Source organism: Carassius gibelio, chromosome B23, assembly GCF_023724105.1.
Source record: "Carassius gibelio isolate Cgi1373 ecotype wild population from Czech Republic chromosome B23, carGib1.2-hapl.c, whole genome shotgun sequence".
Taxonomy (NCBI): Eukaryota; Metazoa; Chordata; class Actinopteri; order Cypriniformes; family Cyprinidae; genus Carassius; species Carassius gibelio.
Genome location: NC_068418.1, coordinates 5,063,723 through 5,192,321, shown reverse-complemented (window position 1 = coordinate 5,192,321; position 128,599 = coordinate 5,063,723). Strand labels below are relative to the sequence as shown.

General features: G+C 39.6%; 8 protein-coding genes across 13 annotated transcripts; all 8 read left to right on the top strand.

Annotated features, from left to right (window-relative positions):
- Positions 1-4,917: 4,917 nt before the first annotated feature.
- On the top strand, positions 4,918-12,330 carry arl6ip5b (ADP-ribosylation factor-like 6 interacting protein 5b). The gene is made up of 3 exons (XM_052593332.1): positions 4,918-5,128; positions 9,655-9,872; positions 11,540-12,330. The coding sequence occupies exons 1-3, from the start codon at positions 4,950-4,952 to the stop codon at positions 11,713-11,715; spliced, it is 573 nt and encodes a 190-aa protein (XP_052449292.1). The 5' UTR covers positions 4,918-4,949; the 3' UTR covers positions 11,716-12,330.
- Positions 12,331-13,958: 1,628 nt separating this feature from the next.
- Positions 13,959-18,896, top strand: LOC128011175 (serine/arginine-rich splicing factor 6-like). Its single transcript, XM_052593320.1, has 6 exons — positions 13,959-14,154; positions 15,511-15,713; positions 17,055-17,170; positions 17,287-17,489; positions 17,847-17,924; positions 18,000-18,896. The coding sequence occupies exons 1-6, from the start codon at positions 14,048-14,050 to the stop codon at positions 18,481-18,483; spliced, it is 1,191 nt and encodes a 396-aa protein (XP_052449280.1). The 5' UTR covers positions 13,959-14,047; the 3' UTR covers positions 18,484-18,896.
- Positions 18,897-33,417: 14,521 nt separating this feature from the next.
- Positions 33,418-36,890, top strand: si:ch211-10d23.5 (uncharacterized protein LOC556599 homolog). The gene is made up of 6 exons (XM_052593528.1): positions 33,418-33,643; positions 33,922-33,950; positions 34,149-34,301; positions 34,383-34,505; positions 34,721-34,747; positions 36,057-36,890. Exons 2-6 carry the CDS (start codon positions 33,941-33,943, stop codon positions 36,818-36,820), a joined length of 1,077 nt encoding a protein of 358 aa, XP_052449488.1. The 5' UTR covers positions 33,418-33,643; positions 33,922-33,940; the 3' UTR covers positions 36,821-36,890.
- A 593-nt stretch (positions 36,891-37,483) lies between these two features.
- On the top strand, positions 37,484-53,432 carry l3mbtl1 (L3MBTL histone methyl-lysine binding protein 1). 5 transcript variants are annotated; one of them, XM_052593501.1, is made up of 23 exons: positions 37,484-37,530; positions 38,391-38,548; positions 38,827-38,993; positions 40,433-40,559; positions 41,271-41,300; positions 41,510-41,675; positions 41,816-41,939; positions 42,060-42,108; positions 43,182-43,273; positions 43,422-43,526; positions 43,595-43,730; positions 43,946-44,037; positions 44,118-44,269; positions 44,640-44,716; positions 46,340-46,425; positions 46,513-46,623; positions 47,416-47,554; positions 47,633-47,720; positions 47,875-48,069; positions 48,176-48,225; positions 51,177-51,334; positions 51,855-51,917; positions 52,677-53,432. In XM_052593501.1, exons 1-23 carry the CDS (start codon positions 37,484-37,486, stop codon positions 52,809-52,811), a joined length of 2,547 nt encoding a protein of 848 aa, XP_052449461.1. In that variant the 3' UTR covers positions 52,812-53,432. The 5 variants fall into 5 exon arrangements, with proteins under 5 accessions (XP_052449461.1, XP_052449457.1, XP_052449459.1 ...); XM_052593497.1 differs by having other exon boundaries at positions 47,416-47,720; XM_052593499.1 differs by having other exon boundaries at positions 37,500-37,530; positions 37,829-38,548; positions 47,416-47,720.
- Positions 53,433-59,241: 5,809 nt separating this feature from the next.
- On the top strand, positions 59,242-66,568 carry LOC128011287 (serine/threonine-protein kinase Sgk2-like). The gene is made up of 12 exons (XM_052593525.1): positions 59,242-59,781; positions 59,875-59,927; positions 60,079-60,136; positions 60,339-60,422; positions 60,753-60,884; positions 61,808-61,920; positions 61,997-62,033; positions 62,123-62,209; positions 63,953-64,048; positions 64,128-64,283; positions 64,374-64,463; positions 65,228-66,568. The coding sequence occupies exons 1-12, from the start codon at positions 59,662-59,664 to the stop codon at positions 65,387-65,389; spliced, it is 1,188 nt and encodes a 395-aa protein (XP_052449485.1). The 5' UTR covers positions 59,242-59,661; the 3' UTR covers positions 65,390-66,568.
- A 267-nt stretch (positions 66,569-66,835) lies between these two features.
- On the top strand, positions 66,836-73,487 carry mybl2a (v-myb avian myeloblastosis viral oncogene homolog-like 2a). Of its 2 annotated transcripts, none has more exons than XM_052593504.1 (8): positions 66,836-67,089; positions 68,421-68,467; positions 68,751-68,843; positions 68,960-69,031; positions 69,128-69,220; positions 69,532-69,752; positions 69,929-70,076; positions 71,589-73,487. In XM_052593504.1, the coding sequence occupies exons 3-8, from the start codon at positions 68,778-68,780 to the stop codon at positions 73,359-73,361; spliced, it is 2,373 nt and encodes a 790-aa protein (XP_052449464.1). In that variant the 5' UTR covers positions 66,836-67,089; positions 68,421-68,467; positions 68,751-68,777; the 3' UTR covers positions 73,362-73,487. The 2 variants fall into 2 exon arrangements, with proteins under 2 accessions (XP_052449464.1, XP_052449463.1); XM_052593503.1 differs by having other exon boundaries at positions 68,421-68,476.
- Positions 73,488-79,695: 6,208 nt separating this feature from the next.
- On the top strand, positions 79,696-93,913 carry LOC128011278 (protein tyrosine phosphatase domain-containing protein 1). Its single transcript, XM_052593506.1, has 10 exons — positions 79,696-81,346; positions 81,707-81,741; positions 82,018-82,192; positions 82,484-82,564; positions 82,650-82,768; positions 82,905-83,042; positions 89,077-90,128; positions 92,394-92,576; positions 92,722-92,832; positions 92,906-93,913. Exons 2-10 carry the CDS (start codon positions 81,732-81,734, stop codon positions 92,999-93,001), a joined length of 1,965 nt encoding a protein of 654 aa, XP_052449466.1. The 5' UTR covers positions 79,696-81,346; positions 81,707-81,731; the 3' UTR covers positions 93,002-93,913.
- A 4,209-nt stretch (positions 93,914-98,122) lies between these two features.
- On the top strand, positions 98,123-106,290 carry LOC128011294 (protein Wnt-7a-like). The gene is made up of 4 exons (XM_052593534.1): positions 98,123-98,335; positions 99,381-99,607; positions 101,428-101,699; positions 105,435-106,290. Exons 1-4 carry the CDS (start codon positions 98,265-98,267, stop codon positions 105,915-105,917), a joined length of 1,053 nt encoding a protein of 350 aa, XP_052449494.1. The 5' UTR covers positions 98,123-98,264; the 3' UTR covers positions 105,918-106,290.
- The last annotated feature ends 22,309 nt before the right edge of the window (positions 106,291-128,599 follow it).

Below are 128,599 nucleotides of genomic sequence, written 5' to 3'. Positions count from 1 at the left end.
CTGTATCCAAGCATTTTAACAGAAAGTTGAGTGGAAGGAAAAGATGCACAACCGCCGTCCATTCGTTGTTGCAGAAAATCCAGAATGTCAGACACGAGGCAGCTTTCCGGGTCCCGACCATTCGATTTACACCACCTCTCAAAGACTGCCCATTTACAAGCATACAGGCGTCTCGTAGAAGGGGCTAGCGCCTACGCAATCGTGTACATCATGCGGTGAGACAACGAACCCGGGTTTACCGGTTCCCGCACACCATCCACACCTGAAGTTTCCACCATTCTGGGTTGGGGTGCCATATTGAGCCGTCTGCCTGAGACAGGAGATCTAGTATTTCTAGAAGATCGGGAAACCAAGGCCTGTTCGGCCAGTACGGAGCGACTAATAACACTGTCTCCTCTCTGATTTTGTTCAGCACTTGTGACAAAATCTTTAGCGGGGGGAATGCATACAGACAGGCATTCGGCCACGGCATTGTGAGTGCATCCACAGCGAGAAGAACAGAGGGCAATGCGTGTTCTCCTCTGTCGCGAACAGGTCCACCTCCACTTTCCCAAACTGTTCCCAGATCAGCCTCACTGTCCCAGGGTTCAGTCTCCATTCTCCGTGAGGAATCCCGTTCCTTGAAAGCATATCCACGCCACTGTTCAGGCATCCTGGAATGTGCGCTGCTTGAATGGAGAGCAGATGATGATCGGCCGACAGCAAAAGGCGTGCTGCCTGGCTGTACAGGGCTTTCGAGTGTACTCCGCCCTGGCGGTTTATGTACGATACCACCGTCATGTTGTCTGTACGAATCAGCACGTGGTGCCCCCTGATTTGCGTCATAAGACTCTGAAGGGCTAAAGAAACCGCTCTCAGCTCAAGGCGATTTATGTGCCACGTTCTTTCTGACTCTGTCCAGTGGCCCGAAGCCGGAAAGCCATCGCAATGAGCTCCCCAGCCCGTCGTCGACGCGTCCGTCGTTACCCCTTTCCGCCGCGTGACCAGACCCATCTGGACACCGCGCTGGTACAAGTCGGGGTTCTGCCATGGTTTCAGCGCGCTTAAGCACCTGCGAGTGACCACAATGCGGGCACGACCTAATTTCCACGCCCTTCTCGATACTTGTGTTTTCAGCCATAACTGGAGTGGGCGCATATAGAGTAGACCGAGGTGACAGACCATTGCGGCTGCAGCCATCCGCCCCAAGAGCCTTTGATATTCCTTCAGTGCTACGGGACGGACCAGTCTGAATGGGTTCAGAGCAGAGACATTAAATCTTGTATGCGCTCCTGGCTCCTGGAGTCCAACTGCACCCCCAGATACATGATTGTTTGGCTGGGGCGTAACACGATTTTTTGTACATTCACACAGAGACCCAAACTCTCCAGGTGACGTAACAGAGCGCGTTTGTGGCTGTTGAGCACATCCTCTGAATGTGCCAAGATCAGCCAATCGTCTAAATAGTTCAGTATGCGCATTCTGCTCGCTCTCAGAGGGGAAAGTGCTGCATCCACACATTTCGTAAACGTACGAGGCGCAAGCCCTAGCCCGAATGGCATCACCATGAACTGATATGCTATGCCTTCGAACGCAAATCTCAGAAAGCGCCTGTGACGAGGGGCGATCGGGATATGAAAATATGCGTCTTTCAGGTCCACCGAAACAAACCAATCTCCGGGTCGGATCTGTGCCAGTATCTGCTTTAGCGTTGTCATTTTGAAAGCGCATTTGTACAACGCACGGTTGATGGGTCTCAGGTCTAATATTGGACGGAGACCACCACCTTTCTTGGGAACGACAAAGTACCGGCTGTAAAACTTGCTCTCTCTCTCGCTCGGCGGGACCACTTCTATCGCACGTTTCGCAAGGAGATTGAGAATTTCTTGTCTCAGAACCCGCTCGTTGTGAGCCGGAACCGTCGGCATGACCACGCCATCGAACCGGGGTGGTCTGCGTCGAAACTTAAGCGTGTAGCTGTTCTCTATGACGTTTCTTAACCAAGCCGAAATGCCCGGAATGGATCGCCATGCGCTCGCAAAAAGACACATTTTGAATGATGCTTCTGTGTACCGGGGTCATTGTCAGAAAACTCACGGGACGAGTGGGAGCGCTGTGTGTTAGGGAGGGTCGTGCTTCGCCGATCAGCGGGGAGCGGGAATCTTCTGTTGAATGATTGAATTGTGTGTGTGCGAGATGTCGAGAGCAAGCCGCGGCTGCGGAGGTCCGACACCTGACACCTGGGCGTGAGCAGAGCAGAAATTGCTTCTCCCGAGGCCGCGTACACTTTGTCCGCTACATGTGCAGTCAAACGACATGGCCTTGACGGCAGCGTAGCACCTGTCTTCAGGGAAACAGAGGAGGGGCAGAGCTGCACAGCGATGGATTCCTCGACGGGCGGAATGCGCGTATATCCACGGGCTTCCACTCCATCGACTTTGGTTAAAATTTCCGACCCGCCTCGTCATGCAGGTCTGGGAGGAATGGGGCTCGTTTCCTCAGAGCAGCAGCTCGGCGGCCCGAGTAAAGGAACCAAGAATCCAGCTTGCTCTTAGCTGGTTCGTCGGGGGATTCCCACTCTAAGCCTAGACCACTCACGGCCTTAGTGAGAATCCGGATGAGTTCATCCTGGAATGCAGCGTGTTCCTCCACTTGAGAGCGCTCCTCTGGAGAGCGGGCCCAGTCCTTCTCGGACGTCGTTAGGGACAGCGCCTCGTCGAAATCGTCGTCCCCTGCCGCACCGAATGAAATAATCTCCAATGCTCCAGCGGCAAGTTGAAGATCCTCCTCCAAGCACATTGGAGAGCGGGGGGGAGGTGAATTGCGCCATTCCGCGCGGTCGCCCACGTGCGGCTGTTGACATTGCCGAGAGAAATCACCGAGGGCGATATTCTTCCGGGCCCTAAGCACCCGCACTGAGAATTCTTCGCAGTGTGGGCAGCCTGACCCGTTGAGTGCTGCCTCCGCATGGGCGAGACCCAGGCAACGGATGCAGAACTCGTGGGTGTACGGGGCCTCGATAGGCCCCATGAACACAGCGTGCAAACTTTCGACATGCTGGAACGCCAAGAGGGAAATCCGTCTTCTTGCGTCTTCTCAACAGCTGTCTCGTAGGATAATTGAAAGAGGAAGATTCAGAGGTTATGCTGCCAGCATGGCACAATATATAGTGGCGAGGCCCCGCCCATATTTGCCGTATTGTCTGGCATTGGCCAGTGAGAGTTGCAACTTCACTGGCATTGTGCAATAGGATTTCAGGTAGGTTAGGAAGGAAGGGAGTCGAGAGACCGTTCTCGAGAGGGAACAAGAGACCAAAAAATGCAGATGAGTTGAAGGCCACTGTCAAAGAAACTTGTGCTTCCATACCACCTCAGCAGTGCCACAAACTGATCACTTCCATGCAACGCCGAATTGAGGCAGTCATTAAAGCAAAAGGAGCCCCTACCGAGTATTGAGTACATGTACAGTAAATTAACATACTTTCCATAAGGTCAACAATTGACTAAAAAGGTTTATATATATATATATATATATATATATATATATATATATATATATATATATATATATATGTGTGTGTGTGTGTGTGTGTGTGTGTGTGTGTGTGTGTGTGTGTGTGTGTTTTATGAAGTATTCTAATTTGTTGAGATAATGAATTTTTGTAGGTTGGTTTTTGTTAAATGTGAAGCAAAATCATCACAATTAAAAGACCCAAAGACCTAAACTATTTCAGTCTGTGTGCAATTAATTTATTTAATACTCGATTTTCACAATTTGAGTTGAATTACTGAAATAAATGAACTTTTCCATGTCATTCTAATTTATTGAGATTAACCTGTAGTGTATATATACATATAATAATACAAATTATATAAATATAATAAAATACATTATTAAATGTCACTAAGACTGTGATTGGTCTATCCTGTCAGCAAAAAGAAAATAAACATGTAGGCCTACAATCGAATTTTAACACTGAGAAACGTTGCTAGCAGTTAATTATTAAAACAAATACATAAATAAATAGAAGGATTATTATTAACTTGTTTCATCGTTCTTGACCAACCATAGAACAGGTTTGGTCACAAGCCCCGCCTACTCTTGCTATGTGTCACGTGAACGTCGCTCAGTCAACGTGCTTAATCATCGCTTTGCGTCAGAGATCGCAGTAGGACTGTTCGATTCCGAGATTTTTGGAATCGAGTCCGATTCTGATTCATGGTACTGGAATCAATGGGAATCAATTCCAAGAGTCGATTCCCCACTGTTGTTTTCGATTCTTTTTTTAAACTGGATCTAATTTCGCCATGACTGCAGGATAAAGTTCGTAGAACGTAGCCTTCTCACAATATGAAGCTTTATTTGTAAAAAAAGAAAAAAAGAAAAGAAAAAAAGTGATTTGTGTATCAATGATTTATTATAAATTGTAATTTGATCTGTGCATAATAGTCATAAACCACAGCTCAGCAGTGGACATGCGTTTATTTCAACTCTTTTTATCAGAATTATTATTGGCTGATAGAAAGGTTAGAAATTTACAAGAAAATAAGATAAACATCATCGTTCACGTCGTGCAACGCTCAAAATGTAAACAACATAAGCCATATTCTACCCTAAAATAAGCTCTGAATCGTCGAAAAGAATTAGACTTCTAACACTATTAGCAAGCAAGATGCGAATTAATGCAAGTATGGTTCACTATGGGTCTCAAACGGATGACTGCTCAGTACTACACGTCATTCAGATCATTTTCGTGGATCGACGTTCAGCCACGTTTGATGACGCAGCAGCCGAGATATGCAAGGTTTCGTTTGATGCTGCAGTCTTCTTCAGAGAGGCACCATAGCCTTGTTGGACTGAAAACGGCTCTGAATGAGGAGTCGATTCCATTTGATTCGAATCCTAGGAGTCGACTCTCGATTCCCAACGCGTCTTAATCTATTCCTGTCCAGCCCTTGCTCACAGTCATCATGGCAGGGATGGAGCTCGCGCCCTTCAGACCGTGGGGGGATTTCTTCCCTGGTTTTGACAGCTTCTCCAAACCCGATGTGTCTGATTTAAGCAAATGGAATAACAGAGTGATCAGCAATCTGCTTTATTATCAGACCAACTACTTTGCAGCCGCTATCGTTGTAATTCTGATTGTCGGGTACGTAAAGGTCTTAAATGCCTTAATCATTTATGTTTACTACTGTAGGCATCATTCAGTCTGTTATCAAACATTGGTCCAGAGTGCTGTGCGTGTTTATTATTTGTATAAGCTTGAATAAATGTCGTACGCAGTTTGGCTAGAGCAAACTCATCCTCCATTGAATGCGTTGACTGTAAGGAGTGGTGAGAAGTGTTTGTGTCGCTGTGAGGGATGTGTTGAAGCTGGACACACCCTTCTTTCTCTGTGTGCTGTTCTGGAATCAGTGAGTCACTGCAGCCTCTGGAATGTGCTTCACTTCTTACAAACGCAGCTCGTTTTATGACAAATGATACAAACAGGATTCCGGAGTACCGTGACATGTTACCTAACATGTTTAAAAGTCCCACGAGTAAATAAATACAAATATTATTAAATATAATAGTTGTGCTATTCACTGTTCCTGAAATGTATAGTTGCAAAAAATATATATACGTTGTATTGAACATTAGGAGCAACAGATTTTGTGTGAAAATAAATCATTCAAGTTGTTTATTTTGTTTAAAAATCTTAAATACGTGTATGAGGTGGCAAGAGGGGCCTTTTATCAGTGGCCTTTGGGGAAGTCATGGGGAAGTCGTGGCCTAATGGTTAGAGGGTTGGACTCCCAATCGAAGGGTTGTGAGTTCTAGTCTCAGGCCGGACGGAATTGTGGGTGGGGGGAGTGCATGAACAGTTCTCTCTCCACCTTCAATACCACGACTTAGGTGCCCTTGAGCAAGGCATCGAACCCCCAACTGCTCCCCGGGCGCCGCAGCATAAATGGCTGCCCACTGCTCCGGGTGTGTGCTCACAGTGTGTGTGTGTGTGTGTGTGTGTGTTCACTGCTCTGTGTGTGTGCACTTCGGATGGGTTAAATGCAGAGCACAAATTCTGAGTATGGGTCACCATACTTGGCTCAATGTCACTTCACTTTCACTTTCACTTTCACCCCACACAAGGGTACAACATACAAATACTTAAATAATGTCTAAGTTTATACTTGTTCAAAACAATCACTTAAAGTTTGTACATTTTTCTGCTTGTTTTGAAAAATAAAGGAATATTTTTTTTCAACAAATATACTGTCATTAAAATACATTAATATGAAAATATATTTTAAAATACAGAAAAATGATTTTAATAAGTAAAGATACTGTATTGAAGGAGATCCAATAATAAGTGAATATATGTTAACAGTAGTAACAACAAATTATATTTTATAAAATAATATGATCAATATCGTGTTTCATTCTAAACATGGTGATTATTTCTAATATGGGCACCCAACATAATATATGATATCTACCATCTGAATCTAACCATGTCATGTCAACAAATGGAAAAGGCAGCCATCTATTAATTATCATGATAATTACTGCACGCTTTAAATCCCAACAGCGGGCGCTTTTAACCCCAAGTACCATAATTTTACATATTTTTTCGTTATTTAAAAATAGTTGCTTCAGTTATCTTAAACAAAACTGAAAATCATAAAGGAGACCTTTGTCTCAAAATATATTACTTAATTTTAGTGATTCTCATTTGCTATTTAAATCTACAACATTTAAAAACACATAAAATATTAGATCAAGTAAGTACAGAATCTACTTTGTGCTGCTGCACGCGATCGCGTCAAGGATCAGACAAAAAATACAAGCAGATGTTTTGGAAAGTGTTACGCCACGTTTATGTGCCTTCTAGTGGTTTAGAGGAAAATAATATCAAAGACACCTTTTACCCCAAGGCACTTCAGCCCTGTTATACCCTGTAAATGAAATATAATAGCATGCAAGTAACACTCTAAAAACTAAGTTTTAAACAAACATAAAAATTGTTTTAATCTTAATTAACTTCAGTTTTAAGTCTCTGTGAACCGGACGTTGCTACCAACTTTATTTCAGTGTAGTGACATATTTCCATCTTAAACTGAATATTAGTTAAGAGTGCTTTAGGCTGCACGATTAATCAAACGCAATTAATCACGATTGTCATGAACATTTAGTCAGTAAAGCCAGTTCTGTAATCAGCAGTAAATCATTAAATCTACATCACCTGCTTATCAGGTATAATCGTAGGATTATGAAATCGACAAAATCGTTGGCGATAATGACAGCTGTTTGCGTATCTTCTCAGTGAACTACGGCTCGGTGTAGTAAATGCTGCTCCATCTGAGAGCACGTGAAAATAGCACATTTAATAACGTTTTTACTCCAAACTCACTTCACTTAAAATAAACACTTCTGTGAGATTATGTGGCTTCTCAAACAGAATAATTAAGGCACACAATATTTCACTGTATTCTAAGCAGTAATAATGAATATGTCGATTAGCATTTCATTATACTTTATTATGATGGAAATTATAATAAGAAGAACTCAGATAAACCATATTTTGTTGTAGTCGTGTATTTATTTGTTACGTTGAATTGGATTGGATTTTGAATTGGATTTTCAGCAAGAGAGCGCCCTCTGGCCTTCGAGTGGAGACTTACTGTTGATCACAGAACTGTGCTTCTGTGCATTACAATCGCAGCTTCCGCCTAATCACGATTTATTGCCCTTGTGATTTAATTTTGATTAATTATGCAGCCATAGAGGGCGTGGTCAGAGATTATATTATTGTTAGGAGAAGAGGATCTGTATTACTTACTATTGGAGAAAGTGTAACCGCTAACTTGGATCACATGTGTCTTAACCAATCACAGGCTGTCACTAACTTTCAGTCAGAGTTGTGCAACACTTGATTGCAGCTTACAGTAGGCCCGGACCAGAATATACGATTATTCGATTTTTGTCCGGTTTCATTCAATTTTCAGTTCTGAGATTCAAATATTCTTCATTTTTTTCGAAAACACCTCGCATCCCCCTCAAAACGGTTCTCATTCGACCTTGAATATAAATCCTCCATGATTTAACGTTGTGATTCAGTTCATCTCTAAGAGAAGACAAAAATGTTGAAGACCTCAGACAAAGGCGGTGTGCCACATGTGTGGTTTGAAAATGGTCTACACCACTTCTGTGAGTAGTACACCTATAGTAGGCTATTATCGTTGGCTTAAAAAACTGGAAAATACTTGAGAATACGGCAGCCATAAAAAAAAAAGTTCAGAAGCCCAGCCTAACAATAATGTGTCTATATTAAAACTTTAGCTCTTAACAGACCTGTGTGTTTTGTATCACTAGTGCAGTGTTCGTTCTCGGAGCATATAATCCCTGCCCACCTGAGGCACGCCACTTCTGGCTCGTGCTGTTCTGTAGTTTATTAAAAGTTGATTAATTCTAAACGTGTCACGTGTCCATATTCCACCAAAATGTGACACTGGACTTCCTTGGATCCGCAGCAACATGGTTCTCAACATAATATAAAATGCAAACAGACAGACAGACACACAGAGATTCCTGACTTTATTAGAGAGAAGAATATGTTTAGCCCCTCCCTCCGAAGCTTCGAATATTCTGTGTTAATTACTACCAAAGCTTCGAAGTTCAAAAAATGGTATTCGGACCAGCCCTAGTTTACAGATACCATATGAACGAATGGGAAGTGCCATAAGCTGAATCCTACCTGTCGCAAAATATCAGTGACCTCACTTATAAAAGGACATTTGTTTCACAGTAAACTCTAAAAACAGTACAATCCAAAATTATTGTTGAAGATTACAAAAACATTTTTTTTTTAACTTGTAACTTTCACAGATTATTTGTTCACAGCAAGAATAGCAATATTCAGTGTTAAAACAATGGTTAAAAATGCCAGTTTACACCAAGAATGACAATTATATTAGCAGACACACCAACGTAATAACATTATATTTGTTATAAACACATACTGAAGTTAGACTATAACGATAACTTGAGAAGTATACTGATAACTAACATAAATATACTGATAACTATAATGATAATTTTGAATATGCAGATAATTGAAATATAACCAAATATACCAACAACTTAAGATATCTTTACTGATAACTTACAATAGCAATACCAATAACTTAAGATATCTTTACCGATAACTTATGATAGCAATACCCATAACTCAAGATATCTTTACTGATAACTTACGATAGCAATACCAATAACTTAAGATATCTTTATGATAACTTAGTATAGCAACACCGATAACTTATGATAGCAATACCCATAACTCAACATATATTTATTGATAATTTACGATAGCAATACCAATAACTTAAGATATCTTTACCAATAACTTATGATAGCAACACCGATAACTTATGATAGCAATACCCATAACTCAACATACATTTATTGATAATTTACGATAGCAATACCAATAACTTAAGATATCTTTACTGATAACTTATGATAGCAATACAAATAACTTAACATATCTTTACCGATAACTTATGATAGCAACACCGATAACTTATGATAGCAACACCGATAACTCAAGATATCTTTACTGATAACTTATGTGTGTGTTATAATAACAGTAATGGTGAATAATTGATGTGAATTAGATGTGTGGTGTGGTGTTTGCAGGTGTCTGAACCCGCTGGGCATGTTTCTTGGTGGGGCGGTCGTGGCTTTGGTCTTCATGGGCTCGGTGTGGGCAGGAGAGAATAAAGCTGTGATCAAGAACTTCAAGAAAAGAAATCCCACCCTGTTTGTTGTGGGTGTCCTGGGAATCAGCTACTTCCTGTTGTCCCTGTGTGGAGGAGTGATGGTGTTTCTCTTTGGTATCACATTCCCCATGCTCTGTGAGTACTAGTGTTAGATCATTATTTATATATATATATATATATATATATATATATATATATATATATATATATATATATAATTTTTAATATGTTTTCTAGGACTTTATACTGATATTAACTGCTGTGGATGCTGCATCACGTTTGGTCACAAGTGCCATTGTAGAAATACTCTGTTCACAGGCATATTTGTCACCCACACTCTCAGAAATAAAGGCGTCAAAAGTGGGTTTTCACAGCCATGCCATTAATGACAAAAACCTTTCAGTAAGCAGTTCTTTAAAAGAACCACTTTTCTTAAAAATGTAAAAATTTGATATTTTCACTATAAGGAACCTTTTATGCAATGGAAAGGTTAAAAGTTTTCTGATTAAACCATTAATACCAATAAGGAAGCTTTATTTGTGAAAGTTCAGGATTACTTTTGCAAATTAATATAAAGTGGTTACTCAGAGAAAGTGAAAGTATTTATGTATAATTTATGTCTTATTGTAATAATACAGCGGTTCTATCGATGACATCTCATGTTTGACACATGCCTTTTATTACTTTAAGTGTAAAAATCCTTCCTATGAATTATTCATTGACAAAAAGAAAACACTTCCTGGTTTAAGTTTTTCACTGAAAAATTATTAAAACGTTTTTGCTAACTAAAGAAAAGCCAACATAGTAGATGAAAATGTAGCCTTGACTACCTGAAATAAGCACTAATATTATGAACTGAAGATGAATAAAATCTAGACCTGAAATAATAAAAAAGACACAAGCATATAACCGAATTACCCAAATTAAACTAAAATACAAAATTAAAACTGAAAGTTTCAAAATAAAAGCTAATTCAAAATATAAAACCTGTAATAGAATATAAATATTAGCAACCCTTTCTTAACCTGACTTTATTTCTTCTGTGGAACATAAACAAAGATATTTGGGGATTTGTATGGACTTAGACTCTTTTTGAACAGAAAGTTTGGAACGACATGAAGGTGAGTAAATGATCATAGACTTGTCATCTTTGTGTAAACTAAGGCTTTAATGTTGGAGGATGTGAGCTAGTTCAGTACATCAGTCACAGAGACATGATCGACAGATCTCTCCTCGGTTCTTTGATGATTATTACTCGCTCAGAGTCCGGCTGCACGGGGATTTCAGGGTACAGCGGGAAACAGGCAGAGATCTAGCAGCATGTTTTGCTTCTAGTCATAGCAACACAAAACATCATCATCTAATTATACTTTATTCAGTTTTAGCAGATCAGATTCTTGGAAACGTCTCTGCCTGAAACCACAGCATGAGCCTTTCACCGCAGTCTGCTCTATGACTACAAGTGTGATGAGGTCTCAAAATAACTCTACATTCGGTGCACTCTAAAGACTGAATAAATCAAGATTTAAAATGATAGCTATGAATTACATGTTCAAATTGTATTCATTTATTGTTTGTAAATGTTTAAAAAAGTAATATCCTGCAAAAGGAAAGACTGCATTGCATCCACTGGGCCAGTACTGTACCCTGGGCTTACTGGGAAAGATGCACGTTCACTGGAAACACTAATAGAGCAACTGAGCTCTGAATACTGGAGAGATGGCCTTCTCTGTCATCAGTCACACGTCTCGTATGTGTTCTGTCCTGGTTTTGTTGCTGAAGTCTTGTGTTGTGCCCTGCAGTGATCCTCATCCACGCTTCTCTGAGACTTCGCAGCATGAAGAACAAGTTGGAGAACAAGATCGAGGGTGTTGGCCTGAAGAAGACGCCCATGGGAGTCATACTGGATCTCCTGGATCAACAAGAAGAGAAATTTAACAAAATCCAGGATTTCTTGGAGAGCAAGCTGAAAGATTGAGCATCAACCGCCTCAGTGTCCACTACATGCCGCCACTCTGTCTTCTTGAGTTGTTTTGTGTTTGACAGCCAAATACCAAAATCAAAATATCTTTTTAAATGCCAAAGTATGACGCATACATGTTTGTCACGTCACAAGGAACTGATGACAATGCTGTGTTTGGTTCTTGCTAGTATGAGACTGTCTGTCAAACTCTTGTGCTAGCCTGCTTCCATTAACATTTAGTCTATTTTTTTTTTTTTTTTGGTTTTTATACATGATGAATTAGAATAAAAAGTGTATGCTTTGTAAAGTTCGAATGGATTTCTATTGACAGAGTCACTGAAAGCACTTTGAAATATTGTGGATTTGGTCATACCTTATTTTTCCCCTGTGGTGAAACGATCAGCGTTCTTCTAATGCACATTTGTAATAGTAATGAAATGTTTTCATTGGAGCTGAAATGATATATGATTGAAGAGTGTGTATTGCATGTTTTGTTTCTTCTTTTATTTTAATTTCTTTGGCTAATGCAAACTCTGCAGTGAACAAACATTTACATGCTTATGCAATCAATGCACAAAATACGGTTTGTTTGCTGTTTTGCACAGATTTAATAAAGGTGGAATGTGGAAACGTGTGGGCATGATACGAGCCAGTACAAAGTTAACACCCCTTTGGCAGGAATCAGACTGTCCAAACATGATGAATTGAGGTACAGTATGTTTGGGATTGAGATCAAAGATAGCGTCACTCTCTCAGTCACAGATGTCAATGCAGATTATATTTTCTTTAAGTAACCTTCCTTCAGCTCTCTTTCTGCACCTGAGAGAGGACTTGTAGATTGATTGTATATTTGGTTTTAAAGAATTGCATTTGATAATTGCTGATAATGCATGATCAAGCATAGATGAAAGAGAGTGGATTTTAAAAAGCACTTTCTTTTTTGTTTGTTTCCTGCTCAAGCATGCACTCAGGCTGCAGAGTGGTTTAAGATATAGCCAAGAGCTAGTTTCAAATTAAAGCCTTATTTTTTACAAATATACACTTTTGAAATATAATACTTTTATTCAAAAATTATATTGCATTGCATACAAGGTTCACATTTACATTTTAGCACTTCTCGCACAGTTCACATGCTTTACAAAAGAGACTATTGAAAAAACTATTGAAGTCATTGGCTACCGATGATTCTAACTAGTTATCTTTTGTTTGTTTTTTATGCAAAGGTAGTATAATACAAAGAATAGTGTAATAAATGTACATATTTAAAAAAATAACTTCAGAGGATTTACAACGCTTATGAACGTTAAATGCATCATCGCAGTCTTGTGAAAAGGTTCCTTCATTCTCAAAGTGCAAAGGATTGTGGGTAATATTAGCCGTGTGCATGGATCCACACTTCAAAATAGTAAATAGTAGACCAAATACAATGCTTTGGGACAAACACATAGTATTTAGGGTGGATAGTATGAACATTGGGACGCAGGGTTAGTTTGGATGGGGCGCTCTAGATCGAAGAAACTTTTTTTCTCTCTCTCTTAAAGGGTTCATATGATGCGATTTGAATTTTTCCTTTCTCTTTGGAGTGTTACAATCTCTTGTTGCATGAAGAAGATCTGTGAAGTTACAAAGACTAAAGTCTCAAAGATAGTCTCAGAGAAATTCTTTATCAAAGTTAAGACTCTGCCACGCCCCCTAAAATGCCTCGTTTAAACACGCCCCCACATCTCTACATCACTATGTGGGAAGATTTGCGTAATGCCAACCAAATGTTCATGCAAAGAAAGAAGGCATGGTTTCAGTAACAGTGTTGAAGGAGTCATTTCACGTCAGTTTAATTGTGTGTGTATCTAGGAGAAAGAAGACGCACTTTATTTGTTCTTCTGAAAGTAGGTGCATTCAGGAATCTTTAAGATTACTTACAACAGAACAGCAATGCATTTTATTTATGACTGTTTCGTGAACCTTGGAGAGGAGGTCATTCTGACTTTGGGACTTTGTAGAAAACGAGCGTTTGAGAGAGGCAGGGCTTAGAGGACCTACAGTAATGAACAGTATTTGAAAAATATTGTGTTTTTGAACATTAAAGCATGCCAACATATTCTGTTACACCAAATACACGAAATAATAATCTTTAAAAAAGCATCATCTGACCCCTTATCATTTCCCTCATTCCCGTTAATGTTTCATTCTCCAGTCCAGTTGGTGGCGGTAATACACCATAAGTTGGCTTGTCAATCGTACAAGAAGAAGATCGAAGAACTTCCGGTTCACGATCGGACAAAAGCCTGTCTCTGCCGTTCTCAAAGCTGGAGATAATCCGTTGCTGTTGAGCTCGAGTGGAGTCAAGATGCCTCGAGTGTACATCGGCCGTCTGAGCTATAATGTCCGCGAGAAAGACATCCAGCGGTTCTTCGGAGGCTATGGGAAGCTCCTGGAGGTGGATCTGAAGAACGGGTGAGTTATTTCATCTGCACGCGACACAATAATAAAGCGCGACACGAGGACGATGACGCTAGAGTCCGCGCGCAGCGCTGCCGCCATTAAACCATTCCGTGACGGGTACTGGTTGGTTTTTAGCTGCAACTTTTAGGTAAGTGTTAATTTTAAACGTTGTTGTTTTTAAGCTATATAACAATAGACTTAAACAGAATTGCCACTTTTTTTAAAAGAATGCGAGTTTGTTTGTTCGCGGCGGTTGATTAACGTTATGCTGTGATACTGGGCACTATTCGGCGGGACGTGTTTTGTTTTGGTTGTTGGTTGAAGCCATAGACAGTAGGGTTGAAGCAGATGTGAGTCTGAATCTCTCGTCACGTTTACGGCCGAAGCGCCTCCACTGTCTCGGGCCTAGAGACCGCAGCAGCGCGCGCACACACACTGGAGCTGATGGGCGGAGCAAACGACGAAACAACATCATAACACCTTCACTTACTGATTCACTCTTAATTCTGTTTCGACTTTACAAATATAACTAAAATTTATATAAGCTATCTCACACACTTCACGTGGTATGTTTTTCGATCTCAACTTATTCTGTTTAAACGAATATTTCTGACTCCTCCTACAACTTTAAAACCGTCTGTCTAGACAAGCCTAACACTTTGGACTTGCTAACTACATGTTAAACCACACTAACCAATCCGGGCCGTACACTTGCAACGAACTAAAACATGTTCGCAATAAGCTAAAGATTCCTAGCACGAACCGGAGTACCCCCAGAAGACCTTAGTAATCCTTGACTATCTAATGGATGTTATGGTCTTCACGTCTAGCTTAAAACAGTTCAAACTAGAAGTGTAAAATACTTAAAGCTTTCTAAAGCCTGTATCAGTTTTTGACAAACCTATTTAGGTCGTTACTTGCTGGTCTGGTTGTAATTAATCACATTGATTATGCAATTTAAGAGAGAACTGCACCAGATTTTCATTTGTGTCTCAGTTGCTGTTGCATTAGTTAAGTAAATTTGCAGGTTTATACTTTGTGTACTTGGCAATCTTCAATTACAAGCTGAGGACTGGATTTGTCTCAAGGATTTGGAAAACTGAAAGTGTAAAAACAAATGCAAGATTAATATTTTTTTGTATTCTTCACAGTAGGTCTTTTAAAGGCAGATCTTATCTGATTGTGTTTAGAATGAAAGCATTATAAGAACCCAATAAAATTATCAAATGACCAACCCTTTTGAGATTGACCTCCAGGAGCAGCTTTGATCAGTGACACACATTGTTGGGGTTCAGTGATGTATGGATCTAACCCCATTCCATCTGTCCACCGCTCTGATGCCCGTCCTCGTCCGTTCTGTGCTCGTAGGTACGGCTTCGTTGAGTTCGAGGACACCCATGATGCAGACGACGCCGTGTATGAGCTGAACGGTAAAGAGCTGTGTGGAGAGCGGGTGATGGTGGAGCACGCCCGGGGTCCTCGCCGGGACCGCGACAGCTATGGAGGAGGAGGAGGAGGAGGAGGAGGGGGTTATTATGGTGGAGGTGGAGGTGGTGGAGGAGGACGCAGCAGTAAGTAATGCATTGCATTGAGTACTTGTTTTTACATTTCTATTAAGATCATTCTTGGAGGATATCACAAGTGTAAGCAAGCATGTAACAAAACTCGCTGCCCAGTATTATGCTCCTCCAGGTGTTGTGTTGCTTACAAGTGTTTTATTTATTTGTTTGTTTTTCTCTGTACCTTTTGCTGCTAATTCGAGCAGTTTTTGATTTCTGTATTGGCATTTACAGAATATCAAACACCATGCTGGCAAAATCACATTTCAGCTGCTGATGAAAATGTTATTTAAAAGGATGATGTTTTTGTTTCCCTAAAGAAACCCAAATCAGCTGCACACAGCTTTCTGGATTCCTTGTCTTCATTATGATGTTCATGTAATGCTAATGAAATGCCATAAATGAACATTAAGTCTTTAGCCCAGTAATATCAGGGCAAGTCCTTCCTCAAGTGTTTATTTTCCGCACTTTAATTTCACTAATTTGATCTTGAAACATGTTTTGTTTTAGATTACATGCTTCTACCAATTTTTTTTTTAATATATATAAAGGGTGTTTTATATGATAGTGTTTCTTTTCCCAATATGCCATTTTCTTTTGTTCTTGAGTTTAAGCTTGTGTTCTAGCCCAGTGGAAAGTAAGCATCAAAGTCCATGTTTAAGTCTTATTTCCAATTTGATTTTCATAATAACAAAGTCCTTGATGTTTCAATTTGAAAGAGTCCAGTGGGGGCTGAGGCTGAGTCCAAGTGTCGTTGTGGCTAAGATGACTACCTGACCGGTTTGGCCTTGGCCTCTTCACCTTACAATGTGTGTGTGACCTTTGCCCCTTGATGCTTTGGCTGACCTAACCGGAAGCCAAGATGACCGCAGCCTTTTGCCAATAGACCAGGGGTGATGGTGAGGAATGACACTAGTTATTGCTATGTTGTCCATATGGAAAGCCTCTAGCCAGGATGTAATAGAAATGCCTAAAATGGAGACATTGGGTTACACTAGCATTTCTGTATGGGCAAGTCGAGATGCTCAAGCCAAGGATTTGTAATCCTAAATCGTAAAACATTTAAATGTATCATGCTGCCTATCGAAAAATCATTTTTGCCCTGAAAGGCCAAGAATGGTCTTGTCAGCCTTATGTGTGTCTTATCAGTTTCTCTTTTATCCAAATAGTAGTGCCTTTTCTGGGAGGCAGCAAACTGCTCTTGAGTCTGAACAGGTTGGCAATAAGCAACAGAGGGCAAATATGACTTGTATTTTCTCTTAGGTCCTAATGTAAAATCAATGGCGCTTGTCTTTCCCTGATTTCTCTGTTGTAAGAAGATCTTTTTATGTTCCCTTCCCTTTTCTTAAAAAGGTGGTTACAGCAGCAGAAGTCGCCCTGGAAGGGACAAGTATGGCCCTCCTGTTCGCACTGAGTACCGTCTCATTGTGGAGAATCTGTCTAGTCGCTGCAGTTGGCAAGACCTCAAGGTAACGGTTAAGGAGTTTCAGTAAAATAATCATCTCTCTGCATCACTATTTATAATTGAAGGAAGTACCGTGCCATCGGCAGCAGTGTTGAGGTGAAGTTTGGCTTTCTTTTGTAGGATTTCATGCGACAGGCAGGTGAAGTGACCTACGCAGATGCCCATAAGGAGCGAGCCAATGAGGGCGTGATTGAGTTCCGCTCCTACTCTGACATGCGGAGAGCTGTGGAGAAACTGGATGGAACAGACATCAATGGCAGGAAGATTCGTCTTGTTGAAGACAAGCAGCGCCGTCGTCGCTCCTACTCTGGCAGCCGCTCTCGGTGAGTTAACTTATCACCAGCAAGTGCAAAGCACCAATTTCTGGTGAACCTGGTTGTGTTGTGTCCCTAGATTGGCATTGGCATCTCACAGGACTGGGATCTTGCTGGGCACTTTTCACCCCTGGTGTACCACACGGTTCTATCCTGGGTCATATTTAATTGCTGATTATGATGTTAAAAGGCTGTTCTCAAACCCTCCCATCTTTGTTTGGACAAACAGTCCATTGCCAATCTGAATGCTGAAGGGTGCTGCTTTGATTACAGCCTTAGTATTTGTTTATAGTACTTTGCATATTAGGCTGGGATAAGAGTAGGTATGTTTAACAAAAATTAATTATACATATGTTCTCCCACCAGTTCTCGTAGCCGGCGTCGTTCTCGTAGTAGGAGTCGCCGTAGCAGCCGTTCTCGGAGCAACTCGAGATCTCGCTCAAGGTATTAAAATGAAAATTGATTGAGCATAAATGACTGTTTGGATCTCCTCTTTCAGCTGCTGTTTGTCTTCTGTAGGTCTCGCTCTCGCCGGCACCGCTCCCGTTCCAGGTCGGGACACCGGTCTCGCTCCAAATCTCCATCGAGCAAGTCTCGCTCGCGCAACCGTAAATCCCGTTCTCGCTCCCGCACACACAAGTCTCGCAGTCGATCAACCAGTCGCAAGTCTCGCTCCCGCTCTGACGAGCGCAAGTCCCGCTCTAAGAGCACTTCTAAAGTGAAGTCGGATCGTGGACGCTCCAAGGAGAAATCGGTCAGCAGGAAATCTAGGAGTAGATCGGCTTCACCGATGGAGAATGGCGACGGGGATCGCGCCAAGTCTGCTTCTCGCTCTCCATCACCTCATGCTGAGAAGAGCCCGGGCAAGTCTCCAGACAGGCATTCACGCTCTCGCTCTAAGTCTGGCTCGCGCTCTAAATCTGGCTCTCGCTCCAAGTCTGGCTCACGCTCTAAATCCCGCTCCAAATCCCGCTCCCGTTCCAGATCTGCATCCCAAGATTAGTATTAAGTGTGGTCTGAATATTTTTTTTTTTTTTTTTTTTTTTTTTTTTCACCCTTCTTACGAGTCCAGCTGTCCAGGATAGTTTTCTAATGGTCATGATGGGATCCAGGTCCAAGGCATTTCGTGTTTTATTTACCCTTCTATAGTAAAAGTGAATCACCACTTCAATTTTATATTCATAACAATAGCATGAAAATAAGTGATTTAATTTTGTGTGCTGCATGTCAGTCATTTTTATAAGCCATGATCCTCTGTGGTGTGTGGCCGGAAGAGTCGTCTTTGGAAGGAAACGAAAAGCCACTGCATCTTTTGGCTTGTAAAACTATTATCTGAAAAATCTGGGCCTTGATTTATTCATGTAATAGTTTGTTGAAAACTGTCTGATTTTGTTTTATTAAAATCCAGTCTATTTACTTTGTTGTTGTGTGTTCTCTTTAATGCATTTAAACCAAATACTTGTTTTTTGTTTTTTTCTTTTTATAAGGGCTGTACTTAATTTTTTTTTTTCGTTGGCAGATGACTGGTGATCACGTCCTGTTAAGGCCAACAGCTATAATAGCAGAACTTTTTTACAGTCCTCTTCCATTTGCACATACAGTGCAGTGTGTGCATGATTATGCAAGGTGATATTCTGATTATATTTTTTTTCCAAGCAAGCTTTACCATTTCCAAACCACATCAATCCTAATAACTACCATTTGTATTAAATCATTAAGTTATTCATGAAGGCTGGAAGTAAAAATCATAACCAGGTGTGCATAATTAAGCAGATTTACTTTTACAGATAAAATGATCCAAAAAAAAATAAAGGTTCTACTTGAACTCAAAAGTCAAAAATTATTAAATGCCCATGAGAAGGGTATGATGCTAGACTTTGCAAAGTTAAAGGGTTAGTTCACCCAATTTTAAAATTATGTAATTAATAACTCGCCCTCATGTCGTTCCAAACCCTTGAGACCTCCGTGTATCTTCGGGACACAGTTTAAGATATTTTAAATTTAGTCCGAGAGCCCCTCCATTGAAGCTGCGTGTACGGTCTACTGTCCATGTCCAGTAAGGTAATAAAAACATCATCAAAGTAGTCCATGTGACATCAGAGGGTCAGTTAGAATATTTTGAAGCATTGAAAATACATTTTGGTCCAAAAATAGCAAAAACTATGACTTTATTCAGCATTGTCTTCTCTTCCGTGTCTTTTGTGAGAGAGAGTTCAAAACAAAGCAGTTTGTCATATCCGGTTCGCAAACAAATAATTTGATGTAACCGGATCTTTTTGAACCAGTTCACCAAATCGAACTGAATCATCGAACTGAGTGTTGAATGTGGACTCATATTTTTTGCAGGCTTTATGAACATTAGTTTCACAAGTGTCACATCCTCTTGCACCTCTCTTTATCCATCCAATTCATGTCTCAACTTTGCAATTTCTGCGTTGCATTAGTTTTTAAATATTTATCCTGGCCGTTTAATTATTTTTGAGTTAAATCTATTTTATCTAATAATTTAGCACACCTGAATATAAGGAGTTTTTTCACTTCCAGTCTTCATGGACGATTATATATCACTTATAAATTAAATATAAAATCAATAAGATTAATTTGGTTTGTAACTGGACAAATGTGCATAAAAATGTGATCAGAATATCACCTTGCATATTAATGCACGCACTGCACTATGTACAGTTATTGTGATTACATTAACTGGTAACAATGTACTAGCTCTAAACCTAACCTTAACCCATGTAGTTACTTTATATTACTTTCTAAGCTAAGTACATCGGCTAAAAACACATCTCTTCCACCTTTATTTGACCCTCTATAGCAATCTATACTATAATTCTGTTCTTTAAAAAAAGACTTCCACTCTAATCATATACTGTTTTTTTATTTATTTATTTTATATATATATATATATATATATATATATATATATATATATATATATATATATATATAACACTAGCTTCTCTATTCATATTGTATTGTCTCTGTTTTCTTTTTATTTATTATATTATTTCAGAAAAAATCCTTGGTATGTGCTCTGTAAAGCTAAATAATTTGTATATCATTGATCTATTGATCATTCTGATTACTTCTATTGTCCTCTTTTGTAAGTCTCTTTGGATAAGTGTCTGCTAACTGTAAATGTACATTGTAAGTACACATACTGTAAAATAAAGTGCAACCACTATAATAACTGGGTTACACTATTTTAAGATGTCCTTGTTAAAGTGTAATACATTTAAGTACTGAATAATATTAATTAACTACATGTACTTAGTATATTGTTAGGGGTAGGATTAGGGTTACTTGCTTGCAATTATGCACAAGTGTTGCTGTTTATGCACTTATGTATTGAGTGTTGATGACAAGTCAAGTCACCTTTATTTATATAGCGCTTTAAACAAAATACATTGCGTCAAAGCAACTGAACAACATTCATTAGGAAAACAGTGTGTCAATAATGCAAAATGATAGTTAAAGGCAGTTCATCATTGAATTCAGTGATGTCATCTCTGTTCAGTTAAATAGTGTCTGTGCATTTATTTGCAATCAAGTCAATGATATCGCTGTAGATGAAGTGACCCCAACTAAGCAAGCCAGAGGCAACAGCGGCAAGGAACCAAAACTCCATCAGTGACAGAATAGAGAAAAAACCTTGGGAGAAACCAGGCTCGGTTGGGGGGTCAGTTCTCCTCTGATTAGACGAAACCAGTAGTTCAATTCCAGGCTGCAGCAAAGTCAGATTGTGCAGAAGAATCATCTGTTTCCTGTGGTCTTGTCCTGGTGCTTCTCTGAGACAAGGTCTTTACAGGGGATCTGTATCTGGGGCTCTAGTTGTCCTGGTCTCCGCTGTCTTTCAGGGCAGTAGAGGTCCTTTCTAGGAGCTGATCCACCATCTGGTCTGGATACGTACTGGATCCGGGTGACTGCAGTGACCCTCTGATCTGGATACAGACTGGATCTGGTGGCTACGGTGACATCGGAATAAGAGAGAAACAGACTAATATTAGCGTAGATGCCACTCTTCTAATGATGTAGCAAGTACATCGGGTGTTATGTGAAGTTTTTCCAGTTCCGGATTACCTAATTAATGCAGCCTAAAAATCCTTTAACGGATTTGGATATTAAAAGCATATTTGTATGTTATGTGTAAGCCAGGTTAAAGAGATGGGTATTTAATCTAGATTTAAACTGCAAGAGTGTGTCTGCCTCCTGAACAATGTTAGGTAGGTAACTATGCATTCTGTTAATTTTTCAAATTGGTGTGTTTCTCCGGGCCTCAAAGAAATATAGAGTGGAGTATCATCAGCATAACAGTGAAAGCTAGCACGTTTCCTGATGATATCTACCAATGGTTACATGTAAAGTGTGAAAAGTAACAGCCCTAGAACTGAGCCTTGAGGTACTCCATACTGCACTTGTGATCGATATGATACCTCTATATTTACTGCTATAAGTACGATTTAAACCATGCTAATGCACTTCCATTAATGCAAACAAAGTTTTCTAGTCTATTCAAAATAATTTTGTGGTCAATTGTGTCGAACGCAGCGCTAAGATCCAATAAAACTAATAGAGAGATACACCCATGATCAGATGATAAGAGCAGGACATTTGTAACTCTAAGGAGAGCTGTCTCAGTACTATGATACGGTCTAAACCCTGACTGGAAATCCTCACAGATACCGTTTTTCGTTAAGAAGGAATATAATTGTGAGGATACCACCTTTTCTAGTATCTTGGACAGAAAAGGGAGATTCGAGATTGGTCTATAATTAACTAGTTCTTTGGGGTCAATTTGTGTTTTTTTGATGACAGGCTTAATAATAGCCAGTTTGAAGGTTTTGGGGACATATCCTAATGACAATGAGGAGTTAATAATAGTCAGAAGAGGATCTATGACTTCTGGAAGCACCTCTTTTTGTAGCTTAGATGGTATAGGGTCTAACATACATGTTGTTAGTTTAGATGTTTTAACAAGTTTATACAATTCTTCCTCTCCTATAGTAGAGAATGAGTGGAACTGTTCCTCAGGGGGTCTATAGTGCACTGTCTGATGCGATACTGTAGCTGACGGCTGAATGGTTGCAATTTTATCTCTAATAGTATCGATTTTAGAAGTAAAGTAGTTCATAAAGTCATTACTGCTGTGATGTTGGGAAATATCAACACCTGTTGATGCTTTATTTTTCATTAATTTTATGAAATTAAATTTATGTTTGTTTTCTTCTAAAAAAGATGAAAAGTAATCGAATCTAACTGTTTTTAATGCTTTTCTTTAGGATAGGTTACTTTCCCGCCAAGCAATACAAAATACCTCTAGTTTTTTTTTTTTTTTTTCAGCTGTGCTCCATTTTTTGGGCTGCTCTCTTTAGGGTGCGATTACGCTCATTATACCATGGTGTCAGACTGTTTTCCTTTACCTTCCTTAAGCGTAAAGGAGCAACTGTATTTAAAGTGCTAGAAAAGAGAGAGTTCATAGTTTCTGTTACATCATCAAGTTGTTCTGAGGTTTTGGATATGCTAAGGAATTGAGATAAGGGTCTTTCACACTGCTGGAAGCTTTTCATAGTACCAGAACTAATTGTGGAACTACCCTCTTTTGGGTGTTTTCACACCGCTGGAACTAGGTGTGATTTTGTGGTACCCGTCAAGCAGTAAATCTTTATGGTTTGACTACGCCACCCCCTGATGATGGCAGGAGGACCCACAAGTCTTACCTTAATGTAGTGTAGCTAACTCTATATTTTCCCCGCAAAGGGACAGTTGACAAGAGGCAGGTATATAAATGTATTTCAAATTTATTACAATTTAGTACAAAAAGGGTGGAAAAGTTATTAAAATGGCTCTTAAATACTGCTATACAATTGGTGGATTCTCCTCAGTCTAGGAAGGTCGGATCAGCCAATGCGAAACCCCTGCTCAGGTGGACCCTGGTGAGACAAAAAGAAACAGGAGACAGCAACCCAGCACCAGAAGAAGCATGCCACACAGCAAGCACCACTCATTCAAGATCTTCAGATACCACGACAAAAAATCTCACACCGTGTTATGGTTATAAAGACACCACAAAACAATGTCTCTAACAATGTGGTCCCTTGGCAAGAAGCGGCAAAGCATCAGTGTGGATCCGGCCTTGTACAGGGATAGCCTAAGCAGAAGACATAGTTAGGGAGGAGAACCACCAGCATGGATAACACCAGAAGTTTAAGGAACAATGCTACTACAAGTAGGCCACATGGGTGGTAGGCCCAGAAGCAAAATCACATCACACAAACAAACCAAAAAAAAAAACCAATAAAAAAATGCACATTAATCACAAGAAAACAGTAACTGGCCTGGTCCCTTTTTGGAAATAAACAATCATGTTAGTTGCCAGCCTCATTAAACAGCATAGCATAGTCAACTCAAACATGGCTAAAAAATATAGGCCTACTTTTCAGTATGCTCAACTGTCCCACAGCTCATTGACATATGAAGACAAAGGTGAACATTCCACAGAAATGTTATTTTCAGAAAAAGTATTTTAAAACATGTGCCAATGCAGATATAAAACACTCAATGGCAAATGTGGATATAAAGGCATTTACAGATGCAGCCCAGCAGCTCAGGTCACAATGAGGTGATCACAACACATTTTAAACCTCCATGCAGAAGCCTGTGTCCTCCATGAAGAGTAGACACACACTTCTAGAAATTACCCTGATAAAACAAAATAAATACTAAAATTCAAATGGCAGTGATTAATCATACTCTACCATGACCAACAGTACATACACTGAAAAGGAAGCCCAACGCGCACAACAGTGTCCAGCACCAACACAAAGAGAATCTGCCTGGCACCCAGCAGACACTTATCACTTCCTAATTGGTCATGTGACTTTTCAAAACATCATGTGATCCTGGGTGTGAACGTGATGCAACTAGGTTGTGTGCCAGCCTATGTAGATCCCCACACTCACTCCTCCCAAAAGGTGTCGTCGCCCCGACGATCAAACCTCAGCCCCAAGGAATGCTGCAGCCCTTACCACCCCCACATTGGCACTGGATACTGTGGACCTTGGCAGATTGTGAGGATTCTAGTGTTTTCTAGCTGTTACTCGCCTGGTGCGTCTAAGACCTGGTGACCTGTTTTGAAGTAGGGGGTGCCCTTCATCGCTGTCATTATCATCATCGTCATCCTTGTCCCAACCCTCATCCTCCTCCACAGGTACTTCTGCAACTTCATTGGGGGCCGTTGGTGGCGGATCTGGAGTGACAGCAGCTACTGGAATAGGTGTTGCTGCTTCTATCCAGGTAAGGACATCTTCGTCACTGCAAGTTGAATAACCTTCTGGGTAAGTAGTTTTTGTGGATGGCTGAGGGACCTTTGGTACTGATGGTATAATATCCAACTGTGATGCTCTAATCTCTGTTCTGTGGACTTGCCGGACATTACCAGTTCCATCAGCCAATGTGACAGTGTAGGGCCCACCAGGGCCAGTTGGTGTCCTGACGACTTTGTACAGTGCTGGTGACCAGACATCCTGGATCTTGCGACGACCTTGGCAGCGGTGATCTTTTAAGTAGACCAGTTGGCCATCTGTAAAACCCTTATCACACACCTGTTGGTTGTGGTTTCGCTGCCGGTAATCTGCTGCCTCCTCCATGTTCATGTTCAGCCTAGTTTACGAGTTACCTGAAGCCGTTCCTGATGCCGTATGACCCATTCATCCAAAGAGCTTGTTTCTTCAATATCGTTAGCCCCCAAGAGGAAATCAATAGGGAGTAGAGGTAGCACGCCAAACATCAACGAGTAAGGGGAATGACCAGTGGAGCAGTGGGTAGAAGTGTTGTATGCCCACACCAACTGAGAGATGTACTTTGGCCACACCCGTTTCTTTTCCACAGTGAGCGATCGGAGGAGGTCATGGAGGGTCCTGTTAAATCGCTCACATTGGACATTCCCTTGGGGATGGTATGCTGTTGTTCTAGACTTTTCAATCCCATATAGCTGACACAACTGTGCGATGAGTACACTCTCAAAGTTTCTCCCTTGGTCGGAATGTATTCATTTAGGCATCCCGAAGCGGTTGAACCAGCAGTCAACTAGAATCTTCGCCACTGTTCTGGCACTTTGGTCTTTGGTTGGGATTGCCTGGGTGTATTTTGAGAAAACATCTGTCATGACCAACACATTTTCCCTGCCATCTGTTGCAGACTCAAGCAGGGTAAAGTCTATGGCAAGTACTTCTAATGGCTGACCTGCCAGCAGAACCCCCTGGTAAGTCTTGACTTTGGGCTGGACAGCTTTAGACAGCACACAGCGTTGGCAATTCTGACAGTACCTCTCAATTTCTGCTCCCATCCCTGGCCAGTAACACCATTGCCTCACCAGGTCAGTAGTTCGCCATACTCCTTAATGTCCATGTTGGTTATGGAGACCCCGGAGAAGTTCCTGGCGAAGACACTGCGGCAGGAGTAGTTGGGTGTATGGCTCTCCATGAGGGGCAGTTGTCTTCCGGTGCAGCAGGCCATCCTTCTCCAAGATACGATCCCACTGCCGGAGGAGATGTTGTACATCCTTGGTGAGATTGGTCTGCTGTTCCTTGCTGGGAGGCCTTCCTAGTCTCCAAAGAGACAGAAAGTCTTTCAAAACAGGATCCACCCCCTGTAACATTGCCAGTTCGGCATTGGATCGACTTTGAAGGATTCCGATTTGGTCAGATATAGCTCCCTCAGCCCTATCAGGGATGAGGGGTTGGTAAGTTTCAACTCTCAGCTGGTCAGTCTCCAGATCTGTGGTCTCTGCCTGCATGCTGTACTTGCGAGAGAGAGAGTCAGCATTAGCATTATTTTTTCCTGGTCAGTAGTGTACAGTGAAGTCAAAAGCTGCCAACTGGGCAACCCCACTTTGTTCAGTAGCCCCCAACTTCAGGGTCTGAAAATGACTTGAAGGGTTATTATCAGTGTAAACCTTACAAGCCAAGCAAGTACTCTCTGAATTTTTCTGAAACTGCCCATTTTAATGCTAAGAACTCCAGCTTCATGGAGCTATAGTTCTCCATGTTACGCTCCGAACCACGCAATGAGTGACTAGCATATGCCAACGGTCTCAATTTCCCCTCCTTCTCCTGAGAAAGGACTGCACCTAGCCCTTGGTGACTAGCATCTATCTCCAAGACAAAGGGCCTTGTGAAATCAGCAAATGCCAAGATGGGAGCACTTAGTGAAGTGACATTCAGCCAAGTATGGTGACCCATACTCAGAATTTGTGCTCTGCATTTAACCCATCCGAAATGCACACACACAGAGCAGTGAACACACACACACACACACACACACACACACACACACACACACACACACTGTGAGCACACACACGGAGCAGTGGGCAGCCATTTATGCTGCGGCGCCCGGGAAGCAGTTGGGGGTTCGATGCCTTGCTCAAGGGCACCTAAGTCATGGTATTGAAGGTGGAGAGAGAGCTGTTCATGCACTACCCCCACCCACAATTCCGTCCGGCCCAAGACTAGAACCCACAACCCTTCGATTGGGAGTCCAACCCTCTAACCATTAGGCCACGACTTCCCCCAAACAAACATGCTCTTTAACTCCGTGAAACTTCTCTCACATTTTTCAGTCCACATACTGGGAAGGATGGCAGCTGGCCTGGTCCTACACACCTTTGCAGTTTTAATTACATCTTCCACTAGTTGGTGATGTGGGGACGCTAACTGAGCAAACCCTTTAATGAAGCGGCGATAATAGCTGCAAAATCCAAGAAATTATTGGACTTCGGTCACATCACAAGGCCTCCTCCAGTTACTCACAGCAGACACCTTCTCTGGATCAGTGGCCACACCTTCTTTGGACACGCGATGTCCCAAGTACTGCACTTCCTTCCTGAAAAAGTGGCACTTACTCAGCTTTGCCTTAAGCCCTTTCTGTTGGAGTCGGCTAAGGACCATCTCCAGTCTCTGCAAGTGCTGGGCCACAGAAGAAGAAAAGATTATGACATCATCCAGATATAAAAGAACTGAGTGAAAGCTCTGATCACCAAATATTCGCTCCATGAGCCTCTGAAACGTGCCGGGAGCATTACATAGCCCACGTGGCATCCTTTCAAATTCAAACAGGCCAAAGGGGGTACAGAATGCAGTTTTTGGCTTATCCTTCTCAGCGACAGCAACTTGATTATAGCCACTAGCCAAATCTAGAGTTGAGAACCACTGGGCCCCTGACAAGGCATCCAACGACTCCTCAATACGAGGTAATGGGTAGGCATCCTTTCTTGTCTTGGCGTTAAACTGACAGTAATCATTTACATTTTACATTTATTCATTTAGCTGACGCTTTTATCCAAAGCGACTTACAATTGCTATATATGTCAGAGGTCGCACGCCTCTGGAGCAACTAGGGGTTACATGGCTTGCTCAGGGACACATTGGTGTCTCAGTGGATTCGAACCCAGGTCTCTCACACCAAAGGCATGTGTCTTATCCACTGCGCCAACACCACCCCTACATCGACACACATCCGCAGCTCTCCAGTTTTCTTTTGCACCAGGACATTGGGTGATGCGTAAGGGCTGCTACTCTCCCTGATCACTCTGCTGTCCAGAAGCTGTTTTATGTGGTCCTTTACAGCCTGCCACTGTGTAGGGGGTATTCGCCTATATCTTTGTCGGACTGGGGCATCATCTAAAAGAGGTATCTCATGTACAATCTCATCAGTGCAACCCAGATCTCCATCATATCTAGCAAAGACATCACTATACTTCTTGAACAGCTGTTTTGCTTGGCCCTCCTCTTCAGGTGAAAGCTCTGACCAGTGTAAAGCTGCAAGAACTGCTGAGATGGAGGCAGGTGGCCCCCCAGCAGTATGTATATTAACTAGGGCAACATCACCATTCTCCCCTTCAAACTTCAGCTCCTCTGCCTGAATGTCAACCACTGAGTACAACATCCCCAGCACCTGCTTTGAGTGGACAGTAGCACCAGTGGCTCCTACATTTACTACAGGAACATATGTCACGCCATTGGTAACACTGAGTAGCGACGGGGACAACAGCAAACCTGGGGCAAGATCGGAGCCTCCAGGTTCCAACAGCATTGTGGCAGGTGGCGTATGTGGGACTTTTGGGCAGGTGACTTTAATAATAACTTTAATAACTTAAACTTAAGTGACCCAGCTGGGATGAATTCCCCACCCCTTTCTAGGACCCGCACCTGACCCTCATGAGTTAAATGGCAAACATCTTGGCGGCGACAGTAGCGGAGCACAGACTCCCAACAGGCCTCTGCCTTAACAGCACCTAGAGAAGCAAATAATTCCTCACCCTGTTGTGCAAACAACTCCCTATAACACTGAGAAATGACATTCATTCCTAACAGCCCAGGAATGGAATGTTGTAGTGTGCCAGGGGCATCCTTCACCACCAAAACCCCCCACCCTGGAAAGGTTCTACCCAGTACCTGGATATCCATCTCTAAATATCCAACATAGGGGATATTTAAACCATTTGCAGCTTTTAATGCCAACCACCCACATGACTTGAGCCTAGGTGCTCCCCAATGTTGAAATTCTTCCTTAAAAAGGGACTCTGTGATTGTTGTCACCATAGAACCAGTGTCCAGTAGACACTTTACTTTCCACTACAGGGCATTTACCTACAAGTGAGATTGACTCATCTGAAGAGAGCAGGACCTGATTAGAGGGACTAGGATTGTTTATCACAGTGCTTGGATCAAAATGATGCATACCTGACTGTCCTGTAACTGCAGGATTTTCCTCGGGCTGGACATTGGGTAAACTGGCTGTTTGCTAGCAAAGACATCACTATCGACCTGACGGAGGACATGCCCAGGCTTACGACATCGGAGACAGATGGGTTGGCCTTCTGGGGTAAACTGGTAATTGGGGTTATGAGAACGAGAAGTAGGCTGGTTTAACACAGATTCTATCTTAGACTCAGTAGTATTTTATTAATCTGTGACTGCTGTTGGTTAAGCTGTTCCTGCAAGACAGAAACTTCAAACCCTTTTCCCACCCCCACTGCATGACAAGCCTCTTCAATACTTAGATCCTCCCCACAGTGGTGAAGCTCGGCTCGAGTTTGTCCAGATGGGCGCTCACCCTCTTCCATCCATCTAAAAGCAACAGCCGGATTTTGACGCACAATGCTCTTTAGCTCTCGTCTTAAGGAAACATCACGTACATGCTCCATGAACTGATCTCTGACTAACATATCTGGGTCTGTCAACCTATTAGGGTAAGCACGTTTGATTTCTTCAATTAGAGCCCACAAACAGTGAGAAAATTCTTTTAAAGACTCCCCATTTTTCTGTTTTCAGTCAAAGAATTTTCTTTGCAGGCTGACAAAGGAGGAGGAGGAACCATAAACTTCTTTTAAAAAGTTTAAGATTGTATCCGGATTTTCCCGCTCCTCTAAAGAGCGGAATCTGATTTCAGCTTTTGCTTCTCCTTCCAAATGATCATAAAGGAAGAGGGCCTTCTCCCTAGCACTCATATTCCTATCCCTCATGCATGACTCAATATTTTCTATCCAATCATAAATCAATATATCAGATTTAGATTTCGAGCCGGAGAAGTGGGGGCACTTTCTCTCTCTTTGAATATAAACAAAACGTTCTGGTCTAGGTTGTGGACCAGAAAAAATTTGTGAGCCCAAATCGCCACTGGGGGCTATCCCACCAGCAGTAGTGCCATTACCAGAGGTACCTGCGCTGGCACCTCTTCCTCTCTGAAGTTGTTCATTTGCCACTTGTAATCTCTGCACTTCTTCCCGAAGAGTCAAGAGTTCCTCAGGCACATGTTCCTCCACCTCACTCATCTTACCAGTTTAACAACCTCACTACCACAGAAGAGAATATGGAAAAATGTCAAAGACATGGAAATCAAAAAACACTTCAATCTAACAGTCTACAGGTCTAACAGTCTAACCAGCACAACTGTTGCTATCCATGACGTTAGTAGACATTGATTGGCCAGACGCGTTTGAAAATGCTCTCATCCGCCATGATTTAAAATGCTGTGTAAACATATTGTAAACTTATTTTGCAAGTATTGTGAACAGCGATAAATATTCGGACGCTGAAGTGCAGGGACTTGTAGCAAATGTAGCACTGGCAGTTGTCGTGGAGATTCTCAGTCCTCCATTCCGTTCTTTCAATCGCTTTATTTATATGTCGACATTCCATGTCCATTATTTTGAAACCCGCGTGACACAACAAAAACACAGCTCTCATCACAGTGTCCTCCATCCTCCTGCTGTTAACATTGTTGTTGTTTGTTAATGTTATTGAATGCCACGCACAAATGACATCGCTGTCGACCGGCTTATGTCACTTACTATTACACACTGTCAGTGCGAATGCAACCCTTTAAATGGTACTGTGAAATAGTTCATGCAAAATTTTCCCAGTACTGTACATTTAGTCCTGGAACTAAAGTGGTGCAAAAGGCCCTATAAATCAGGAAGATAACTTAAATAGCAGTATTTTGTGGTAGAAGTGATGGTTCTTCCATACAAGTAAGGAGTAGAATTTACATTTTGGCTATATGAAGTTTGCACAAAACATCACTTGGCTGAATAATTTCAACACTATCAACATCAATTCCATGTGACAGTGTTAAATCTAGAGTATGATTTCGACAATGTTGGATCCTGAAACATGCTGTCTAACCCCAACAGAGTTCAGAATGTCTATAAATGCTGATTCCAATGCATCTGTTCATTATCAACATGGATATTAAAATCACCAACTATTAAAACTTTATCTGCAGCCAGAACTAACTCAGATATACAAACCCAATTCCAAAAAGTTGAGAGACTGTACAAATTATGACAAAAACAGAATGCAATTATAAGTTTCAAATTTCAATAATTTATTCAGAATACAGCATAGATGACATATAAAATGTTTAAACTGAGAAAATAATTTATAATTAGTATAATTTTAAGGGGAAAATAAGTTCATTTTAAATTTCATGGCATCAACACGTCAAAAAATTTGGGACAAGGCCATGTTTAGCACTGTGTGGCATCCCCTCTTCTTTTTATAACAGTCTGCAAACGTCTGGGGACTGAGGAGACAAGTTGCTCAAGGTTAGGAATAGGAATGTTGTCCCATTCTTGTCTAATACAGGCTTCTAGTTGCTCAACTGTCTTAGGTCTTCTTTGTCACATCTTCCTCTTTATGATGCACCAAATGTTTTCTATGGGTGAAAGATCTGGACTGCAGGCTGGCCATTTCAGTACCCGGATCCTTCTTCTACGCAGCCATGATGTTGTAATTGATGCAGTCTGTGGTCTGGCATTGTCATGTTGGAAAATGCAAGGTCTTCCCTGAAAGGGACGACGTCTGGATGGGAGCATATGTTGTTCTAGAACTTGGATATACCTTTCAGCATTGATGGTGTCTTTCCAGATGTGTAAGCTGCCCATGTCACACACACTCATGTAACCCCATACCATCAGAGATCCAGGCTTCTGAACTGAGCGCTCATAACAACTTGGGTTGTCCTTGTCCTCTTTAGTCCAGATGACATGGCGTCCCAGTTTTCATTTTTAGATAGCTTTTGCAGGAAAAGAGTGGGGAGCAGATAGAGATGTTGTAATTGTTAACAATATATCAAGCCCTGGTTAGATCTATACTTGATTATGGATGTATGGTGTATGACGGAGAACACATTTCTAAAGATGTACTGAAGTCTCTTTGCGATCATATCGTGCAGCCCTAGAATGAAGTGTGTCTACAGTATAGTTTCAAATTGATCAAGAATTACAATAATAATTACTATTATTATTTGTATTGTTATTTCTTCCTGTTATTTCATGTTATTATTATTATTTTTTTTCTGTTCATAAGTCAGTTTGTAAATAATAGCTAATATAACATTACTGCACAACAGCAATGTACCGGACATGGTGCTATACATTTAAATTGTTATGCGCCAAAAAAATAAATAAAAAAAACTAAAGAAGATATGGTACGAATGCATAATTTATCTGGGTTCCTGCAAGTTAATGTTATTAATAATTATTTTTTTTCTAGTGCTTCTGGTCTCTATCTCAATTTTAGTAAGTGTAAACTAATGGCTGTTAAAGACAGTGATTTAATAGATATTTATAACATTCCCGCAGTGTCACATACTTCTGTTTTTCAGTGAATCCCACAAATAATAACAGAGCTATCCGTACTCTTTTCCGAAGAGAAATTGTTACTGTACATTATGTTATATCTCATTGGGTCTCTTTATTGAATGGAAAACTTATTTGCTGGAGAAAAGTGTGTTTGTTACCGCAGAAATATCATCTTAGAAATAAAATTAAATACATTTCTTATAAGCTTATTCATAGAATTTATCCAGCAAATAATTATTTACAAAAAATTTAAAAAGGAATACATGTAAACTGTATTTTTTGTAATGAATATGAGGAGACTGCCTTACACTTATTTTGGCACTGTACATAGCTACACTGGTGTAAGGCCCTGACCAAGAGAAACAGTACTTTTACTTAATTAATTTAATTATTCTATTGACCAAATTTCACATTCATAAATGTACATTTACCACAAAAAAAAATAAAAAAATAAAAATGAAATTATGGGTTTGTTCACTGAAATAAGTATATATATATATTGACAGTATCAACTCTGTGAATAGAAAACTGCAAGAACGTTTTTATATACATGTGTATGTGTATCTTGTACTTTTGTTTTGAAATTGTATACATTCCTCCCCCTTGCAACTGTTTTTGTTTGTTGTAATTTGTCTTTCTTTTCTAATTTTTATTTTGTTTTATTTTATTTTAACGTTGTTTTCTTGAAAACATTGTCTATTATTGTTTCTTGAATAAAATAAATAAATAAATTCCAGCATATGCCTCACACTTCCACTAGGTGGCGGAATATGCACCAAAAGCTGGTTTGCGATCGCCAATAAACCTCAAAAGAAGAAGAAGACTCAGCGTCGCTCAGCTGTTAATTTGTTTTTGTTGTCGCTTGTTTTTATTTTTTATGTATATGTATATATATATACATATATTTCAAGCTGCAGTTGGTCGATGCTCTTAAAATAGCGGTGTCATCTTTAGAGAACCTGCATCGAGAGGTTTGACTGATCTCCATCCACACATCTGCTCGTGGCAGGCGAGTAACTCCGACATATCTTTGTTTATATGGTTCTAGTAAACGGTTTAAAGGATATAACTATTACCCAAACCTCCAGGATTATCATAGTGTACATCAAGTACACTTGATTCGTCTTTCGTTTAGTTTCGTTATTTATTTTTGGATGGTCAGTGATGTTAAAAACCAAATCTGCATAGTTTTACTGTCGTAACAATAATAGTATGTTGTTGTATTGTTTTTCAGAGCACATAAATAGTATTTGGTACTTATTAAATGTCTTTTAATTGTATTTTCAGGCTCTGGAAGTGAATAGTCATGGCCACTGGTGAGTTTAATGCTTTGTGTTCTAATATAAATGTTCCTTGGGTTCTCTCAGGCATGTCCTGTGGGGTTTAAAGTGCTGAATTGTGATTTCTGGGTAATTTAAGGTCTCTGGTTAGCATCAGTGTGAAACACTCATAACTATCAGAACACATTCCTCTAGAGGTTGGGTCTCTCAGCTTGTGTTTGACGTGTCTCACAGAGCGAGCGTTTGTGTTCGAGGATGAAGAGGAGCTGTTCAGCGTGATGAAGGATATGGACTGTCTCTACTGTAGGATTCCAGTCACTGCGTCTAAACATCACCTCAAAAAGAAACATCTCAGATTCGCTATTTATTATAAAGACGCAGGCATTGGTAAGCGTTTCCTCAAACTCATCTAGCACCCAGTGTTACGGTCCAGCCGCTCTGATGTGTAGTGTTGTGTGTTCTGGACAGGGAAGTTCTCGATCCCCTGTTACTGCTCTGATGGAGGCCATGGCAGGAGTCACTGGCACTGCCCCATGTGTCTAAAAATACTGCACCGCACACAGAATTACAAAATCCACATCACCAACCACGGTTTGTGTCTGTCTCAGTACATTTCTTATTGAGTGGTATCTTATCATTTAGTCATTTTTCCTAGTTGTGCAGTTTTTACATTCACAGAAATGTACACAGTATACACATGCTTATTTATTATCATTATTATTAGCATGAATAATGCTAACATTTGAGCTCATCCAAGGTAATTCTTGTTAATTAATATCCTTATATTCTGATCTCATTGACTGCAGGTGTTGAGATGACACACAAATCTTCAGGTGAGCAATGGTATTTCATCTCTTTTCAGTCGCACTCATCCATGGTGTCCAACATCACAGCAGTCAACACAGACTGTTTTGTAAAGATGTAGACATGTACTGTATCCCAAAGGTGGTTCAGTAGCTCCGGTAGGAGAACACACGGTCTGGAATTTGCCGTGAGGGCATTGCATCTTGCAAGTGACGTGTGAACTGTGTGCCTCGTACAGCACTACACTATTGATAACAGACAGGGCACCTTTTATGCTAATGTTACCACTCTTAAAGATATAATTTCAGACCGGCTTCCAAGGCATCATAATATAACGAGAGCCAGGTCTCCAGCCTGCTTCCTCCTCCTCCATTAGTTTTCCGAGTGATTGTAGAGTGATCAGCTGGTTCTGATGTGTTTGATGGAGGTTGTAGCTGAAGGTGGCCCTCCAGGAACAGGTTTTGGACACCCCTGGTTTAAGATGTGTAACACATTCTCGGTATAAAATGCTTGAACATGTTGACCTGTCTGTATTTGTGTGTGCCATCTGAACGGGTGGCTTTTATTTCAAAACTAGTGCTTTCAAACATTTAATCACATCCAAAATAAAAACTTTGTGTACTGTGTATACTTCTTATGTATACACACACACATGCATGTATATGTTTAAGAAAAAAGTTGTTTCAATTTTAAATATATTATAATATAAACCATATGAATTTAAATATATACATGTCAATATTTTCTAAATATATGCTGTGTGAGTGTATTTATACAGACATAATAAATATGCACACACACATAGATTGTGTAAACAAAAGCATTTATTTTGGATGCAGTTAATCACGATTCGTATGTTTGCATACGTTTTTTTTTTTTTTTTGGTTTGTTTGTTAATTCCTAACACATTTTGCCCAATGTATATTGCATATTTAAATTTGCCGACACACATCAAATACTATGTGATTTATTAAGTTTCACTTGGTACCATCTTTGAATCATCAGTAATTATCAGTAAAATTGAAAATGAGTACATTTATTGGTTATTTATTGTAATATGTCCTTGTTACAGTGTAATTACACATTTAAGTACGGAGTAATGTTTATTAGCTACATGTACTTACTATATGGTTAGGGTTATTAGGATTTGGGTTAGGGTTACTTGCATGTAATTATTCATAGGTTAAGTATGCAAGGACACCTTAAAATAAAGTGTTGTTATAACTGAAAGAATATTTTCTATAGTACTTGATTTGTGTACTTCGTGCACCTCTGGTCACTGATAGAAACAGCCACATCCCAAAGTGAGATTCGTCTCAAAGTGTTCTCCTCTTCCAGCCGAGCTCCAGCCTACAGCAGTCCCGTTAGAGAGCCCACGAACACGAACGCACATCCAAGACAAGACACCAGGCAACAAGTTAGCGTGCCAGAAGTGTGGGACCATCTTTACCGCCACATCAAATTTGAGACGGCATGAGAGGCTACAGCACGGCCAAGAACAGCAGCCCATTTTATGCATAGATCCCAAAAATGCAATCTATGTCACACCCAAGTATCTGCACGGACCCAGAGTGCCCATTCACATCCGCAAATCCTTCACCTTGCAGATTCTGCTGTGTGAGCTGGAGGAATGCTGGGATTTCATGAAAGCGCAGGCCCAGAGCGGGAATCCTGGGAGGGAATGCCGTCACCTCGTGAGAACGAATCACGCTCAGCACTACGTTCCCCCTCCACCGCTGAGTGTCATCTCTCTGGAGGAGATGAGCCACAAACACCTCCTGTCTGCATCCGAGAAACACCAGTGCCAGGAGATGAGCTCCAGGGCAGCTGTACAGGGGGTGGACTGTGTCTACCCTGTTTTTTGGGGCGAGCATGACCTTTCAGAGAGATGTGTCTTCTTTTCTGTGTACACCGACCTTGAGGACAAATGGTGTCAGTTTGGGAGGACACGGGTCTCGTTTGACACCAAGTGTGGCCGCTGGAAGTGTCTGTGTCAGCACAAAAGAAGCCGCTGCGTCCACAAGTGTTTGTCCATGTGGTGGCTCTTCCAGGAGCGTCCCGAACTGTTGCAGGCGGACATGGATGGAGAGGACCTCTGCTAGACTCAACATCTGTCAGAACTGCTGTCAGTTTTCTGTCTTTACTCAATAAAAACACTGGACGTAACCTTTATTTTGGCTTGTAGTTTGTTAACTTTTGTTAAGTGGATCTTATCTATGTTTGAACAGCTGAGATAACAACTGTCTAGATGTACATCATCCCACTTATTACACGGCTAAAAAGATTTGTTTTTACCATATAAGTTGAAATTAATCAGCCAATCAGAATCAAGTATTCCACAGAGCTGTGTAATAAATAATAATAAAGAAATTAAAGAAATGCAGGCTTATAGGATGCCCATGTGGTGTGCATAGCATTATTCAGAAGTCAGAAAGAGCTTAATCACAAAGTAGGCTGTTTACACACACAAGGAATTTGACTTGGCACAGGAGCTTCCAGAAGAAAGTACAGACATCGTGCAGACATACACAGGAATTATAAGAGTAATATAAGAAAAACTGATAATTAAATAGCGCTCTATATATAGAAGTAGAAATATAGTTATATTACTAAAATAATTAAAAGCATTATTAAATGATATTTTAAAAAAAACCCTATTATAAAATGATCCTTATAGCAGAGATGTGTTATTTGCGATACACTGTCACATGTGAATGGGTGTAAATGCAACACACTTTCAAACATCAAAGGATAGTGCACTCCGGATGCGCGCATGCGCAGAACATACTCCTTCCGAGCAAGACCAGCACTGGTGAGAATAAATTCATGATCTGATCGCCTTCACATTACACCCAATTCATGCCAATCATGTCATTAATATGTGATCGATATAAATAGATGTTTACTTTGCATGCATTTCTGGACACTAATGATGTCGCGCGTTCCATCGTATTTTTCCTTCATGAAATTATTAAATAGCCCTTATAATTAGCAATTAAGCTGTGGTTGTCTTGAAATAACAGCATATGTTTTAATATCGATCATCATAACGGAGCGCATCTGTCTTTTCCTTCCAAATGCATCGGAATCGGATGTTCCTCAAAAAGCAGTCTTTCTGGCAAGAGCGGAATGAAATAATGAATGGTTCGCCTACTTTACAGTTTACTGCACAGGAACATGGACTTCCGCCATTTTGCACTGGTAGAGTAAAGATTATTTTGGGGAGAGGAGAGGATGCGCTGGAACTGATGCTTTTTGACATGGAATGGAAGATTCAGTCACATCACCACCATGCATTATGCATTTTGCATAATCATCACCATCATCACCATCACTGGTTTAATGGATGAGCACCATCACCATGAGTTTATGGATTATGCATCACCATCAGTTAAAATGGTCAACACTATCAGATGATAGATTGAGCATTAACATCATTGTGCATTATCCTGTTTCTCTTTCATTTTTCTTTGTAAAATGAATGACTGAAAATATCCTCCCAAATGGCTAATTGTCTTCCTCTTAAAATATCAGATAAACTCTCTGCTGTTCCCTTTATTTATTTCAAACATCCACATTCTACTTCTGAAGGACGTTCTCTGCCAGTGTTCCATATGAATAGTGAAATGACTTCTATACTATCACGGGTGTCCTCAATTTCTGTGTTGTTAGTGGTACAGAGCAAAGTCTTGCTATGAGTGCTAAAGCAGACCTGGATGTCCTGCCACATGATGCTGACGTCCCGTCTGAAAGCAGCATCTCTCACGCTCCCAATGACGGTTCTGCACCGCGACTCAAACCCCAGGATACCACCACAATCATCTTTCCAGGTGCTCACGGTTCAATAGAAATCAGTGTAGAATGTTTATGTATTATATTGAATTTCCCATATTTGATTTTCTCTTTTGAAACTAAAAAGGTAAAATAAATTTGGCTTGCTGTCCAATATGTAATGATAGGGCTTGAGAGTCGATCATCTGTTTATATTTTCTTGCAGTTTGACTGACAGGGTTAAATGAAAATACTCCTCCTGAACAATAGTTCACTCCATTTCTCCATACTTAGAGGTGTTAAATATTGTGGAAAAAAAGTTTTTATTTCCCCAAAGCTTCTGCTCATCCACTGCCAAAAGTGGAGCTGCCTCCAAATGCAATCAAGGCGATTAAAGGCAGTGAACTGGAGGCCGCGCCACTTCCTGCTCAGGTGGGAGGGACGATTGTCCATGTTCTGGGCTGGAAGGAGGGGATGGCCATCCTCCCTGGAAGCAATCTGAAGGTGAGCAATAAGCCTGTGTTTGTGTGGCCTCGTATGTGTTGACCTTTAAATAAACTCTCGAGTTCTTCAAGTTCAAAAACCAGCCGCCTATGTAGATGTAATGTTACAGTATCTGGGAACAAAGAGCTTTAGTTTGATCAATTACATTTTCACATCATGATGTGACAAAGTCTACATTTATGCATTAGCAGACACTTTTATCCAAAGTGATTTACAGTGCATTCAGGCTATACGTTTTTTACCAGTATGTGTGTTCCCTGGGAATCAAGCCCACAACCTTTTCAACTGCTAACACAATGCTCTACCACTGAGACACAGGAACACAAAGTCAGTGATATTTATCTGAAATAAATGTTTAACCGTGACATGTTAACATATTTAGTACAATTAGTGAAGATAATTGTGAAACCAAATTCAGGGAGTGGAAAACTAATACATTCATTCCTTTAGCAGATGCTTTTATGCAAAGCAAGTTACAAGTGAGGAATTCTGCAACGAAAGAATTTCATGCTAAGGGATCAGGAAAGTTTTTCCTAACATAATTCAAAGGATAAATCAAATGCCCAAAATGGCACCAGAAGTAACCTGCCAATATGAAATGAATATACAATGCTAAAACAAAATCAAATTTAAAAAGCCTGTCAAATGATCAGTTAAATGTCATTTGATCTCCTCATAATGTGAAGCATAAACTCTTAACAAAAATACATATTGTGATTAATATCTGATTTCAATAAACCACAGCAATGCAAAAATAAATAATACTTAAATAATGAATATCTGGAGGAATATCTGAAATGTTAAATCAAATGCTCAAGCAATGTTAAATGCCTGATTCTGTACAGTGTAAATTGGTATGACTTGTGTGATCTTTGTGATGTGGTTTGAGAAGTTAAAATGGTTGCGAATACTACCCCCAACTTCCTGGCTGAAATGGATGGCATTATAAAAAGATTAAGTTGACTGTGATGTTTTTCTTCCATGCCAAGGTGTCTACAAGGCAGGCAGAAGTGTAATGTTACCACAGTTAGGAAACCTAAGTGTATGAATAATAAGTGATTTTGTGTATATTGAGAAGAAGAGAGGGCCAAACACCGAACCCTGAGGCACCCCAGTGTGATTTAGACACTACTTCACTCCAATATACCTTGAAGGATCTGCCTGTTCTTATATCAGATCAGAGGAGGGCAGTTCACGATGACCAGTGCAGAGAGGGAAGCTCTGGTGATTTAAAATGTCAGAAAAACTGCAGACAACTTGCTCTTTCACCAGTCAAAAGGCAATCTCTGCTGAAGTGGATGCAATCTAATCACTGGAGTGGTGAAAGAAAACATTTTACATTACAACAAATAATTATTTAGTGTAGTGAATGCTTCATGAAGGCACTATATATTACTTTTTATTATTGCATAACTATAATGCTACTCTACTTTCTGCAGTTATGTGTTAGTGATACTGGTTCACTGGAAGTGATCAGTGAAGGGAAAATAGGCTCTGCTAACCTGACCACTGAAGGAGCGCAGACAAATTCAGCTGAAATGGAGCTCAAACAAGCTGAAAAAACAGGTAATTGTTCATTAGCCCTTACGAAAGGAAAATATATTTACCAAAACATTTCTTAAAATATATTGTGATAAATTGTAATATATTATTTTCCCTTTTTATTTTCTAATATATTATATATTTGAATACATTTAATAATATATTGATGATACATATATAATATATTGCAAAATATACAAATGATTGCCGCTTTCAATATATTGCAATATATTGGAAAAAATAAATATAAGAATATATGCCTAATATATTATATGATATTTTCCAATATACTGCAAAATATTTTTGTTTCATAAGGGAGATGCCTCTGGATTATTACATCATTCTTACATGAATGGCCTAATGATGTTTTGAAGTCTGGCTATCAGTCAGGGTTGAAAATTTACACCAAAGCAGGAGTAAAGATTGGCTTTGATGAGTACATAAAAGAGTTACTTTACTGTTAGCCAGTCTCTTAATTATTATGCTAATTAACACTAAAGTTTGAAAAGAAAAAATGGCTTTATGGTGCAACATGAATGAATTACATTTAAGTGCTGGTTCACTGTAATATTTGGACTAGATACAATCTAAATTCTAAAAATGTTTCACCATCAGTATTTCTATTCTCCCATATATTTCACTTTGCAAATTACAGTTGATTTCAGGCAGATTTTTGCAATTATTAAACTTTCTTACATAGCAATATATTTTAAATGGACCCTTAATTTTTTGCAGATCCAGACCCATGGGCTTCTTGGGATAAAGGTTGCAGTCTTCATAGATGAGCAACGTCATGTTATGATATGTCATGATATGTCCTAAAATTTCTTAATTTAATAATATTAAATTATGTTTGAAATTAGTAGCCAAAGCAGTAAAAGTTCAGTAACTATTGAGAAAGTGCATCCAATCTTAAAGTTATTAGCACTTGTGTTTCCAGTAGCACCATCACAAACGGGACTCTTTGCTTGCAGACGTCTCAGTGGGTGGAAATGTCCGGTCTGCTGCCTTTGTGGAGGCCGGCAGACTTCAGAGAGCACGTATGGAGGCTCGGGACGGTCCAGCTCATAGCAAGTGCACTGAGACACCGGCCAAACAGACTTACTTGACGGAGCTACGCGGAGAGACGCTGTCTGAAAAGTAAATGAACTACACATCTATTTAACTCATGCATTATACAGTATAAACATGTATGAGACAGGTTTCTGGTAGAAGTCATGTGCATATTACAGTCAGATGAAGGATACTGAGGTTATTCTTTCAGTATATGGATGCTTTAGTCCTGCAGGGATTGCTGAAGCACAGGTGATCTATCATGAGCATGAGATGCTGAAGCCCATGAAAAAGAGGAAGAGGAGGGAATACAACAGCCCATCAGATGAAGAGTCGGATGCTGAGCCAATGGTGCAGGTCTTTTTCTGCTTTAAATGAATGTCATTATTGTGCTTGATGTGTATGTTTACATTATCGTGCATTTCATATTGTGCTTTTAATGCAATAAAAAATGAACTTGTGTGATTAAAGGAGGAGAAAGTGGAAGCTTTAAAAATGGATGGCAGACAGAACAAAGCAGGTACGTCATCACACCCCCATGATAAACCGTAAATGTTTTAAGATACCATCACTAAAGAACTAAAGTTAGATTTCATACGCTTACACTGTGCACCCTCACAATTGTCAATTACTGCATTACTTCTTGAAAACTATGTTGCCTTGACTGTCCAAACACAGGGTTTGTTGTCCTTACCAGTGTGTCTTCATTAGTATATGCAGGTATTCTAATGTAAAGTGACACTGTGTGTGTGTGTGTCTGTGTGTGTGTGTGTGTGTGTGTGTGTGTATGGTGTCAAATAATTATTCACAATTAATCACATCCAATATATATAAAAAAATGTTTGCATAATATGTGTGTGTGCTGTGTATATTTATTATGTATATATTAATACACACACATGCATGTATATATTTAAGAAAAATATGTTATATTTGCATATTAAATATATTTATATTTAATATAAATGACACAAATAAAAATATATACACATATAAATATTGTGTTATATGAGTGTGTATTTAAATATACACAGTACACACACATATATAAACAAAAGCTTTTATTTTGGATGCAATTAATCAAGAATAATCATTTGACGTTATTATAGTTAACTGCAACAAAAGCTAAACCCAAAACTACAAAAAAAATTATGTTAATGTTAATTATAAAAAAATAACATTAACTGATATAAAATGTTAACAAAAACGTTTATTTTTTTTTAAAATCAGCTAGTTGTGTAAACATTTCTCATTTTTATTTAGTTAAAAAGAACTAAAACTAATCAAACTTAACAAAAAATAAATGTTAAAGTAAAAATACCACTGTGACCACTATGAGCTGACAACCAAATTATGTATTTACAAGTCTTAAATATTTTCTGTGGTAATGGAGCACATTCTGCTTTTGAACATTAATCGTACTGATAATAAATTCAATGAAATCTATGAGTTTTGTGAATTCAGCGTTCTATGAACTTAAACAGAGCATTTGAAAAGATGTCTCATGTAAGTTCTTATGAATGGATCTGCATATATATATATATATATCTAGTTAAATGTACTAATGCTAACAGCATCGGCGCGTCTCTGTAGGCTCATCAGAGAGTAAGCTGGAGACGTGGTCCTGGCCGCAGTATCTAGAGCAGCAGAAAGCTGTGGCCGCTCCAGCCAGACTCTTCCACGAGGTGGGACTTCTGTCTTTCACTGTAGAGAGTCAATAACACCACTGACACAGCCCTGATCTGTGTCTTTAACATGATTCAGATCAACACGGAGTCAAGATTACACTTTTTATAGTTCAGTTCAGGATTTTCTTCTGTGTCACCGGTCTAGTCCCAGAGGGTTCCCGTGATTAAGAACAGCTTCAGACAGGGGATGAAGTTAGAAGGCATCGACCCCCAGCACCCCTCCATGTATTTCGTCCTGACCGTCGCTGAGGTACGCCCTGGCTCTTATGACTGCGATCTGTCTCTGAGAGCTCATTCTCACCCTGTGCTGCTCTCTAGGTCTGCGGCTTCAGACTGCGTCTTCATTTCGATGGCTATTCTGACTGCCATGACTTCTGGGTGAACGCCAGCTGCCCTGATATCCACCCCGCGGGCTGGTGTGAGAGCACAGGACACAAGCTCTACACCCCAAAAGGTGAATTACCAATCTGTTTCAATGATAGGGGATAACCATAAAAATGTGATAGACATACATACAGTTTCAGGATGAATTCTATACACCAAACAGAGAATAAGAAGTCTCTCCTCTCCTCTTGGCCCTGATCCTCTTCTCTACAGATGTTATAGATGTCCTAACACACAGTTCTATTGTAAATTGATGTCTCAGCTGTTGAACTCTCTTCCCTGCAGGATGTAAAGAGGAGGAGTTTTCTTGGTGCAGCTACCTGAAGATGACGCGCTCTCAGGCCGCGGCGCAGGAGCTGTTCTGTGGCTCAGTCAGAGTGAGTGACACTGAAGCTGTGCTGTGCTGTCTCTCTCACTAAAGCCCTGTCCACACTCAGCTGCTTTTCTGACTGTGCAGCCCGACACACTCTGTGGCTTCGAGGTGGGGATGAAGCTGGAGGCTGTGGACCGCATGAACCCCTCGCTCATCTGTGTAGCCACCGTGACGGATAGAGTGGGCGATCGCTTCCTGGTTCACTTTGACAACTGGGACGACACGTATGACTACTGGTGAGTTACAGCTGCGCGTACATGACGCCACATACAGAGTTGGGGAAGGAACGCGTTACAATATTGCCTTACTCCCTAAAAAAGTAACTAATTATGTTTCTGACCTCCCTTTCTTCCAGTAGTTTTTCCCTCAGTCATTCCGTTTTATTACACAGAACTTAATTTCTGAACGTATCTGTTTTGTTTGGTTTGTATGTATGGTTAACTTGGTTTGTTACCGACATCTGGTGAGAATTAGATGTCACCTTTAGAGATATATTTACTGAGGATAATGGTGATGTGTTCAGTTCTTCTTTGAGTGGCTGTAGATGGACCGGTGTGTAGTGAATGGGTTTATTATTGAAGGTGAAGTGTTGGTGTGTTCCCGCAGGTGTGATGCTCACAGCCCGTACATTCACCCCATCGGCTGGTGTCAGGAGAGAGGCCTGCCGCTGACGCCCCCTCAGGGTAACACACTCCTCTTTACTCAGCAGGGATCCACTGAACAACACTAAACAGACACCATCACTTTGAAACAAAACCTGTGACCAAATTGTCATTTTGATATTTCAGTGTTGTTATGAACATGGTCTTTACTTGAGTTGTTTCTATAGATGTTCATTGCCTTTCAAAGGTTTGGGGACTTTTTATTATTATTTTTAAATTTAAGAAATGTAGGCTTTTTATCAGCATTGATGTATTAAATTGATCAAAAGATGCAGTAAATAGTGTGACAGTATAATGTCGGGACAGTATAATGCCACGCAATATTATTGTGAGATTTTTATTAATCAAAGGATTGTGGAGGAAAAAAATATTATTATGGTTTCCACAAAATATCAAGTAGCATGATTGTTTTCAAAATTGATGAACATCAGAAATACCATGGTAAAATGACTGAACTCTGGCCACTGCACTATGACCAAAGACAGCAATATTCAGTATATGATAACATTTATTCTTAAAATTATTCACAGAAAACCTATTTTATATAGCACCGTTTAAACATTTTGAATAATTCTCTCTCTATATATATGAAGAAACACACACATACACACACACACACACACACACACACACACACACACACACACACACATACACATACATATGCACTACACAAAAAATTCAGCAAAAATGCATTAAATCAACCGAAAGCAACTGTAAAGACATTTATAATTTTACAAAATATTTCAAATAAATGCTGTTCTTTCTGTTCATCTGTCAACCCTAAAAAATAAAATTATAAAAAAAACAAAGATATTCAGCAGCACAGCTGTGTTCAACACTGATAATAAAATAAATCATCATATTATTATGATTTCTGAAGATTATGTGACACTGAAGACTGGAGGAATGAAAATACAGCTTTGGTCAGCAATAAATTACATAAAAATAAATATACATGTATATATATTTAAATAGAAAATACTTCTTTTAACCTGTTAACTGTCACTCACGTTTTTGAAGATAGACATGAATGTGCATGATACAAACATAAATTTGTATAATTCATGACTGAAAACATTTTGTAACATGATTTTGATGTGCCATTTACATGGTAATGCAATGTCTGATTTTAAAATGGGTTTTGAAGGATGAATTTTGAGATTTTATGTTTTCAAGTGATATATAACTTCTGATGATTTCTAAAATGTGATAGAGAAAAAGGCAACGAGGAAGTCTTTTTTTTAAACAAAGGTCAAAACTGTAATGTAGATTTCTGAGGGTGCACTCTTGTCATAAATTGATCTATTACTTTTCCTACATAATTTTTAACAAAAAATATTGGTAAAATATATATTTGGGAGTCTTAGACCTTTCCAACGATATATAGTTTGTCAAGATTAGATTAAATTTGATTGTAATATAGTATAGTCAACGTAGGCATCCCGTATACGGGACGGGGGGGACATTTAAAATTTTGACAAATGAAGCATCATGTCTTCTTTCAGAATCATAAAAATAGAAGAAAAATCTTGCTGACTCCAGTGTTTGAAGGCTAGTGTAGCTGTATGTGTGAAGGCTCTGTCTGTCTCTTTGGGGGGTGCTTGTATAACAGACTGTCCTGATGTGCTCTTGTCCCGGCAGACTATCCTGACGCTGACAGGTTCTCGTGGGAGAGGTATCTGGAGGAGACGGGCTCCACGGCGGTCGCTCCTGAAGCCTTCACAGTGGTGTGTCAGATTGCTCAGTCCTGATCAAATACACTCACAACTCTTATAATGTCTCAGATAAGGAAAGCGCCTCTTGTGTTTGCGCAGCGCCCCCCTCACAGCTTCCAGGTGCAGATGAAGCTGGAGGCGGTGGATAAGAGGTGTCCCGGGCTGATTCGTGTGGCTACGGTGCAGGAGATCGACACCTACAGGATCAAGGTGAGGAGAACCTCTGCTTCTGGAGACTAGACCCAGCTTACAACACAACAGAAATAAAATCACAACAGCATACTGAACGTAGTCCTTTAATGGCTCATAACTCTAATATACACTGAGATGAAAAGTCTGGGGTAGGAATCATCTTTTAATGTTTTTAAAGGATGTGTCTTCTGCTCATCAACGCTGCATTTATTTGATCAACCATACAGTAAAATAGTAATATTGTAAAATATTATAACAATTTTCTATTTGAATATATTTTAAAAGGGTCCTATTATGCTGTCACTCTTTCAGCTTTAGTTAGTCTGTAATGTTGCTGTTTGAGCATAAAAAAGATCTGTGAAAAATAATGTGTTTTCGAACAACCTAGTATGAGAGTCTGTTCTAGTACAGCCCCCAAAACAAAATCAAGACCTTGTAAAAGAGAAAAATAGGACCCCTTTAAACTATAAATTATTTCTGTGATGCACAGCTGTATTTTCAGCATCATTCCTCCAGTCTTCAGTGTCACATGATCTTCAGAAATCATGAAAATATGATGATTTGCTGCTCAAGAAACATTTCTGATTATTACCAGTGTTGAAAACTGTTGTGCTGCTGAATACCTTTGCGAAAACAATATTTTTAAAATGCTTTTGTAACATTATAAATCTGATCACTGTCACTGTGTTCTTGCTGAATAAAATAACCCCCCCTCCACATTTTTTTTTTTGAAAGTAATGTATGTAAAGCAAATTACTATTTTAAGTATGAAAAATGAGTGTGAATCAAGCTCATTTCTGTTGTCCTTAGATTCATTTTGATGGCTGGAGTCACTTGTATGATGAGTGGATGGATTCGGATCATCCGGACATCCACCCTGCGGGCTGGTGTGAGAGCACAGGACACCCCCTCAAGCCTCCACCCTGCCAGCCCACCGCCCAGAAACCCGGTGAGACACCTCACTCCTCACCCTCACCTGCTCATGTACCGAGTGCTGTGTCAGCTCAGAGTCCCCTGTGTGGTTTAGGTCCCCGGGAGAGTCTGACGGCCCGGCAGCCCAGCTTCTCCTCCGTGCCTCAGCCTCGCAGCACCTCCAAATACAGCTTCCACCACAGGTCAGACTTCAGCCTGCCTTTAGCGCTTTTCGAAACACTTGACAGAAAGTGCAACACCGCTGCTTTAATGAACTGGCTTAAAAATGAAAATGTTGAAATGGTGAGACAAAAGAACAATGCAGAAAACAGAACAGATGAGTTTTCTGTCACTCAGAAAGTGCCCTACTCCGGGATGTGACGGGTCAGGTCATGTGACTGGCCGCTTCACCGCACATCACTGTTTGTCTGGCTGCCCATTGGCTGAGAGGAACCAGGGCCGGCTTAAAGCAGATCTTTCTGATACAGAAGGATCCAGACGTAACCTGCTGGTCTTCGGACAGAGAGCAAAGAAATCACGCTACCATGGCAGGTACAACAATATTTATGATTGTTGTGTTAATCAAGTATAACTGTGTATTAAGATATTGCTGTTATGTAAACTTTTATTGAAAGTCACCTGTGTTTGCTGTCACCAGGATTGGTCGCCCTCCTAAATATCGCAAAAGTCAGCAGAGAAATTGTCAGAGTGAGTTTAACCTTAGTACATTTTCTATATTTGAAAGTTGAAATCAGTGACTGTGTTTGAATGAGCATGAATTATTCCAATTATGTGACTAAATTATATGTAATTATACCAAACTCTAGCACTTTCTATTTTAATTCTATGTTTTATCTATTTGTTTTCTTTTTTATTTAGAAACACTTTTGACCCCCTAGTACTAGCATTCTCTGTTCTTTTTCTATTCTTTTGACTTGTTTTAGTTATTGTTTTTTTTAAGACTAGAGTTCCCTATTATTTTTCGTTTCTATCTACTTATTTTCTCTATATTTATTATATAAAGAAACCTTGTGTGTGGTCTTAGACTAACAGTCACAGCACTTGCTGTCAATCGGGTGGAGGCGTTACCCCTTCTAAGGCTGTCTTGACCTTCGTTTCGATCTCCCACGTGAGTGTGGAGACCACTAATGTCCCAGGAAAAATACACTCGGGAGTGGACGGGCATTCGGAATGGTCTGAAGTTGTGAATAAAACGCCGGTAGAAGTTGGGGAACCCCAGAAACCTCTGTAGGGCCTTAAGGGAATCTGGACTTGGCCACTCTACCACAGCCTTAACTTTCTCGGGATCCATGCGTATTCCCTCAGTCGACACGATATACCAAAGAAACGGAAAAGACTGTGCATGAAACTCGCATTTCTTCACCTTGAAAAAAAGCTTGAAGGCTGAAGACATCAACAGCAAAGGATAAGTATTTTTTTACCGTGATGTTGTTCAGCCCCCGGTAATCAATGCAAGGTCGCAGTGATCCGTCTTTCTTCCCCACAAAAAAGAACCCGTCCCCGCTGGAGAAGAGGAAGGGTGGATGAACTTAGAAGCTAGAGAATCAGAAATATATTTCTCCATAGCCTCCCTTTCTGGAACAGAATGTGAATATAACTTGCCTTTAGGCGGAAACTTACCTGACAGTAAATCTATGGCACAGTCATATGGACGATGCGGAGGGAGAGAAGCAGCACGAGATTTACTGAACACTTCCTTCAGGTGGAGGTACTCCGTGGGCACGTTAGACAAATCCACTGCCTCCTCCTGAAACACAGACATAGAAACAGACGGACAAGCAGACACTAGACAAGACTAATGACATTTGTTACTCTAGGTCAGGATGGAATTTAATTGCCAGTCTATCTTGGGGTTGTGTAAGGACTATGGGTGAAAGAGGAGAGTCAAGGATGTAGAAGGAGATGGTTTCTGAGTGGTTGCATGATGTGATGAGGGTGATGTCTTCAGTGATTTGAGAGATGACCAGTAGTCTCTGTCCATTAAGGGCGTGAACCGTGATGTGGTGCATGAGGGGTCTGAGGGGAATGTGAAATCTGCATGCTAGTGTATTGTCCATGAAATTACCTTCAGCCCCTGAGTCCAGTAGTGCTAGACAGTCGTTAATCTGTGCTGACCATCTTAGTCTTACCGGGAGGAGCGTAGATGATGATGAGGTCTTCTTGGCGGAGATCCCACCCGATAGTAGCCTCATAGTTACTACCGGGCTTGGCCTTTTACCGGACAGATGTAGGCGTGATGACCGGTACCCCCGAAGTAGAGGCACAGACCCAGGGACCTCCGCCTCTCCTTCTCCTCCCGGGAAAGCCGAGCTCGCCCTACCTGCATGGGTTCGTGATCGTAGGAGGGGCTGGCCGCGTCCCCGCCACTGACTCGCACGTCTGTTTGGGCCTAAGGTGTGGCGCTGGGTAGGTTCCGTCGCTCCACTCGCGTCAGACGTGCATCTACCCTCAGCGCCAGTTCAATGAGCCCATTGAGTGAAGTAGGAAGGTCCAGGGCGTAGATCTCCTTCTGGATGCGGTCAGCCAGCCCATGCAGGAACATGTCCCACTGCGCCTCCTCGTTCCAATGACACTCCACCGCCAGAGTACGGAACTCGATGGAATAGTCTTAGACGGATCCTTCACCCTGACGTAATTCGGCTAGCATCCACGCCGCCTCCCTCCCGGCGACGGCCCGATCAAAGACCCGCCTCATCTCGGCGGAGAGTGTCTGGAACGAGGCGCAGAATGGATCTTGATTCTCCCACATCGCCGTTTCCCTATAATGGCACCCTCCCAGTGAGCAGGGTAAGAACAAAAGCCACCTTGGATCGTTCATTGGAGAAGGTTCTAGGTTGAAGAGAGAAATGCATATCGCATCCGGTTAAGAAAGCTCTACAAAAGTTAGGCTCACCCGAGTAGGACTCCGGAATAGGAAGACGTGGTTCCGGCTGGGAGGGGGTCTCCGGTGGTGTGGGAGGAACAGGCGGTGTGAGCGGCGCAGTGGGAACTCGTAGAAGTTGTAGTTGTTGGGTGAGCTCGGACACCTGCGCCACCAAAGCCTGAACCGTGCGACCAGTGTCGTTAAGATTCCTCTCCTGGGAGTCCATCCTCCGAGCACTGGCGCTGAGAAATTCCTCCAAGGCAGATGACGCTGCCTCCATAGTTGGTCAGATCGTTCTGTCACGGCTGCAAGTAAGGACAGGAGGCAAATGCAAGTAATGGATATTTATTAGGTTGAGTAATGGTAAGGAGATGATGGCGGGTGATGCAGGCACCTCGACGGCAGCACAGACAGATGAGGAGATGTTTGAGTGCGCTGGTGGAGGTGGTGGTGGTGGTTAATCCGTGACGATGACTGGTATATATGTGTCATGTGAACATGTTAACCAGATTACCATATCCCTGTAAGGTAATATTCTGTTTACTAATAATCTGACTGATGTATTTATTGTTGAGTTATGCAAAGACCTGCTCAGAATTAAGTCTATGTGATTTTGCAGTTCATTGAAAACTGCATGGTTTTATTAAAGACACTAATAGTCAATAGTTGGTGAAATTACTGTGTGGAATTATGAAAATGACAGCATCTTAATCAGAAGCTCATGTGCATGTAAAGGTGATGGCCATGTGTGTGTGTGTGTGTGTGTGTGTTTCAGACATGTCGTCGGAGGGAGTGTACTCATCTCTCTTCATGACAGCGTTTACAGCGAGCTCGGACCGGACTCTGTCTCTCTGCTGGGAGCAGCACTGTAAGTTACTGCCCGGCGTCGCAGGACTTCATGCAGCTCAAGTGTCCACATGGACTATAGAGGAGGTAATCGCTTCATTCAAACCTTTGCAATTTTTGGGGATAAAATAAAAACATTTATTAATTTTTGTGTAATAGATCACATGCAGTTATAAAGGATGGCATGCACAAGCCGTTATTTACACATGTACTTTATTATTATATATACCTGAAGTGCTTCCAAGTATAGTTCAAATCTATTAACTGACATTAACATTATAATTAAACTGCATTTGGAGTACTACTTGTGCACAATGCACATTTCTTAATATTAAGCCTAAAATATGTTTTAATGTCGCTAATGATGAGGATTGTGTGACTTTTAAATAATATCGATGTTCAAAATCCAAGATATCTAAAGTTTACCTGAAGTGTACTTGCAATAGTTTCGTATAAAGCACAATTGTAGAGTATTTTTAGTAGTGTAGTGTATTTATTTTTCCCTAGGGTAGGACAATAACAGAACAGATGCACAGTTGTGAATTTCTGGGCTGGACCCAGCAAACAAACAACAGTATGTGTTTGTATGATGGCTGTTTATTTGCAGGTCTTTGGATTTGTCAATAATCTTATTGGTTGTGAGGAGCAGGCCCGAATTTTCAAAGATGAAGTAAGTAATTAGCCTCATTAAATTAGAATGACTAATGGTACTTGTTGAAGAAAGCAGAAGTATTATTGTGCAAATTTTTAGTAGATTGACTGTTAGTCATAATGTTTTAGTAGTTAATAGTTAGGTAACTAGGATAAACTCTTAGAGTTTCTATATAGGAATTATGTATATGAAGACGCAGTCACGTTTAGGATCGGGTATTTGGTTTGAAAGTGACAGTAAATAACTCTAGTATATTGGTAGTGAGCATGGGTACACACCACTAATATTGTCTTTAAAGAACCTTATATATGATATTTCAGGTATGGTGGCCAGGAGGGGACAGGTTCAGTTCACTTAATTTTGTTGTGGCCTGCAGTTTAATGCGTAAATAAACCTGTGTGACCATAGCAACCGGGGATTATCAGAGATGGATAAAACATTTTTACATGAAACATTTCATTTAATATTTGTATATTATTATTATTACTTTATTAACTTTATAATATAATAATTTCTTAATTCAAAATAAAATATTAATAAACCCATCTCTGATAATCCTGGTTTGTTTACACATTAAACTGGACATGGATGTTGTTTTTCTTAACATAGCATCTCAAGGCCACAACTTAATATCACGTTCCCTTCGAATTAATATGTGAGCCGAACATGTCCTCTCCCGGCCACTGTATTCAGAGTTTACAGGACTTTAGAGGAGTCTTGTGATACATTTTGTTTCTTGTTAGAGCAGTGGAGGCTCATTGATGCTTTTCTCTGCAGATGATTGATGGAGAGGCCTTCCTCCTTCTGACTCAAAATGATATTGTGAAGATCATGAATATCAAGCTAGGACCAGCATTGAAGATCCACAATGCCATTTTAATGTTCAAGAGCACAGATGAAGGCCTGAAGTGAGCAGACTCCTCGTGCTGTAACCATCCAGTCAGAATCTGTCATCAATCACGTGTTTGGTGTTTACCGTCTGAACCCACCAGAGAGAGAGAGAGAGAGAAGTCCAGGATGAACTATGAGTGACAGAGCAGCCCAGCTGAGCTTTGATGCTGCTTTATTTCTAAAACGAAACCACACATCTTGATCTAAACCCACCGTGCAGGCTTTTACAGATAGTGTTTTTTGTATCTGAAATCTACATTTGTCCCCAGAAATATCAGGGCAGATTTCAGTCGATTGGTGCTACTTTATTCGATCCCTGATGATGTTTATGCACTTTACATGATGAGTCAGTCCAGGGCACTGCTGTCCATTTTTTGGGGAACTTTAACAATATTTGCCCTCAATAACAAAGTGCTCCTGACATTGTGGTGTTCAAAGAGATTCTAGTTTAAAAGCATGATCTATTTTACAGAGATAGTTTGGATTCTCAAATCAATGTTGTTGTTATTTTTCAACTGTATGAATGAGGGGTGATTAGCAGAAGGTCATCTGTGTTTCTCTCTCTGATGGGAAAATTTGAATAATGTAGAGTTGAGTAACTGTGTCGTTCAGTTCATCAACATGAATAAATGTTTAATTCAAGCACTGTGTTCAGTGGAGTCTGAATATGTCAACTTGTAAAGGAGAGCTGTGCTATTTCTAAGCCACTAGGTTCACAATTTTCATCTGGCAAATGATAAAACAGCAATAAAATTGAATAAATAAACACTTAAGATTATGTCGTGACAGTGCCCTGGAAACCACACTTTTTTAGAAAATTAAAGGTGCCTCTCAGTAAATTAGAATGTCGTGGAAAAGTTCATTTTAGTAATTCAACTCAAATTGTGAAACTTGTGTATTAATTAAATTCAATGCACACTGAAGTAGACTTCAGAAGACTGAAGTAGTTTAGGTCTTTGGTCCTTTCAATTGTGATGAGTTTGACTCGCATTTAACAATAACACACCAATTCACAACAAATTAGAATATGATGACATGTCTTTATTTTTAATCACCTTTATTTATTTATATAGTGCTTTAAACATATACATTGCGTCAAAGCACTGAACAACATTCATTTGGAAAACAGTGTCTCAATAATGCAAAATGACAGTTAAAGGCAGTTCATCACTGAATTCAGTGATGTCATCTCTGTTCAGTTAAATAGTGTCTGTGCATTTATTTGCAATCAAGTCAACGATATCGCTGTAGATGAAGTGACCCCAACTAAACAAGCCAGAGGCGACAGCGGCAAGGAACCGAAACTCCATCGGTGACAAAATGGAGAAAAAAACTTGGGAGAAACCAGGCTCAGTTGGGGGCCAGTTCTCCTCTGACCAGACGAAACCAGTAGTTCAATTCCAGGCTGCAGCAAAGTCAGATTGTGCAGAAGACTCATCTGTTTCCTGTGGTCTTGTCCTGGTGGTCCTCCGAGACAAGGTCTTTACAGGGGATCTGTATCTGGGGCTCTAGTTGTCCTGGTCTCCGCTGTCTTTCAGGGCAGTAGAGGTCCTTTCTAGGAGCTGATCCACCATCTGGTCTGGATACGTACTGGATCCGGGTGACTGCAGTGACCCTCTGATCTGGATACAGACCGGATCTGGTGGCTACGGTGACCTCGGAATAAGAGAGAAACTGACAAATATTAGCGTAGATGCCATTCTTCTAATGATGTAGAAAGTACATCGGGTGTTATGTGAAGTGTTTCCGGTTCTGGTTTACCTAATTAATGCAGCCTAAAAATCCTTTAAAAGATTTGGATAATAAAAGCATCTTAGTATGTTATGTGTAAGCCAGGTTAAGGAGATGGGTCTTTAATCTAGATTTAAACTGCAAGAGTGTGTCTGCCTCCCGAACAATGTTAGGTAGGTTATTCCAGAGTTTAGGCGCAAAATAGGAGAAGGATCTGCCGCCCGCAGTTGATTTTGAAATTCTAGATATTATCAAATTGCCTGAGTTTTGAGAACGTAGCGGACGTAGAGGATTATAATGTAAAAGGAGCTCATTCAAATACTGAGGTGCTAAACCATTCTGGGCTTTATAAGTAATAAGCAATATTTTAAAATCTATACGATGTTTGATAGGGAGCCAGTGCAGCGTTAACAGGACCGGGCTAATATGGTCATACTTCCTGGTTCTAGTAAGAACTCTTGCTGCTGCATTTTGGACTAGCTGTAGTTTGTTTACTAAGCGTGCAGAACAACCACCCAATAAAGCATTACAATAATCTAACCTTGAGGTCATAAATGCATGGATTAACATTTCTGCATTTGACATTGAGAGCATAGGCCGTAATTTAGATATATTTTTGGAAAAATGCAGTTTTACAAATGCTAGAAACATGGCTTTTTAAGGAAAGATTGCGATCAAATAGCACACCTAGGTTCCTAACTGATGACGAAGAATTGACAGAGCAACCATCAAGTCTTAGACAGTGTTCTAGGTTATTAGAGTTTTTAGGTCCTATAATTAACATTTTTTCTGAATTTAGCAGTAATAAATTACTCTTCATCCAGTTTTTTATATCGACTATGCATTCTATTAGTTTTTCAAATTGGTGTGTTTCACCGGGCCGCAAAGAAATATAGAGCTGAGTATCATCAGCATAACAGTGAAAGCTAACACCATGTTTCTTGATGATATCTCCCAAGGGTAACATATAAAGCGAGAAGAGTAGCGGCCCTAGTACTGAGCCTTGAGGCACTCCATACTGCACTTGTGATCGATATGATACATCTTCATTTACTGCTACGAACTGATGACGGTCATATAAGTACGATTTAAACCATGCTAATGCACTTCCACTGATGCCAACAAAGTGTTCAAGTCTATGCAAAAGAATGTTGTGGTCAATTGTGTCAAATGCAGCACTAAGATCCAATAAAACTAATAGAGAGATACACCCACGATCAGATGATAAGAGCAGATCATTTGTAACTCAGTCTCAGTACTATGAGCAGTCTCAGTACTATGATACGGTCTAAATCCTGACTGGAAATCCTCACAGATACCATTTTTCTCTAAGAAGGAATATAATTGTGAGGATACTACCTTTTCTAGTATCTTGGACAGAAAAGGGAGATTCGAGATTGGTCTATAATTAACTAGTTCTTTGGGGTCAAGTTGTGTTTTTTTATGAGAGGCTGAATAACAGCCAGTTTGAAGGTTTTGAGGACATAACCTAATGACAATGAGGAATTAATAATAGTCAGAAGAGGACCTATGACTTCTGGAAGCACCTCTTTTAGGAGCTTAGATGGTATAGGGTCTAACATACATGTTGGTTTAGATGATTTAACAAGTTTATACAATTCTTCCTCTCCTATAGTAGAGAATGAGTGGAACTGTTCCTCAGGGGGTCTATAGTGCACTGTCTGATACGATACTGTAGCTGACGGCTGAATGGTTGCAATTTTATCTCTAATAGTATCGATTTTAGAAGTAAAGTAGTTCACAAAGTCATTACTGCTGTGGTGTTGGGAAATGTCAACACTTGTTGAGGCTTTATTTTTCGTTAATTTAGCCACTGTATTGAATAAATACCTGGGGTTATGTTTGTTTTCTTCTAAAAGAGAAGAAAAGTAATCAGATCTAGCAGTTTTTAATGCTTTTCTATAGGATATGCTACTTTCCAGCCAAACAATACGAAATACCTCTAGTTTTGTTTTCCTCCAGCTGCGCTCCATTTTTTGGGCTGCTCTCTTTAGGGTGCGATTACGCTCATTATACCATGGTGTCAGACTGTTTTCCTTTACCTTCCTTAAGCGTAAGGGAGCAACTGTATTTAAAGTGCTAGAAAAGAGAGAGACCATAGTTTCTGTTACATCATCAATTTGTTCTGAGGTTTTGGATATGCTAAGGCCAATCAGCCAATCAGCTAATCAACTCAAAACACCTGCAAAGGTTTCCTGAGCCTTCAAAATGGTCTCTCAGTTTAGTTTACTATGCTAAAAAATGATTGGGAAGGCTACTGATCTGACAGTTGTCCAGAAGACAATCATTGACACTCTTCACAAGGAGGGCAAGACACAAACATTCATTGCCAAAGAAACCGGCTGTTCACAGAGTGCTGTATCCAAGCACGTTAACAGAAATTTGAGTGGAAGGAAAAAGTGTGGAAGAAAAAGATGCACAACCAACCGAGAAAAGCACAGCCTTATGAAGATTGTCAAGCAAAACTGATTCAAGAATTTGAGTGAACTTCAGAAGGAATGGACTGAGGCTGGGGTCAAGGCATCAAGAGCCACCACACACAGACGTCAGAGACAATGACCACCACACACAGACAACGTCAAGTGATTTGATGAACCACAGCAAACGTCTGAGGCATCTTACCAGGAGAAGAAAAACTGAACTGTTGCCCAATGGACCAAAGTCAACTTTTCAGATGAGAGAAAGTTTTGTAGTTCATTTGGAAACCAAATGTCCTAGAGTCTGGAGGAAGGCTGGAGAAGCTCATAGCACAAGTTGCTTGAAGTCCAGTGTTAAGTTTTCACAGACTGTGATGATTTGGGGTGCAATGTCATCTGCTTGAGTTGGTCCATTGTGTTTTTTGAAAACCAAAGACACTGCATCCGTTTACCAAGAAATATTGGAGCACTTCATGCTTCCTTCTGCTGACCAGCTTTTTGAAGATGCTGATTTCATTTTCCAGCAGGATTTGGCACCTGCCCACACTACCAAAAGCACCAAAAGTTAGTTAAGTGACCATGGTGTTGGTGTGCTTGACTGGTCAGAAAACTCACCAGACCTGAACCCCATTGAGAATCTATGAGCTATTGTCAAGAGGAAGATGAGAAACAAGAGACCAAACAATGCAGATGAGCTGAAGACCACTGTCAAAGAAACCTGGGCTTCCAGACCACCTCAGCAGTGCCACAAACTGACCACCTCCATTCCATGCCGAATTGAGGCAGTAAATAAAGTAAAAGGAGGGCAAAATTTTTGGGTTTTGTTAAATGTGAGTCAAAATCATCACAATTGAAAGAACCAAATACTTAAACTACTTCAGTCTTCTGAAGTCTACTTCAGTGTGCATTGAATTTAATACAGTACACAAGTTTCACCATTTGAATTGAATTACTAAAATTAACCTTTCCACAACATTCTTATTTACTGAGAGGCACCTGTATATGACTGCAAATTGTGTCATTTCCAATATTTCTGTGTTTTCTGAAAGCATAGTTAAGACTAACTATACACTGTCATGGAGAGATGAGGCAAGTACTCAAAGATGCAGGGAATGGGCTCTTTATTAATAGTAAAAAATAAACAAAACTAACAAAAAACATTTTCAAGGGGGAAAAACAGGCATGAAAAAACAGCAAGGGATGGACTGGACAGGAACACACAGACACATACGACAAACGAATAAGCACAGGACTACAAACACAAGGAGAATAAATATGAGACAAAAGAGGAGGGTAATGAGGGAGACACAGGTGGAGTAACTGAAACAATAATGAGATAACAAGAAGGGCAGGGTCAGACAGTTAACCAGAGAGCACATGGCACCAACAACAAACACGGCGCCATGTGTTCACAAAAACACAGGAGTGTCCTCTGGTGGCAGTCCTGAGCACCAGCTGAAGACTGGGACAGTCACATGGTTGTGTGTGGCACTGGCTACATCACATCAGAATTATTTTTTCAGATTCTACAGATTTAGTGCTTGTAATTAGATTAAATTAATCAGACTACAGATATTTTTTTATGGATTCCATGATTACATATTATTTACACAATAGCAATCATGTATTCATAATTTACTGATTCTCCCTAATTCCTCTTTTTCATCTTTTAAATGTTCCTTCCTTAAATAGCCTTGCACTTATATATGCTCAGAAAGTCTGTCAGTTTTATATTTATACTATTTTATATTATCCTGTTTAAATCAATGCAAGCTGATTATATCACTTGTGTAATGTAACGGATTATGTTACTAACTACAGTGTTTAGTAATCTTCCCAGCTCTGTTATATGAGTGTGTACAGTGTGTGGCTGAGTCTGAAGTACACCGGAATCAGACATCTTAAAATAGTGAAGATTTAAATACTAATATAATGTGGCCAATTTATGAGCATTTTTAACTCACGAGGGCACATAAAATGCACTCAAAATTCAGTTATCAAGTGTAAACACTTTATCTACTGTAAATGAGGGAATGCAATAGACTTCAAGCAGCTGCATAACCAGACGTTTCTGAAATGATGCACTTCAACAAGACTTTATCAGCTATATATGTAACCCTGACTCCAAATGGATGGGTGAGCTGTTTTTCAGTCTGAACTGATGTCAAGAGCATGTTTTTGCCTGTGACGTCATGTTCACACTATTTTGGTTTGTTTTACTTCTATTTGAACTTCTATTTTCTATTTTAAACTATAGAATACAAACTGCTTGTCAGTGTTTACACTAATCTACTTCCAACAGATGTATTGATTCAGTATTTGTTAACACTTCATTTTAAGGTGTCCTTGTTACACGTTACCTGTACTTACTATTGTAATAAAAACAAATGATGCATAATTACATGCAAGCAACCCTAACCATATAAAAGTACATGTAGTTAATTAATATAACTCAGTAATTAATGTGTAATTACACTGGAACAAGGACTTTATTGCGATTCATAATTAACTCGTCTCACAGTGTTTATAAAGATGAATATCAATCAAACTATATATCAATCAAACAACACATTTAGTCGAACCTCACACCAGCAGAAGTTACCTTCAGGAACACAGTGTTTATTGATAGTCCTAGTTTGCAGGAGACCTGCACAGCTGTATTTACCGTGTAAACTTGTTGAAATGTCCTTCATGGGTCTGTTATGTCACAAAAACCTGAAGATCCAGTTTGTGAGCGGCAGAGCAGCATAAGAGCTGGGTGCTGCTGGACACTTCAGATCTCCACCGCTGCTGGCAAACACAAGATGGCTCATTATAACCCAGTAAGAACTTTTATTCTTCACTCTTTACTCATGGTAGATTAGCCAGGCTTTGCTGGGATGTGTGTGTTGAATCTGTTTCCCTGTCCTCTCCAGTCCTTATCGTCTCCATCAGACGAGGTCAATCTGGGTGTGTCGGTCAATCCTCAGTAAGAGCACACTTTTATTAGTCATTTATCAGAAGTGAGGAACACCACGGATTCACATGCATAGATTGTGATTGTGATGCCGAGGCTATTACTGTATATATTATAATTACTAGGGCTAGGCTGTTCATCTGTGTTGTTTTGTGTGCTTCAGAGCCAAACCCACTGACTTTGACTTTCTGGCTGTGATTGGGAAAGGAACATTTGGGAAGGTGAGGCGCGTCTGATTAACTGTGCCCCGTTTGACTTCACCAATCATTAACGATTCTGAAGGAAGTCTGCCAAGGTTACCTTGAAAGAAATGTTTGGGATTGTTTTAAAGGCATAAGTGACCTACATGAAAAAGATAATAATAATAAATACAGAAATGCTGTTTTATCCAAAACAATATGTGAGATGTCATGTCGATTGCAGGTGCTCTTAGCTAAACTGAAAGCTGATGGGAAATTCTATGCCGTGAAAGTTTTGCAAAAGAAAATGATATTGAAGAAAAAAGAGGTTGGTGTTTATTTATTTATTTATTTTTTACATGCAACCAGCTTGTTTTTCATATGAAAGATTAAAACACCTCATTGCTCTGATAATGATAGCCTCGAATCTAACCCTGTCCTTTGTACCATGCCAGCTAATATGTTGTAATAACTATGTTGGAATATAATTGCTGAAAATGATCCCAGTGTGTAACACACAAGCAGAGTCAAAGTGCTTGCAGAGTTTCATTGTTTTAGCACTGAAAAGCTCCTCTTGAAACATCGAGGCTTGTCTAATGGCCTGTCCTGGATGGTGTCAGCTCATATCTGTGTTCACTGCTGTGTTTGTGTGCATCAGCAAAAGAATATCATGGCAGAGAGGAACGTGCTGCTCAAGAGTCTGAAACACCCTTTTCTGGTCGGGCTGCACTACTCCTTTCAGACCTCGGAGAAGCTGTATTTTGTCCTGGATTACGTCAACGGTGGAGAGGTATGGCCACTTCTGAAAACAACAGGCATTTTCAGATAAAATGTCCAGTTGTTTAAAAAAAAAAACCTTGCAACCGAGAAACATACGAATGTGACAGATTATCAGAACACAAACAACAAAAATGCAGTAGTTCTGTGTGTCTGTTGCTGCGTGCGTGGCCAGTTAAAACACAGGCAGATGAAAACGGGTTGATGATTGGAGAAACAGTAAGAAAAACATGCATTTATAGATAGGGTGACTTCAATTTCATGATGACTTAAAAAAATATATTAAAAATTAATCTATGTATTTACTATACAGTATGTTTATATAATTACAAAGGGATAGTTAATACATATGTATTGCTATACAAGATTTGCATTTAAAATAAATGCTTTTCTTTTGTGCTTTTGATTCATTAAAGAAGTAAATCACCATATTAGAGTGATTTCTGAAGGATCATGTGACACAGAGGATTGATGCTTTACATTACATAATGCATGACATTCAAAAATGCATTTCTTTACGACATTCCTTATGATCAAATAAATGCAGCCTTGGTGAGCAGAAAAGACTACTTAAAAAAAATGATAATAACTGTAGATCCCAAACTTTTACGGTATATAATTATCAAGTACATAAGACTTCATAATAATATATAACTTAGAATGGAGCACTGCTCAACATGATTGACTACATTTGATTCATACCAAAGTGTTTTTTTGGGTTATGAATTACATACAGCCAGCATATAGGGTTAAAGACAAGCAGGATTTGCCACAGCACTATACTTCTGCTTATACATTTATGTTACAGACATAAACTCAGTTTAAGTATGAGCTCACACAAGTTAACCCATTTTAAACAGGTTTATTTTTGCCATGCTGGAAACAAGCAGCACAATCAATCGGATGTGTTAAAAGCAGGTGTTTCTCTCCCCTCAGTTATTCTATCACCTGCAGAGAGAGCGGTGTTTCTCAGAGGCACGAGCTCGCTTCTACACGGCGGAGGTGGCCAGTGCCATCGGATACCTTCACTCTCTCAATATAGTGTACAGGTCAGTAACCGCACAGCTTTCTCTTCAGATCTCAGCTGGACACAACTCACTTCCATCTCTTCATGCTCCCATCTAGAGACCTCAAGCCAGAAAACATTCTGTTAGACCACCAGGTAAAACCAGGACCACCAGGACTTGTGTGCAACACTACTAATAAATACATTGTGATCGTGCATATAAGTTTGTTTCTGATCTCTCTCAGGGCCATGTGGTGTTAACAGATTTCGGCTTGTGTAAAGAAGGCATAGAACCAGAAGGAACCACCACGACCTTCTGCGGCACCCCAGAGGTACAGTACCATCCTTGAGTACAGTACACACTGTTTCAAAGCAGCTACAGGAAATCATAATGTCACTGTTTATAATATTCGTATCTCTTCGAGCTACATAAGGTCTATACTAGTGTACTGTGTGTACGTGGATAAAGCTGGACATACTTTTATTTTCAACTTTATATAAAGAGCTGGAAAGTAATACAGCTACATTTGTGTGACGATATACGCAGCTATGAATAAATAAATAAATGTAGCAAATATGTGTGTGTGTGTGTGTGTGTGTATTAGGGATGAAACAATTAATGGTTTGGCGATAAATCATGATAAAATTCACCATGGTTATTATTACTGTTCTATATATTAAATATCATTATCCGTTTACCGTGATTTAAACAACTCGTGATGAATAAATAACTATCCAGCATCTCGGGTTTCGGGTTTGAGGGGGGTTAAAGTAGCCCCCAAAGTAGGCCTAGTGCAATGACCATATCCCAAATATCACAACTCAAATGTTCATGTCTAAAATACATCTTTTACAGTCATCGATATGCAGATGATGTTAAACTCAGCTTAAAGGCTTCTTACAAGTGGCCATACTTCTCAAAACTTAACATCTACCACAGTCGTATCAAAGGTGGAATGCTAAATATTTCAGTTCAAGCATTTCAGTCACATGTTATTTATGCAATATTTCAAACCTTTAAACCAAGGGAGAAATTAACCCACCACCACTGTTTAAAATCAGCCCAATTCCATGCAAAAAAACAATTATAATAATAAAAAAAAATTGCAGATTGGGTACCCTTGCATCAAACATGAGCTGTATTCAAATTGATTGAAATACGCCATATATTGATAGTAATTCCCTGATGTGCGAAAATAATATTCAATATATTTATTAGGAAGTTTATGGGAGCAGGCAGTTCAGAAATTCAGCAGGAGTCTTTAATACAAAAATGCACACAATGAATGGAAACTTTAGAAAGCAAAAGCTGAATCCTGGACATTTTGAGCAGTTTAGAAATCCCATTTTTATAAGTCCAAAATGAGGTGTGGTCACCCTAATCCCTAATAAAGCAGTGATTTAATTGCACTGCTACTTTGTCCACGGAGGTTATAATCTGTGATTCTGCTGCCTCAGAAGCGCCACCTGCTGTCAGAGAGTGGACTTACAGAGATTCACCTTCACATTCAGCTTCTGTCTCCACTAAAAACAGGCCTTCTGTAAACTTTGACCGGTTGATGAAAAGCTATTTATGTTGATTCTACACATTTAAACAATTCAGATAAGGCATCAATAATTATTTATGGAGCAGATAAAATGAACCCTTAACCCTTTTCTTTATTTAAGGCTGAAATGTGAGGTTTACCATTTTATGAAACTTTTTCAAAGCATTTTGCACATGAATTTCAGTCATGTTGTCATTTAAAACCCAGACATCTTTGGTAATGTTATAGTTTTAATGTTTACGCAACAAAAAGTTATTTTTTGTTGATTTTAAATACAAAACGTATTAAACAATTTATGTGTCAGTACTTTTTGATAATTTACAGCACATTTTAACAATAACCGAAGACATTTTAAAACGGTTAAAGCCATTACATCTCTCTCTCTCTCTATATATATTGGTTTATGTGAGTGTATGCATGGACACAGTTTTCCATTTTTCCATGATATAAACCATTACAGCAGTTGAGATTTGTGATGTGAGTGTGTATCTGGGTTGACAAAGTCATGTGTTTTTCTCTCCCTCTCAGTATCTGGCCCCTGAGATCCTACGGAAAGAGCCGTATGACCGCACTGTGGACTGGTGGTGTCTCGGAGCTGTGCTCTATGAGATACTTTACAGCTTAGTAAGTTCACCTATTCACTGTATATATTTAATCTTCTTGGCCCAGACGTAATGGATTATAATCAGACTGTGGCACACAGCCTCCGTTCTACAGCCGGGACGTGTCTGAGATGTACGACGCCATCCTTCACAAACCTCTGCATCTGCCTCCGGGGAAGTCTCAGGCCTCCAGTCACCTGCTCCACGGACTCCTGCAGAAAGACCAGCGCCGCCGGATAGGAGCCATTGCTGATTTTGTGAGTGACCCTCTGGAGGTCTTTGTCATTGTGAAACTGTGTATCAGGCCAAGTGTCACTGTTAATGTGTCAACTGTTCTGGTTTTGCAGTTGGAGATTAAAAATCATGTCTTCTTCACCCCCATAAACTGGGACGACCTCTACCACAAGCGAATCACTCCTCCATATAACCCAAATGTGGTAGGTTACTACAGTCTCCCTCGGTGATCAGTGTTGGGGGTAATGCTTTACAAGTAATGCGAGTTACATAATCAGATTGCTTTTTTCAGTAACTAGTAAAGTAACGGATTACTTTTTAATTTAGATATAATAATATCAGATAAGGTAACAGCAGTTACTTTGTTTCTCATGTTTTGAGTGACAGCTCTGGTGTTGCCATGGTGACAGACATCCAGAGTCAGTGCAGTGTAGAGTGTGAACATGATCTCACTGTAGCTCTAGACTAAATCTGAACATGTGTTACTCATCTCACCCGCACAAACACACATTCAGTGTGCCTCAAAATGAGGAAAAACAGTCAAATGCAAACTTAGAATATTATACAAACCTGCAATAATTAAACTTGTTAAATAAGACGGATATCATTTATGTATTTGATCCCATTTTATTAACCAAAGTATTTTCTGCTGACCTTCGAGGATCCAATTCAGCCATACTAAGCAAGAGAAGAAGAACTTTTTATATCAAAAATAAACAAGCAAGCCCTGGCCAGATTTAAAAAGTAACTCAAGAGAAACGTAACACATTTCTTTCCATAAAAAGCGACTAAGTAACATAATTAGTAACATTTTAGGGAGTAACGCAATATCGTAATGAAATACTTTTAAAGGTAAGTTTCCCCAGCACTGTTGGTGATTATTAGGAAGCAGATTCATTTGCGGTCCATCTGCCAGTGCTACACTGAAAGCGATGTGTGTAGTAAGCGTTCTGCCCTGTTTCTCCAGAGAGGCCCAGCAGACCTTCAGCACATTGACCCAGAGTTCACCAGAGAGACGGTGCCCAACTCTGTGGGCCGCACCCCAGACCTCACCCCCAGCCTGGCCACCAGCAGCTCCAACGCCTTCACCGGCTTCTCATACATCTCTGGAGAAGACGGCTTCCTCTGAAGCGAAGGCTTCTCTCGCCGTCAGCTCTCTGAGCGCAGGGCGTTTCACTGGACTGGGATGAGGGTAAGCTGTGCCACAGGAAACGCACCTGTCGCATGACGAGTTTTCAGATTCTGCATTCATAATAAGATATTTCATCAGGATGCACTCATGTTCTTTGTGTAAGACTAAAGGACATTGCCGGAGACGGGTTTGCTGATTGCACCGCTGGCAAAGCAGCTATAGTTGCAAAACCTGTAAAAGTCTACAGTAGATTTGTGATCTTGCTCGTCTTTGGGGGATGGTGGATCTGCCTGCTTTACCTTTGGCAACATCCTCATCTAATGTTCTTCATCTGATTACTGAAAAGCATGGAAAATGACACCTTTGCTTTGTAACGTTATGTGCAAAACATCCTGTAATGCAATGCTCTTCTGTTGTTAAAAATGTCACAATCAAATCTATTTTATGATCTAAAAAAGTGAAGTTAATCTAACTGTGCTTTATGAAATCATGTATTAATGCTGAGAAAGTCTTTGTGAAGAACCATTGATAAATGTATTTGTTTTTTCTCTTTGACACAGATATGTACAGATATACATATATATATATACTGCTCATATGTGTTTTTGTTTAAGATGTTGTCAAATCTGGCTAATGTTTCCCTTAATTTGTGTGATATGATAGAATTCACCTTGGAAAAAAAATGTGCTGAGATTTTATTTTATTTTCCTCTGATGTGGCAGTTTTTGTTTCCATATGACAAAGCAGCGATGAATTCATGCAAAGCATTACATTCACACACTGTTCATTCATTTGGACTTTATATTAGCTTCCTTTAAATAAACATAAAAAAAGATCAAACATAAATACCAAAAACAGTTCATTTCCATGTTGGCTTTATGATCACTAGAAAGTTAGAAACTGTTTTTAGACAAATTATAATTAGTTTTGGTCCTTATGCAAAAGCTAATTTTAGTCTCATCAGGTGACTGTAAATAAGATCATTTTCTTATCTAGAAGTTATCTATTTGCAATCAGCAAAGATGAATTTAAGGAAGTGTGTGCTTTCCACAGTGTAGACTAACTCTGGGTTAAGTCTGGAACATTTCTGAGATAAGGTAGATTGATTAAAGTTTCTCCGTGTTTTGAGGCGTTTAAAAAATATTTTAGAATTTTATTCTAATCTCTAAAACAATAAAAAACTACTGCATTGAACTTCTCCAAACTACTCTTTGTCTTGAAATTTGCTTTACATGTTTTGTTATTATTTTATTTTAATTCATTCATTTATTTTATTATATTGTGTTTATGATATGCTGCTTAGATTTTTTTGCTGAATAACTGAAAGATGAAAATGCCTGTTTGTTCTTTGAAAGGTTTAATAAAGTGAAGAACACATTTATACACACACACACACACACACACACACACACACACACACACACAGATGCAAACCCGCCGGGCTGCACTGGGAGGAAAGCAGCGGCTGCGCTGCGCAAACTGAGCGCAGATGTGACGAAGTCAAGCGCAGAAGCTGTGCGCGGGCTCAGTCAGGACACAGCAGTTGGAGGTTAGAAGCGTGCGAGGCAAACAAACCGCAAGCTTTCACTACAGTAACACATAACTTTCACTATAATAGTGAGTTAACTTCATGCATTATCGTTGACATTTTGGAAACTCCTGCAGGACAGCGAAGAAATGCCCGGGCAAGTGTGTGGGTAAGAAAGAAAAACACCAATCAAAAGTGTGCCGTTTAATTGCTGAAAATAGTCTCCACCGCGTTTGTCCGACAGTTAGCGTTATATCCGTCAGAGCAGCTCATCTACAGACATATGAAACGGTAGAGATGTGAGCAATTTTACACTAACTGTCCAAGTTTTTTGTTTATTTTAGTGTCTGAACTATAGGAAAACAGCTTCAATTTCAGAAAGTAACGCTAGAGTTCTTGTTATGTGACTAGTATTACAGTATTCGCGCTATTATAAACTAAACACATCTTTTACAGAGCGAGTTTAACATATAAGGTTTGTTTTTCCAGAAGAAAATGTTGGTTAGTTTGCTCTGATTTAGCCGGGAATGCTAATCACAAAGTTCACTGTCTGAAATCAGTTGCTCTCCTGTATGTAGGGCACTGTATGTTTTAAACTGGTGTACTAGAACTATTTAGTTTACATTTTATTATCTAATGTTGCACATCTATTATATGTATAGTGTTCACTGTTCACTAACGGTCGTGCATTGCAGTTAGATCTGCTCCCTTGATATTAGCACAGTTAGCTTTAACATCACAACCAAACAGCTCTGCTTTAGGATTAGGATTAATTTACTGATTTCCATAAAAATAAATTGTATCAGTTCTCTTGGGTTAAGTTATAATGAAATTATTGACATGCAAAACTCAGCATTTGAACAGTCAATAAGTAATATAAGTAATAAATAAATAAACTAATAGCTAATAAACTATGCAAATCTTCCCACATAGTGATGTAGAGATGTGGGGGCGTGTTTAAACGAGGTGTTTTGGGGGGGTGTGGCAGAGTCTTTACTTTGATACAGAATATCTCTTTGGATTTGAGACTTTAGTCTTTGTAACTTCACAGATCTTTGTTATGCACCAAGAGCATGTAACACTCCAAGGAGAAAGGAAAAATTGTAAATTGCACCATATGACCCCTTTAAACATGTTTTGGACAGAGTTTAGAGCACACATTAAGTTAAGGCTTGAATACTCGACTTCTTTGAACAGATTTTAAAACACTCTGCAAACTGGTCATATACACTAACTGACCGAGGATCATGAAAATCTGGTCGTTTGTGATCCTCAGTCATTTAAAGTATGATGACCAGTTTTTCTCTATTAAACAAAATTGGCAAATATATGATGTGTAGTGTTTAAAAATTGGTTATGAAAGTGGTGTTGGGTATTCCAGCCTTTCTAGATAAAAGTAACAACCATCAACATGTCCGCCACGTCCCAAAATGCAACGCGGCGCCCAAGCCCTATAAATAGTTTTATTTTTTAACTAATGTGATGCTTTCAAAATTTTAGGTTCAGGATGCTTATCCAGCGATTCATTTGAGTCCTCCTTTGAAAGGGTCAGTAAGGTATGTTTCATATTCTCTGTTTCATTTCTTTCTCTGTTGCTGTAATATCCTACTTTCTGTGCCTTTAAAATAATGAGTGATTACATCTCATTGAAACCATACTTCATTTAGTTTTGCACTTCCTGTGACCATCACTCTGTTTTCTGCTTCTCATTGGAGCTGTTTTAGTGTGTATAAGTTCATAGCTGGCTCTGTAGGTCTGATTAGCACTGGAGTTCAGCTCAATGGGCGCATGTAGGAATATTTAATTTGATTCTCCTCTCTGTGTTTCTAGTGTAATAGTCTTAAACCTAAGGGTGTGATGGATCCCGAGTCTGATATAGATGAAGATATTGAGCGACTGAAGAGTAAATGGACTTCAAAAGAGGTGAGCTGAAGCATTGAGTTGCATTTAAATCATTGCTAATAATACACAAACATGCTTACTTTTAAGGGATATAACTTTTTTTATTTTTTTATTTTTTTATAATGGCAAATATTTAGGATGAAAGTCTTGCATCCCTCGTCAGGAGGTTTGGAAAGGATGAGTGGGAAATGGTCTCAAGCTTCATACCTGTGAGTGATTTAATTTAAACCGTTACTTCATAAATACTGAAGCGTTTAAGTGATCATTTGTGGTTGTACATATTTGAGTCTGAACTGTCTTTGCAGGGACGCTCTGCACAGGATTGTAAATACAGATTCACGGTTGTCTTAGATCCAGATCTCGTTAAGGGAACCTGGACCAAAGAAGAAGATGAAAGGGTGAGCGGTGTTTGGTGTATTTATTAGATCTTCATGAAGGATCAGGGCTGGACGTTTTATTTTTCAAAACACTTGGGTTTTCATTGTTTTTGTCAAATAAAATGATGCACGGCAGAACTGTATACATTAAAACGTGTGAAAGATATCTTGGTTGTATGTTATTCCTAAAACATCAATTTATTATTACTTTAAAAAGTATTATACAGCAGTAATAGCATAGGTTTCTGAAATGAATTGTTGAAAAGCTCCCGAAGTGGACTGTCCTCATGAATTGAGACGGGATCTAACTGTGATGTCTTCTCCTTCTGTAGCTCATTCAGCTGGTGACTATGTATGGTGACAAGAATTGGAGCACAATTGCAAAGCACCTAAAAGGCAGAAGAGGCAAACAGTGCCGTGAGCGATGGCACAATCACCTCGACCCATCTGTGATTAAGACCCCCTGGACAGAAGAGGAGGATCTCATGATCATTAAATGCCATTGTGTGCTGGGATCTCGTTGGGCACAAATTGCTAAGTTTCTCCCTGGAAGGTAATTTAGAATTGAAAGAAAACTGTAAATCATCTTTGTTTTTATAGTTAATGTTAAACAGTCTTATTTATAGTGTTGTCATGTATTATGTAATGAAGGCTGTTCTCTGTTTAGTTTGTAAATGGTTGCTGTAAGGCACTGTAACTGATCAGCACTTGGTAATGTTTGTTTGGCAGGACTGATAATTCAATAAAGAACCACTGGTATTCAACCTTAAAGCGTAAAATGGACAAGGGCACCTACAAGATAGAAGATGTTGACTTGAGTGATCTTGGACTCTACTCGTCTCAAAAAGAAACCACGACTTCCACAAGTCATGAAAAGGTATTTTATTTTTTGAGTCGTGTTTAGCACTTGATCTTGCAAAATTCATTTAATGACCCATCACTAATAAAAACGGGGATATATAGCGGTTTCCCCAGTAATGACTGTGATCAAGAAAGCCCTGCTCACAAACGCTACTTAATCAAGTATTACAGAAATGAAAATGACATCGAAGCTTTTCTGAAGAGAGTCGTTCTTTTCAAAGATACGTTTATATAAAAACTCCTACGCTGCATTTTAATTTTGAAACGTGAAGCGCTCATTGTATTCAACGAAGTATAAGCCTTTTGGGAAATCTGTTTGTGGCGATTAGTTTTTAAATAGGGATGCATCGATACTCAGGATCGGTATCGGTATCGGCTCCGATCCTGGCATTTTCTGCGGATTTTTCTAGAATATCTTTTCCTGCCGAATTATCCACTAACCAAGTTTATAATATTAGTTTTGTCATAGATTGATTATATATTTTTTTTATTTGTTATTTTCCTTTAAAATGAAGTTGTGTATATGCAGTAGATTGTGATAAACACAAAAGAGTGATGATCAGGTCAACACAGAGAAGTATAGAAAATCGACATTGATTTAACTGCGCTGGTATCAGATTGAATCGGTATCGGGAGATACTCAAAACAAAACAAAAACAAAAATGTAACAAAAATAAAAGATTTCACACGTATTACACGACCTGCTGCTCATAACTGCTTAAGAGTGCGCTGACCGCGAGTGATGACATCGTGGAGGATATTGTTATATTTGATATTGGTTAATGCACGATAAGTTAACGTGCAATCAGCCCAGAAGTTGCTCAAACTTACTTGCTCAAATATTGATTTTTGGATCATTTTTACCAAAAACAAAAGCTTTAAATATGACATGACACAGCAATCTAACTGCTGATTACCTCAAGACAGTGGGGCTAGTTTGTCACAAAGTTTATATACACATGAACAAAGATGTGTTTCCTCTAGCAGTGGTTTTGTATATTTGTTTCAAACACCTAATTTTACACCAGGATACAGTTTGTAGATTCTGTCCCCAAGCTGAGATTTAGCATATGTGTTAAGTTAATATAAAGTATTGACGTCGTTTGAGGTTTTAATGCCATTTATGCATGATAGTGGAGAGACTGAGGAGACAAGTATGATCGGCCTACTTGGATAATTTAGAAATTAAAGTGAGGGTGAAATGCTATTTCATGCATACTGAGTTTTTTACACTGTTAAAGAGTTGGATTCCCATGCTAAACATGGACAAAGTTTCAAAAATTAAGTTGTACGTTTGAAGGAGTATTTAGAATACTACTTCCAGTTTGTCACAAGTTTCGGAAAGTTTTTTTCGAGTATGGCTATCTTTCTCTTATGAATATAATAAAACTAAAGACTTTTTGGAGTTATGAAGGATGGAGTACTACTCAAGATTAACAGGATATTGAGTGAAAACGAGCATTTCACCCCCCCTTTAATGTGTTTGCCTACGCCTGTCTTTTTTAAAATATTTAATTTTAATCCACAGTCAAAGATCACAGCAGAGGCACTACCCAAGGTGAAGGAGACGAAGAGGACGACTTTAGAAAGACCGCTGGATGTGAACAGTCCTCCGCTCTACCCATGTTCACCCTCCAGCTCCAGAAGTCCTTCTGCTGTGGCGCCGCAGCATAAAGCTTTTGTTGATGATGTTTTGCGAATGCTTGCCGAGGACATGCTGCCCCTGAATTTCACTGAAGGCAAAGGATTTTGTAAATTCTTGTCCTCATTTGGTCCTCAACACCCACAACTCTCTCAGCGCACCGTAGCATTAGAGCTCTATAATGCTGTGGAGAAAACCATCAAGCCACAGCTGATCCAGCAGCTCATGAACTGTGTATCTTTGAGTTCAGGCCGTAATGTTATTCACATCACTGCTGATATTTGGGCTAGTGAACATGCAGAACCACTTCTTGCCGTTCAGATACACTTTCTTGATGACGACTGGAACATTCACAGACCAACTGTGGCTTTTCGCCAATTGCAGTCTCATCAGTTTACGGCAAAGATTGGAGGAGAGCTCGAATCAGTTCTTCTAAGCTATGGGCTTTTCCCACATAACATTGGTTACAGCATTGTCCACGAGGCCAAGAACACACTTGCTACACATGATATTTTCTGTGACTACAAGATCATGTATTCTGCACAAAAGAACGATCCAGATGAAGATGAGTTATTGCATTTTCTTGATGACCAGTTCGCCATAGATGAATACTCTATAGCTGAAGTCTCGTGCAGCAAGCATCTGGATTGTATTACAACACTACTGCACTGTGTAATGAAGGAGGCCCTGAAGAAGTCCAGAGTTGTTGAGCGTATACATCTTGAGATACAAAGTGTGGTGTCTTTTTTTCGCCGCAGTGCCTACTGGCTTGAGGTTCTTGCACGGAAATGCAAGCACTCACTGTCTGTTTCTTGCAGCACAAGCAGCTACGCCTGGAACTCCACAATCACCATCATTCGTGAGTTCATGCAGGAGTCGGTGTGGGACTTGGTGATGACCCTTCTCAATCAAGCTCGCACGGAGACAAACAGCTGCCACGTCTGTCCACCAGTGGTTCATGTTGCACGTGAGCAGGTAGTGGACTTTGTGGGCTTGGTGGAGCCTTTCGAAGAAGTGGTGCAGGTGCTTCAGGAAGACGCTTTCACCTTGTCCCTCGTCATTCCGTCTATCATTGGACTGGATAAAACACTTGAGGCCAAGGCCACGAGCTTCAGCCTTTTCTGCTCATCCCTGCGCTCTGGTCTCCGCTCTTACTTCCAGCCTCTGATTTTGCGAAGAGATTTTATACTCGCCACAGTTCTGGACCCACGAATCAAGCTGCAACCCTTTGACAGTGGAAAAGAGAAGTTCAAGAGTACCACACTGTTTACACCCTCCAAACAGCGTGCCTCTTCAGTAGTGGAGTCAGCATTAAGTGAAACTTGTACCGCCTCGGAAATGAGCAGTGAACAAGCAGATGTTAATAGGCAGAGGCTTATGAATGTGCCAGAGCTGCATCAGTATTTATCAGAGCCCTTGTCTGAGGGAGAAGTTTCTGTCCAGACCTTTTGGAAAGAGGCTACCCGCTTCCCTCTCCTACAGAGCATCTGCCGCAAACTGTTAGCCGTCCCAGCATCTTCAGGGGGGTTTAAAAGACTGTTTCCTCTAGCGTCCTGTATCGTACGGGCTCGGAGAAACAGACTGCCACAACACACCACAGAACGGCTTCTGCTGTACAGAGAGTATCGGAATACCAGTGGCAATAATGCAATTGAGTAAACACTGAGCTTTTTGCTTTCTTTTCAGGAAGTTATGACATAAAGTGTATGTATTTTTTTTTTTTTTTAATTGAGTGGCTTCATTAGAATGTAACCTGATAATAAACATATTGATAAATATATGAAATTCTTGCTATCTTGAATTGATTGTCAAATTGTAGTTTTCACATCATTCTGTATAAGAGAGAACCTGTTTATATGACCTGCCTCTTTCACCTCTGCCTTCATGTCTTTCATAGATGCAAACTCCTCACCTTTTCCAGATAAAAATAGGTCACCTATGAGATTTGCTTAGATCCAGTGAAAAAGTGTGCATGGTGGTGGGGTGGTTCTTGTGATCTTAATGCTGATTTATACTTCTTTGTCGCACCTGCGCCATAGGCTATGTATCAGATTTCATTTATACTTCTGTGTCGTTGTCCGCATCGACATGCAGTACACACTCAAACTGCTAGTCTGCAGTGTCCTCAGACATGTTCCTGGTGTAAACCAAGACCATGACAAAAGCCAAAGAAGAAACAGCTTGTCATAGAAGCATTGTAGCCTTGACAGAAGCAAATAAATATCAAATCATTAAATCATTATTAAAAACTACATAAACAATGGAACAAGAGAAGATGGCATTCTTTCCATCTCCACAAGGAGTTGTACCATGGCAGATCAACATTGTTTTTCACACAAAGCAAGTGATGTGTAATGCGATGTATTATAATAAATAAGACACTTGTTCTTTGTTTTATTTTTATATAAGAAGGTGTAACATTAAAATATATTAAAGTGCACATAAACACACAAAACTCAAGTACATTTGGAGGGAGGGGTTTAAGCAGACCAATCACAGAGCTAGCGGTCCGTGTAGAATCGATACGCTGTTATATTTGTGGAAAGGTGTACGTCAGGCTACGCCGTAAGGGAGTGCGTCAACACTTAGGCCCAATCCCAATTCTATTTTATACGACTTGGATTATAGTTGAATATAGTTTAGATACTGAATCGCTACATTATGTATTCCCGCGACGAGAGGATACAATCGCTGTTTTTAAGTAAACTCACTCTAAAAAGATAAACGCACAGACGCGAATAAGCTTGACGACGTCAGCAACCTGTCTGACAGATGTAAATGTTCTAGTAGCTGTGCGTGCAAACTGCCATCGTTAATCTTGCAGAGACGGCGAGCTTGAGCGGGGAGTTCTTTGTCGTGAGTGAGCAGGAGTAAGTATTCTGATTAATTATTTTGTATAGTATTTTAAAATGTAACGCCACTACGCCATATTAAGTTAATTGCCTGCGAGCTTCTCCTCCTGTCTGTACGGTAATGCGACAGAGAGCCGAGTGGTTATGACGCAATCGTTAGCCTATTTTTTACAAAAACTGTTTATAAAAGGCCATAATGTAACATAGAAGGTAATGGAGCCCTTTATACATTGTCGTGTATCTTTAGAAATAAATAATGGACAAACAGAGTCTTTAAACGCCTCAGATGTAAAGTTATTCGCTGTCAAAGTGAGGCCAAAATGAATGGGAGTCAATGGGAATGCTAACGCAAGTGAAGTTCTGCTAAAAGATGGCAGCCCCCACCCGACTTCAACTTCCGGTCGAGCTCCTTGCCCCCTGGTCTGATGCAGAAGTATAAATCAGCCTTTACATGGGTAAATAAATAAAAAAAACTGGTAATTTCAATAAGTTTTGAATAGCATTTTCTTTATTTTTCACTTCAGAAACTGTCTAAAAGGGTAATATATATGTATGATAAAGAGAGAAAGGCCAAACATTTTGCTTTTTAGGTCAGCATTGCCGTCTAATCAACCAATATAGTCTTAAATAGCCCGCATATCACTTTTATAACATGGGATTTTGACCAAAACATGTTACATACATGCATACACATACATATGGGTTACAGGCCCATATGTCCGCATCAAGTTACATTTACAAATGTCATTTTAAATACATAATTAACACCTTAAATGCAAGTTTATCGTTTATTTTTATATTTCAAATAACTTTTGAGACAATAAAATGTACAAATATGTGTAAAAATGTAAAAATATATGTAGATCAAAGTGTAAAATTGTCATTCAGTGTAATGATCTGGACTTTGATTTTACCATTACCTCTTTAAATAAACATATAAAATGGCAAGTTAAAAAAATATATTTGTTGACTAGTCATTTTCACGTAATAGTGTTGGTTGTGTTTAGGCCTGTCACAATAACTTTTTTTTGTAGAAGCATTGTTTTTAATTTGAACTTCACCTCATGTCTACATGTTATGTTCGAGAAGCTGTAAGAGACACAGGCACAAGTGGAATGTAAAAGCATGGTGACATTCATTTTGAAGTAAATATAATGGTTGATATATTGTGTCACCAAAAATGAAAAATGCCTCAGGCCTAGCTGATTTATATTAAAAGGACTATGTCTTCTTGTTGTATGTATTATTCGATTTTTTTGAATAATACAAAGTAGATGTTGTAAATAACTGATTATCTTTACTGGTGAAGCTCAGTGTCAGCTGATTGCCTGCAGTATTAGCTGTAGCAGAAGTTCGGTCATTCAGGGTAATGCTAATTCTCTTACACCACAGTGTCATCCATTACACTGAACCATCATTAACCAGTTAAGCATCTTATTGATATTACAGATGAATGAGGAATATTTAGCATTGACAAATAGGTGTTCAACTTTATTAATAGTAATATTTGAATGCTCTTTGGTATGGTTTAATTTGTATTGTTGATTAATTATAGACAGTGCCAAGCGTTTCCCTCTGTGACAGTAAAAAGTCCAGAAAACGAATAAAGTAAGTGTGGACCCAGTAGCTTGAGTGGCACTTTTAAAGCCCCCCTACACACCAAGACCAATAAAGATAACTAAAAGAGTAACTCTGCTACCTCCACACCAAAGAACAAGAGTTTATCTTCTGCTCTTTAAAGTGGAATGATTCTGATTTGCTGTCAGTGCTTTTATCATTCATCAGCTGCAATCAAATATAAGAGGTTTCAACAGTGTTGTTTCTCTGTGCAGTTATGGTTTGTTGTGCTCTGGAATCTGCTGTTCTTTTATAGAATCTTTATTTTTAAAGACTTTGAGTCTGTAAAATGTTTATTATATTTTAAAATTGGCTTCTGCAGTCATTTACTCAGGACTGTTAATGACACAGATTAGTACTAATACAATTTCAGTTGTGGGAATAATAGCAATATTATATCTCTTTTTGGCTAATCGTCATTCAGCCTAAGATATATATATATTTAAAAATGAAACTTACTTATGAAACATACTTATCCTGACCTGTACATTTAAAATACAAAATAAATAAACTACATTATTATATTTTAAATGACTTTGATTTATTTTTTTGCTGGCAAATGGGAAAACCTAGTGGTTTGAAGGACAATGTTAATTGATATTTGAGGTCTGTTTGTTTATGCTCTTGTACTAATGCAAATCAAGTTTACAAAAAGATAAGAGTTGACAGCTTGTTTTGAACATTTAAAAGTGAAACAACTGTCAAAAATATTTAAATATTTTTTAATTGGAAAGGTATAACTTGCAACAATAAAGTAAAGTGAGTTGAAAAGAGTATATTAAAATAGTTATTAAATGCATTACAAGGAACCTTATTATTGCATATGTCAAACATGAATATGAGGATGCCTTTCTTCAAAATAACAAATGATTTTTCTTTGATTGCTTGAGAAAACAATAACAATTGTCATCATTGGTCAAATCATAATGATGCACCGGCAGTCCAGGGTCATTATTTGCGCTCTCCGTTTTTAAATTGGTAGAGAATTCAATAGATTAAAAAAAAAAAAAACTTAGAAATTTTACATTCATGAATATGAAACAGGAAAATAAGATTTATAAAAGCAAGTATCACCTTTTTCCAAACTGGGTCACAGGGGCAAAAACACAATAAATGAGTCCAGGGGTGTGGCATTACTCCCCCCTCCCGGTAGGTGCGTCCTCGCTCTGTAGAAACAGAGGGAGACATGGGTGGGAACTTGGGAGGAGGTTCCGGTGGAGGACAGACTCCCAGGAGGGATCCAGCAGACAGGGACAACGGAGGAAGGAGCCAGGGAGGCCAGGACGGAGATCCATGGTGGAGTCGACGGCGGGAGGAGCCATGGTGAAGCCATGGCCGATGACACCAGGGGGCCGACAGACTGCACCGGTGGGTGAGGAGCCCAAGATGGAGCAGCACAACCGCAGAGCCAGGGTGACGGAGGGCCTAGGTGGAGCAGAAGGCTCAGGCGACCAAGGCGGAGGCGGAGTCCTGGAAGACCGCTGTGGAGTCGGAGCGACCCAGGATGGAGGTGGAACCAGAGGGAAGGAGGAGCCTGACAGAGCCCGGAGGGATGGAGTGACGAGGTGAAATCAGAGGAATGGAGTCCCGAGGCGGCGGATGGTCGATGACTGACCAAGGTGGAGCCAGAGGGATGAGGGAGCCCGGTGGAGCAGGTGGGATGCCAGGCCACGGTGGAGTCGAGGGAGCTAAGAGCCAAGGCGGAGCTGCTGGGTCGAATGACCAAGGAGGAGTCCAGGGCTCGGAGGCTGGAGGCGAAGACAGGGCCTTAACACGCCAAGGCAGGGCCGGAGACTGGCAGTCCAGCGGTGAACCATCGTGCCCAGATTGTGCGGACTGAGGGTGAGCTGCAGGACTGACTGGCACCAGCAGGGATGACGAGGAACTGGCTGGTCTAGGAGGAGAGAGAGGAAGGATGGGAGGAAAAATAGGAGGATCAGGGCTGGACGGAACCAGCAGAAGTGGAGCAGAGGGACTGGCAGGTTTAGGAGGAGGTGGGAGAGGGAGGCTGAGAGGGAATACAGGAGACACAGAAGATTCAGAGCTGGGCAGAACCAGCGGAGAAGCAGAAGATTCAGGGCTGGGCAGAACCAGCGGAAATGGAGCAGAGGAAATGACTGGAGGAGGTAGGAGTGGGAGACTGAGAGGGTATACAGGGGGATTAGGGCTGGACGGAACCAGTGGAGAAACAGGAAAATTAGGTATTACCTCCATTGACCAGTCCATTAGATCCATAAGCTGCTCCACATTTCCCGACACCGGATACAGCTCACCCTCAGTTCGGAAGTGTGGGCAGGGCTTTCCTCCATGCCCTCGATCTCCACTAAGACTCACACGATGCACGGTGTTGCCGGCTCACACACCTGGTCAGTGGCGCTCTCGAGGTCCTGCTTACTGTCCGTAAATGTCTCGGGCTCTGCGGCTGCGGTGGGCTCTGGCTCCGTGCGGCCTGATGGTGGCTGGCTGGTCTCTGGGTCCGGAGTGGAACTGGCGAGATCCTTCATGGGGCAGATGGTGAGATGTGACCCATTTCTCGCCAGAGTCCGCTCCACGAATGCGGCGAATTCCTCCTGAGGACCATCTTCGGACGACAACGCTCTGCACTTGGAGTTCAGGCTGGCGTTATAGAAGGTGCAGAGCGCGTGGTCTGGGTAGCTGGTGGCATTCGCTAGCAGAAGAAACAGTCTGGTATGGTCCTCAGGAGAACGTCCTTCCTGCTCCAGCAGGAGGAGGAAGAATTTTTGGGCGAGAGAGTGGATCCATCGACACACTACGGAAAGAAAAGACTGAAAAAAAAATGAAAACAAAACGGAGGAAAAACATGCAATTTTAAACTTTTTGGGTCGGGTCTTCTGTTACGTAATGCTGCCGGAAGGAACACGGAGCCGAGGATAAACGAAATAAGGCTTTATTAAATCCACCACAGGGGAGATCCCACATGGAACTCAGAGGAAGACACACGTAAGTAGTTTGTAGACCCAACAAAACTGAACTGAAAGGACAAGGCTTAAGTACATGGGATAATTGGGGAAACACAGGTGGATGGAATGACTAAATTAACAGGGACATGGAACACGTGGGGAATAAAATAGACACATCTGGGAACTAATCAAACCAAACACGGGAGACAGAAACTGGGTCACAGGGGCAAACACACACTACTGTGACACCTGCTCTACTGTTATAAAGATCTAATTTACAAGTGTCAGAATTTAGTTTCACATCTCTTGTCCATATAAATCTCTGCATCGGCAGCAAATGTATTCATTTTGGGCCTCTGAATGTAAATGAGGTGTTTAACTTTAATCCTTGAGAATGAGCTCCATATTCACCTGTATCACACTATATCAGCCGTAAAAGCATGACAAATCAAATATGTTACTCATATGCAAACTTTCTTACATATCTTTTTACATTTTATCTTAATGTTCAATAAACTTAATGTCCAGTTCCATTTAAAAATAAAAATTAAATTACACATCTTAATCACCGAGTCTTATTATAATGATCCATACTGACTGAAATCTTTCTTTATGAGGGAGTCACAAGAAGAAGAGTGTCCACATGAAGCGTGTGGAGTCTGAGCAGTCTCCCGTCAAGATAAAATGAGCAAGCCTGTGTAGTTTGTGACAGTGTGAAGGCGTGTAAATGAGTTTGAGGGCATTCTCAATGACACACTAATCTCACCAGTGAAGCCCTTAATGTGATTTTCCAGCTTTGCCCAGAGTTTGATGATGGACTTTATTGGAAACAAGTAAACCCTAGTAATCTGTGTCCTCACTGTAACACACGCTCAATTCACATCCAGACAAATGGCACTGCATTCATCCTTTCAGTATCATTCTCTCCGAGACCTTTCCATGGCTATTTCTTGAAAACTGAATATGTTTACTTGTTCTAGAGCAGAAGAGAGTGCTTCATTCTCATTAGGGTGAGTTTCCTCTTCATTTTAACAAGTGTGTAAAACAGAGGGTTGTTTGTGTGAACTGAGTGGACAGATCCGTTTGCACTGATATGATTATTACAGCACGGGGGGGAATATGATGACTGACATGAAGTTCTCATCAGTGACACTTCAGAGGGCCAATCAGGGTTTCCATTACTGGTTTGCAGCATCTAATGATTATTAATGTCATCTATAGTACAACAGTACAACCTCAAAACGGTTTGATTTATTCAAAGTGCATGTATGTGTTGTAAGGACAGCCATCATCTCTGATGCAGTGATGGAGCAGCAGTGCGTCACCTGTTTGATAACTTCCTACTTAGGAGACTCTCCTTTAATCAGATTGGCTGTAAATCCATCAGTCTGGAAAGCTTTGAGAGCCTCACCTCATTGTCGTTTTCAGTTACGTGCTTTTTGGTGGGTTGAATTACATTTACATTTAGCAGACGCTTTCATCCACTTACAAATGAGGACAATGCCAGAAATCAAAATCAACAAAAGAGTAATGATATGCAAGTGCTATAACAAGAATCTGCTTTACATAGTACACATTGCAAGAATTTTTTAATTATGTAAATATAGAAAAAGATTAGAGCAATCAAATATTAGAGCCCTTTTTTTTTTAATTGTAGAAGTATATCAAGTTCGTCAAGACAAACTTTTTTTTGGCTTGAGAAAGCGTAGTCTGAGAGTTTAAAGCAGTTGTAAAAGCCTGAAGCATCATGATTAGCATGTTGCTAGCATGATTAACAAGTAACTAGCATGTTTGCAATTAATTTAGAACCATAAACCACAACAACAACAAACAAAAAAATGTTGGGATTGCTGAAAATGTCTTTTAAGTAGTACAATTTTTGTAAAAATTAAAGACTGAGAAGGTTTTGTGTTTTGTAATGAAAGTGAAATGCATGACTGGGATGAGTAGAGTGCAGCTCTCTGTCTGTGAGGTCAGGGGTCAGAGAAATGGGCTATTTCAGGAGTAAGTGGATTAGGTGGTAAGTCTCCGGCTGCTTTATTCACTCTTTGGCTTGATGTGAGCACAGAACAGCAGAATTCACTTAGACGCCAACTGTTTGAAAATGAGCAGGACGATGTTGCATCTTAAAGGAAGACAAAATAAATGAAAGAGAGTCGTTTGAGTGTATGATTGAGGGACACGTTATCAGTTCAGCTGTGGATTCAGTGGATCGAAGAGAAAGTAAAGTTGATTTTCTCTAGCAGTTTTTTGGGTGAGTAATAATCACAACTCATTCTCATTATTAAAAAAAACTATAATATTAATATTAATTAAAAATGTATATATTATATTTACTATAATAAGAACTGAAATCCCAAAAAATATACAGCAAACAATTTTTTATATTGTTTTTTATAATAACATAAGAAATGTTTCTTGGTCATTATATCAGCAAATTATAATGATTTCTGAGGAATTGTGTGCTGAAGTAATGAAGCTGAAAATTGATCTTATTGTTTTTACTGTATTCCTGATGAATGCAGCTTTAATTGAGTATAAGCAACAACTTCAAATAAACCTTACTAGTCGTTGATGTCAGTAGAGCTCATTCATTTATCCTGTGCTCAAACAGATAATGCCATGGAGGAGGAAGTATCATGGACTTTGGTAAGGAATGGCAAAACCTAAACTTCAAGTAATAATCATCAGAACACAGTTACACTTTATTTGACTTTGTCCTCTCGCCTTTTACATTTAAAAGACATTTCTATTTCCTAATGTAATCAGTAAAGCAACAAAGATTTCCTTTCTGCTTGTCTGTTTGACATCTATATTGCAGAACTCATCGGTTGGTTAATGGTTTTGCTCACCCGAGGAGACACTTTGAGAGTGATCAGAATCTCCTGAGTTTCTAAGTAGATCATGTGTGTTTGATTCTTAAAGTGACGGGTTCCAGGGTTCCCAGAGCCAAATACACGATGGTTCAAGAGGTGCTGTGTTACGTGATCCCCTATCATATGCAGTGCTCCATGGGATGTGGTGGACTGGCCTGCAAGTATGAGGACCCTTCACACTGGAGTGAAGACGATCAGGCCATCAGAGGAATCTACTCGTCCTGGTACACGTCATGCACTAACACCTGTTTACTTAAACGTGGCCTTTTCCAACTGAGGTTAAGCCTCTGGCAGTCTTATGAACCAAAGCTTCTCGGATTGTTGAGGTCTCACATCACATTTTTCTTTATGCCAAACAGGGTTACAAAAATAATGTGTTTCTTTCCCCCAAAATGTTTCCTCTTCAGAAAGTCAACCGATCACCAAAGGCTTGCTTTTACATCCCCAAAGTTTTATGCAATAACAGCAGGTACGAATGGATTAGTTCGACACATGGCTTTTCTGTTTCTCCTTAGGATCACTGATAATCTGCTGGCCATGGCCCGCCCTTCCACTGACATCATTGAAAAATTTGGCGTTATAGACCAGTTTTTGAGGTAAAACCAATGATTGTAAAAATAAATCTGGTTCTGGAGTATGTGTTTGGTACACTTTTATAATTAGCTGTTTCGTCGTGTTAAGATGTGGTTTGAAGACAGTTATTAACCTCCAGTGCCCTGGTGAACATGCCAGCTGTGGAAACCCACTGGATCCCCAGAGCGGCTTCACGTATCGACCGGAGACATTCATGGAGGCTGGCAGTGAGTGATGCTGTCTGATTCTACCTAACTTTGTATTAATATGTATTTTGCCCATGTAATATAAAGAATCTTCTTGACACATTGAGTTGTTCTTATGTTTTCAGGTTGTAAAGGTACTCTTGTTGCTCTATTTTAGTATATTTCTACAACTTTAGATGGAATGACTATGGTGTGGCATCTCTCACATCCATCTTGGATATGGTCAAAGTCATGTGTTTTGCCATCCAAGAAGGCAAGATGGCTGTTCACTGTCATGCAGGGCTTGGCAGAACAGGTACAGTTCTGTTTTATATGTTAAAAAATATATTTATAATTTAATAAACACACCTGATTTATAGGTTGCTGGTTTGATCCTTACAAGCAGCCATGAACTATTATTATAATTCTGTCCTCAAGCAGCACACTTAACCCCATGATACTCCTGAGGGATTTTCTGGATAATAATGCAGCCATAAGTCGCTTTAGTTAAAGGGGTCATGAACTGAGAAACCGAAGTTCCCTTGATCTTTTGACAAATAAGAGGTCATTGTACTATAAAAACATCCTGTAAGTTTCAGAACTCATCGCTTTCTTGTTAGTCTAAAAACAGCTTAGATTGAAGGTAGTCTGCCGAAACAGCAGCTTATGGAATGTTCTATGATGTAAAAGTGTGGACTAGCACCACGTCCACAGGAGACCATCAACACCAACAGTACATCGCTGCTGTTTAGCCCCGCCCACTGATTCTACATTACTGTCTTTTAAGCACCGCCCACCGATTCTACATCGATTACTGCTTAACCCTGCCCACCGATTCTACATCGATTACTGCTTAACCCTGCCCACCGATTCTACATCACTGCCTGTTTAGCTCCGCCCACCGATTCTACATGTCATGTCAAGTCACCTTTATTTATATAGCGCTTTAAACAAAATACATTTCTTCAAAGCAACTGAACAACATTCATTAGGAAAACAGTGTGTCAATAATGCAAAATGACAGTTAAAGGCAATTCATCATTGAATTCAGTTATGTCATCTCTGTTCAGTTTAAATAGTGTCTGTGCATTTATTTGCAATCAAGTCAACGATATCGCTGTAGATGAAGTGTCCCCAACTAAGCAAGCCAGAGGCGACAGCGGCAAGGAACCGAAACTCCATCGGTGACAGAATGGAGAAAAAAACCTTGGGAGAAACCAGGCTCAGTTGGGGGGCCAGTTCTCCTCTGACCAGATTAAACCAGTAGTTTAAATCCAGGCTGCAGAAAAATCAGATTGTGCAGAAGAATCATCTGTTTCTTGTGGTCTTGTCCTGGTGGTCCTCTGAGACAAGGTCTTTACAGGGGATCTGTATCTGGGGCTCTAGTTGTCCTGGTCTCCGCTGTCTTTCAGGGCAGTAGAGGTCCTTTCTAGGTGCTGATCCACCATCTGGTCTGGATACGTACTGGATCCGGGTGACTGCAGTGACCCTCTGATCTGGATACGTACTGGATCTGGTGGCTACGGTGACATCGGAATAAGAGAGAAACAGACTTATATTAGCATAGATGCCATTCTTCTAATGATGTAGCAAGTACATAGGGTGTTATGGGAAGTGTTCCCGATTCCGGTTTACCTAATTAATGTAGACTAAAAATCCTTAAACGGATTTGAATATTAAAAGCATATTAGTATGTTATGTGTAAGCCAGGTTAAAGGGGTGGGTTTTTAATCTACATTTAAACTGCAAGAGTGTGTCTGCCTCCCGAACAATGTTAGGTAGGTTATTCCAGAGTTTAGGCGCCAAATAGGAGAAGGATCTGCAGCTCGCAGTTGATTTTGATATTCTAGGTATTACCAAATTGCCTGAGTTTTGAGAACGTAGCAGACATAGAGGATTATTATGTAAAAGGAGCTAATTCAAATACTGAGGTGCTAAACCATACAGGGCTTTATAAGTAATAAGCAATATTTTAAAATCTATACGATGTTTGATAGGGAGCCAGTGCAGTGTGGACAGGACCGGGCTAATATGGTCATACTTCCTGGTTCTAGTAAGAACTCTTGCTGTTGCATTTTGGACTAGCTGTAGTTTGTTTACTAAGCATGCAGAACAACCACCCAATAAAGCATTACAATAATCTAACCTTGAGGTCATAAATGCATGGATTAAAATTCCTGTGTTTGACATTGAGAGCATAGGCCGTAATTTAGATATATTTTTGAGATGGAAAAATGCAGTTTTACAAATTCTAGAAACGTGGCTTTCTAAGGAAAGATTGCGATCAAAAACACACCTAGGTTCCTAACTGATGACGAAGAATTGACAGAGCAACCATCAAGTCTTAGACAGTGTTCTAGTCAAGTCTTAGCCAGAGTTTTTAGGTCCTATAATTAACACCTCTGTTTTTTCAGAATTTAGCAGTAAGAAATTACTCGTCATCCAGTTTTTTATTAGAGATGTTCCGATACCCTTTTTCTCTTCCCGATACCGATTCCGATACCTGGGCTCAGGGTATCGGCCGATACCGAGTACTGATCCGATACCTGGGTGTATATCTGTATATACAGCTGTATATACTACTAGCCCTGTGTAAATTGCTAGAATTTTTTTATGGTGTGCTTCAGACAGATCCCTCAATAAAACATGAACAAATACATGGTGAACTACTGTATTTATTACAGTATTTTTATTATCTAACATGAATTTGACAGTATTATTTATTTTCTTATGCAAAAAAGAACTTCAAATGCAGCCAAAAATCTAACACCGCAAACTAAAAAAGGTATTTAAGTTTTACAATATAACTGTATAAAAAAACTGCAACAAATAAGTCTAGGAATATAAAAAAAGATCTATTAATCAGATAATCTCTAACAAGTAAAAAACAAGTAAAAAACAAGCAACCATCTAGGCATAATTATTATTATTATAGAGATGTATTATTATTACTGTAGGCTACAACAGTAGCTTTATATATTGTCAATTTACTCATGTAAACCAAACATTTATTTTAATGGGCTGCCATGAAGATCTTTGAGTGTCTGTGTTTATGATATGACAGTATTCTCAAATGAAACGGTAAATTCTCATGAAGTGACGGTTTATGCGTTCGTGTCCTCATGACACACAGCAGAGACTACAAAACAGCGAGCTCTCGCGCATCTGTGCCAGTCACCCACAGAGATGTAGATTTTGCGGGAGTAATATTTAAATAGTATTTTGCAGTTTAATATTCACAGACACTAGTATATATTCGGCTACTGTCTGGAGCCCTGCGTTTTGACTTACACGGAAGCGACTGAACGCAGTTGCCGGTACTGAATATACTCGAGAGTCTGTAACTACCGGTACTACAGAGACATACTGCTAACCACTGATCTATAATATAGTAGCGGCTTCACTGTCTTTTGGCAGTTTAGAATGTGATGAGTGATCCAGTCATATATAGATAAGGGCTGCTAACGCGTTTTCATTTCTTCTTCGCTGCTCTAAACAGGGGTTGCTTGTGGCAACACAGCACAACTTCCTGTGTTTTCAATGCATTTTGAGCAGCGAAGAAGAACCGTGCAGCGGTTAGGCAAAGCTTGCGGTCATAACTAGGTCTTTTTTAAGAAAATGGTATCGGATCGGTATATGGGTTCATGTACTCGCCGATGCCGATGCCAGAATTTGTTGTGGTATCGGAGATATTTCCGATACTAGTATCGGAATCGGAACAACTCTATTTTTTATATCGACTATGCATTCAATTCGTTTCTCAAATTGTTGTGTTTCACCGGGCCGCGAAGAAATATAGAGCTGAGTATCATCAGCATAACAGTGAAAGCTAACACCATGTTTCCTGATGATATCTCCCAAGGGTAACATATAATGCGTGAAGAGTAGCGGCCCTAGTACTGAGCCTTGAGGCACTCCATACTGCACTTGTGATCGATATGATACATCTTCATTCACTGCTACGAACTGATGGTGGTCATATAAGTACGATTTAAACTATGCTAATGCACTTCCACTGATGCCAACAAAGTGTTCAAGTCTATGCAAAAGAATGCTGTGGTCAATTGTGTCAAACGCAGCACTAATATCCAATAAAACTAAAAGAGAGATACACCCACGATCAGATGATAAGAGCAGGAAATTTGTAACTATAAGGAGAGCAGTCTCAGTACTATGATACGGTCTAAATCCTGACTGGAAATCCTCACATATACCATTTTTCTCTAAGAAGGAATATAATTGTAAGAGACCACCTTTTCTAGTATCTTGGACAGAAAAGGGAGATTCGAGATTGGTCTATAATTAACTAGTTCTTTGGGGTCAAGTTGTGGTTTTTTGATGAGAGGCTTAATAATAGCCAGTTTGAAGGTTTTGGGGACATATCCTAATGACAATGAGGATTAATAATAGCCAGAAGAGGATCTATGACTTCTGGAAGCACCTCTTTTAGGAGCTTAGATGGTATAGGGTCTAACATACATGTTGTTGGTTTAGATGATTTAACAAGTTTATACAATTCTTCCTCTCCTATAGTAGAGAATGAGTGGAACTGTTCCTCAGGGGGTCTATAGTGCACTGTCTGATGCGATACTGTAGCTGACGGCTGAATGGTTACAATTTTATCTTCAATAGTATCGATTTTAGAAGTAAAGTAATTCATAAAGTCATTACTGTTGTGGCGTTGGGAAATGTCAACACTTGTTGAGGCTTTATTTTTCGTTAATTTAGCCACTGTATTGAATAAATACCTGGGGTTATGTTTGTTTTCTTCTAAAAGAGAAGAAAAGTAATCAGATCTAGCAGTTTTTAATGCTTTTCTGTAGGATAGGTTACTTTTTAGCAATACGAAATACCTCTAGTTTTGTTTTCCTCCAGCTGCGGTCCATTTTTCGGGCTGCTCTCTTTAGGGTGTGAGTATGCTCATTATACCTTGTTGTCAAACTGTTTTCCTTAACCTTCCTTAAGCGTAAAGGAGCAACTGTATTTAAAATGCTAGAAAAGAGAGAGTCCATAGTTTCTGTTACATCATCAAGTTGTTCTGAGGTTTTAGATATGCTAAGTAATTTGGATACATCAGGAAGATAACTTAAAAAGGAGTCTTTTGTGGTAGAAGTGATGGTTCTTCCATACTTGTAACAAGAAGTATAATTTATAGTTTTGGCTTTATGAAGTTTGCTCAAAACTAAATTGATCTGAGATATCATCAATTGGCTGCATAATTTCAACACTTATCAACATCAATTCCATGTGACAGTGTTAAATCTAGAGTATGATTTCGACAATGAGTAGGTCCTGAAACATGTTGTCTAACACCAATAGAGTTCAGAATGTCTATAAATGCTGATCCCAATTCATCTTTTTCATTATCAACATGGATATTAAAATCACCAACTATTAAAACTTTATCTGCAGCCAGAACTAACTCGGATGTAAAATCACCAAACTCTTTAATAAAGATTAATACATTGATTACTGTTTAGCCCTGCTTAAGAGAGGCGATTGCAGGAACCAAACGATAAAGATGCTTCGAAGACAACAAGACGCTGTTCAGTCCCAAGTTGTGGAAATACAACCTTCCTTCTGATCCAACATTAGCAAAGAGTGAATTTACTAAATTTTCTATATATTTAATGAAGATCCAGATTGCATTAGTAAGAACTCGGTCATTTGTTCACTTAATTTTATGGTGAATTTATTTTCAAACAAGGCACAATTTGAGGCAGGATTTTCAGAAAGATTGAAACTAAAAGATAATGCTGTGCTGTGTGTACTGGATCCGATAGTAATGTCACAACTCCCAAGTGTGAGTAACTGATTTTATTATGTGGTCGCTATTGCTCTGTCTGTTATTACAGATCGTTTGACATGTATCAAGTTATTTATGCATTTTTAACCTAAATCACAGCAGCGTCCATCAATGAAGGATTTAGGCTGTGAAGTATACAACTATTGGCCAATCACAGCAGTGGGCGTTTACTTCTGAGTCTACAATCCACTACTCCTATTTATACAGAGCTTCTGATGAGGGGGTTAAAAATAGGACTAAATTATGATGTTTTTCATGTAAAATCTTGACAACATTATAAGGGGACCTCAGAGAATAGTACAAAATAAAAATGCAGTTCATGACCCCTTTAAAAGCTAGTGTCATTCTCTACTGAATGCTTTCCTGATCCCTGTCTCTCACTGACTGTCCTCTCAAATAAAGAAAACAACAACGACAAAAAAAACAAAAAAAAAACAGTTTTCAATCATGTAGTAACCTACACTTAAATGTTTGCAATCAAATTGCATCATTACGATATGTCCACTAGCTGGATACTGACTCTTTTTACATGTTGTTCTTATAGGTGTGTTGCTGGCCTGTTTCTTCTTGTTCACCACACAGATGACAGCAGACCAAGCCATTCTGTTAGTTCGAAGCAAACGACCCAACTCTATCCAGACTAGAGGACAGCTCCATTGTGTCAGGCAGTTTGCTCAGTTCCTGGTTCCGCTAAGGAATGTGTTTGCTAACGCTGAGCCTAGAGCGCCGCCTGTTACTCTTTCACAATACTTGATCCGCCAAAAACATATACTGCATGGATATGAGGCTCGGAAGTTGAGATACGTGCCAAAGCTCGTCCCTCTCATCTGCAGACTCCTACTGGACATCGCAGAGAATCGCCAGGTTATCGAGGAGGACATTGTCGAGGTTCCTGACGTCACATCGGTGGTAGAGAAAACTTTAAATGAGAGTTCAGTGTATCAGTTAAACAGAGAGATTTGGGGAAATGGGATGACTCTGATCAGTCCCCGTCTTCCAGGTCTACCCAGAGCCAACAGAGGCAACACACAACCTCTTTACTATGTCCGTAAGAGCCTCAGCTACAGCGAGTCTGACCTCCAGAGGTTAGCAGCGTCTTTAAACCTCTCGGATAACCCTCTCGGGGTTTTAGCCAGCATCCACTCAACTACCATCAACGATCAGCTGGGAGCTTTCAACTGTGTTTCCCAGAACTATGTCGCTCCTTCTCTGGGGGCTTGTAAGAACAATTACATCTACAGCTCAACCAGCAATATATGGGAGCTGAAAACTCTTATGGATCAGACAGAAGGATCTCCACTGCTCAAAACCAGGAGGCAGTCTGTCCTGCAGCGAAGCCAATCTCTAGGCGTTTCAGATGAGAAAAGCACCACGAACATCGCAAGAATACTGGCCTACTGGAGGAGAGACTGCAAGCAAAGCACTGACCCTGACGAGGCTCAACACATTGAGAAAGAGCATTCGGAGGTGCCCTTCATCACTGTCCAGTCCGAGCTGTCTCTGGAGTCTCGTCACCTCCTGGTGGCTCAGTCCCTTGCAGTAGACCTCGAGAAGGATGGAGAGAAGGAGCAAATTCAGAAGGTGTCTACTTGGCAGGTAAGTGCATGTACTGATTTACTAAGAAAGTATTAAAGATGTATTTAAGTATTAAATTCAGTGTTTATTCTTACATCTGTCTTTGGTTTTGGTACATTCCCTTGTTGTTTGTTCATTTTTATTGGCTTTATGTGTACTCTCATTTTTTTAATTTGTCACATTCTCATTTAAAAATAAAAAAGTATTAAAAGATTAGTTCACTTTCAGAATAAACATTTCTTGATAATTTACTCACCCTCATGTCATGAAAGATGTTCATGTTCAGTCAAAAAGAAATGAAAGTTTTTGAGGAAAACATTCCAGGATTTTTCTCCATAGTGGGCTTCAGTGGTGGCCCATCAATTAAAAGTCCAAACTGCAGTTTCAAAAAGAGCTACATGATCCCAGCAGATGAAAAAGGCTCTTATCTAGTGAATCAATATGTCATTTTCCAATAGGCAGAAATACCAACCCAGTGTTTACGAAGCAAACGTGTAAAGTCTTAATCAAATGGTCTTGACAAAAAAAAAAAAAAAAAAAAAAATTCCTATGTCATCCGTGACCTTTCCAACGTGGTTAAGTGATGCAAAGTCATGGACGAGCATCCCAGAGCATTAGTGGTTAAAAAGTATATAAATATCTTCCTTTCTATTATTTTTTAGAAAATGACTGTTTGGGTAGATATGAACCTTATTCCTCAGCTGGTATTTTTTTTATTTTTTATTAATGATTCTTTACAAATTGAAGAAAGACTGCCATGAGCATCTTGGATGACATGGGGGTAAGTAAATTATCAGCAATTTTTTATACTGGAAGTAACTTATCCTGTAAAGTTAAAGTAGGGATTGGCAGCTCTGGTCCTGGAGGGACACAGTTGTCAGGGTTTACTTCAATCCCAGAGAGTGCTGTGACATGTAGCCAAGTATGGTAACCCCTACTCAGAATTTGTGCTCTGAATTTATCCAGTCCAAGTGCACACATACCACGCCATTGTTGCTGCCTACTGGGGGTTCAGTGTACTGTACCAAGGGGCACCTAATGGTGCTTTCCCACTGCACTGTATTGCTCACTTTTGGGGGTTTAACACTGCGTACAGTAGCTTGTACCTGATACTTTTTATAGTACCACCTTGGTTGAGGTTCCAAGTAATCCTACTAATACTTAAATGTGTCTTGCAAACTCTATCATCACTGCCAGCATCACTGGATTTGTGGCACGAGACACCAAACCAGCTAGATTGAAATAGTCAGCAACAGGCACTTTTTTTAAATGACTTGCTTTAACCAACCACTGCACGTAACTTGAAAAATGAATTGAATTTACGTTAAGTGCATATAGCCTGGATTTTTGGCTATGTAGATTAACTCCACCCATCAGCGTGTGATTGGGGCTCATTAACAATACAAAAGATGGTCGCTCTAACATCAGCTCCAGTGGTGCATAGTTAAACATGTGCCATAGTCATTTTTGACCTGGGTATGAATTTGCCTTTTGCCCTTTTTTTCTTCCTTTTCAAATCTTATCAGAATGGCATTTTATTTTTTTTTTTTTAAATGAAGTCAATCATCAAAAAGTTGAAAATAAAGTAACAGGTAGGGTTATGGAGGGCTTTAATGTCCCAATAAGGTGGCATTCATTTACTGGGGGACCCCCCTCAAAACACCATTGGGCTAATTTTGGGCTAGTTTTGCATAGCAGTTGGGTGGGTTTCATTGTGAAAACCTGGCACACTTGATCCCATCAGATTTGGGTTGTTTATCTTGGGGTCTTGGTGTATGGTCTCAGACAAGACTGCAGACTATTTCCACTGTTCTTCAGGAGATGAAGTTGCCATTGTCTCTTCAACATTTTAGAGAGATTGCATGACAGAATGACATCTTAGTTCTGAGTTCTGCTTCATGCTCGGGTCCAGACCAACCACAAGCCAAACCTCCTCTTCATTAAAGATTATATTTACATTTAGCAGACCCTTTTATTCAAAGCGACTTGACACAATCAAAGTCAACAAAAGTGGAATAATATGCACTATCAATTCAGAATTTGTGTGTTAATATAATGCTTCGTCTAGAGAACCAACAGGTCAGGGGGTTATGTGGTCTACTGTTGTGCATCCCAGTTCTTTAAATGACTTTAGCATGTAAAGTTTGAGTCTGCTTACTGAAGACAGGTAGCTCTGCATGATGGACCTAGTTGTTGTCCACTCGGGCTAAACATCACATCATGTACTAATCTTACACTCAGAAACCCTAGGTCAGATGCTCTGTATTTGTTCATTCTTCTCTGCAGGCAGATCTTAACCGTCAAGGTGCATGGGAGCGACTGTGTTTGGAGAAAGACCCATTTATTCTGTCTGGAATCATGTGGTCCTGGCTGGAGCAGCTCAAAGAGCCAATCATCTCAGCTCATGATGTTCACACACTAACAGAGACCAGCCAGGACCCCCAAACTGTGCTCAATTGCCTAGATAGGGTCAGTCTTAAATATCAGACCTATTTTTTCATACTTTCTTTACTTTCTTAACTTAGTATGGCTCAATATTACTAACAAGAGGCATTTCATGAGTACATTTGAACTTTGTTCCATGATGTGAATCTATTATTATTACCATCTTCAGGCTTCCAGGGAAACCTTGATGTGCATTCTGGACTGTTTCGCTCATTTACTGACAACAACTGAGGAAATCGAGAGTGCTTTCCTGGAGCGAGCGACCAAAGCTTTCACAAAGGTACTGTGTGTCATTCTGAGATGTCCTGAAATGGTTAAATGAGTACTTTTATTTACCGTGGTGCTCTCTTTAGATGAAAAACACCAATGGTGGGAAGAGCGTCCACAAAATCATGAACGGGGTCTTGAAGCTTGTTCTGCATCATTTGAGGAACGAGTTTGAGGTCTAACACATGCAACAATCACTAAACTACAGTTAACTACAAAGAGAATGAGTTTATCTGCATCTGTGTCCAATGTCAGAGACGAGCTTGCTCCTCAGCTCTCGGTTCAGATGAAGAATCCAGCTTGTGATTTAGCCCACAGATAGACTGAATTATAATTATCCCATTTTTAGAAGTTAGAAAATGTGTTTTACGTGGTGAATTGATTGATGTAAACTGTATGTTATGTGCCATAGTGCTAATACTTGAAAGCATTGCTTAAACTTCCCATTTTTGTACAATGTTTGTACAGTTATTTGTAATAAAATACTTAGATTGCACACAACTAGGAATGAAATCTTCATCTTCATTTTACATTAGCATAAAGATGTAAAGGCTAACTGAGATTGGATTTATTGCACAGAGGAAAAGTGGTTTATTTCTGGAACCGTCCTGCTGTGCTCGGTTCCACATCTCTTCCAACAATGACACGGACTGAAATCAGTTTTGGGAGCATTAGTCTTACCCTCGGGCTCAAGTCAAGATTTTCTTTGGAGGTAGTGAGTATCCATTTTTGATCTGGTGATGAGCGGAGGAGGTTTAAACTCAAGGAGTCGCACACCACGTGCCTGGACACTTCAGACCACCAGAGACCCTAGAACAGCGCCCACCTAAAAACATTCCCACACACTCACTGGTGACTCCACACTGAGCAAAGTCTGTTCACACACGACCAGTCAAACCTTTCTGAACAGACACATCTCTCATGTTTCTAAAGAAGTCTCTTCTGCTCACCAAGCCTGCATTTATCTGATCCACAATACAGCAAACACAGTAATCTTGTGAAACATTTTTACTATTTAAAATAACTGCTTTATATTTTTCTATATTGTAAAATGTAATTTATAAATTATAATAAAAACTGTATTTTCAGCATCATTTCTCCAGTCTTCAGTGTCACTTAATCTTAAGAAATCATTCTAATATTATGATTTAATGCTCAAAAAAACATTTATTATTATTATTATTATTATTATGTTGAAAACAGTTGAGTATATTTTTTTCTTCAGATTTCTTTGATTAAAAGAAAGTTCAGAAGAACAGCATTTATCAGAAAAATGAATCTTTTGTAACATTATAAATGTCTTTATCATCACTTTTGAACATTTTCAAGCATTCTTATATGCATATATATATAAGGTACATATATACAGTGGGGATCGAAAATTTGGGCACCCCTTGCAGAATCTGTGAAAATATGAGTAATTTTCAAAGAATAAGAGAGATCATACTAAATGCATGTTATTTTTTATTTAGTACTGTCCTGAGTAGGATATTGTACATAAAATATTTTAACATTTATTCCACAAGACAAAAAAAATGCTGAAATTATTAAAATAACCCCACTCAAAAGTTTGGGAACCCTTGGTTCTTAGTACTGTGTTCTGTTACCTGATGATCCTCGACTGTCTTTCTGTTTTGTGATGGTTGTGCATGAGTCCCTTGTTTGTTCTGAACAGTTAAACTGAGCAGCGTTCTTCAGAAAAATCTTTCAGCTCCTGCAGATTCTTCAGTTTTCCAGCATCTTTGCATATTTGAACCCTTTCAAGCAGTGACTTTATGATTTTGAGATGCATCTTTTCAGACTGAGGACATTTGAGGGACTCAAACACAACTATTTAAAAAGATTCAAACATTCACTGATGCTCCAGAAGGAAACAAGATGCATTAAGAGCAGGGGGTGAAAACTTTTGAACACGATGAAGATGGCCAAATTTGTCTTATTTTGTTGAAATATATATATTTTTTTATTTAGTTCTGCCCTTCGTAAGCAACAGAAGATACTTGTATGTTTCCCGGTACACAAATTAAGTACAATTTACCTTGATCTTCAAATTCCAAAAGTTTTCACCCCCCAGCTCTTAATGCATCTTGTTTCCTTCTGGAGCATCAGTGAATGTTTGAATCTTTTTAAATTGTTGTGTTTGAGTCCCTCAAATGTCCTCAGTGTGATAAGATGCATCTCAAAATCATAAAGTCACTGCTTGAAAGGGTTCAAATATGCAAAGATGCTGGAAAACTGAAGAATCTGCAGGAGCTTAAAGATTTTTCTGAAGAACGCTGCTCAGTTTAACTGTTCAGAACAAACAAGGGACTCATGCACAGCCATCACAAAACAGAAAGACAGTCGAGGATCATCAGGTAACAGAACACAGTACTAAGAACCAAGGGTTCCTAAACTTTTGAGTGGGGTTATTTTAATAATTTCAGCATTTTTTTTTTTTTTTTGTCTTGTGGACTAAATGTTAATATATTTTATGTACAATATCTTACTCAGGACAGTACTAAATAAAATATAACATGCATTTAGTATGATCTCTCTTATTTTTTGAAAATTACTCATATTTTCACAGATTCTGCAAGGGGTACCCAAACTTTCAAGCCCCACTGTATATATATATATATATATATATATATATATATATATATATATATATATATATATATATATATATATATATATATATATATTAGGGGTGTAACGATACGCGTATTCGTATTGAACCGTTCGGTACGACGCTTTCGGTTCGGTACGCGGTACGCATTATGTATACCGAACGGTTCGTTGGAGTAATTAATTATATTTGGAAAAAAAAAAAAAAGAGAGAGATAGAAATATAATGATATGCGTTCAACAAGGTAGCCCAATAACCCAAACAACGTAACAGGCAACGCCCCTGACACTCCCGAAGAAGAAAAAAACACCATCTTATATGTTTATGTTAGGCTACTCAGCAGGCGCTCGCTCACTCAGTACGCGCTGAAGGCTCGTTGCAAAATAGCCAATGCGTTTAACAGACTAGAAATGAGAAGATCCCCCAATAACCAACAGGTCTGGTGTTTGCGTGCACTTTGGATTCCCTTTAAGCTATAATGGTGATGGCAAGAGAGCGCTCGGGCAGAAGCGCTCGGGCTCGCTCATGAGGCGTCTGTCTTTGCTAAGCAACAATGACGTGCTCTCTCCATGAGACGCGGAAATTTCAGCGAAGGATAAATGGATTTCCTGCTCTAAAAATCGCTTGCAGTAGCTCTGCTACTAAATTTATTTCAAAATTGCAATCCATATACAACTATGATCAGCTGTTCCTTCATCTTGGCTGAGCTCTCAACGTTGTTACGGGAAAGGATGAAGCTGATTGGTTGGTTCTTGTCACATGACCCGCGGTGCGCTTGCGGCATTCTGAAAAGTTGAGATGTTTTTACATTTTGCTGTATCTAAAACGTATCGAACCGAACCGAACCGAACCGTGACATCAGTGTATCGTATCGAACCGAACCGTGAATTTTGTGAACCGTTACACCCCTAATATATATATATATATATATATATATATATATATATATATATATATATATATATATATTGGTATAGTGTACAATGTTACAAAAGCTTCTTATTTCAGATAAATGCTGATCTTTCTGTTCTTCAAAGAATCTTGAAAAAAAAACTAATATTCAAATGTTTAAATGATTGATAACAATAATAGAAATGTTTCTTGAGCATCATATCAGTATATCAGAATGATCATGTGACACTGAAGACTGGAGTAATCATAATAAATAAATTACATATCGAAATATATTGACATAGAAAGCAGTTATTTGAAAGCGTTTTTGCTGCACTGAGGATTGGTGAGCAGAAGAGACTTCATGGGAGCTCTTCTGACTGGTAGTGTACCTGAGAAGAGAGCGGTCTCTGTTGCTGAATGACAGCAGCGTGGTCTTCCAGGTTTTGTTTGCTCCTGTGCTGTCAGAAGTCACAACAACAGACTGCCCCGGGTCAACTGATGTCCTGCAAGGGGAACATTAAATCAAACAGCTCCTGGTATGATTCATACCAGTCTTACAGCTACACCACGTGCAGAATTATCACATTCTGATCTTTTTTTTTTCTCAAGCACATTTGATCAATTCCAAGCCATATTAATCTTAATAACTACTATTGATTTTGTATTTAATCATGGTATTTAATCAAGTGATGTATAATTGTTATTGAAGGCTGGAAGTGAATTATTAGGCAGGTTTTCTTTTACAGATAACTAGTAATTCAGCATGTGGTGTGCATGTTTGCTGAATTCAGAAACATCCATGATATATTTATCAGTGTAAACGTACTGCACTGGAAATGGAATTATTGTCAGTATTCCAATATTGTCAGTATTTTTATAGATATAAATATGTAAAGCAGTTGTTTTGTTGTTGTTTTACTACAGCTATAAACAGTTCAACAATATTTGATCATAATATTTATTTTCTATTTCTCTACAAAAGATTTTAAAACTTTATGATCTGATATTTAGCCATTCTGTGAAAGCTAGAACGTTAATGTAATAAATGTGGTAGAAATGACCATGACTAAGACAATAACCCTTTATAATACACTGTGTTTTCTCAAATCTAGTGGCACTTGAGAGACTGGTTCTGCCAGTAGAGGGAGTGATTGGATTGATAAACGATACTGCTTAATAAACTGCTATAAATGAAGGAATCAGTTTTTAGATTTGTGATTGCATGCCTTTCTCAAGGATTACGAGAATCAACGGACAGACATTGACTCTCAGGCCTCTTCTCAAATCTGCATTGGTCACTGAAGCACCATCAGCAGATGATCTGCCTGTTCATTATCATCTATCTGACCATCCATACCTTCATCTGCACCCTTAACAGCCTAGTGTACAGAAGTAGCGCTGTACTTTACAGAAAACTAACACAGATTTTACTTTAAAACAACAACAGGTTTTGATAGTCCTATCTGCTTTTAGTCTAATTGTTATGCCTACTTTGAAAACAAGTGTTTCTTTCACAGTCACTTCTAAATTCAACTTAAAATTCATATAGATTCACTGATTTAAAACCACCTGTTCTGTTGAGACATGAAGAGGACTGCTTTAGATTATATATGTGTCACCTGATGGGATGTGTCAGATGGACTGATTTCATTATGGATCTGAATGAAAGCATCTGTGTATCTGAGATAGTATGGGTGGGCTCAGGGCCCTCAGGAACACGCCCAGGTATATAAAGCAGATGTGGAGGATGAGGGCTCAGATGTGCTCTACCTGTGCCGCTGTGCGCGCGCTGCAGACACCTGGACTGAGCTGCACGAGCGGCCAGAAGAGTCAGTCCCACAGCTGGAGACCACACTGCTTCACACGGACCTGCTTTAACTGCTCACAGACTGACGATTCAACCTGAGAGACCCGTTTGAGCGGAACGAGACAGCACCATCATGAGCAGAAGAACACGGCGCTGGATCCTTCACATGTTCCTTTGTCTCGGAATAATCTACTTCAAAATGGGGTGAGCTGTGGGAAAATGTATTGTACAGCGTATCATATTATAATGTCGTTATAATAATAATGTTGTCTATTCTGCATTAGACGAACTTTTTATGCTGCTCTGTATAGCCTTTGACTACATTTCCAGTTACAAAAAGAAGTTATTTTTATTTATTACTTGAATACATTTTACAGCACTAGTGCGACAGAGTAAAAGAAGTTGTGGTAACACTTGACGTAAATCGTTTATGTAGGCTATAATGCATTATGAAAGAAGTTTTCCCTTGTAATGCGTTGTACAATCTCATGAATAGTTGTAACCACAGTTAATACACTATAAGACTTATCAGTTAATGGTTACACTATATATTTTATAATTATTTACGACAAGTTATAGACTAATGAATTACAGCGCACATTATGAATAATTACAATGCGTTAATAACCAGTAATAATGCATTTTTCATAAGGCCTTAAATAAACTGCCACTGAAATGAATTTTATTCAGCGGGAGGGAAACGTTTTTTTTTTTTTTTTTCTTCAAGTAATGATGCTTTCCAAAGACATAGGGTCTGCTGCGCACTTCGCATGAGTCAGTGGACGCCCTCGGAAATGATCTCTTTACGGATTAGCTTCTTCTTATTTTTCTTATCAAAATTTATACAACATCTGAAAGCTGAATAAATAAAGTTTCCATTGATGTATGGTTTGTTTTGTTAGGATATGACTATTTGGCTGATATAGAGGGTGCAATAAATAAATAAATTAATAAATAAAGAGAAAATCAGCTCAAAAGTTGTCCAAATGAAGTTCTAGCAATGCATAGCCTATTCCTAAAAAAAAAAAAAATGATTTATGTTAGGAAATTTACAGAATATCTTCATGTAACATGATCTTTACCTAATAACCTAATATTTTTTGGCATAAAAAATAATCGACAATTGTGACCCATCTATATTGTTGTCTATTGCCACAAATGTCCCTGTGCTGCTCTGTGCCCCAGGGTCACCTGTGTTTGATTAGCTAGCAGTGTTAGATATTAAGACGTTGTTCTCCGGTCTCTCCAGGCGGTTCTCCACCGTGCTGGCGCTGGGAGCGAGCATCATATGTAACCGGATCCCGGGTCTGGCGCCCAGGCAGCGCATCATCTGTCAGAGCCGGCCGGACGCGCTCATCGTGATCGGACAGGGCGCACAGATGGGGCTCAACGAGTGCCAGTTCCAGTTCAGACACGGCCGCTGGAACTGCTCCGCGCTCGGAGACAGGACCGTCTTCGGGAAAGAGCTGAAAGTGGGTATGTTGGAAATCTCCTCTCCTATGATGTCTAAAACAGCATTTGGGTGAATCTGGTCTAGGAGAACAGGAGTGTTCACTAATCTGGTTACGGATTATACAGTTTGTTTAGTTTGGGGTAAAACAGTTACCTTCTTCACTTATCCCAGTTCATACGTTATAAAGATCGACCTGTTCCGGTTAAGATTTCCGCGCTACATGCCTGAAATGTCTGGCAGATGAAAGCATGAAAGCATCCCAGAAACCAGTCTTAATTAAAGATGTCAGTATCAAGAGAAGCTGAGACAAATGTGCAGGTTCTGTTCAGCGCGCACGTGATGAGCAGTGGAGAGGTGCGTGTTATATACACGCCAAAACTGCGTCATATGCACGCCAACAAATTACATATTACCTGCACGCTAAACACCTGCACGCCAATGTCAATTTCTGCGTATAAACGCATGCCAAACAGAAACCGTGCTATTGGTATGCACTTTCATTGGAGAAGCATCATGAGTTGCTGTATAGTTTCTCGAAGATCAAAAGTTATTTTATTTCATGTAGTTACTTGAGTTCAGTGTTTTAAGAGTACAGCCCCTCTTTCTGACTGAAAGCCTCCTTGTGAATTGGGTAGGGACATTTTTGTGTGTGTGCATGCATCAGTGTTTGGGTTGGTATTTGCAGCCTGAAGAGTTTTTCCACAGGTGTAAGTTACAGAGCATGATAAGATGTCACCTGAGACAAATGGACTTTTACTTTGCCAATCCAACCTGCTTCAACACAAGGCACAGCTGCTGTCTCGGTTTATAAAAGTTCATGAGGTCTAAGCTCTGAATGATGTCAGAAGAGAAAATCTGATATATGCTCCTAATATTATGCTCAGTGTCTGAGAAACACTTCAAATGACTAATACATCTTTACTTTTCATGATCTCATGAGAAGTTTTGTTTGTAATCAGTTTGCAAAAACAACTTACCTAGCTTCAGTAGCGTCAGATATAATCATTATTTTACATTTTTACATTATTTTTACACAATTTTTTGTGTGTGGGCTCTGTGAAAGCTCACATGAATAAAAACAATGAATGTTCACACATAGTGTGCTTTTGCAACATAGTGGGATTTGTTATGTGTGTTTTTTTTTTCATTGTTAGTCATTTTTGGTGATTTAGTAATGTTAATGTTAAATGGAAACTTACTGTAAGGTGTTACAGTGGTTAAAGTTGAAATAATCTATAATGTCAGTCTCAGCACAACATGAGTGAATCACATTTCTGAATATACGTTTGTCTATAGTGTTATCATGGACGACAGCTCTAATTTACAGTTTGGGTTAATTGTTATCCATCTGCCGATTATGCAAATACAGCCGTGTTGGCCAGTGATTTATGGAGAAGGAATAAGTGATAACCTCAGGAAGTTCATCTGTTACTTGACAACATGAAGTAGATCATTAGTTTTTTACTTCTGAGCTCATTCATAGAGCATCACTTGTTCGCATGTAATGTAATTAATATTCTCTGTCTGTAATACATTCAAAATACAAAGATTCAATTGTAAAAAGTACACACTTATTGTAATTGTCTGCACATAACTATTTTACAAATATGTGCACAATGGTGGTCTAAGAGATTTGGACATGAATCTGAAAGTGTTGCAAGTCATTGATTTAATATCATTTATTTAAACATTTTCTAACCACATTCAATTCCAGATGAATGCAGATATTTGATGCTTTAGTTGAAGTATTTGATTTTGGCCATGCAGAGTCACACATTCAGTGTTTCTCTGCATAAAGCCGTGATGTCTGTGATGTGTGATGTTGTGAAGTGTGTGTTGACAGGCAGTAGAGAGGCAGCGTTCACGTATGCCATCATGGCAGCAGGAGTGGCTCATGCCATCACAGCCGCCTGCACGCAGGGAAACCTCAGCGAATGCAGCTGTGACAAAGACAAGCAGGGCTTCCACGGGCACGCCGACGGATGGAAATGGGGCGGCTGCTCGGCAGACATCCACTACGGCCTGGGCTTCTCCAAAGTCTTCATGGACGCTAGAGAGATCAAACACAGCGCCAGGACACTTATGAATCTGCATAACAACGAAGTAGGCCGAAAGGTATGTATGTGGTTATATAAGCAAAGGCTCAGCTTTGTGTGTTTCTTGTAAATAAAAACTGTCAGACATTATTCAGTTTCAGGGCTTCTTTTGCAGGAACAGTTGACTCTAGTTGAAACTAACTCTTTTACGAGGTGGAGATTTTGGGCAAATATGTAGGATTCACAATTTTTAGAAAAACAGTTAGCATGAAAGTCCACCTCGAATCCCACATTCACACATAATGAATTAGCCACAAATTCACCAAGACATGGAAAAGTTACAAACTGTCATACTGGATGACTTGTGTGACTTACTTTCTTCTGTGATACACGTTCATGCTGTTCGTTTACATGCAACTAAAGCATGCAGTGACTAGTGACAAAAAACTACAATTTGCCTACTTATACTATTCCCTGAAAGTTTGCGCTTTGGTGAGGAAAAAGTACATTCTTTTGAGTGTGTACTAGGCAAACTTTGGGACATACAGTGGTGGCCAAAACTGTTCATCTTGTCACAGTTAACATCCACATTTCATTTAACTTTACTGTCCCGGAGAGAAAAGAAGTAGCACATTGATTTGCCAAATGCTGTGGGTCTTTCATGCCAAGATCTCTGCTCACATCAATACATAATGATGCATTTAAAGGTATATGGATGTTTATGAAAGTTCACATTGTTGTTGCAGATGAAATATAACATTAAATACCAGGTTTTTACCAGGTCTAATATGGATTATTAGTGACTCTAACCCCTTAATCTGAACCTAACTACTTAATCAATCGAGGACATCTGCCATGTTTGTAATTTTAACACTTTGTATTCATGTTTGTAGTTCTGAACTGAATCCTTTGCCAAAGTGCAATGGGTTGTGTGCAAAATTATCCATTAGAATTCGCACAGATCCACACTAGGAGATTTTGCCATATTTTTTTTTCAACATGCTATGCTGTTTTACTAGTCTGACGTACTGTTTAGGATGCACACTGAGACACAGGGACAGGTCTTTATACAGCTGAGCTTATTGAGGATAATCGACGTCATTATAGACAGTTAGGACGTTTGTTATTTGTGGACAGAGTCTACCTGGGGGCAGAAAATGACCGTTTTCAAGTAGCAGTGAATGGAAGCCATATTCAGACTTGTGAGATAAAATGGGAAAGTGTTCTGTTATAGGTTTAAGTATATTTCATACTGTAACTGTAGGGCTAATACAAAACGTCCCCTATGAACAGCAAACGTGAATAACGTTATGTAGACCTGTTGTTTGCGCAGCACTTGGTAGTTTGTGTCATGAAAATTGGACAGTGTCAGCTGAACTTTCCACTCTCATCTGTGCTTTTATGGGATTGTGGCTAATGCTAACTTGCCCTCTTGAAATCTTCCCAGTTCAAACCTCGCTGTTTATGTATATTGGAGCTCGGTGTGTCATGTTGAGCTATGACACACGTGATGTTTGGCCGTGCCTCGTCATGTTAAGTCTGAAAATGTGCATGTGGGTGAGTAAATGTCCAAATGTTCATTTTTTGGGGTGAACTGTTCCTTAAAGAGGTATTATCTGTCAGTGAAGTGATGTTGTGGTTACACTGAACGGATCAAGTGAAAGTCAAGTACAGCGAAGGATTCAGTATCTATGGCACTGCGGTTTGCAGCAGTCAACAATGTGGCACCGAAGCCAAGACTTGACTGGCACAGCAATAATAGGAAGCTTTTAGAGGTAAGAGCAGAATAAGTGCTCGAGTTTGATTACAAATCAGATGAGCTCTGTGCAAGTCCACTCCCATGTTCAGCTCAGTTTAATAGACATTGTCTTACACCAGTATCCCCTATCGCTAGCTTTGATGGGGACCTTTATTCTGTGATGCTGTGTTTTTGTCTCAACTTTCAATGCTCAAACTGCCAAAGATCCTAAAAGGCTTTTTTCACTTTCACCTAGTTTTTTCTGCGAATACATTTGTTTTCCTGATGGGGAATAGTGCGCTGAATGTGTACTTGTACACTGAAAAAAATTACACAGTTTTTTTTTAAGTAGCTAAAATAAATTGTTTGCAACCACTTACCTTTAAAAAAAAAAATTTAAGTGTAGTGTATATTAAAATATATATATATATATATATATATATATATATATATATATATATATATATATATATATATATATATATATATATCTCTTAAATTTACGTTTTTACTTTAATAATCACTGAATACATTTTTCTCATGCTTTAACAAAGTACACTTATTTTGATGTGTTGACTAACATACTCACGCACATGGAAAGTACTTGAGTATTATTTTACCTCTAGTGTGTTATTCACTACTATATATAAAGTTCATATATTTTAAATCTACTAAAATAAATGTACAATACAAGACATGGAAGTTTCAACAGAAATTACATACAAATATTTGTAAGTTTACTATGAATGCTTGTGAGCACACCTTTTAACCATATACACTTTAAGTTAAGCTAACTAAAACTATTTCCTCAGGGGTGATAGCTAAACCCTCTTGTTTTGGAGATGTGTTTATTAAAATAAAACAGCAGTCCTCCTCACTGTTGTCATGATCAGGTTAAAGGAGCGGTTCTCCAGAAGAAAGAACTGCACAGAAGCTGTCGTCTTTCTTAAAAGTATCATGAGCAAACATCATTAACGTCAAAGCTGTCTAAAACAATTTGACAGAAGTTTCATTTGATCGTTTTTAGGTGAGCTGTTCTTTTAACTAGGTTATGTGTGAAGTAGAAGCCAAACAGAGAGCAGAATCACTCTCGCTCTCCCAGTCGAGTTTAACGAGGGGGAAAGAAGTTTGATGCATGTTTGGTCACAGAGAGCTGATTCATGGCTCCAGCTCTTCTCCTCAGTCCCCACGCCGTATGTACCGTCTTATCTGAGCTGCTTAATTGCCTCTTAGTGAACTGACTAGCCTTACAGGATCATTGTAGCTGTAGGTTTTATCTTGAGCAAACTAAAAGAGTGCTCTGTTTGGACGTTTAACGCTGGCTCACGGTGACCCATCTCTGAAGAGCAGACAGCAGAAGAGTGACTTAGCTGATGCACGATACGTCTGGCCATTTTGATTGGTGGAAAATAGCATTGTTATGCTATTGGCATTAAAGGATACATCTACAGCTATATCATTGACTTGATTGCAAATAAATGCACAGACACTATTTAAACTGAACAGAGATGACATCACTGAATTCAATGATGAACTGCCTTTAACTATCATTTTGCATTATTGACACACTGTTTTCCTAATGAATGTTGTTCAGTTGCTTTGACGCAATGTATTTTGTTTAAAGCGCTATATAAATAAAGGTGACTTGATTGATTGATATTAGTGTATACTTTTTTTTTAATCAATAAAATGGTCAAACAAATATTTAGACATTCAAAGAAAGAACACAAGCCATTTCTAGAGACCGGAAAACCAGAGACTGGTTTATAAAAGTGTTGAATGTTGGACACGTCATGCCATTTTTCTTGTTGTTACACACGTTACCTGTACTTACTATTATAATAACAATAAATTATGCATAATTACATGCAAGTAACCCTAACCATATAGTAAGTACATGTATTTAATTAATATTACCCAGTACCTAAATTTATAATTAAACTGTAACCAGGACATCTTAAAAACAAGTCTGACCTAACCTTCCCTACACTGTTTACAACATGTGCTGTGTTCATTATCAGTAATGAGACATCTGACTGTTGAAAGCACTGATTTCTCATATTCTCATATTCTCAGGTCCTGGAGAGGAACATGCGGCTGGAGTGTAAATGTCACGGTGTGTCTGGATCCTGCACCACCAGAACCTGCTGGATGACCCTCCCCAAGTTTCGTGAACTCGGCTACATCCTGAAAGACAAATACAGCCGCGCCGTCCATGTGGAGCCGGTCAAGGCCACGCGCCACAAACGACCCACTTTCCTCAAGATCAAGAAGCCCTACTCGTACCGCAAGCCCATGGACACGGATCTGGTGTACATCGAGAAATCACCCAGCTACTGCGAGGAGGACCCTGTGACCGGCAGCGTGGGCACTCAGGGCCGGGTGTGCAATAAGACGCTGGTGCACCATCCCAACGGCTGTGACCTGATGTGCTGCGGCCGCGGATACAACACACACCAGTATTCACGCGTCTGGCAATGCAACTGCAAGTTCTTCTGGTGCTGCTACGTCAAATGCAACACTTGCAGCGAGAGGACAGTGGTGCACACATGCAAATGAGCGATGCTTTTGCACAAGACCTTACTTCAGACTCACTTTAATGGAAAATCGTCAAGATTGTCAAAGCTTTACTCTGGAGAAAGAATTGCGTGGGAAGGAACGTGGAACTAAAAGTGTAAATGGCTGTACCTTTGATGCTTTCCTTGCTTTCTTCGATAAATCCTGAAGCTGTCTGGATTAAAATCAGGCTCTCTGTAAAACCCATAACACTGACCTGCACCTTGATTTTACCAGAGGAGCTGCTGAGACATGGACGTCTTGAGGCATGCAGCAAGACATTGACAAACAGAGCAAAACAGCAGGTTCCAGAAGTAGAGGAGAGGACTTTCTTCTCACGTTCTGCGTCAAATCAACCCAGGTCCAAAAATAGTGTACTTAATATTTAGTTACACTTGGTGTTGTTTTTACTGAGTAAGTACTGAGTAATATTAATTAACTACGTTCTTAATATATGGTTAGGGTTACTTGCAGATAATTATGCATAATTTATTGTTATTATAATCGTAAGTACATGTAACATGAGTAACAAGGACAACATAAAATAAGGTGTTAACAAATATTCTTTAGTACTTCTTAAAATAAACTTAAGAATATCTAAGTGTACTCAACTGTGCTATTTTGGGACACCATGAACATGAACTAAAATGTGCTTTTAACATACTTTCACTGTAAAAAATAAATAAAATGTATTTAGATTCCAGTAGTGTATAAAAGATGGTGTCCCAAAATTGCACAGTTGAGTACACATATGTTCTGAAGATTATCTTAAGAAGTACTAAATAATTATTTTTAGTGTTTTAATTAAGTACAAAATGAGTGTGTCAAAACAGAGCACTTTAAGTAAATTATGAAAGTGCACTTTGTTTTCTCTTTCCTGGGAAAGATTGTAATAATTAATCTTGAAACTGTTCATTTCAATTCAAAACTTTAATTGCTTTAAGATTTTTAATACAATTTTTTAAGTAAATTCCTACAGAGAAAATAAATGGGAAAAGTACTTCTGGAGCCAAGGTTGCTGATCACTGTTGTGCTCTGTTGTTCAATTCTTCCAAACCACTGATTTTATTTATTTATTAAAAACTATGTCGTTAAATGTAATTAATGAGACACTAGAAATAAATAGTGGATCTGCATCTCTGTTCATGAATACACTGAGATTTATATCTTTTACGAATAGCTTTTTTAGTTTACAAGACAAGAAGCAATATATATATATATATAAATATTACGTACATGAAATGTCCTGTATGCTGCTAGTCTGGAATAATCACATTCACTGTAATATTACGAAACTACTGACCACAAGCTTTTTGTAACTGGTATAGTGATGAATCCAGGTGTAGAATTTACACTGAAATATTGTAAAATATTGGTAAGAGTTATATTGTAAATATTGTAAAATAATATTTTTATATGTGTTATTTATACTTTGTCATTTCTGAACACCCAGTGCATTTATGTTTGCATTATGCAATAATTTTAATTTGTGGGTGACAAAGTTGGAATGTGGATGTTAATTATTAAAATCAAATTTAGATCTCATGCAAATGTGGTTATGTTGTTATAGTATAGTGCCCCCTTCCTCAAATCTTGCCCTGGAGGTCCAATACACTGCAGAGTTTAGCTCCAACCCTGATCAAAGTCATCTGCCTGTGATTTTCTAATGATCCCAAAGACACTGATTAGCATGCTCAGGTGTGTCAGATATGGGTTAGAGCTAAACTCTGCAGAAAAATGGATCTCGAGGTCCAGATTTGAGGAACCCTGGTATAGTGTTTGCTGGAGGAAAGCAACATTGTTACTAATGCTCTTAGGTTTAGTGATTTAAACAAAGTGATGCCAAAAAAGACCAAAAACTGTGACCTGAAGCATATCTAGAGAGCAGAATATTATTTTACTCACTCACTCACTCACTCACTCACTCAGGTATTCTGGATGCAGACTGCAGCTTGTGTATATCCTAGTTACGCGGCAAAACAGAGAAACAAATAGAGATATCATTAGCATAGCTGCTGTTCCAACAAAGTAAAATTAATTAGTTTAACCCAAGCTAAAGAATAAGAATGTGCATTTGATCAGATGCAACTGCAATCACAATTTAAGAGATGCATTATTCGAATGCTTGGCGAAAGAGATGTGTTTTTAACCTAGATTTAAACAGAGAGAGTGTGTCTGAACCCTGAACATTATCAGGAAGGCTATTCCAGAGTTTGGGAGCCAAATGTGAAAAAGCTCTACCTCCTTTAGTGGACTTTGCTATCCTAGGAACTACCAAAAGTCCAGCGTTTTGTGACCTTAGGGAGCGTGAAGGACAGTAGCATGGTAGAAGGCTAGTTAGGTACGCAGGAGCTAAACCATTTAGGGCCTTATAGGTAAGTGTCACGGAGCAACCCCGTGATCATAAATGGACTGTATGCATGTACACCATATCTAGCACACACACATACACTGCACGCATCATTAACATGGTCTGTTATCCGGCACTGACATCATGTATACACGGACTTGTATAATGCCCGTGATTGTTCAAATGTATTGTGTATTATGCGTTTAAGACATGTGAGGTACGATGTGTATTTTGTTCTTTCATTTTCATTATAAAGAACCAAAATACACATATGTTTGATTTAAAGTCTTTATTTTAAGATTAAAGGGATAGTTCACCCAAAAATCTAAATTATCATTAATAACTCTCATGTCGTTCCAAACCAGTAAGACCTCCGTTTATCTTCTGAACACAGTTTAAGATATTTTAGATTTAGTCCGAGAGCTCTCAGTCCCTCCATTGAAACTGTATGTACGGTATACTGTCCATGTCCAAGCAATAGAAGCCTGTGTTAAAGTACCTTTTGCTGTTGTGACTATGATCCAACAAAGAGACTTATACACATTGTTTTCTTTCTTTTTTTTTTTCTTTTTTTTTGCTGTGGGATCTACACTGTCTGCACAATAAACTCACCTCCACTGGAATTTCCTGTCACCATGGTCTTATTATGCCTCCGATCGCGAGTGCCATCCCTAACATATGGTGTCAGAAGTAACAGTCAGTGGCCTAAATAGACTAAAATGCCAGCCAAGACAAAAGGACAGCAGACGGCATATATGGATAGTGAAGATGGACAAACTTCAGCAAGTGGAGCTACAGGAGGAAGTGTTCAACAGTGTACTGAAATCCCTACAACCACAGATAAGAAAAAAATATTAAATCAGTCCGGAGATCTATCGACTGAGATTTCGTTCACTAGACACACCAGTTGACGAATCCCCAATGGAATTATATGTTCAGCTGAGGGATTTATTTTCCAAATGGGTTTTACAAAATGGACTTGATGCAGAAACTGGTACTAGAGCAGTACATGTGGGTATTGTACCCTGAAGTAAGGACTTGGGTGAAGGAGCAGAATCCTTTAACTGCAGAAGAAGCAGCTAGCTTGGTGGATACCTACATCACAGCAAGGAAGGGATCCACTGGTACACTTCGGTATGCTGGAAGCCTGCAAGCTAACAGAGGTAGGTCTGGGGTGTCAGGGGTAGTTCGTACTCTCAATTGCAAACCCAGATTGTACATCCCGCCCACCCTCAATCCATACCTGCTAAAATAGCACACCAATCATCAGTAAAAAATGAGGTGGTTTGTCATAAGTGTGCTGAGCCAGGTCACACTAGTCCACATTGTCCTTTAAAAAAGCCTAAATCAGCTTCACTGTGTAATATACCAACCCCTACAATAGTGCCCAAAGTAGACAAAGAGCCTATTGTTTCTGTTTTGTTAAATGGTAGACCTGTAACAGCCCTGGTAGACACAGGTTGTGCACGGACTTTAGTGCAGACAGAATATATTCCAAGAGATTCATGGACTGAGGGTACAGTCACAGTCTGTTGTGTACATGGGGACAAATCAGAGTTGCCCACTGCCGAGGTGTACATTGAGATTAATGGTCAGCCTTACTTGATGAAAGTAGGGGTTGCCACAACCTTACCTTATCCAGTGTTGCTAGGTGTAGACATGCCTATACTGGCAGACTTGGTGTGGGAAACTGCATGGTGTGGCATTGTTACTAGAGCACAGGCCCTAAAGGTAACTCAGTTGTCGCAGCCTCAAGATCTTGCACAAAACACCCTACAGAAAATGCCATTTTTTACTGAGGAAACAGTAGGTGAAACAAAGCCAAGTAAGGAAGACAGGCTAGAAAAGCGGAGAAAATGGGTGTCCGATTTAATAAATACCTCAGAGCATTTTGATTTTGAGTTGGAAGAACCAGAACTTGATGAGGCAGGCTTGAGCATATCTAATGAAACAGGATATTGAGACAATGCTGAAACTTGAAGGCATAGAACCGTCATCCAGCGAGTGGAATAATCTCATCGTCCTGGTTCCAAAGAAGGATGGGAGGCTTAGTTTCTGCTTGGACTTCAGAAATCTCAATGCAGTGAGTAAATTTGACCCATATCCCATGCCCAGAGTAGATGACTTAATAGAAAAACTTGGTAAAACTTGGGCAAAATTTCTTACAACACTGGACTTATGTAAAAGCTATTAGCAAATACCATTAAGCCCAGATAGCAAGGAGTTAACAGCTTTTAAAACTCCTTTTGGACACTACCACTTCTGGGTCCTTCCCTTTGGGCTTCATGGAGCACCTGCTACCTTTCAAAGGATAATAAACCAGATTCTCCAAGGCACTGAAGAGTTTGCAGCAGCATATCTAGATGATATTATTATCTATCTACAGATTATATTATTATCTTAAGACCTGAAGTGAAGTGAAGTGACATTCAGCCAAGTATGGTGAACCATACTCAGAATTTGTGCTCTGCATTTAACCCATCCGAAATGCACACACACACACACTGTGAGCACACACCCGGAGCAGTGGGCAGTTATGCTGCGGCGCCGGGGAGGCAGGACTTACCATTCGTCCAGACAAGTGTGCTATAGCCAAAGCAGAAACTACTTACCTGGGATATAAACTAGGACATGGAATTATTTGTCCTCAAGTCGGGAAGATTGAAGCCATCAAGCATGCTGAACAACCAACTTCAAAGAAGCAGGTACGTCCTTTTCTGGGCCTAGTTGGATGGTATAGACGTTTCATCCCTCACTTCTCTGCAAGAGCAGTCATTCTTACTAACCTTACAAAGAAGGATGAAGATTAAGATTGATTTGACTGCAGATAGTGAAAGTGCTTTCAAAGATGTGTTGTGCAAAAGAACCTGTTTGGCAGAGTCCAAATTTCGATCAGCCATTTACAGTACAGACTGATGCTGCAGAGTGGGGTTTGGGAGCTGTACTTCTGCAAGGTCAATCTGGGTTGCAGCTGAGTTGCAGCCCATCGCCTACTTTAGCAGAAAACTACGTCCAAGAGAGACAAGGTACTCCACAGTGGAGAAAGAATGTTTAGCTGTAAAATGGGCTTTGGACTCTTTCAGATATTACCTGTTGGGTAGAAAGTTTACCCTAGAGACTGATCATCGGGCCTTAGTTTGGTTGAGCCGCATGAACACTGACATCATGTATACATTGACCTGTATAATGCCTGTGATTGTGTATTGTGTATTATGCGTTTAAGATATGTGAGGTACAATGTGTATTTTGTTTATTCATTTTCATTATAAAGAACCAAAAATACACATATGTTTGATTCAAAGTCTTTATTTAAGATTAAGTCACACAGTATAATAAATATAACTTACCTCAATGTAATACACCAGTGGCCAAACCTGAAATGTTTTAAACCTAAACTATTTAAACATGGTGGACACACCGTCTGATTGGGAGAAACCATGTTGGGTATGACGTCACTTGGGGGATGTTTCAATGGACCTGTAAAACAAGGGTTATATTTGTTCATACATATGTTGTTTTTCTATATTGTAATTTGTGGAGTTTTTATTTTGAATAGATGCTGTTTTATAAGCATAATAGGACCAAAAGTGCATATGTAAGGAAGTTAACTTACCTGTTGATTGGTACATCCTGGAGTGTGGCCTATACCGGTGGTCCCCAACCTTTTTAGCACCAAGGACCGGTTTAATGTCAGAAAAAAATTTCATGGACCGGGCTTTAAGTTAAATACAAAATAAAATAATACGACTGGCATAAAAACTGTGGTATATTGTAAATATAATAATAAACATGAATCCACTGTCTATTCGTATAAAACTTTATTAGCAGCGTCCTCATAACATTGTGCCAACAACATAACATTTTATTTCCACTGATTATGGTCACTATGCTGATGTTTAAACATGCCCTTAAAAATCAGATGCACCACGAAAATGAATATAAAATCCATGAAAATAACACTGAGCATCCGGCCTTTTTCCAAAATAAGAGATTGCTATGGCTCAGCGCACTTCTAACTCCACCTCTGTTATTTGTTTTGCAAAAATCCACCGCTCACGGCTCTTCTGGTCCAGTCAGTGCAGGGCTGTGCCACAGTGTTGTTTTGTGTTGAAAATGTAAAAAAATATATACAATGAGCGAGTAGATCATGAATCCATTTTCCAAACTGTGTTTTTGTCTTATCCTGAATCACTACGGTACACCTATAATAAGTGTTTATATTCAGACTATTTTAGTCTTGTTGGGGTCGGCAATGCTGCAGAGTAGCACAGTACCTGCCTGACTCGCAATAGATGTAAACAGAGAGAAGTAGCTCCGGCTACAATGTTCTTCCGCCAGACGCGAGCGACAAAAGCTACCAACTGCAGCTTTAATGTCAATTATTTATTCCTTCTTGTGCGGCCCGGTACCAAATGATACACGGACAGGTACCGGTCCACGGCCCGGGGTTGGGGACCACTGGCCTAGACTATAAAATGGCTGCCAGAGTTGTACATGTGCCTGATCACTTGCCGTGAATTAGGGTCAGGTTGGTTGGTGTTAAGGGAAGAAGCAATAGAAGCCTGTGTTAAAGTACCTTTTGTTGTTGTGTCTATAATCCAACAAAGAGACTTGTACATATTGTTTTCTTTCTTTATTTTTGTTTTGTTTTGCGGTGGGATCTATACTATCTGCACAATAAACTCACCTCCACTGGAATTTCCTGTCACCGTGGTCTTATGCCTCCGATCGCAAGGGCCATACCTAACAGTAAGTAATGATAATTTGTAACTAATATCGAACTTAATAGGTAGCCAGTGCAGAGACGGTAAAATTTGAGTAATATGATCATATTTTCTTGACCTGGTAAGGACTCTAGCTGCTGCGTTTTGGACTACCTGTGGCTTGTTTATTGAAGATGCCGGACAACCAACCTAGCAGTACATTACAATAGTCCAGTCTAGAGGTCATGAATGAATGAACTAGCTTTTCTGCCTCAGAAACAGGTAACATTTCGTAGCTTGGCAATGTTTCTAAGTTAGAAGAATGCAGTTTTTGTAACATGGGAAATATGATTTTCAAAAGACAAGTTGTTTTCTAATATAACACCCAGGTTTTTGACTGTAGAGGAAGTAACAGTACATCCGTCTAGTTGCAAATTCTAATCTACTAGATTCTGTTTACTGTGTTTTGGTCCAATAATTAATATCTCTGTCTTATCCGAATTTATATTAATAATATTACCAAGGGGCAACATGTATATTGAAAATAGAAGGGGACCCAGGACGGATCCTTGTGGCACTCCCTATTTTACTGGTGATAAATGAGATGACTCCCCATTTAAATAAACAAAATGGAACAGATCAGACAGGTAGGATCTAAACCATCTTAGAGCCTGCCCTTGAATACCTGTATAGGTTTGTAATCGATCTAGGAGTATGTCATGATCTATGGTGTCGAACGCAGCACTAAGATCAAGTGAAACTAGCAATGAGCAGCCTTGAACTGACGCAAGAATCAGGTAATTTGTAATTTTAACAAGTGCAGTTTCTGTGCTATGGTGTTGCCTGAAACCTGACAGAAATTCTTCATACATATAATTTTTTTGCAGGAAGGAGCTCAATTGCTCAGACAACTTTTTCTACAATTTTAGACATACAGTAAATGGAAGATTTGAAATAAGTCTATATTTTGCCAGTTCACTAGGATCTAGCTTTGGTTTCTTAATAAGAGGCTTAATAACCGCCAGCTTAAAATGTTTTTATGATGGCAGAACATCTCGTTACTGTTAGCAGTGAGCCTCATGTGTGATAAACTCAGGCTGGATAAACATCACTCAGCAGCAATGCCCACAAATGCTCCGTGTTGTACAGTGATTCCAGCTCCACGTGTAATTGATGAGCGCAGGGAGTGTTATGGTGATGACTTGCTCAAGTGGGCGGAGCTGAAGCTGTCAGGTGATTGATGACTTTGACATTTCTTTCATTCAGCCCTTTGCCACTAGTTGCTAAACAACTCCAATGCCTGCTGCGAAATGTCCAACAGACTGCCGTGCACATGATAGCATTCAGATAACTTTCTCAAAAAACATTAACATATGGAAAGATAAAAAAAAATATCTAAAAAGAGGACAAAAGTAATCAGTTGATTTTTAAAGTCAATTGTTTTAAAGTGAGCTGCTGAAGTCAGTTCATGTTGATTCAGTTGTGTTTAATAACACAAGGAAGCTGGCGCATGAAACATGGGTTTGAGACATTGTTTTATTTTGAATGGAGCGTTCTATGAGATTGATTTAGTGCATTCTCCGATCATCGGAGCACAGGGACAGATGTCATAGATGAACATTCAACAGATAAATGCTTTTCCACAGTGCTTGATCTCGCTTTAAACAGTCCTTTCTGATTATACAGTAAATGTTAACAGTAAATGTTGTTTGGATCATTTTTCACTCAAACTGAGGGTAAAAACCACAAACTATCAGTAGTCCAAAGATAATAATAACAGCAGTAATTGCATGTAGTGAAGAGGGGGAAGAAAAGAGTGTTTTGCACCCGCTGCCTGTCTATAAATCACCCAACACATAGTTCCCTCAGTCATAGGTTTGTTTTTCATCTGGTTGAGACATGCACATGCACCTAGAGGAGCAGTCTCTGGTCTTCTTCATACATGTGATTGCTGGATCTGTAGGATGCGTCTGCGTTTGACTTCTGAAGGAAGTCATTCTTCTGAAGAATAGTTCTCCAGCAACACGTCTGTGTCCTCTGTGTTATAGAATACGTCTTGTTATGGGATATGATGAAATGTTGTTTTTGACAGATTCTCTTTGCCTGTAACCTTTCCAAAAGGTTCAAAGCTTCAGAAACCCCACAGGGAACATTACTAGACGCTTCAATTAGACTTGTAAAGTCGTAGCTCTCAGGTTGTTGAGAAAGAAGAAAGCTTCCCCTTTAGGTGTGTATTTCGCAACATTGTTTGAGATATGGGGAGATGGATTTGGGAGTTAACTTAAGTAACAATTGTCGTTGAAGATCATCGTATAATCGTAGAGTCCCATATGATATCTTTGGCTGTGGTTGGTTGTGGGGTATAGGGTGGTCCCTCCACCTTTTAATGTTATCTGAGAAATGATTGGTGCAAAGCTCAAACTCGATGTGATGAAATTTTTTCTGGAATTATCCCATTTTTTCTTTGGGTGTGAATTCCTGACACAAACCTCATGTTACTTCAAGAAATACATGCTGCTTATTTCATAAGACAGACTTCTAATATGACTGAACCGACCTGCTACATACGGTTGCCTAGTAAAAAAGTAATATATTTAAAATGCATTTATTTCATACTAAGTATAGTTCAAATAATTAACTGACATAAACATTATAATTAAACTGTATTTGGAGTACTACTTGTGGACAATGCACATTTCTTAATATTAATGTGTACCTAAAGTGTACTTGCAATAGCTCCACTTTATCACAATCAGATATACCTCACTATAACTTTAGTTGGACTTCTGCACTATTTCTGCACAGTTAAAGTGCATTAAGCACAAAATTAGTTGTTGCAGTTAAGCAGACTTAACGTATAGGCTATCAGATTAGTATATTAAACCACAATTGTGGAGTCTTTTTATTAAGCACATACGTACATTAATGTATATTTATTTTTCTCTATGCTTACACTAACAAAAGTCTTTTATTAAAGGTCTGATGCGGCAGAAGAGCTGCAAATCTCCACTTTTTACAGTGTATACAATATAACTCCAGCTGTTCTCCATATCTTTTAGATATCTTTAAGATGCAGATGACTGCTGGTCTCCAGGCTGCTGTATTAGTGCTGGCTAATGGTGATGCGTCTTCCTCTCTGAAGCTGCTGCATGTCTTTCATGTCCTCTGGCTTAATGACCACATGTGCAGATCAACAATGTTGTGACAACAGCACCACGTCTTAGCCAATATCACTGTTGTTGAATTAAAGACATGTTTGCTGTGTCAACGGTGCTTTAATATACAGGGGAAAATGGTCTGTCTTGTTTGACTTTTTGTCTTACAAAACTGACTCAAGTGAAGAATACATTTTGTAGAACTGACTTAGAGCTACTAAGCCAAATAATAAATATATTTTTAAAAAATGTAATTTGCTCTGTATACTGCATTGATCAAATAAAAAGATCCATAAGGACTCAAATAAGATCCTAAGGCAGGCCTCTTTAACTCTGGATCTGACTGGTGCACATTTTAGCTCCAATCTTGAACAACCTCGGTGAGGTCTTCAGATTCATAGATATTAATAGTCACATTCATCTTCAGCGTCATATAGGAGTGTTACTTATTTCTCTATAGTCTGTCCTTCAACAATGAATGCTGTAAAACTCAGAAATCATTTCATATATATGGTTCAGATGGGGGGAAAAATCGCTATGCAAGTGATTGCTGTTTGTATACCATGATTAAAAAATATCTGATTTAAGTAAATAAACATGGATGTTTTCGAATCATAAGATCATTAGATGGTATGATCTCTATTAAAAAATGACCGGTTGGTAAATATTATTTAAGTGTATTTTACCAATACTTTATTTTGGGAATATTATTGTGACCACCTAAACGATGTTAATGACCAACTCCATTATCAGCTGGTTTGACTGAAGGGAAGATCCCTGTCTTTCAACATATCTATGAAAACTGCAATTCTGGTAATGAAATGTCACTACACTCCCTTCAGTAGGATGCTATTTGATTCTTGTCTAATTTTAGAGAAATCCTGCAGGAATGGTTCCTAATTATGAATATGAAGTTCCATTAGCAATCCTGCACATTCCATTTGTGCATTACAGGATACATTTGTAGATGATCATTCATTCCATGATCCTCGATCATGATTTGAAGTATAAGTCATGCTATGACAACTCATCCACAAATCAATGTAAATGCATATTTACGTAAAGGTATTTTTTACAGACAAACAGTGTTCGTTAGTTTTCACTATGAACTGAATGTTTAAGATTCTCTCTTGTTTGAAGTAAATGCACATGTGAGTTGAAGGAAAGATTGATGTCATAATGAGTGTGATGGTATGCTTTAGTCATTTAAACTGGCAGTATCATCTCAAATTATTTCATGGCTTTGTGCAATGATACACTGCAAGCAGGTCCAGACAGGAGTGTAGGAGTGAAGGCTGTGGAGACAGCAGAGGATGTGTGTTCCAGTGCCTGGAGGACATGAGGAGCTCACTCTGTGCTCATGCCGTTCTTCCCGAGGAGAACTCACTGGAAAATACAAGTATGCATGTATGAATGTGTGATCTCTGCTATAACTCTTTTCAGTTGCACTGAGTTGAGTTTTGAATGCACTCTATAAATAAAGTTTTAAAAAATATAAATAGAGTGCATTCTTGACATGTCACCAGAGACAAGTCTGTTGCCATCCCCCGAAGATCCAGTTATGACATTAAAAAAAATTAACATATGCATGGATGAATCGTCCACAATAACATGCATTTAGAAAGTAACTACGATGAAGTTTCATTTCATGCCAACTTTAAACTTAAGGGACCAATTCTTACTATTAACTAGTTTCTTATTAGCATGCATATTACTAACATTTTGGCTGTTTATAAAAGCACATATCAAGGTCTTATTCTGCATGACCATATTTTAGATCCCTTAACCCCTAATACAGCAATACCTTACTAATTATTAATAAGCAGCCAATTAGGAGCTTATTGAGACAAAGGTTAAAGTTAATTAACAGTGATAACTGGTCTACAAACTAAATAAGTGTGACCAACTATGAGAGGAGTTACCAGTTTCAAGGAATGTAAATGGGATTGTTGGCCAGCTGCTTTGGAAAAAACATTTGTTTATTATTTTTATGTAACTATGTTTTATTGATTCACTGCTAAATTTGTGCAAATGGTTAAAAAGATTCAGTATTTGCACACTGCTTTTCACAATATGCATGGTCAAGTGTATCTGGGTGATGCTCTAGTTGACATTTTCCAGCAACACAAGCAATCCAGCAGATGAGATTTGCCGTACACTATGTATGTGGATATATGTATACAACTTTATTTAAAGTGGTGATCGATAACATTATTTTGTGACAAAATAAATAAAAAAAATCAGTATATGTGTAAAATATCACTTTATGTGAGTGTACTGTATGTTTCCAGATAAAGTCAGATCAGGCTGAGGGTTCGTGCTGCATTTGGTGGAGATTTAGCAAAAATCTGGACCCAGATAGGAATTAAGAAGAAAAGCCATAATAAAGCATGATCAATAACAGATTGACAAAGATTTTGTGTAAAAAAAATGTAAAACATGATTTATGTGAGGTATAAGAGTTCAAAACCTCTTTTCAGTAACTATACATGACCTCTATTAGCAAGAGTTCAGAGAAAGGTCAAAGGTCATGCTCAGTGTTGGAGCTCAGTGTTCATGAGTCAAATTTGATGTGACAAAAGACACAATGGAAAGAAGAGAAAAGCCTTTGTGTCTCACCAAGAAGACAGAAAGCCTGGAGATCCAGCGCTGATGAATATTAACCTGAACTCACAGACACTAACTAACTCCCTAAATGTTCCAGTTAGTGTACAACAGCGTCCAAAGACAGAGACCGACAGAGACGGATGTGCTCGGAGAGGCCATTGTCTTCTCCTGTGCTCTCTCAGGGTTTCTCTGGGCTCACAGAAACAGATCTGTCAGTGGTTTTAGCCAGTCTCTGAATGTGGGAAGGTGTCAAAAGAGTCTTTTCAAGGCTGCGTCTCGGAGGGGAAAGTGAACACCGGCTCTGCTATCTCCCATTGTTGAGGGTCTCTTGGGAAAAGAAAGTAGCACACTGGCATTCTGTGCTGTAACTGGTGTCATAACCCGCCTTTGTGAATGAGAGACTTTCTAAAGACACAATCTCCCGTTACATTAAAGACAGAAGAAGCCAGAAAACCAGCAGCATCTGAGTCCAGCAGCATCTGAATGGAGCTGCTGCAAAGAGATGTGTTTGGGACCATAAAGACATTAATTAAGCACAGGTGCCTCCTGCAGAGACATTAGCAGACCATTGTCTTGTCCAGGCCTTTGTCTCGAGGTGAACCAGACACTAATGCAGGGTTGGACTTTATAGTCTTATTCAGCTTTCAACAGAATGCAGTTCTTTAATGACTCACTTAATGTGTAGCTGTTTCACTTTTCCTTGAATGTATATGCAAATTGTATTTTTTAAATCTTTATGACATTAATTTTTAAGATCAGTTCTAAAATAAAACAATATGTTTTTATGTATGGTTATGGTTTAATTTCTTAAAACTTTATGTAGGCCTACTTCATATTGTTTTTATTTGAAATTTTATCTACATCCATGTCCAATAGTTTCTTAAATGCTTATATTGTTACTTTAAAATCTGTTTATATCTAAAATGCATTTTAATGTTGGAAACATATTTACTTCCTTGCGAATTGAAGAATATGTATTTTCAGTCACACTTTATTTTAAGGTCCAATCCTCACTATTAACTAATTACAGTTTTGCCTCAATACATTAAAAATGTTTTATTTTGAAATGGACTGTGCTTTTGCTTACAATAATGTATGTTTCAAATACATGAAAATTATATAGAATTATATACTATACAATTTCTTAGGCAGGAAAAATGGGGAGACGTATTTTAGAGTCAGCTCCTGAAATGGGTGTTTTCAGTGGCTTTTAATGTTTTTATTAAATTAGTGAATCAATTGAAGTTTGGAAAAAAAAAAAAATTGAATTCTGTCATCTGTAAGCCATTTGTAAGATTAAAACATCCTGAGAAAACCCTGAGAAATCTTCTCTGACATGAGTTTGCTCTGGTAATTACAAATTTGGGTCTACACATCCACTGTTTTACAGCAGATGCTGAGAAAAGTAACCTGTAAATACTTTCCAAATGGCTCATTAAATGGTTAATGTATTTTGTTGATTGATCTGAGTGAAATGAACAGGTTGCTTCACGCCTCTATCTTCTGTAGCTTTGAGGCCTGTCAGATAATCACTCCCAATATAACAACCGCAGCTCTCATTAACAAATATGACCCTTGTTAGCTGTCCTGAAAGACCTTTTTGTTTTCAGAGATATGTTTGGCCAAGACTGAGACGCCTTCAATTCAAATCATACCTGTTATGATGAATAATTTTTGAGGTCTAAGCCTAAATTGGCAAGACAATATAAATCTTTTGCAAGAAGAAGCCTGAGAATATTTTCCAGGTGAAGTGAAGCTTTCTTGTTGGGACCGAACAGGCGAAGTCTTGCTGCAGGTGACAGTCGTTCAGAATCCTGAAAGAGAAACAAGTTTGCACACAATAAAAGCACAGCACACAGGATGTTACATAGACAGCTTTTGGATTCAGGCCATTAACCCATTCACACTACAATTATAATGCTATTTATTTTTAGAAAAGCTTGTAAAAAGCAAACCAGCTGCACATTGTCTCATCTCTGCAATTGAAAACGCACAAGTTTTTAAGGCGACATGTTGCCAGTGTCATGTCATTGAAGATTATTATTCAAAATGACTTGCAGCACATCTATTATTTGTTAATGGCTGTTAACTCCAACCACTGTGGCTTACAGCAGTCATTCTAAATACTTAATGTCTTCAGGTTGCTGATTGGCTCATATCCAGAAGTCATTGTCTCACTCCGTCCCAAGCTTTTGCTAAATAAATGCATAAATCTCTCACAAAAGACTCTTGTCCATACCGCTTTTGCTTCAAACGTGTGTCAGCTTACATAGTAATATTGCATAGTGATGTACTGAAAATAATTGAATTAAAGAAATAAAGAATTTAAGATTTAAATCTATCCAGCGGAGACCAGGACAACTTGATTCCCAGATACAGATCCCCTATAAAGACCTTATCTCGGAGGACCACCCGGACAAGACCACAGGAAACAGATTATTCTTCTGCACAATCTGACTTTGCTGCAGCCTGGAATTAAACTACTGGTTTCGTCTGGTCAAAGGAGTACTGGCCCCCCAACTGAGCCTGGTTTCTCCCAAGGTTTTTTTCTCCATTCTGTAACCGATGGAGTTTCGGTTCCTTGCCGCTGTCGCCTCTTTCTTGCTTAGTTGGGGTCACTTCATCTACAGCGATATCGTTGACTTGATTGCAAATAAATGCACAGACACTATTCAAACTGAACAGAGATGACATCACTGAATTCAATGATGAACTGCCTTTAACTGTCATTTTGCATTATTGACACACTGTTGTCCTAATGAATGTTGTTCAGTTGCTTTGACGCAATGTATTTTGTTTATAGCGCTATATAAATAAAGGGGACTTGACTTGCTCCAGAGGCTTTCACCATCACTGACCCATCTCTCCCACAGGTGCCACAAGCAGCATTAGAGGAAGCAGAAGAGGGGTAAGCGCGGAGGTATCCAGGCTAGTGTAACGGCTAACCCACTCAAGCCAGCTATCCTCATGATCATACAGGCTAACGTACACTCTTTAGACAATAGACTGGACTACATCTGATTACTACAGGGGAGGGACGGAGGGCTAGGTCCATAGGGGGAAACAGAGACGGGAAGTGAAAAAAAAAAACAACAACAACAAGGAGACCAGGAGGGACGTGGACCGGCGGAGGACCATGGGGAGGGACAGAGGGCCAGGTCCATAGAGGGAAACAGAGACCCACGAACAAAAAAAATAACAACAACAAAACAAAGAGGCCAGGAGGGAACGGAAAGTTCAGGGGCCGAGCGCAGAGCCGACAGGGCAGGAATCCAGGTTGGAGCAGGTGGAACTGGAGCCCACCAGGATGGCGCAGAGGGAACTGGAGTCCACCACAGCCGAGCAGATGGGACTGACGCCCACCAGGGCGGTGCAGAGAACCACCACCGTCACAGCCGAGCAGACGGGACTGACGTCCACCAGGGTGGTTTAGAGAAACACCACCGCCTTGCGGTCGAGACAGAGGCCCACCAGGGCAGTGCAGAGGGCCACCACAGCCGAGCAGACAAGATAGATGCCCACCAGGGTGGCGCAGAGGACCACCACCTCCATGTGGTCGAGACAGAAGCCCACCAGGGCGGCGCAGAGAACCACCACAGCAGAGCAGACAAGACAGAAGCCCACCAGGGCGGTGCAGAAGACCACCACAGCCGTGCGGTCGAGACAGAAGCCCCTTGGGTGGCGCAAAAGACCACCACAGCCGTGCGGTCGAGACAGAAGCTCACCAAGGGGGCGCAGAAGACCACCACAGCCATGTGGTCGAGACAAAAGCCCACCAGGGTGGCGCAGAAGACCACCACAGTGGGATCGATGGCACAGGAGAGCAAGTCTGGTTAGGTAAGCCTGAAATAGAGAACATGAACAGGTTAAGGGTGGCCTCCATGGCCCTGATGAGATGGTAGATGGTTTCCAAAGCCATGACAGGGCAGGCGGTGAGTTCCTGGATGGCCTCCATGGCCATGACAGGATAGGACGAGCACTCAGGAAGTTCGGCTGAGATGTGATGAGGCTCTGGAAGTTTTGCAGAGATGTGAAGAAGCTCTGGTAGTTCCGCAGAGACGTGAAGAGGCTCTGGTAGTTCAGCAGAGACTTGAAGAGGTTCTGGTAGATCAGTGGTGATTTGACTGGGTTCAGGAAGATCAATGGTGGCTTGACTTCGTTCAGGAAAATCAACAGTGACTTGACTTGACTCAGGAAGATCAATGGTGACTTGCCTTTGCTCATGAAGATCATTGGTGACTTGACCTTGCCCATGAAGAACACTGGTGACTTGACCTTGCCCATAAAGAACACTGGAGACTTGACCTTGCCCATGAAGATCATTGGTGACTTGACTTGACTCATGAGGTCTAACTGTGGTTTCGCTTGACTCATGAGTGTTAATGGTGACTTGATCTGACTCTGGAGGGTCAATGGGTACCTGATTCGACTCTGGACTCTGGAGGGACCACGGGGATCTGACTCAACTCTGGAGGGACCATGATGACCTGACTCGACTCTTGAGGGACCACGGGGACCTGACTCAACTCTGGAGGGACAATGGGGACCTGACTTGACTCTGGAGTGACCATGGGGACCTGAGTCAAATCTGGAGGGTCACCTGTGGCTGCCATCTTGTGCAGTAGCACAGGACCGGCGGCCATCTTGTGCAGTGGTGCTGGGCCGGCGGCCATCTTGGGCAGTGGCCCTGGGATGGTGACCACCTTGTGCAGTGGCGCTGGGCTGGCGGTCCTCCTGTCTGGAGACACAGGTCTAGAGTTGGCCATCACACCTGTAGAGACAGGTGTGGCTGGGGTATCCCACTGAGACCGATGGTGTAAGTACATGTTGAACCCCCAAAAATCCAGGATCTTCAACTCTTTCATCTCTTCTTCATGCACAGGGTTATCCAGGCAGGCATTAAAAAGGTCTTTAAGTGCCTCATCAGTGTACCCCATTCCTACTGCCATGGTCCAGAACAATTGTGCCAAACCACCCACCTCACTCCCCTCTTGACGGAGGGTGATTAGGTTTTGGAACCTCCCCCTCTGCTCCTCAGTGCTGTCTGGGGAATGGATACGAAATCCCACACTGATGGTTCTGGGCATGACGGAGTCCTTCTGCACTTCAATTAATGCCAACAAAGTGTTCAAGTCTATGCAAAAGACTGTTGTGGTCAATTGTGTCAAATGCAGCACTAAGATCCAATAGAACTAATAGAGAGATACAACCACGATCAGATGATAAAAACAGGTCATTTGTAACTCTAAGGAGAGCTGTCTCAGTACTATGATACGGTATAAATCCTGACTGGAAATCCTCACATAAACCATTTTTCTCTAAGAAGGAATATAATTGTGAGGTTACCACCTTTTTCTAGTATCTTGGAGAGAAAAGGGAGATTCGAGATTGGTCTATAATTAACTAGTTCTTTGGGGTCAAGTTGTGGTTTTTTGATGAGAGGCTTAATAACAGCCAGTTTGAAGGTTTTGGGGACATATCCTAATGACAATGAGGAATTAATAATAATCAGAAGAGGATCTATGACTTCTTGAAGCACCTCTTTTAGGAACTTAGATGGTATAGGGTCTAACATAAATGTTGTTGGTTTAGATGATTTAACAAGTTTATACAATTCTTCCTCTCCTATAGTAGAGAATGAGTGGAACTTTTCCTCAGGGGGTCTATAGTGCACTGTCTGATACGATACTGTAGCTGACGGCAGAATGGTTACAATTTTATCTCTAATAGTATCAATTTTAGAAGTAAAGTAGTTCATAAAGGCATTACTGCTGTGATGTTGGGAAATGTCAACACTCGTTGAGGCTTTATTTTTTGTTAATTTAGCCACTGTATTGTATTCTGTATTCTTCTAAAAGATAAAATTAATCGGATCTAGCAGTTTTTAATGCTTTTCTGTAGGATAGGTTACTTTCCCGCCAAGTAATACGAAATACCTCTAGTTTTGATTTCCTCCAGCTGTGCTCCATTTGTTGGGCTGCTCTCTTTAGGGTGCGAGTATGCAGGGTTGAAGTTACACAGGCTTCAAGTAACACAGGCAGGGTCGAAACACTAGCAAACATGTATGTCTAAACACATGAATACTCCTAAGGCTGGCGTAGGTCATTGATCAGTGACCAGAATCCAGAGGGCTTGACAAGAAGAGTAAACCAGAAACACGAGAAATAATCTAGACGAGGTACAAACAGAGTCTGAGTGGCAAGACAAGGGTTAATCTAAGGTACACAGGCAGGAATCAGGAAACAAGGCAATACGAAAGGACTAGACTAAACTAAACTAAAACAAGGCTCCATATGCCAGCTATCACTAGGAGAGTGATACACGCAGAGCAATAAAGGAGACTAAATACAAAACAAACAGGAAAATTCTTGGTAAGTAGCTAACACTAGGAAGAATGCTAAATGCTAGACAATACTCTAGTCTGTGTGGTGGAAGAGTCAATATGAAGGAAGAGCAACCTCTGATGGCGAGTGGACGGAAGACCATGAATTGGATTTGTGGCTGTTGCTACAGTTTGATATAGTAATATTTAGTAGAAGTATTTCTCAGAAATTTGGTTTCAAGTATAATTCATTTGAAGTAATTGTGCTTTATATAAAGTTATCTGGAGTAATAAGTGTTAATAATAAAACCCTATTGACATCTGTACTGCCTACTTTATACAGGGCACCAGGACACCATACAGACTTTTTCTGAGAATTTGCTGATTGCTGTGTAATGCTGGGTATACACCAAAAGATAATTGGGCTGATTTTGGGCCGATTTTCCACCTTCCGACAATGCTATTATGTCCCGATTATCTTGATGGTTTATTGCAATGCTCTAAAAGAAAAAACTCTAACACTAACTTGCTCTACAGCTCAACTCCTTGTTACAAATATGGTAGAACCATCACTTTTACTACAAAAGACTGCTTTGTAATTAAACTTCCTAACTTGTCTTAATTCTTCAACATATCCAATAGCTCAGAACAACTGGTTGTTGTAACAGAAATTATGGACTGCCTTCTTTACAGTGCTTTAGACAATGTTGCTCCTAAACACTTAAGGAAGATTAAGGAAAACAGTCTGACATCATGGTATAATGAGCACATTCGCGCCCTAAAGAGAATAGCCTGGAAAATGGAGAGCAGCTGGAAGAAAACAAAACTAGAGGTATTTTGTATTGCATAGAAGGAATGTACTTCAACCTACAGAAAAGCCTTAAAAACTTTTTAGAATTGCTTACTTTTTGTCTCTTTTAGAAGAAAACAAACACAACCCCAGGAAATTAATCAGTACAGTGGATGAATGAATGAAAACCGTCGGCAACAAAATCACATCAGATAATGGGCTATAGATCCCCTGAGGAACAAATCCACTCATTCTCTACTATAGGAGATAAAGGATTCTATGAACTTGTTAAATCATCTAAACCAACTACATGTATGCCTCCCATTAAAGGTCCCCTGAAGTGCCTTGAAACAAGTTTTTCTATGTAGTGACATAATTTCAACAGCAGCAGGAAGAGAGGGGCCCTGCCTGCCTTTTAATGTAGCCAATAGCGTTTTGATTATGTCTGCTCAGGCCAGAGACGTTGACGTTAAAGCTGCATTTGACAGTCACAGTCTATACTCCCTAGATTCAATATGAAACTCTTAATACAACAAAATCATAATCATGCTGAGGCAGTTTAGTGGTAAAAGTTTTCAATAAATGCAGACTTGCCAATATGATCTGCTACATGCGATCAAGTCTCTGGGAGTCCAGATCAGACAGTGCTGGCTGCAATGGTTTTTGTCAAACAACGTGAAACCAGACCTTATTTGCACCAATCGAAAGCATATTCACACTGTCTGAATTATTCCCTATCACCTACACTGTGCACTACAAGGCATTCACTGAACAGGAAATACACTGTGAACAATTGACTGATCTTAGCCGACACTTCAGCATCTATAGTTATAGTGCAGGAGGTGGGTGCTTCGGATATTAGAGAGCATTTGATTGGTCAAAACATGTGTATTGATGACAACACCCCAAAAAAACTTTAATTGTAATTTCATGGGCACTTAAAAAAAAACACATCTTTATCCTAGAGAATTGGTTAAAAACAGACTGATATCAAATCTCCCTTTTCTGCCAAAAATACTTGTAAAGGCTACTGCCTTTATTCCTTCTTATATTTTTTCCTCACAACTATGTTCCTTCTTAGAGAGAAATGGTATCTGTGAGGATTTCCAGTCAGGACCATATCATAGTACTGAAACTGTTCTCATCAGAGTTGATATGATCCTGCTCATATCATCCAATCACAGTTCTTTCTGTTAGTACAGCTCGATATCTTACCTTATTTGACAATATGACCACAACACTCTTTTGTACAGACTAGAAAATTATGTTGGCATTAGAGGAAGTGTATTTGCATGGTTCAAATCATACTTATGTGACGATCATTAATTCATAGCAGTGAATGATAAGGTAAAATATCGATCACGCAAATATCGAAGTGCAGAAAGGAGTTCCACAAGGCTCAATACTAGGACCGCTGGTTATCATGCTTTACATGTTACCCTTGTAAGAAATCATCAGGAAACATGGTGTTAGATTACACTGTCATGCTGATGATACTTAGCTCTGTATTTCTTTGTGGCCTGACAAAACATACTATAATTTCCAAAAATGTTGATTAAAAAAAACACAAAAAAATGGATGACTAGTAATAGCCTATCACTAAACAAAACATTGCTGAATGAAAAAACAAGAGGTTGTAATTACTGGACCAAAAAGCTCCACACGTAATAACCTAGAACTCTGTCTTACACTTGATGACTGCTCTGTCCAGTAATCATCATTAGGTGGGAACCTTGGTATGCTATTTGATGTGAAATCTTTCATCTGAAAGACATTTTTATAACATTTATAACATAACATAAATTTCTGTCACTGATGGAGATTTGGTTCCTTTCTCCACTGTCGCCTTTGGCTTGCTTAGCTGGGTACACTTAATATTTGGCAATTTTGTCGGCTTGGTTGCACAGACACTATCTGAAGAGAACGGAACTGAGCTGGACGAAGACATCACTGAATCAACTAATGAACTAAATTGAACTGAAAAACTGTTTACCTATTATCATCTTTTCAGAGCTGCTTTACAGCAGAATTTAATCTTATTTTCATTCTTGAAAGAGTATTTTCCTATTATAATAATATGCTACGGTAGTCAGACAGTAAACTAACTATTCATGAATTCAGTCTTGAGTTGGTTCTCTCTCATGCAGATGAGAGAAGCTCAAAGTGGTGTATTTAAGCTCAGAGAGCTCGTCAGGCAGGTTTGCTGTAATTATGTGAAAAATTGTCCCTGGAGGCTTTGAGTCCAACGCAGGCAGTTACTATGTGAACCGGCATGTACTTCCACTGTCACTGCTCATTTTACAGCCTCACTCACTCCTATGACACAAACAGCTGTGCTATATAATTAAAATATTTAATGAAGATCATTCATTTTTGCTGAATACATCTATGCACCAGCTGAATACATCTATGCACCAGTTACATTGAGTGGTTTTTCTGATACATAAACAGTCATGAAATAATTAAATCATAATTTGATGATAATTTCATCATATAAAGTCATATTTGTATGTACTTATCCTGTCAAATACTGTATATTATTTTCTTTTTTTTTACATTTGGACAAAGCACAAGAAGTCTTATTTTCACACTATATAGAAGGGAGTGTTTTCTTTGTTCTAGCTCTTGCCTAATGGGTGTGATGAATGCATGATTGATTTCACATTGCATGTTTATTTGTCCATTATCAAGGATTAATCCAGTTCTTTCTACATGCATATCTTTAATGTTCTTAAGCAAAACCTGTAGCTGTGACTTA

What these genes read in the sequence shown, in the direction of transcription:
- arl6ip5b (XM_052593332.1), top strand. Translation starts at nt 4,950, where the DNA reads ATGGCAGGGATGGAGCTCGCGCCCTTCAGACCGTGGGGGGATTTCTTC. An exon ending in GTTGTAATTCTGATTGTCGG is followed by an intron (nt 5,129 to 9,654) that starts GTACGTAAAGGT and finishes TGGTGTTTGCAG; the next exon opens with GTGTCTGAACCCGCTGGGCA. An exon ending in TATCACATTCCCCATGCTCT is followed by an intron (nt 9,873 to 11,539) that starts GTGAGTACTAGT and finishes TGTGCCCTGCAG; the next exon opens with TGATCCTCATCCACGCTTCT.
- LOC128011287 (XM_052593525.1), top strand. Translation starts at nt 59,662, where the DNA reads ATGTCACAAAAACCTGAAGATCCAGTTTGTGAGCGGCAGAGCAGCATA. An exon ending in GGTGTGTCGGTCAATCCTCA is followed by an intron (nt 59,928 to 60,078) that starts GTAAGAGCACAC and finishes TGTGTGCTTCAG; the next exon opens with AGCCAAACCCACTGACTTTG. An exon ending in CTCCATATAACCCAAATGTG is followed by an intron (nt 64,464 to 65,227) that starts GTAGGTTACTAC and finishes CTGTTTCTCCAG; the next exon opens with AGAGGCCCAGCAGACCTTCA.
- LOC128011175 (XM_052593320.1), top strand. Translation starts at nt 14,048, where the DNA reads ATGCCTCGAGTGTACATCGGCCGTCTGAGCTATAATGTCCGCGAGAAA. An exon ending in GAGGTGGATCTGAAGAACGG is followed by an intron (nt 14,155 to 15,510) that starts GTGAGTTATTTC and finishes CTGTGCTCGTAG; the next exon opens with GTACGGCTTCGTTGAGTTCG. An exon ending in TACTCTGGCAGCCGCTCTCG is followed by an intron (nt 17,490 to 17,846) that starts GTGAGTTAACTT and finishes TTCTCCCACCAG; the next exon opens with TTCTCGTAGCCGGCGTCGTT.
- si:ch211-10d23.5 (XM_052593528.1), top strand. An exon ending in TTATAAAGACGCAGGCATTG is followed by an intron (nt 34,302 to 34,382) that starts GTAAGCGTTTCC and finishes TGTTCTGGACAG; the next exon opens with GGAAGTTCTCGATCCCCTGT. An exon ending in AATCCACATCACCAACCACG is followed by an intron (nt 34,506 to 34,720) that starts GTTTGTGTCTGT and finishes CATTGACTGCAG; the next exon opens with GTGTTGAGATGACACACAAA.
- mybl2a (XM_052593504.1), top strand. Translation starts at nt 68,778, where the DNA reads ATGGATCCCGAGTCTGATATAGATGAAGATATTGAGCGACTGAAGAGT. An exon ending in CCAAAGAAGAAGATGAAAGG is followed by an intron (nt 69,221 to 69,531) that starts GTGAGCGGTGTT and finishes CTCCTTCTGTAG; the next exon opens with CTCATTCAGCTGGTGACTAT. An exon ending in CTTCCACAAGTCATGAAAAG is followed by an intron (nt 70,077 to 71,588) that starts GTATTTTATTTT and finishes TTTAATCCACAG; the next exon opens with TCAAAGATCACAGCAGAGGC.
- LOC128011278 (XM_052593506.1), top strand. An exon ending in AGAGGAATCTACTCGTCCTG is followed by an intron (nt 82,193 to 82,483) that starts GTACACGTCATG and finishes GTTTCTCCTTAG; the next exon opens with GATCACTGATAATCTGCTGG. An exon ending in TGCAGGGCTTGGCAGAACAG is followed by an intron (nt 83,043 to 89,076) that starts GTACAGTTCTGT and finishes TTGTTCTTATAG; the next exon opens with GTGTGTTGCTGGCCTGTTTC.
- l3mbtl1 (XM_052593497.1), top strand. Translation starts at nt 37,484, where the DNA reads ATGCGCGCATGCGCAGAACATACTCCTTCCGAGCAAGACCAGCACTG. An exon ending in TGTTCTGTGGCTCAGTCAGA is followed by an intron (nt 44,038 to 44,117) that starts GTGAGTGACACT and finishes CTGACTGTGCAG; the next exon opens with CCCGACACACTCTGTGGCTT. An exon ending in AAATACAGCTTCCACCACAG is followed by an intron (nt 47,721 to 47,874) that starts GTCAGACTTCAG and finishes TCTGTCACTCAG; the next exon opens with AAAGTGCCCTACTCCGGGAT.
- LOC128011294 (XM_052593534.1), top strand. Translation starts at nt 98,265, where the DNA reads ATGAGCAGAAGAACACGGCGCTGGATCCTTCACATGTTCCTTTGTCTC. An exon ending in ATAATCTACTTCAAAATGGG is followed by an intron (nt 98,336 to 99,380) that starts GTGAGCTGTGGG and finishes CGGTCTCTCCAG; the next exon opens with GCGGTTCTCCACCGTGCTGG. An exon ending in CGGGAAAGAGCTGAAAGTGG is followed by an intron (nt 99,608 to 101,427) that starts GTATGTTGGAAA and finishes GTGTGTTGACAG; the next exon opens with GCAGTAGAGAGGCAGCGTTC.